The sequence below is a fragment of the Ranitomeya imitator genome, chromosome 4 (assembly GCF_032444005.1).
Source record: "Ranitomeya imitator isolate aRanImi1 chromosome 4, aRanImi1.pri, whole genome shotgun sequence".
In the NCBI taxonomy this organism is placed as follows: domain Eukaryota; kingdom Metazoa; phylum Chordata; class Amphibia; order Anura; family Dendrobatidae; genus Ranitomeya; species Ranitomeya imitator.
The window spans coordinates 683,615,817-683,752,977 of NC_091285.1; the positions used below are offsets into that span (position 1 = coordinate 683,615,817).

At 41.1% G+C, this 137,161-nt stretch overlaps 85 non-coding genes across 85 annotated transcripts; 10 read left to right on the top strand and 75 right to left on the bottom strand.

Moving 5' to 3' along the window:
* The first annotated feature begins 4,268 nt into the window (after positions 1-4,268).
* TRNAL-UAA (transfer RNA leucine (anticodon UAA)) lies at positions 4,269-4,350 on the top strand. The gene has a single exon. It is a non-coding gene; the product is annotated as a tRNA-Leu (tRNA).
* Positions 4,351-5,129: 779 nt separating this feature from the next.
* On the top strand, positions 5,130-5,211 carry TRNAS-UGA (transfer RNA serine (anticodon UGA)). The gene has a single exon. It is a non-coding gene; the product is annotated as a tRNA-Ser (tRNA).
* Positions 5,212-17,782: 12,571 nt separating this feature from the next.
* On the top strand, positions 17,783-17,864 carry TRNAS-CGA (transfer RNA serine (anticodon CGA)). Its single transcript has one exon. It is a non-coding gene; the product is annotated as a tRNA-Ser (tRNA).
* Positions 17,865-19,369: 1,505 nt separating this feature from the next.
* Positions 19,370-19,451, top strand: TRNAS-CGA (transfer RNA serine (anticodon CGA)). The gene has a single exon. It is a non-coding gene; the product is annotated as a tRNA-Ser (tRNA).
* Positions 19,452-20,958: 1,507 nt separating this feature from the next.
* Positions 20,959-21,040, top strand: TRNAS-CGA (transfer RNA serine (anticodon CGA)). The gene has a single exon. It is a non-coding gene; the product is annotated as a tRNA-Ser (tRNA).
* Positions 21,041-22,996: 1,956 nt separating this feature from the next.
* TRNAS-UGA (transfer RNA serine (anticodon UGA)) lies at positions 22,997-23,078 on the bottom strand. Its single transcript has one exon. It is a non-coding gene; the product is annotated as a tRNA-Ser (tRNA).
* A 772-nt stretch (positions 23,079-23,850) lies between these two features.
* TRNAS-CGA (transfer RNA serine (anticodon CGA)) lies at positions 23,851-23,932 on the bottom strand. Its single transcript has one exon. It is a non-coding gene; the product is annotated as a tRNA-Ser (tRNA).
* A 777-nt stretch (positions 23,933-24,709) lies between these two features.
* TRNAS-CGA (transfer RNA serine (anticodon CGA)) lies at positions 24,710-24,791 on the bottom strand. Its single transcript has one exon. It is a non-coding gene; the product is annotated as a tRNA-Ser (tRNA).
* Positions 24,792-25,565: 774 nt separating this feature from the next.
* On the bottom strand, positions 25,566-25,647 carry TRNAS-CGA (transfer RNA serine (anticodon CGA)). The gene has a single exon. It is a non-coding gene; the product is annotated as a tRNA-Ser (tRNA).
* Positions 25,648-26,422: 775 nt separating this feature from the next.
* Positions 26,423-26,504, bottom strand: TRNAS-CGA (transfer RNA serine (anticodon CGA)). The gene has a single exon. It is a non-coding gene; the product is annotated as a tRNA-Ser (tRNA).
* A 775-nt stretch (positions 26,505-27,279) lies between these two features.
* TRNAS-CGA (transfer RNA serine (anticodon CGA)) lies at positions 27,280-27,361 on the bottom strand. The gene has a single exon. It is a non-coding gene; the product is annotated as a tRNA-Ser (tRNA).
* A 776-nt stretch (positions 27,362-28,137) lies between these two features.
* TRNAS-UGA (transfer RNA serine (anticodon UGA)) lies at positions 28,138-28,219 on the bottom strand. The gene has a single exon. It is a non-coding gene; the product is annotated as a tRNA-Ser (tRNA).
* A 777-nt stretch (positions 28,220-28,996) lies between these two features.
* Positions 28,997-29,078, bottom strand: TRNAS-CGA (transfer RNA serine (anticodon CGA)). Its single transcript has one exon. It is a non-coding gene; the product is annotated as a tRNA-Ser (tRNA).
* A 777-nt stretch (positions 29,079-29,855) lies between these two features.
* TRNAS-CGA (transfer RNA serine (anticodon CGA)) lies at positions 29,856-29,937 on the bottom strand. Its single transcript has one exon. It is a non-coding gene; the product is annotated as a tRNA-Ser (tRNA).
* A 774-nt stretch (positions 29,938-30,711) lies between these two features.
* TRNAS-CGA (transfer RNA serine (anticodon CGA)) lies at positions 30,712-30,793 on the bottom strand. Its single transcript has one exon. It is a non-coding gene; the product is annotated as a tRNA-Ser (tRNA).
* A 776-nt stretch (positions 30,794-31,569) lies between these two features.
* Positions 31,570-31,651, bottom strand: TRNAS-UGA (transfer RNA serine (anticodon UGA)). The gene has a single exon. It is a non-coding gene; the product is annotated as a tRNA-Ser (tRNA).
* A 776-nt stretch (positions 31,652-32,427) lies between these two features.
* Positions 32,428-32,509, bottom strand: TRNAS-CGA (transfer RNA serine (anticodon CGA)). Its single transcript has one exon. It is a non-coding gene; the product is annotated as a tRNA-Ser (tRNA).
* A 776-nt stretch (positions 32,510-33,285) lies between these two features.
* TRNAS-CGA (transfer RNA serine (anticodon CGA)) lies at positions 33,286-33,367 on the bottom strand. The gene has a single exon. It is a non-coding gene; the product is annotated as a tRNA-Ser (tRNA).
* A 776-nt stretch (positions 33,368-34,143) lies between these two features.
* On the bottom strand, positions 34,144-34,225 carry TRNAS-CGA (transfer RNA serine (anticodon CGA)). The gene has a single exon. It is a non-coding gene; the product is annotated as a tRNA-Ser (tRNA).
* A 778-nt stretch (positions 34,226-35,003) lies between these two features.
* TRNAS-CGA (transfer RNA serine (anticodon CGA)) lies at positions 35,004-35,085 on the bottom strand. The gene has a single exon. It is a non-coding gene; the product is annotated as a tRNA-Ser (tRNA).
* A 776-nt stretch (positions 35,086-35,861) lies between these two features.
* Positions 35,862-35,943, bottom strand: TRNAS-UGA (transfer RNA serine (anticodon UGA)). The gene has a single exon. It is a non-coding gene; the product is annotated as a tRNA-Ser (tRNA).
* Positions 35,944-36,721: 778 nt separating this feature from the next.
* TRNAS-UGA (transfer RNA serine (anticodon UGA)) lies at positions 36,722-36,803 on the bottom strand. Its single transcript has one exon. It is a non-coding gene; the product is annotated as a tRNA-Ser (tRNA).
* Positions 36,804-37,581: 778 nt separating this feature from the next.
* On the bottom strand, positions 37,582-37,663 carry TRNAS-CGA (transfer RNA serine (anticodon CGA)). Its single transcript has one exon. It is a non-coding gene; the product is annotated as a tRNA-Ser (tRNA).
* A 775-nt stretch (positions 37,664-38,438) lies between these two features.
* TRNAS-CGA (transfer RNA serine (anticodon CGA)) lies at positions 38,439-38,520 on the bottom strand. Its single transcript has one exon. It is a non-coding gene; the product is annotated as a tRNA-Ser (tRNA).
* Positions 38,521-39,295: 775 nt separating this feature from the next.
* On the bottom strand, positions 39,296-39,377 carry TRNAS-CGA (transfer RNA serine (anticodon CGA)). Its single transcript has one exon. It is a non-coding gene; the product is annotated as a tRNA-Ser (tRNA).
* A 776-nt stretch (positions 39,378-40,153) lies between these two features.
* Positions 40,154-40,235, bottom strand: TRNAS-UGA (transfer RNA serine (anticodon UGA)). The gene has a single exon. It is a non-coding gene; the product is annotated as a tRNA-Ser (tRNA).
* A 778-nt stretch (positions 40,236-41,013) lies between these two features.
* Positions 41,014-41,095, bottom strand: TRNAS-UGA (transfer RNA serine (anticodon UGA)). The gene has a single exon. It is a non-coding gene; the product is annotated as a tRNA-Ser (tRNA).
* A 777-nt stretch (positions 41,096-41,872) lies between these two features.
* Positions 41,873-41,954, bottom strand: TRNAS-CGA (transfer RNA serine (anticodon CGA)). Its single transcript has one exon. It is a non-coding gene; the product is annotated as a tRNA-Ser (tRNA).
* Positions 41,955-42,731: 777 nt separating this feature from the next.
* Positions 42,732-42,813, bottom strand: TRNAS-UGA (transfer RNA serine (anticodon UGA)). Its single transcript has one exon. It is a non-coding gene; the product is annotated as a tRNA-Ser (tRNA).
* A 778-nt stretch (positions 42,814-43,591) lies between these two features.
* TRNAS-CGA (transfer RNA serine (anticodon CGA)) lies at positions 43,592-43,673 on the bottom strand. Its single transcript has one exon. It is a non-coding gene; the product is annotated as a tRNA-Ser (tRNA).
* Positions 43,674-44,448: 775 nt separating this feature from the next.
* TRNAS-CGA (transfer RNA serine (anticodon CGA)) lies at positions 44,449-44,530 on the bottom strand. Its single transcript has one exon. It is a non-coding gene; the product is annotated as a tRNA-Ser (tRNA).
* Positions 44,531-45,305: 775 nt separating this feature from the next.
* TRNAS-CGA (transfer RNA serine (anticodon CGA)) lies at positions 45,306-45,387 on the bottom strand. Its single transcript has one exon. It is a non-coding gene; the product is annotated as a tRNA-Ser (tRNA).
* A 776-nt stretch (positions 45,388-46,163) lies between these two features.
* Positions 46,164-46,245, bottom strand: TRNAS-UGA (transfer RNA serine (anticodon UGA)). The gene has a single exon. It is a non-coding gene; the product is annotated as a tRNA-Ser (tRNA).
* A 778-nt stretch (positions 46,246-47,023) lies between these two features.
* TRNAS-UGA (transfer RNA serine (anticodon UGA)) lies at positions 47,024-47,105 on the bottom strand. Its single transcript has one exon. It is a non-coding gene; the product is annotated as a tRNA-Ser (tRNA).
* Positions 47,106-47,882: 777 nt separating this feature from the next.
* On the bottom strand, positions 47,883-47,964 carry TRNAS-CGA (transfer RNA serine (anticodon CGA)). Its single transcript has one exon. It is a non-coding gene; the product is annotated as a tRNA-Ser (tRNA).
* Positions 47,965-48,741: 777 nt separating this feature from the next.
* On the bottom strand, positions 48,742-48,823 carry TRNAS-CGA (transfer RNA serine (anticodon CGA)). Its single transcript has one exon. It is a non-coding gene; the product is annotated as a tRNA-Ser (tRNA).
* Positions 48,824-50,121: 1,298 nt separating this feature from the next.
* On the bottom strand, positions 50,122-50,203 carry TRNAS-CGA (transfer RNA serine (anticodon CGA)). The gene has a single exon. It is a non-coding gene; the product is annotated as a tRNA-Ser (tRNA).
* Positions 50,204-50,979: 776 nt separating this feature from the next.
* Positions 50,980-51,061, bottom strand: TRNAS-UGA (transfer RNA serine (anticodon UGA)). Its single transcript has one exon. It is a non-coding gene; the product is annotated as a tRNA-Ser (tRNA).
* Positions 51,062-51,839: 778 nt separating this feature from the next.
* Positions 51,840-51,921, bottom strand: TRNAS-CGA (transfer RNA serine (anticodon CGA)). The gene has a single exon. It is a non-coding gene; the product is annotated as a tRNA-Ser (tRNA).
* A 776-nt stretch (positions 51,922-52,697) lies between these two features.
* TRNAS-UGA (transfer RNA serine (anticodon UGA)) lies at positions 52,698-52,779 on the bottom strand. The gene has a single exon. It is a non-coding gene; the product is annotated as a tRNA-Ser (tRNA).
* A 778-nt stretch (positions 52,780-53,557) lies between these two features.
* On the bottom strand, positions 53,558-53,639 carry TRNAS-CGA (transfer RNA serine (anticodon CGA)). The gene has a single exon. It is a non-coding gene; the product is annotated as a tRNA-Ser (tRNA).
* A 776-nt stretch (positions 53,640-54,415) lies between these two features.
* Positions 54,416-54,497, bottom strand: TRNAS-UGA (transfer RNA serine (anticodon UGA)). Its single transcript has one exon. It is a non-coding gene; the product is annotated as a tRNA-Ser (tRNA).
* A 776-nt stretch (positions 54,498-55,273) lies between these two features.
* Positions 55,274-55,355, bottom strand: TRNAS-CGA (transfer RNA serine (anticodon CGA)). The gene has a single exon. It is a non-coding gene; the product is annotated as a tRNA-Ser (tRNA).
* A 778-nt stretch (positions 55,356-56,133) lies between these two features.
* On the bottom strand, positions 56,134-56,215 carry TRNAS-CGA (transfer RNA serine (anticodon CGA)). The gene has a single exon. It is a non-coding gene; the product is annotated as a tRNA-Ser (tRNA).
* A 778-nt stretch (positions 56,216-56,993) lies between these two features.
* TRNAS-CGA (transfer RNA serine (anticodon CGA)) lies at positions 56,994-57,075 on the bottom strand. Its single transcript has one exon. It is a non-coding gene; the product is annotated as a tRNA-Ser (tRNA).
* Positions 57,076-57,851: 776 nt separating this feature from the next.
* TRNAS-UGA (transfer RNA serine (anticodon UGA)) lies at positions 57,852-57,933 on the bottom strand. Its single transcript has one exon. It is a non-coding gene; the product is annotated as a tRNA-Ser (tRNA).
* Positions 57,934-58,711: 778 nt separating this feature from the next.
* TRNAS-UGA (transfer RNA serine (anticodon UGA)) lies at positions 58,712-58,793 on the bottom strand. Its single transcript has one exon. It is a non-coding gene; the product is annotated as a tRNA-Ser (tRNA).
* Positions 58,794-59,571: 778 nt separating this feature from the next.
* On the bottom strand, positions 59,572-59,653 carry TRNAS-CGA (transfer RNA serine (anticodon CGA)). Its single transcript has one exon. It is a non-coding gene; the product is annotated as a tRNA-Ser (tRNA).
* Positions 59,654-60,430: 777 nt separating this feature from the next.
* On the bottom strand, positions 60,431-60,509 carry TRNAS-CGA (transfer RNA serine (anticodon CGA)). The gene has a single exon. It is a non-coding gene; the product is annotated as a tRNA-Ser (tRNA).
* Positions 60,510-61,308: 799 nt separating this feature from the next.
* On the bottom strand, positions 61,309-61,390 carry TRNAS-UGA (transfer RNA serine (anticodon UGA)). Its single transcript has one exon. It is a non-coding gene; the product is annotated as a tRNA-Ser (tRNA).
* Positions 61,391-62,168: 778 nt separating this feature from the next.
* TRNAS-CGA (transfer RNA serine (anticodon CGA)) lies at positions 62,169-62,250 on the bottom strand. Its single transcript has one exon. It is a non-coding gene; the product is annotated as a tRNA-Ser (tRNA).
* Positions 62,251-63,027: 777 nt separating this feature from the next.
* TRNAS-CGA (transfer RNA serine (anticodon CGA)) lies at positions 63,028-63,109 on the bottom strand. The gene has a single exon. It is a non-coding gene; the product is annotated as a tRNA-Ser (tRNA).
* Positions 63,110-63,887: 778 nt separating this feature from the next.
* TRNAS-CGA (transfer RNA serine (anticodon CGA)) lies at positions 63,888-63,969 on the bottom strand. Its single transcript has one exon. It is a non-coding gene; the product is annotated as a tRNA-Ser (tRNA).
* A 776-nt stretch (positions 63,970-64,745) lies between these two features.
* Positions 64,746-64,827, bottom strand: TRNAS-CGA (transfer RNA serine (anticodon CGA)). The gene has a single exon. It is a non-coding gene; the product is annotated as a tRNA-Ser (tRNA).
* Positions 64,828-65,605: 778 nt separating this feature from the next.
* On the bottom strand, positions 65,606-65,687 carry TRNAS-CGA (transfer RNA serine (anticodon CGA)). Its single transcript has one exon. It is a non-coding gene; the product is annotated as a tRNA-Ser (tRNA).
* Positions 65,688-66,465: 778 nt separating this feature from the next.
* Positions 66,466-66,547, bottom strand: TRNAS-CGA (transfer RNA serine (anticodon CGA)). Its single transcript has one exon. It is a non-coding gene; the product is annotated as a tRNA-Ser (tRNA).
* Positions 66,548-67,325: 778 nt separating this feature from the next.
* Positions 67,326-67,407, bottom strand: TRNAS-CGA (transfer RNA serine (anticodon CGA)). The gene has a single exon. It is a non-coding gene; the product is annotated as a tRNA-Ser (tRNA).
* A 777-nt stretch (positions 67,408-68,184) lies between these two features.
* On the bottom strand, positions 68,185-68,266 carry TRNAS-CGA (transfer RNA serine (anticodon CGA)). The gene has a single exon. It is a non-coding gene; the product is annotated as a tRNA-Ser (tRNA).
* Positions 68,267-69,042: 776 nt separating this feature from the next.
* On the bottom strand, positions 69,043-69,124 carry TRNAS-UGA (transfer RNA serine (anticodon UGA)). The gene has a single exon. It is a non-coding gene; the product is annotated as a tRNA-Ser (tRNA).
* A 776-nt stretch (positions 69,125-69,900) lies between these two features.
* TRNAS-CGA (transfer RNA serine (anticodon CGA)) lies at positions 69,901-69,982 on the bottom strand. Its single transcript has one exon. It is a non-coding gene; the product is annotated as a tRNA-Ser (tRNA).
* Positions 69,983-70,761: 779 nt separating this feature from the next.
* TRNAS-CGA (transfer RNA serine (anticodon CGA)) lies at positions 70,762-70,843 on the bottom strand. The gene has a single exon. It is a non-coding gene; the product is annotated as a tRNA-Ser (tRNA).
* Positions 70,844-71,621: 778 nt separating this feature from the next.
* TRNAS-UGA (transfer RNA serine (anticodon UGA)) lies at positions 71,622-71,703 on the bottom strand. Its single transcript has one exon. It is a non-coding gene; the product is annotated as a tRNA-Ser (tRNA).
* Positions 71,704-72,480: 777 nt separating this feature from the next.
* TRNAS-CGA (transfer RNA serine (anticodon CGA)) lies at positions 72,481-72,562 on the bottom strand. The gene has a single exon. It is a non-coding gene; the product is annotated as a tRNA-Ser (tRNA).
* Positions 72,563-73,340: 778 nt separating this feature from the next.
* TRNAS-CGA (transfer RNA serine (anticodon CGA)) lies at positions 73,341-73,422 on the bottom strand. Its single transcript has one exon. It is a non-coding gene; the product is annotated as a tRNA-Ser (tRNA).
* A 777-nt stretch (positions 73,423-74,199) lies between these two features.
* Positions 74,200-74,281, bottom strand: TRNAS-CGA (transfer RNA serine (anticodon CGA)). The gene has a single exon. It is a non-coding gene; the product is annotated as a tRNA-Ser (tRNA).
* A 777-nt stretch (positions 74,282-75,058) lies between these two features.
* Positions 75,059-75,140, bottom strand: TRNAS-CGA (transfer RNA serine (anticodon CGA)). The gene has a single exon. It is a non-coding gene; the product is annotated as a tRNA-Ser (tRNA).
* A 778-nt stretch (positions 75,141-75,918) lies between these two features.
* TRNAS-UGA (transfer RNA serine (anticodon UGA)) lies at positions 75,919-76,000 on the bottom strand. The gene has a single exon. It is a non-coding gene; the product is annotated as a tRNA-Ser (tRNA).
* A 777-nt stretch (positions 76,001-76,777) lies between these two features.
* On the bottom strand, positions 76,778-76,859 carry TRNAS-CGA (transfer RNA serine (anticodon CGA)). The gene has a single exon. It is a non-coding gene; the product is annotated as a tRNA-Ser (tRNA).
* A 778-nt stretch (positions 76,860-77,637) lies between these two features.
* TRNAS-CGA (transfer RNA serine (anticodon CGA)) lies at positions 77,638-77,719 on the bottom strand. Its single transcript has one exon. It is a non-coding gene; the product is annotated as a tRNA-Ser (tRNA).
* A 778-nt stretch (positions 77,720-78,497) lies between these two features.
* TRNAS-UGA (transfer RNA serine (anticodon UGA)) lies at positions 78,498-78,579 on the bottom strand. The gene has a single exon. It is a non-coding gene; the product is annotated as a tRNA-Ser (tRNA).
* A 777-nt stretch (positions 78,580-79,356) lies between these two features.
* Positions 79,357-79,438, bottom strand: TRNAS-CGA (transfer RNA serine (anticodon CGA)). The gene has a single exon. It is a non-coding gene; the product is annotated as a tRNA-Ser (tRNA).
* Positions 79,439-80,217: 779 nt separating this feature from the next.
* On the bottom strand, positions 80,218-80,299 carry TRNAS-CGA (transfer RNA serine (anticodon CGA)). Its single transcript has one exon. It is a non-coding gene; the product is annotated as a tRNA-Ser (tRNA).
* Positions 80,300-81,076: 777 nt separating this feature from the next.
* TRNAS-CGA (transfer RNA serine (anticodon CGA)) lies at positions 81,077-81,158 on the bottom strand. The gene has a single exon. It is a non-coding gene; the product is annotated as a tRNA-Ser (tRNA).
* A 778-nt stretch (positions 81,159-81,936) lies between these two features.
* TRNAS-CGA (transfer RNA serine (anticodon CGA)) lies at positions 81,937-82,018 on the bottom strand. Its single transcript has one exon. It is a non-coding gene; the product is annotated as a tRNA-Ser (tRNA).
* A 778-nt stretch (positions 82,019-82,796) lies between these two features.
* On the bottom strand, positions 82,797-82,878 carry TRNAS-CGA (transfer RNA serine (anticodon CGA)). The gene has a single exon. It is a non-coding gene; the product is annotated as a tRNA-Ser (tRNA).
* Positions 82,879-83,655: 777 nt separating this feature from the next.
* On the bottom strand, positions 83,656-83,737 carry TRNAS-CGA (transfer RNA serine (anticodon CGA)). The gene has a single exon. It is a non-coding gene; the product is annotated as a tRNA-Ser (tRNA).
* Positions 83,738-84,514: 777 nt separating this feature from the next.
* On the bottom strand, positions 84,515-84,596 carry TRNAS-CGA (transfer RNA serine (anticodon CGA)). Its single transcript has one exon. It is a non-coding gene; the product is annotated as a tRNA-Ser (tRNA).
* Positions 84,597-85,374: 778 nt separating this feature from the next.
* On the bottom strand, positions 85,375-85,456 carry TRNAS-CGA (transfer RNA serine (anticodon CGA)). Its single transcript has one exon. It is a non-coding gene; the product is annotated as a tRNA-Ser (tRNA).
* Positions 85,457-86,232: 776 nt separating this feature from the next.
* Positions 86,233-86,314, bottom strand: TRNAS-UGA (transfer RNA serine (anticodon UGA)). The gene has a single exon. It is a non-coding gene; the product is annotated as a tRNA-Ser (tRNA).
* Positions 86,315-87,092: 778 nt separating this feature from the next.
* On the bottom strand, positions 87,093-87,174 carry TRNAS-CGA (transfer RNA serine (anticodon CGA)). The gene has a single exon. It is a non-coding gene; the product is annotated as a tRNA-Ser (tRNA).
* Positions 87,175-89,104: 1,930 nt separating this feature from the next.
* Positions 89,105-89,186, top strand: TRNAS-CGA (transfer RNA serine (anticodon CGA)). Its single transcript has one exon. It is a non-coding gene; the product is annotated as a tRNA-Ser (tRNA).
* A 778-nt stretch (positions 89,187-89,964) lies between these two features.
* On the top strand, positions 89,965-90,046 carry TRNAS-UGA (transfer RNA serine (anticodon UGA)). The gene has a single exon. It is a non-coding gene; the product is annotated as a tRNA-Ser (tRNA).
* Positions 90,047-97,808: 7,762 nt separating this feature from the next.
* TRNAS-CGA (transfer RNA serine (anticodon CGA)) lies at positions 97,809-97,890 on the top strand. Its single transcript has one exon. It is a non-coding gene; the product is annotated as a tRNA-Ser (tRNA).
* A 779-nt stretch (positions 97,891-98,669) lies between these two features.
* Positions 98,670-98,751, top strand: TRNAS-UGA (transfer RNA serine (anticodon UGA)). Its single transcript has one exon. It is a non-coding gene; the product is annotated as a tRNA-Ser (tRNA).
* A 1,484-nt stretch (positions 98,752-100,235) lies between these two features.
* On the top strand, positions 100,236-100,317 carry TRNAS-CGA (transfer RNA serine (anticodon CGA)). The gene has a single exon. It is a non-coding gene; the product is annotated as a tRNA-Ser (tRNA).
* The last annotated feature ends 36,844 nt before the right edge of the window (positions 100,318-137,161 follow it).

Sequence of the window (137,161 nt, forward strand, 5' to 3'; positions counted from 1 at the left end):
CGCATAGCAAATGTGGTGCCAATATTCAAAAAGGGCTCTAAAAGTGAACCTGGAAATTATAGGCCAGTAAGTCTAACCTCTATTGTTGGTAAAATATTTGAAGGGTTTCTGAGGGATGTTATTCTGGATTATCTCAATGAGAATAACTGTGTAACTCCATATCAGCATGGGTTTATGAGAAATCGCTCCTGTCAAACCAATCTAATCAGTTTTTATGAAGAGGTAAGCTATAGACTGGACCACGGTGAGTCATTGGACGTGGTATATCTCGATTTTTCCAAAGCGTTTGATACCGTGCCGCACAAGAGGTTGGTACACAAAATGAGAATGCTTGGTCTGGGGGAAAATGTGTGTAAATGGGTTAGTAACTGGCTTAGTGATAGAAAGCAGAGGGTGGTTATAAATGGTATAGTCTCTAACTGGGTCGCTGTGACCAGTGGGGTACCGTAGGGGTCAGTATTGGGACCTGTTCTCTTCAACATATTCATTAATGATCTGGTAGAAGGTTTACACAGTAAAATATCGATATTTGCAGATGATACAAAACTATGTAAAGCAGTTAATACAAGAGAAGATAGTATTCTGCTACAGATGGATCTGGATAAGTTGCAAACTTGGGCTGAAAGGTGGCAGATGAGGTTTAACAATGATAAATGTAAGGTTGTACACATGGGAAGAAGGAATCAATATCACCATTACAAACTGAATGGGAAACCACTGGGTAAATCTGACAGGGAGAAGGACTTGGGGATCCTAGTTAATGATAAACTTACCTGGAGCAGCCAGTGCCAGGCAGCAGCTGCCAAGGCAAACAGGATCATGGGGTGCATTAAAAGAGGTCTGGATACACATGATGAGAGCATTATACTGCCTCTGTACAAATCCCTAGTTAGACTGCACATGGAGTACTGTGTCCAGTTTACAAAGGAGGGCAACAAAATTAATAAAGGGGATGGGAGAACTACAATACCCAGATAGATTAGCGAAATTAGGATTATTTAGTCTAGAAAAAAGACGACTGAGGGGCGATCTAATAACCATGTATAAGTATATAAGGGGACAATACAAATATCTCGCTGAGGATCTGTTTATACCAAGGAAGGTGACGGGCACAAGGGGGCATTCTTTGCGTCTGGAGGAGAGAAGGTTTTTCCACCAACATAGAAGAGGATTCTTTACTGTTAGGGCAGTGAGAATCTGGAATTGCTTGCCTGAGGAGGTGGTGATGGCGAACTCAGTCGAGGGGTTCAAGAGAGGCCTGGATGTCTTCCTGGAGCAGAACAATATTGTATCATACAATTATTAGGTTCTGTAGAAGGACGTAGATCTGGGGATTTATTATGATGGAATATAGGCTGAACTGGATGGACAAATGTCTTTTTTCGGCCTTACTAACTATGTTACTATGTTACTATGTTACTATGTTATGCTTAAACCTTTTTTCCTCCAAACGTAGAGGATGCCCCCTTGTCCCTGTTTCAGGTCTATGATTAAAAAGATCATCAGAAAGGTCTTTGTACTGTCCCCTCATATATTTATACATTAAAATAAGATCACCCCTTAGTCTTCGTTTTTCCAAACTAAATAGCCCCAAGTGTAATATCTTGGTATTGCAGACCCCCCAGTCCTCTAATAACCTTGGTCGCTCTTCTCTGCACCCGCTCCAGTTCAGCTATGTCTTTCTTATACACCGGAGGCCAGAACTGTGCACAGTATTCTAAGTGTGGTCGAACTAGTGACTTGTATAGAGGTAAAATTATGTTCTCCTCATGAGCATCTATGCCTCTTTTAATGCATCCCATTATTTTATTTGCCTTTGTAGCAGCTGCCTGACACTGGCCACTGAATATGAGTTTGTCATCCACCCATACACCCAGGTCTTTTCCATTGACAGTTTTGCCCAGAGTTTTAGAATTAAGCACATAGTTATTCATCTTATTACTTCTACCCAAGTGCATGACCTTACATTTATCCCCATTAAAGCTCATTTGCCATTTATCAGCCCAAGCTTCTAGTTTACATGAATCATTCTGTAATATAAAATTGTCCTCCTCTGTATTGATTACCCTGCAGAGTTTAGTGTCATCTGCAAATATTGAAATTCTACTCTGAATGACCCCTACAAGGTCATTAATAAATAAAAGAAGAGGGCCCGATACTGACCCCTGTGGTACCCCACTGCTAAACGCTACCCAGTTCGAGTGTGCTCCATTAATAACCACCCTTTGTTTCCTATCCCTGAGCCAGCTCTCAACCCACTTACACATATTTTCCTCTATCCCCATTATTCTCATTTTATGTATCAACCTTTTGTGTGGCACCATATCAAAAGCTTTTGAAAAGTCCATATACACTACATCTACTGGGTTCCTTTGGTCCAGTCCGGAACTTACCTCTTCATAGAAACTGATCAAATTAGTCTGACATGAACGGTCCCTAGTAAACCCCTGCTGATACTGGGTCATGAGGTTATTTCTCTTCAGATACTCCAGTATAGGAGTATTAACATGACAAAACAATTGAATTCGTCAAAAAGAGTAAAACAATATTTATATTAGTAAAATGGGCCAAATGATATGAAATGGGACAAGAATTCGTATTCCAAACTTTGAGTCTCATAATTGAAATTAAGCAGTATGAAAACTAAAAGAAACATTACCAGATGTTTCCCAGGACATTAATGGTATCATTCACGGTTTTCTGGAAACTCTGATCAGAACTGTATTGGTTGCTAAAAATGCTCTACACCAAATTTTTTTCAGCAATCAAATGTCAAATAAAGTAAATAAAATCGTTACCAAAACACAACGGAGAACCATCAGTGATGGCATGCGTTTTTATGATCGCATAGTTAAGACGATGGACTTAAAGTCCTCATTCTGTATCAAATTATGCTCACAGTGCAGTGTTTTACCTTTAAAAAGTTGGATTTTGCTTGTGAAAGTTTAATGAAAACAAAATATAGAAAAAAAGGGTTTTAAGAAAAAATTATGCAGTTTAATTACCTGGCAGTGTGCGGTTTCCAACCACAATTGGAACTGTGAGAAAAATCCGGTGAACAACATCCCTGTGTTCCTCAATATACAAACCAATTATTTCCTTCTACTTGTTCATCTGCGTTCACACCTTTCTCTTTCAGTGAGTCAGCCAAGATATCTTGCCCATGACAGAGTTGGCCAATAGAGATTCAGGAGAACTAAGTCCAAAACTTTCTCACAGGCTCTACCTCTACATTACTAGATGTTTCCCAGGACATTAATGGTATCATTCACTGTTCTCTGGAAACTCTGACCAGAACTGTATTGGTTGCTAAAAATGCTCTGCACAAAACTTTTTTCAGCAATCAAAAGTCAAATAAAGTTAATAAAATCGTTACCAAAACACATTGGAGAACCATCAGTGATGGCATGCGTTTTTATGATCGCATAGTTAAGAAGATGGACTTAAAGTTCTCATTTTGTATGAAATCATGTTCACAGGGAAGTGTATTACATTTAAAAAGTTAAATTTTGCTTGTGAAAGTTTAATGAAAACAAAATATAGAAAAATGTGGGATTAAGAAAAAAATCATGCAGATTATTTACCTGGTAGTGTGTGGTTTCCAACCACAACTGGAACTGTAAAAAAAATCAGGAGAACAACATCCCTGTGTTCCTCAATATACAACCCAATTATCTCCTTCTACTTGTTAATCTGAGTTCACACCTTTCTCTTTCAGTGAGTCAGCCAAGATATCTTGCCCATGACAGAGTTAGGGTACCGTCACACAGTGGCATTTTGATCGCTACGACGGCACGATTTGTGACATTCCAGCGATATATCCGTGACGTTCCAGCAATCTCGCTGTGTCTGACATGCTCCTGCGATCAGGGACCCCGCTGAGAATCGTACGTCGTAGCAGATCGTTTGAAACTTTCTTTCGTCGTCTAGTGTCCCGCTGTGGCGGCATGATCGCATGGTGTAACAAAGGTGTGCACGATATTGTATACGATGTGCGCATAGTAACCAACGGCTTCTACATCGCACATACGTCATGAAATTATCGCTCCAGCGTCGTACATTGCAAAGTGTGACAGCAGTCTACGACGCTGGAGCGATATTGTTACGATGCTGGAGCGTCACGGATCGTGCCGTCGTAGCGATCAAAATGCCACTGTGTGACGGTACCCTTAGGCAATAGAGATTCAGGTGAACTAAGTCCAAAACTTTCTCACAGGCTCTACCTCTGCATGCACTTTGCAAAACATGATAAACTAATCGTTGGGTTGGCTGTGATGGCCGAGTGGTTGAGGCGTTGGACTTAAAATCCAATGGGGTTTCCCCGCACAGATTCAAATCCTGTTCACAGCGTAGAGTTTTAACATGACAAAAACAATTGAATTTGTCGAAAAAGGTAAAACAATATTTATATTAGTAAAATGGGCCAAATGATATGAAATGGGACAAAAATTTGTATTCCAAACTTTGAGTCTCATAATTGAAAATAAGCAGTATGAAAACTAAAAGAAACATTACTAGATGTTTCCCAGGACATTGATGGTGTCATTCACTGTTCTTTGGAAACTCTGACCAGAACTGTATTGGTTGCTAAAAATGCTCTACACCAAATTTTTTTTCAGCAATCAAATGTCAAATAAAGTAAGTAAAATCGTTACCAAAACACATTGGAGAACCATCAGTGATGGCATGCGTTTTTATGATCGCATAGTTAAGAAGAAGGACTTAAAGTTCTCATTTTGTATGAAATCATGTTCACAGGGCAGTGTTTTACATTTAAAAAGTTAGATTTTGCTTGTGAAAGTTTAATGAAAACAAAATATAGAAAAATGGGGGTTTTAAGAAAAAATTATGCAGTTTAATTACCTGACAGTGTGCGGTTTCCAACCACAATTGGAACTGTGAGAAAAATCCGGTGAACAACATCCTTGTGTTCCTCAATATACAAACCAATTATTTCCTTCTACTTGTTCATCTGCGTTCACACCTTTCTCTTTCAGTGAGTCAGCCAAGATATCTTGCCCATGACAGAGTTGGCCAATAGAGATTCAGGTGAACTAAGTCCAAAACTTTCTCACAGGCTCTACCTCTGCATGCACTTTGCAAAACATGATAATCTAATCCTTGAGTCGGCTGTGATGGCCGAGTGGTTAAGGCGTTGGACTTGAAATCCAATGGGGTTTCCCCGCACAGGTTCAAATCCTGTTCACAGCGTAGAATTTTAACATGACAAAAACTATTGAATTTGTCAAGAAGAGTAAACAATATTTATATTAGCAAAATGGGCCAAATGATATGAAATGGGACAAGAATTCGTATTCCAAACTTTGAGTCTCATAATTGAAACTAAGCAGTATGAAAACTAAAAGAAACATTACTAGATGTTTCCCAGGACATTAATGGTATCATTCACTGTTCTCTGGAAACTCTGATCAGAACTGTATTGGTTGCTAAAAATGCTCTACACCAAACTTTTTTCAGCAATCAAAAGTCAAATAAAGTTAATAAAATCGTTACCAAAACACATTGGAGAACCATCAGTGATGGCATGCGTTTTTATGATCGCATAGTTAAGAAGATGGACTTAAAGTTCTCATTTTGTATGAAATCATGTTCACAGGGAAGTGTTTTACATTTAAAAAGTTAGATTTTGCTTGTGAAAGTTTAATGAAAACAAAATATAGAAAAATGTGGGATTAAGAAAAAAATCATGCAGATTATTTACCTGGTAGTAGGGTTGAGCGAAATGGGTCGTTCATTTTCAAAAGTCGCCGACTTTTGGCAAAGTCGGGTTTCATGAAACCCGATCCGACCCCTGTGCAGGGTCGGCCATGCGGTACGCGACTTTCGCGCCAAAGTCGCGTTTCAATGACGCGAAAAGCGCCATTTCTCAGCCAATGAAGGTAAACGCAGAGTGTGGGCAGCGTGATGACATAGGTCCTGGTCCCCACCATCTTAGAGAAGGGCATTGCAGTGATTGGCTTGCTGTCTGCGGCGTCACAGGGGCTATAAAGGGGAGATCCCGCCGACCGTCATGTTACTGCTGCTGATCTGAGCTTAGGGAGAGGTTGCTGCCGCTTCGTCAGAAGCAGGGATAGCGTTAGGCAGGGTCCATTAACCACCAAACCGCTTGTGCTGTAGCGATTTCCACTGCCCAACACCACCTTCGGTGTGCAGGGACAGTGGAAGCTACATTTTTTTTTTCCCTCAGCGCTGTAGCTCATTGGGCTGCCCTAGAAGGCTCCCTGATAGCTGCATTGCTGTGTGTACGCCGCTGTGCAAACCAACTGCTCTTTTCAAAGCACAAATCCTCTTGTTCCTTCTTTTCTGCACAGCTATCTTTTTTGTTTGTACACACTTTTTATTTAATTTGTGCATTAGTCCACTCCTTATTGCTGCCTGCCATACCTGGCTGAGATTACTGCAGGGAGATAGTAATAGTAGGACAGTCCCTGTTTTTTTTTTTTTTTTGTGGGAGATTAAGATTGACATTTCTGCTAGAGTGCCATCCCTGTGTGTGCCATCTCTCACTCAGTGGGCCATAGAAAGCCTATTTATTTTTTTGCTTGATTTGGGTTATAAAATCTACCTGAAAAAATCACTACATCAATCAGTGGGAGAAAAATATTGGCCTCAGGGCTTGTGTGCCACTCTTGACTCCTGTGTGCATCATCACTCACTAAGTGGGCCATAGAAAGCCTATTTATTTTTTTGCTTGATTTTGGTTCTAAAATCTACCTGAAAAAATCACTACATCAATCAGTGGGAGAAAAATATTGGCCTCAGGGCTTGTGTGCCACTCCTGACTCCTGTGTGCATCATCACTCACTCAGTGGGCCATAGAAAGCCCATTTTTTTTTTGCTTTATTTGGGTTCTAAATTCTACCTGAAAAAATCAATAAATCAATCAGTGGGAGATTAATATTGGCCTTTGGGCTTGTGTGCCAGTCCTAAGCGTGCCATCTCTCTCTCTCAGATAGTGGGCCATAGAAAGCCTATTTTTTTTTTTTTATTGGGTTTATAAATTTTCCCTGGAACCAAAAAAAAAAAAGTGGGAGATTAATATTGGCCTCTGGGCTTGTGTGCCAGTCCTGAGCGTGCCATCTCTCTCACAAATAGTGGGCCATAGAAAGCCTATTTATTTTTTTGCTTGATTTGGGTTCTAAAATGTACCTGAAAAAATCACTACATCAATCAGTGGGAGAAAAATATTGGCCTCAGGGCTTGTGTGCCACTCCTGACTCCTGTGTGCATCATCACTCACTCAGTGGGCCATAGAAAGCCCATTTTTTTTTTTTTTGCTTTATTTGGGTTCTAAATTCTACCTGAAAAAATCAATAAATCAATCAGTGGGAGATTAATATTGGCCTTTGGGCTTGTGTGCCAGTCCTAAGCGTGCCATCTCTCTCTTTCAGATAGTGGGCCATAGAAAGCCTATTTATTTTTTTTTTTTTTTATTGGGTTTATAAATTTTCCCTGGAAAAAAAAAAAAAGTGGGAGATTAATATTGGCCTCTGGGCTTGTGTGCCAGTCCTGAGCGTGCCATCTCTCTCACAAATAGTGGGCCATAGAAAGCCTATTTATTTTTTATTTTTTTGGTTTTATAAATTCTCCCTTAAAAAAAAAAGGGAGATTAATATTGGCCTTTGGGCTTGTGTGCCAGTCCTAAGCGTGCCATCTCTCTCTCTGTCTCTCAGATAGTGGGCCATAGAAAGCCTATTTATTTTTTTTTTTATTGGGTTTATAAATTTTCCCTGGAACAAAAAAAAAAAAGTGGGAGATAAATATTGGCCTCTGGGCTTGTGTGCCACTCCTGACTCCTGTGTGCGTCATCTCTCACTCAGTGGGCCATAGAAAGCCTTTTTTTGTTTTATTTGTTTTCTAAATTCTCCCTGAAAAAATCATTTTATTTTATTTGGTTTCTAAATTCTTCCTGAAAAAATCATTTTATTCTATAATAATTTTTTTTTCCTAAAGTCTCCCTGAAAAAAAACAAACAAAACAAATCAGTGGGAGATTAATATTGCCCTTTCTGCTTGTGTGCCAGTCTTGACTCCTGGGTGTGCCATCTCTCTCTCTCTCTCCAATTGTGGGCCATAGAAAGCCTATTATTTTTTTAGCTTGATTTGGGTTCCAAAATCTACCTGAAAAAATCACTACATCAATCAGTGGGAGATAAATATTGGCCTCTGGGCTTGTGTGCCACTCCTGACTCCTGTGTGCGTCCTCTCTCACTCAGTGGGCCATAGAAAGCCTTTTTTTGTTTTATTTGTTTTCTAAATTCTCCCTGAAAAAATCATTTTATTTTATTTGGTTTCTAAATTCTTCCTGAAAAAATCATTTTATTCTATAATTTTTTTTTCCCTAAAGTCTCCCTGAAAAAAAACCAAAACAAAACAAATCAGTGGGAGATTAATATTGCCCTTTCTGCTTGTGTGCCAGTCTTGACTCCTGGGTGTGCCATCTCTCTCTCTCTCTCCAATTGTGGGCCATAGAAAGCCTATTATTTTTTTTAGCTTGATTTGGGTTCCAAAATCTACCTGAAAAAATCACTACATCAATCAGTGGGAGATAAATATTGGCCTCTGGGCTTGTGTGCCACTCCTGACTCCTGTGTGCGTCATCTCTCACTCAGTGGGCCATAGAAAGCCTTTTTTTGTTTTATTAGTTTTCTAAATTCTCCCTGAAAAAATCATTTTATTTTATTTGGTTTCTAAATTCTTCCTGAAAAAATCATTTTATTCTATTTTTTTTTTCCTAAAGTCTCCCTGAAAAACAAAAACAAAAAAACAAATCAGTGGGAGATTAATATTGCCCTTTCTGCTTGTGTGCCAGTCTTGACTCCTGGGTGTGCCATCTCTCTCTCTCTCTCCAATTGTGGGCCATAGAAAGCCTATTATTTTTTTTAGCTTGATTTGGGTTCCAAAATCTACCTGAAAAAATCACTACATCAATCAGTGGGAGATAAATATTGGCCTCTGGGCTTGTGTGCCACTCCTGACTCCTGTGTGCGTCATCTCTCACTCAGTGGGCCATAGAAAGCCTTTTTTTGTTTTATTTGTTTTCTAAATTCTCCCTGAAAAAATCATTTTATTTTATTTGGTTTCTAAATTCTTCCTGAAAAAATCATTTTATTCTATTTTTTTTTTCCTAAAGTCTCCCTGAAAAAAAACAAAAAAAAAACAAATCAGTGGGAGATTAATATTGCCCTTTCTGCTTGTGTGCCAGTCTTGACTCCTGGGTGTGCCATCTCTCTCTCTCTCTCCAATTGTGGGCCATAGAAAGCCTATTATTTTTTTAGCTTGATTTGGGTTCCAAAATCTACCTGAAAAAATCACTACATCAATCAGTGGGAGATAAATATTGGCCTCTGGGCTTTTGTGCCACTCCTGACTCCTGTGTGCGTCATCTCTCACTCAGTGGGCCATAGAAAGCCTTTTTTTGTTTTATTTGTTTTCTAAATTCTCCCTGAAAAAATCATTTTATTTTATTTGGTTTCTAAATTCTTCCTGAAAAAATCATTTTATTCTATTTTTTTTTTCCTAAAGTCTCCCTGAAAAAAAAAAACAAAAAAACAAATCAGTGGGAGATTAATATTGCCCTTTCTGCTTGTGTGCCAGTCTTGACTCCTGGGTGTGCCATCTCTCTCTCTCTCTCCAATTGTAGGCCATAGAAAGCCTATTATTTTTTTTAGCTTGATTTGGGTTCCAAAATCTACCTGAAAAAATCACTACATCAATCAGTGGGAGATAAATATTGGCCTCTGGGCTTGTGTGCCACTCCTGACTCCTGTGTGCGTCATCTCTCACTCAGTGGGCCATAGAAAGCCTTTTTTTGTTTTATTAGTTTTCTAAATTCTCCCTGAAAAAATCATTTTATTTTATTTGGTTTCTAAATTCTTCCTGAAAAAATCATTTTATTTTATTATTTTTTTTTCCTAAAGTCTCCCTTAAAAAAAAAAAAAAATCAAATCAGTGGGAGATTAATATTTACATTTGTGCTTCAGTGACAGTCCTGCGTGTGTGGCATCTCTCTCATTTGTTGCCACCAACAACAGAGTGTGTAACATTGTGCCTGATTTTCGTTGTGGTCTCACTCACCTGTAAAGGGGTAGCTAAATCATACTGAAGTTATAGCTCACCGTGTAATTTGTGTGACAGCAACAAATACCGTTAGTTTGTTTACGTTTTTAAAACAATGAGGAAGTATGGTGGAAGAGGTCGTGGCCGGGGGCGTTCATTGTCAGCTGGTAATGAGGGTAGTGGTAGTGGTGGAGCATCAGCTGGTCGTGGGAAAAAAAATATTGCACCTAAGTCTGGAGCTGTGGAGCCAGGTTCGTCGTCAGGCTACACAAGGCCTCGAACGCTCCCTTTTCTGGGAGTAGGAAAACCGCTTTTAAAGCCGGAGCAGCAAGAGCAAGTTTTGGCTTATCTTGCTGACTCAGCCTCTAGCTCTTTTGCCTCCTCTCGTGAAACTGGTAAATGTCAAAGCAGCGCGTCGTTAGTGGATGTTCATGGTCAGGGACAAGTCGCTTCCTTGTCCTCTTCAGCAAAAACAACAACAGAGAAGAATGCAGCAGGCGACACAACGGGTTACTCCATGGAGCTCTTTACACATACCTGGCTTAGAAAGTGAAGCAGTTAACAGTCCATGCCCATTACAAGTTGAATCTGACATGGAGTGCACTGATGCACAGCCACAGCCAGACTACTATGCTGGTCCTTTGACTCAGACCACAACATTGCCCTCGCAGGGTGCTGATCAAGAATCAGACCCTGATGAGACTATGTTGCCCCATCACGAACGCTATACCACCAACCGACACGGTGACACAGACGAAGTTGCACACGAGCTACAAGAAGAGGTAATAGATGACCCAGTTCTTGACCCCGATTGGCAGCCATTGGGGGAACAGGGTGCAGGCGGCAGCAGTTCTGAAGCGGAGGAGGAGGGGCCGCAGCAGGCATCAACATCGCAACAGGTTCCATCTGCCGGGCCCGTATCTTGCCCAAAACGCGTGGCAAAGCCAAAACCTGTTGGAGGACAGCGTGGCCATCCGGTTAAAGCTCAGTCTGCAATGCCTGAAAAGGTATCCGATGCTAGAAAGAGTGCAGTCTGGCATTTTTTTAAACAACATCCAATTGATCAGAGCAAAGTCATCTGTCAAAAATGTTCAACTACCTTAAGCAGAGGACAGAATCTGAAAAGTCTCAATACAAGTTGCATGCATAGACATTTAACCACCATGCATTTGCAAGCTTGGACTAACTACCAAACGTCCCTTAAGGTTGTAGCACCCTCGGCCAATGAAGCTAGTCAGCAACGCAACATCCCTTCCGGCAGTGTAGGGCCACCATTTTCCGCACCACCTGCAGTATCTGTGCAGGTTTCTTTGCCAGGCCAAAGCAGTCAGGGTCAGGGAATCACCAGTTTCGTAGTAGGAAACACTGCATCTAGGGCACCGGCGGCAACAATACCATCTCCCACCGTCTCTCAGTCTGCCATGTCCACCGGCACCCCCGCTAGTTCCACGATCTCCAGCTCTCCAGTCCAGCTCACCCTACATGAGACTATGGTTAGAAAAAGGAAGTACTTAGCCTCGCATCCGCGTACACAGGGTTTGAACGCACACATAGCTAGACTAATCTCGTTAGAGATGATGCCCTACCGGTTAGTTGAAAGCGAAGCTTTCAAAGCCCTGATGGACTACGCTGTACCACGCTACGAGCTACCCAGTCGACACTTTTTTTCCAGAAAAGCCATCCCAGCCCTCCACCAGCATGTTAAAGAGCGCATCGTCCATGCACTCAGGCAATCTGTGAGCACAAAGGTGCACCTGACAACAGATGCATGGACCAGTAGGCATGGCCAGGGACGTTACGTGTCCATCACGGCACACTGGGTAAATGTGGTGGATGCAGGGTCCACAGGGGACAGCAAGTTTGGGACAGTTCTGCCTAGCCCACGGTCTAGGAAACAATTGGCTGTAGCCGTTCGCACCCCCTCCTCCTCCTCTTCGTCCTCCTGCAGAAGCGAGAGCTCGTCCACAGACCGCAGTCGCACAACCACTCCATCCGCAGCTGCCACTGTTGCACACCAGGTCTCCCATTATGGGGCAGCTACTGGCAAACGTCAGCAGGCTGTATTGGCTATGAAGTGTTCGGGCGACAACAGACACACCGCGGAAGTTCTGTCCGAGTTCTTGCAGAAAGAAACGCAGTCGTGGCTGGGCACTGTAGATCTTGAGGCAGGCAAGGTAGTGAGTGATAACGGAAGGAATTTCATGGCTGCCATCTCCCTTTCCCAACTGAAACACATTCCTTGCCTGGCTCACACCTTAAACCTGGTGGTGCAGTGCTTCCTGAAAAGTTATCCGGGGTTATCCGACCTGCTCCTCAAAGTGCGTGGACTTTGCTCACATATCCGCCGTTCGCCCGTACACTCCAGCCGTATGCAGATCAGCGTTCTTTGAACCTTCCCCAGCATCGCCTAATCATAGACGTTGCAACAAGGTGGAACTCAACACTGCACATGCTTCAGAGATTGTGTGAACAGAGGCGGGCTGTTATGTTTTTGTGGGAGGATACACATACACGGGCAGGCAGTAGGATGGCAGACATGGAGTTGTCAGGTGTGCAGTGGTCGAAGATTCAAGACATGTGTCAAGTCCTTCAGTGTTTTGAGGAATGCACACGGCTGGTTAGTGCAGACAACGCCATAATAAGCATGAGCATCCCCCTAATGCGTCTGCTGATGCAAATTTTGACGCACATAAAGGATCAGGCGTCTGCAGCTGAGGAAGAGGAAAGCCTTGATGACAGTCAGCCATTGTCTGGCCAGGGCAGTGTACAGGACGAGGTAGCGGGCGAAGAGGAGGAGGAGGACGAGGAGGATGATGGGGATGATTATATTTTTAATGAGGAAGCTTTTCCGGGGCCACTGGAAATTGGTGGCGCGGCAAGGCCGGGTTCTGGTTTTTTGAGGGACACAAGTGACGTGGATTTGCCTGAAACTGCCCCTCAACCAAGCACAACCGCAGATTTGAGAACTGGAACTTTGGCCCACATGGCGGATTATGCCTTACGTATCCTCAAAAGGGACACACGCATAACTAAAATGATGAATGATGACGATTACTGGTTGGCCTGCCTCCTTGATCCTCGCTATAAAGGCAAATTGCAAAATATAATGCCACATGAGAACTTGGAACTAATATTAGCAACCAAACAATCAACTCTTGTTGACCGTTTGCTTCTGGCATTCCCTGCACACAGCGCCCGTGATCGTTCTCACACGAGCTGCAGGGGCCAGCAGACCAGAGGAGTTAGAGGGGCAGAAATCAGAAGTGGCGTTGGCCAGAGGGGTTTTCTGACCAGGTTGTGGAGTGATTTTGCTATGACCGCAGACAGGACAGGTACTGCAGCATCAATTCAAAGTGACAGGAGACAACATTTGTCCAGTATGGTTACAAACTATTTTTCATCCCTTATCGATGTTCTCCCTCAACCGTCATTCCCATTTGATTACTGGGCATCAAAATTAGACACCTGGCCAGAATTGGCAGAATATGCATTGCAGGAGCTTGCTTGCCCGGCAGCTAGTGTCCTATCAGAAAGAGTATTCAGTGCTGCAGGTTCAATACTAACAGAAAAAAGGACTCGTCTGGCTACCTAAAATGTAGATGATCTAACCTTCATTAAAATGAACCACAACTGGATTTCGAAATCTTTTGCCCCACCTTGCCCGGCTGACACCTAGCTTTCCTATGAAAAGGTCTTGCCTGTGGACTATTCTGAATGCCTTTTCCAATCTCGTAATTTTCTGCACCTGATTGTCCAGCATACGACATGTTTACACCTCACTAAATGGCCAAACTCCCCACACGGGGCCGTGGTATCGACACTTGGCGACAGCACCCGTGAGAGTGCAGTTTGTCTGAAGAGGTGGGTGAGCCCGCTTTTGGTCGACGGCACTGCCACTCGGTCCCTCCTAGTACAATAAAGTGTCTCTGGCGGTGGTGGTGCGCACCCAACGTCAGACACACCGTTGTAATATGAGGGGCCCTGGGCTCAAACAGTGCTCTACCACTTGCAAAATTATCTCACAGCTCCACCAATGTTTAGTCTATGCGCTGACATCCTTCAATGCCTGCCACTGACAATACCATTGTATTGACATTTTTGTTATGTTAGGCCTTCGATGCCTGTCTGTGGTCACTCCTTCCACTAGGCCTCCACTGACCACACCACTGCTGCCCGTGTACCCCTGGAACCAATTTAAAATTGCCTACAGCCAGCCCAATTTATTATGTTAGGCCTTCGATGCCTGTCTGCGGTCACTCCTTCCACTAGGCCTCCACTGACCACACCACTGCTGCCCGTGTACCCCTGGAACCAACATCAGAAAATATAAAAATAAGTATTTTGCTTATAAAAAAGAAAATACTGGAGATATATCAAATGCAGACATTTTAACATTAAAAACAAACACATACAACAAAAATCTGATACAGTACTAAAAATGGCCATCAGCTACAATAACTTTCTCCTGCAAGTAGTTAACTGAAAGGTTTTTTCAATTTTAAACACAGATATGGCATCCACCGAGTGTTGTCCTGTCGCGTCTTCTTTATATTATTGCCAAGAAGATGCAAAACAATGAAAATAATAAAATCATTATTTACCAAAAAAATAGAGTAAGTCAAAACCACATTGCAAATAAACATTCATTACAAATAAAGAAGCAGGGCGTGTCCGAGGGTGAGTATATACCTAATAAGAATATAATCACCCTCGGACGCGCCCTGCTTCTTTCCGACAGCCTTCCTTCCTAAGAATCAGCCCTTCCGTGGTGTAGAGAGAGGGTTTGTTACACTCCAAGGTGTTCCCCAGGTTGCCTTTCCTGAGCTTCGATCTTCCGGCTCTCGTTTAGTAGTTGTTGGAAACTACGCTGAATTGGGCCTACAAATTGGGTATGGGGTGTAGAGAGATGGTGTGTTCCACTCCAAGGTGTTCCCCAGGTTGCCTTTCCTGAACTTCGATCTTTCGGCTCTCGTTTAGTAGTTGTTGGAAACTACGCTGCATTAGGCCTACAAATTGGGTATGGGGTGTAGAGAGATGGTGTGTTCCACTCCAAGGTGTTCCCCAGGTTTCCTCTCCATTGCTTCGATCTTCATGCTCTCGTTTAGTAGTTGTTGGAAACTACGCTGCATTAGGCCTACAAATTGGGTATGGGGTGTAGAGAGATGGTGTGTTACACTCCAAGGTGTTCCCCAGGTTTCCTCTCCATTGCTTCGATCTTCATGCTCTCGTTTAGTAGTTGTTGGAAACTACGCTGCATTAGACCTACAAATTGGGTATGGGGTGTAGAGAGATGGTGTGTTCCACTCCAAGGTGTTCTCCAGGTTGCCTTTCCTGAACTTCTATCTTCAGGCTCTCATTAAATTGTGGTTAAACGGAACAACTGCATTTGGCGTACTAGTTGGTTTGGGGCCTACTATCGGTGTCTGCCGCTCCTTGCTGTTCTCCTGGTTTCCTGTCCTGAAATTCCGTTTTCAGGCGCTCGTTAAGTAGTTGTTAATGTTAGACTGCATTTGGCCTACTAGTTGGGTTGGGGCCTACTATCGGTGTCTGCCACTCCTTGCTGTTCTCCTCCACTGAACAAAGCTGTGCCGCCTGTTTACTACTGTTGCCAATTTTGAACTGCATTTCGACTACTTACTGATTTGGGCCTACTCTCTGTGTCAGCCTCTCATTCCAGTTGTCCTCCACTGCAATGCCCCCTGATTGGTTTCCTGTCCTGAAATTCCGTTTTCAGGCGCTCGTTAAGTAGTTGTTAATGTTAGACTGCATTTGGCCTACTAGTTGGGTTGGGGCCTACTATCGGTGTCTGCCACTCCTTGCTGTTCTCCTCCACTGAACAAAGCTGTGCCGCCTGTTTACTACTGTTACCAATTTTGAACTGCATTTAGCCCACTTTATTCTTTGGGCCTATATCTGTGTTTCCTCCTCATCCTGCCCATTGCCCAGCCAGTGATAGATGAGTCTGCTGGTACATTGACCCATAACGCAACATTTCCCGTGCACGCTACACTGCAAGATTGTGACCCTGCTGAAAGTCAGGTCCCCCTTCCCGCATACCATACCACCTTACACGGGGACAAAGAGGAAGGTGCAGATGAAAGTGCAGGTTCCTTCATCAGGTGGGGGGAGGAATACTAGTTGGCGACGTCACTGGCACAGGGCCTCTCATGGTACGCAAAAGTGTTGCTGCCGGTGGGAGGCGCCCCCGCCGTGCAAACACACCGCTGTACTTTGAGGGGCCCTGTGCCAGTGCCAATGCCAACGAGTGGGCCCCCCCTGCTTGCTCAGGTTCACAGCACTTGCAAAGTTGAAATATTTACCTCTCCCTGCTCCACTGCCGTGACGTGGTCCAGATTTCCTGGGCCCACTAATTACTTGAACCAGCCCTACCCACCACAACTTTAGCCAAATGAGCCCCAATTTCAAATGCCTTCCAATTATTATAAGGTAAATTATGCTTGACAAGCTTCATTAAGAAGAATGGATGGTTTTGACATTAAAATGGGCACTCTAGGTGTTTTCCTGGCCCCCACTCACTGCCGACTATGCTGCCCCATTGACTTGCATTGGGTTTCGTGTTTCGGTCGATCCCGACATTACGTCATAATCGGCCGATTTCACTCGACCCGACTTTTGAGATAGTCGGGTTTCGCGAAACCCGGCTCGACTCTAAAAAGGTCAAGGTCGCTCAACTCTACCTGGTAGTGTGTGGTTTCCAACCACAATTGGAACTGTGAGAAAAATCAGGAGAACAATATACCTGTGTTCCTCAATATACAACCCAATTATCTCCTTCTACTTGTTCATCTGCGTTCACACCTTTCTCTTTCAGTGAATCAGCCAAGATATCTTGCCCATGACAGAGTTGGGCAATAGAGATTCAGGTGAACTAAAGGTACCTTCACACATAACGATATTGTTAACGATATCGTTGCTTTTTGTGACGTAGCAACGATATCGTTAATGAAATCGTTATGTGTGACAGCGACCAACGATCAGGCCCCTGCTGGGAGATCGTTGGTCGCTGAATAAAGTCCAGAACTTTATTTCATCGCTGGATCTCCCATGGACATTGCTGGATCGGCGTGTGTGACACCGATCCAGCGATGTCTTCACTGGTAACCAGGGTAAACATCGGGTAACTAAGCACAGGGCCGCGCTTAGTAACCCGATGTTTACCCTGGTTACCTTCCTAAAAGTAAAAAAAACATACACTACATACTTACCTACAGCCGTCTGTCCTCCAGCGCTGTGCTCTGCACTCCTCCTGTACTGGCTGTGAGCGTCGGTCAGCCAGAAAGCAGAGCGGTGACGTCACCGCTCTGCTTTCCGGCCGCTGTGCTCACACAGACAGTACAGGAGGAGTGCAGAGCACAGCGCTGGAGGACAGACAGCGTTAGGTAAGTATGTACTGTTTGTTTTTTTTACTTTTAGGAAGGTAACCAGGGTAAACATCGGGTTACTAAGCGCGGCCCTGCGCTTAGTTACCCGATGTTTACCCTGGTTACCGGCATCGTTGGTCGCTGGAGAGCGGTCTGTGTGACAGCTCTCCAGCAACCAAACAGCGACGCTGCAGCGATCCGGATCGTTGTCGGTATCGCTGCAGCGTCGCTAAATGTGAAGGGGCCTTAAGTCCAAAACTTTCTCACAGGCTCTACCTCTGCATGCACTTTGCAAAACATGATAAACTAATCCTTGAGTTGGCTGTGATGGCGGAGTGGTTAAGGCGTTGGACTCGAAATCCAATGGGGTTTCCCCGCGCAGGTTCAAATCCTGTTCACAGCGTAGAATTTTAACATGACAAAAACAATTGAATTTGTCAAGAAGAGTAAACAATATTTATGTTAGTAAAATGGGCCAAATGATATGAAATGGGACAAGAATTTGTATTCCAAACTTTGAGTCTCATAATTGAAACTAAGCAGTATGAAAACTAAAAGAAACATTACCAGATGTTTCCCAGGACATTGATGGTATCATTCACTGTTCTCTGGAAACTCTGGCCAGAACTGAATTGGTTGCTAAAAATGCTCTACACCAAATTTTTTTCAGCAATCAAATGTCAAATAAAGTAAATAAAATCGTTACCAAAACACATCGGAGAACCATCAGTGATGGCATGCGTTTTTATGATCGCATAGTTAAGACGATGGACTTAATGTCCTCATTCTGTATCAAATTATGCTCACAGTGCAGTGTTTTACCTTTAAAAAGTTGGATTTTGCTTGTGAAAGTTTAATGAAAACAAAATATAGAAAAATGGGGGTTTTAAGAAAAAATTATGCAGTTTAATTACCTGGCAGTGTGCGGTTTCCAACCACAATTGGAACTGTGAGAAAAATCCAGTGAACAACATCCCTGTGTTCCTCAATATACAAACCAATTATTTCCTTCTACTTGTTGATCTGCGTTCACACCTTTATCTTTCAGTGAGTCAGCCAAGATATCTTGCCCATGACAGAGTTGGCCAATAGAGATTCAGGTGAACTAAAGGTACCGTCACACATAGCGACGCTGCAGCGATACCGACAACGATCCGGATCGCTACAGCGTCGCTGTTTGGTCGCTGGAGAGCTGTCACACAGACCGCTCTCCAGCGACCAACGATCCCGAGGTCCCCGGTAACCAGGGTAAACATCGGGTAACTAAGCGCAGGGCCGTGCTTAGTAACCCGATGTTTACCCTGGTTACCATCCTAAAAAGTAAAAAAACAAACGCTACATACTTACCTACCGCTGTCTGTCCTCAGCGCTCTGCTTCTCTGGTCTGGCTGTGAGCTCCGGGCAGCCAGAAAGCAGAGCGGTGACGTCACCGCTCTGCTTTCCGGCTGACCGACGCTCACAGCCAGAGCAGGAGGAGAGCAGAGGACAGCGCTGGAGGACAGACGGCTGTAGGTAAGTATGTAGTGTTTGTTTTTTTACTTTTAGGATGGTAACCAGGGTAAACATCGGGTTACTAAGCGCGGCCCTGCGCTTAGTTACCCGATGTTTACCCTGGTTACCAGCAAAGACATCGCTGAATCGGTGTCACACACGCCGATTCAGCGATTTCTACGGGGAGTCCAGCGACGAAATAAAGTTCTGGACTTTCTTCCCCGACCAGCGATCTCCCAGCAGGGGCCTGATCGCTGCTGCCTGTCACACTGGACGATATCGCTAGCGAGGACGCTGCAACGTCACGGATCGCTAGCGATATCGTCTAGTGTGACAGTACCTTAAGTCCAAAACTTTCTCACAGGCTCTACCTCTGCATGCACAGTGCAAAAACATGATAAGCTAATCCTTGGGTTGGCTGTGATGGCCGAGTTGTTAAGGTGTTGGACTCGAAATCCAATGGGGTTTCCCCGCACAGGTTCAAATCCTGTTCACAGCGTAGAATTTTAACATGACAAAAACAATTGAATTTGTCAAGAAGAGTAAACAATTTATATTAGTAAAATGGGCCAAATGATATGAAATGGGACAAGAATTCGTATTCCAAACTTTGAGTCTCATAATTGAAACTAAGCAGTATGAAAACTAAAAGAAACATTACTAGATGTTTCCCAGGACATTAATGGTATCATTCACTGTTCTCTGGAAACTCTGATCAGAACTGTATTGGTTGCTAAAAATGCTCTACACCAAACTTTTTTCAGCAATCAAAAGTCAAATAAAGTTAATAAAATCGTTACCAAAACACATTGGAGAACCATCAGTGATGGCATGCGTTTTTATGATCACATAGTTAAGACGATGGACTTAAAGTTCTCATTCTTTATAAAATCATGTTAACAGTGCAGTGTTTTTTACCTTTAAAAAGTTGGATTTTGCTTGTGAAAGTTTAACGAAAACAAAATATAGAAAAATGTGGGACTAAGAAAAAAATCATGCAGATTATTTACCTGGTAGTGTGTGGTTTCCAACCACAATTGGAACTGTGAGAAAAATCAGGAGAACAATATACCTGTGTTCCTCAATATACAACCCAATTATCTCCTTCTACTTGTTCATCTGCGTTCACACCTTTCTCTTTCAGTGAGTCAGCCAAGATATCTTCCCCATGACAGAGTTGGGCAATAGAGATTCAGGTGAACTAAAGGCCCCTTCACATTTAGCGACGCTGCAGCGATACCGACAACGATCCGAATCGCTGCAGCGTCGCTGTTTGGTCGCTGGAGAGCTGTCACACAGACCGCTCTCCAGCGACCAACGATGCCGGTAACCAGGGTAAACATCGGGTAACTAAGCGCAGGGCCGCACTTAGTAACCCGATGTTTACCCTGGTTACCATGCTAAAAGTAAAAAAAAACAAACACTAGATACTTACCTACAGCCGTCTGTCCTCCACCGCTGCGCTCTGCTTCTCTGCTCTCCTCCTGTACTGTCTGGGAGCCGGAAAGCAGAGCGGTGACGTCACCGCTCTGCTTTCCGGCTCACAGCCAGTACAGGAGGAGAGCAGAGCACAGCACTGGAGGACAGACAGCGGTAGGTAAGTATGTAGTGTTTGTTTTTTTTTACTTTTAGCATGGTAACCAGGGTAAACATCGGGTTACTAAGCGCGGCCCTGCGCTTAGTTACCTGATGTTTACCCTGGTTACCAGTGAAGACATCGCTGGATCGGTGTCACACACGCCGATCCAGCGATGTCTCCAGGGAGTCCAGCGATGAAATAAAGTTCTGGACTTTATTCAGCGACCAACGATCTCCCAGCAGGGGCCTGATCGTTGGTCGCTGTCACACAGAACGATTTCATTAACGATATCGTTGCTACATCACAAATAGCAATGATATCGTTAACAATATCGTTATGTGTGAAGGTACCTTAAGTCCAAAACTTTCTCACAGGCTCTACCTCTGCATGCACATTCCAAAAACATGATAATCTAATCCTTGAGTTGGCTGTGATGGCTGAGTGGTTAAGGCGTTGGACTCGAAATCCAATGGGGTTACCCCGCACAGGTTCAATTCCTGTTCACCGCATAGAATTTTAACATGATAAAAACAATTGAATTTGTCAAAAAGAGTAAACAATATTTACATTAGTAAAATGGGCCAAATGATATGAAATGGGACAAGAATTTGTATTCCAAACTCTGAGTCTCATAATTGAAACTAAGCAGTATGAAAACTAAAAGAAACATTACCAGATGTTTCCCAGGACATTGATGGTATCATTCATTGTTCTCTGGAAACTCTGACCAGAACTGTATTGGTTGCTAAAAATGCTATGTAGTGTTTTTCCACTATTTAGCTGGATACGGGAGGAAAGACACTAATAGGAAATTTTTTAAAAAATTTTCAACAGGCTGCACTATTTCAAAAAAAGGACAAGTTATTTAATGGTATGAGGCAGTAACGCACCCTGAGCTGAATCCAACCGGCTGTGGCTGCACACAGACTACAGGGCGAGCTGCGCTCACACGGAGACCGTGCAGACAGCCGTAAACGGCGCTGCAAGGCCCAAAAACCCTCCTCTAGGTTATCCTATGTAGTGTTTTTCCACTATTTAGCTGTAGACGGGTGGAAAGACACTAATAGGAAATTTTTTAAAACATTTTCAACAGGCTGCACTATTTCAAAAAAAGGACAAGTTATTTAACGGTATGAGGCAGTAACGCACCCTGAGCTGAATCCAACCGGCTGTGGCTGCACACAGACTACAGGGCGAGCTGCGCTCACATGGAGACCGTGCAGACAGCCGTAAACGGAGCTGCAAGGCCCAAAAACCCTCCTCTAGGTTATCCTATGTAGTGTTTTTCCACTATTTAGCTGGAGACGGGTGGAAAGACACTAATAGGAAAATTGTTAAAAAATTTTCAACAGGCTGCACTATTTCAAAAAAAGGACAAGTTATTTAATGGTATGAGGCAGTAACGCACCCTGAGCTGAATACAACTGGCTGTGGCTGCACACAGACTACAGGGCGAGCTGCGCTCACACGGAGACTGTGCAGACAGCAGTAAACGGCGCTGCAAGGCCCAAAAACCCTCCTCTAGGTTATCCTATGTAGTGTTTTTCCACTATTTAGCTGGAGACGGGTGGAAAGACACTAATAGGAAATTTTTGGAAAAATTTTCAGCAGGCTGCACTATTTGAAAAAAAGGAAAAGTTTTTTCACGGAATGAGGCAGTGACTTACCCTGAGCTGAATACAACCAGCTGTGGCTGCACACAGACTACAGGGCGAGCTGTGCTCACACGGAGACCGTGCAGACAGCCGTAAACGGCGCTGCAAGGCCCAAAAACCCCCCTCTAGGTTATCCTATGTAGTGTTTTTCCACAATTTAGCTGGAGACGGGTGGAAAAACACTAATAGGAAATTTTAGAAAAAATGTGCAGCAGGCTCCACTATGAGCAAAAAAGGCCAATGGATAGAACTGTATGAGGCAGTGTGAACCCCCCCTGAGCTGAATACAACCGGGTATATGGCTGCACACAGACTACAGAGTGAGCTGCACACACACACACAGAGACCTTGCAGAACGCTGTTAAAACAGCGCTGCAAGGCAAGAGCAAGGTGAACACACAGCGTTTGCTAAATTAGCCTTGGAAAAGCAAAATAAAGCTGATATCACAGCAGAGTGAGCGCAAAATGGCGGCAGTGTTTTTTATAGTGCAGAGTGACATCATTTCAGCAGCCAATCACATCCTTGCCAGTACTTACATGCCCACCATGCTAAACAGGATGTGCCCACACTTCCATTCATTCCTCATTGGCTGCTGCGTGCAGTTTGAATTCTGGGAACTTCCGATTCCGGTATCCGATACGCGGAAAGTATCGGAATTCCGATACCGCAAGTATCGGCCGATACCCGATACTTGCGGTATCGGAATGCTCAACACTACCCATTTAATATCATTTGGCCCATTGTACTAATATAGATATTGGTTTACTCTTTTCGACAAATTCAATTGTTTTTGTCATGTTACAATCCTACGCTGTGAACAGGATTTGAACCTGTGCGGGGAAACCCCATGAGATTTCAAGTCCAACGCCTTAACCACTCGGCCATCACAGCCAACCCAAGTTTATCATGTTTTTGCAAAGTGCATGCAGAGGTAGAGCCTGTGAGAAAGTTTTGGACTTAGTTCACCTGAATCTCTATTGCCCAACTCTGTCATGGGCAAGATATCTTGGCTGACTCACTGAAAGAGAAAGGTGTGAACGCAGATGAACAAGTAGAAGGAAATAATTGGTTTGTATATTGAGGAACACAGGGATGTTGTTCACCGGATTTTTCTCACAGTTCCAATTGTTGTTGGAAACCACACACTGCCAAGTAATTAAACTGCATAATTTTTTCGTAAAACTCCCCTTTTTCTATATTTTGTTTTTATTAAACTTTCACAAGCAATATCCAACTTTTTAAAGGTAAAACACTGCACTGTGAGCATAATTTGATACAGAATGAGGACTTTAAGTCCATCGTCTTAACTATGCGATCATAAAAACGCATGCCATCACTGATGGTTTTCCGATGTGTTTTGGTAACGATTTTATTTACATTATTTGACATTTGATTGCTGAAAAAAATTTGGTGAAGAGCATTTTTAGCAACTAATACAGTTCTGGTCAGAGTTTCCAGAGAACAGTGAATGATACCATTAATGTCCTGGGAAACATCTGGTAATGTTTCTTTTAGTTTTCATACTGCTTAGTTTCAATTATGAGACTCAAAGTTTGGAATACAAATTCTTGTCCCATTTCATATCATTTGGCCCATTTTACTAATATAAATATTGTTTACTCCTTTTGACAAATTCAATTGTTTTTGTCATGTTAAAATTCTACGCTGTGAACAGGATTTGAACCTGTGCGGGGAAACCCCATTGGATTTCGAGTCCAACGCCTTAACCACTCGGCCATCACAGCCAACCCAAGGATTAGTTTATCATGTTTTTGCACAGTGCATGCAGAGGTAGAGCCTGTGAGAAAGTTTTGGACTTAGTTCACCTGAATCTCTATTGGCCAACTCTGTCATGGGCAAGATATCTTGGCTGACTCACTGAAAGAGAAAGGTGTGAACGCAGATGAACAAGTAGAAGGAAATAATTGGTTTGTATATTGAGGAAAACAGGTATATTGTTCTCCTGATTTTTCTCCCAGTTCCAATTGTTGTTGGAAACCGCACACTGCCAAGTAATTAAACTGCATAATTTTTTCTTAAAACCCCCATTTTTCTATATTTTGTTTTCATTAAACTTTCACAAGCAAAATCCAACTTTTTAAAGGTAAAACACTGCACTGTGAGCATAATTTGATACAGAATGAGGACTTTAAATCCATCGTCTTAACTATGCGATCATAAAAACGCATGCCATCACTGATGGTTCTCCGATGTGTTTTGGTAACGATTTTATTTACTTTAATTGACATTTGATTGCTGAAAAATATTTGGTGTAGAGCATTTTTAGCAACCAATACAGTTCTGGTCAGAGTTTCCAGAGAACAGTGAATGATACCATCAATGTCCTGGGAAACATCTGGTAATGTTTCTTTTAGTTTTCATACTGCTTAGTTTCAATTATGAGACTCAAAGTTTGGAATACAAATTCTTGTCCATTTGATATCATTTGGCCCATTTTACTAATATATATATTGTTTACTCCTTTTGACAAATTCAATTGTTTTTGTCATGTTAAAATTCTACGCTGTGAACAGGATTTGAACCTGTGCGGGGAAACCCCATTGGGTTTCGAGTCCAACGCCTTAACCACTCGCCCATCACAGCCAACCGACGATTAGTTTATCATGTTTTGCAAAGTGCATGCAAATGTAGAGCCTGTGAGAAAGTTTTGGACTTAGTTCACCTGAATTTCTATTGCCCAACTCTGTCATGGGCAAGATATCTTGGCTGACTCACTGAAAGATAAAGGTGTGAACGCAGATGAACAAGTAGAAGGAGATAATTGGGTTGTATATTGAGGAACACAGGTATATTGTTCTCCTGATTTTTCTCACAGTTCGAATTGTGGTTGGAAACCGCACACTGCCAGGTAATTAAACTGCATAATTTTTTCTTAAAACCCCCATTTTTCTATATTTTGTTTATATTAAACATTCACAAGCAAAATCCGACTTTTTAAAGGTAAAACACTGCACTGTGAGCATAATTTGATACAGAATGAGGACTTTAAGTCCATCGTCTTAACTATGCGATCATAAAAACGTATGCCATCACTGATGGTTCTCCGATGTGTTTTGGTAACGATTTTATTTACTTTATTTGACATTTGATTGCTGAAAAAAATTTGGTGTAGAGCATTTTTAGCAACTAATACAGTTCTGGTCAGAGTTTCCAGAGAACAGTGAATGATACCATCAATGTCCTGGGAAACATCTCGTAATGTTTCTTTTAGTTTTCATACTGCTTAGTTTCAATTATGAGACTCAAAGTTTGGAATATAAATTCTTGTCCCATTTCATATCATTTGGCCCATTTTACTAATATCAATTGTTTACTCTTCTTGACAAATTCAATTGTTTTTGTCATGTTAAAATTCTACGCTGTGAACAGGATTTGAACCTGTGCGGGGAAACCCCATTGGATTTCGAGTCCAACGCCTTAACCACTCGGCCATCACAGCCAACCGATGATTTGTTTATCATGTTTTGCAAAGTGCATGCAAAGGTAGAGCCTGTGAGAAAGTTTTGGACTTAGTTCACCTGAATCTCTATTGCCCAACTCTGTCATGGGCAAGATATCTTGGCTGACTCACTGAAAGATAAAGGTGTGAACGCAGATGAACAAGTAGAAGGAGATACTTGGTTTGTATATTGAGGAACACAGGTATATTGTTCTCCTGATTTTTCTCACAGTTCGAATTGTGGTTGGAAACCGCACACTGCCAGGTAATTAAACTGCATAATTTTTTCTTAAAATCCACATTTTTCTATATTTTGTTTTCATTAAACATTCACAAGTAAAATCCAACTTTTTAAAGGTAAAACACTGCACTGTGAGCATAATTTGATACAGAATGAGGACTTTAAGTCCATCGTCTTAACTATGCGATCATAAAAACGCATGCCATCACTGATGGTTTTCCGATGTGTTTTGGTAACGATTTTATTTACATTATTTGACATTTGATTGCTGAAAAAAATTTGGTGTAGAGCATTTTTAGCAACTAATACAGTTCTGGTCAGAGTTTCCAGAGAACAGTGAATGATACCATTAATGTCCTGGGAAACATCTGGTAATGTTTCTTTTAGTTTTCATACTGCTTAGTTTCAATTATGAGACTCAAAGTTTGGAATACAAATTCTTGTCCCATTTCATATCATTTGGCCCATTTTACTAATATAAATATTGTTTACTCCTTGTGACAAATTCAATTGTTTTTGTCATTTTAAATTCTACGCTGTGAACAGGATTTGAACCTGTGTGGGGAAACCCCATTGGATGTCGAGTCCAACGCCTTAACCACTCGGCCATCACAGCCAACTCAACGATTAGTTTATCATGTTTTTGCACAGTGCATGCAGAGGTAGAGCCTGTGAGAAAGTTTTGGACTTAGTTCACCTGAATCTCTATTGGCCAACTCTGTCATGGGCAAGATATCTTGGCTGACTCACTGAAAGATAAAGGTGTGAACGCAGATGAACAAGTAGAAGGAAATAATTGGTTTGTATATTGAGGAACACAGGGATGTTGTTCACCGGATTTTTCTCACAGTTCCAATTGTTGTTGGAAACCACACACTGCCAAGTAATTAAACTGCATAATTTTTTCTTAAAACCCCCATTTTTCTATATTTTGTTTTCATTAAACTTTCACAAGCAAAATCCAACTTTTTAAAGTAAAACACTGCACTGTGAGCATAATTTGATACAGAATGAGGAATTTAAGTCCATCGTCTTAACTATGCGATCATAAAAACGCATGCCATCACTGATGGTTCTCCAATGTGTTTTGGTAACGATTTTATTTACTTTATTTGACATTTGATTGCTGAAAAAAATTTGGTGTAGAGCATTTTTAGCAACCAATACAGTTCTGGTCAGAGTTTCCAGAGAACAGTGAATGATACCATCAATGTCCTGGGAAACATCTGGTAATGTTTCTTTTAGTTTTCATACTGCTTAGTTTCAATTATGAGACTCAAAGTTTGAAATACAAATTCTTGTCCCATTTCATATCATTTGGCCCATTTTACTAATATAAATTGTTTACTCTTCTTGACAAATTCAATTGTTTTTGTCATGTTAAAATTCTACGCTGTGAACAGGATTTGAACCTGTGTGGGGAAACCCCATTGGATTTCGAGTCCAACGCCTTAACCACTCGGCCATCACATCCAACCGATGATTTGCTTATCATGTTTTGCAAAGTGCATGCAGAGGTAGAGCCTGTGAGAAAGTTTTGGACTTAGTTCACCTGAATCTCTATTGCCCAACTCTGTCATGGGCAAGATATCTTGGCTGACTCACTGAAAGATAAAGGTGTGAACGCAGATGAACAAGTAGAAGGAGATACTTGGTTTGTATATTGAGGAACACAGGTATATTGTTCTCCTGATTTTTCTCACAGTTCGAATTGTGGTTGGAAACCGCACACTGCCAGGTAATTAAACTGCATAATTTTTTCTTAAAATCCACATTTTTCTATATTTTGTTTTCATTAAACATTCACAAGTAAAATCCAACTTTTTAAAGGTAAAACACTGCACTGTGAGCATAATTTGATACAGAATGAGGACTTTAAGTCCATCGTCTTAACTATGCGATCATAAAAACGCATGCCATCACTGATGGTTTTCCGATGTGTTTTGGTAACGATTTTATTTACATTATTTGACATTTGATTGCTGAAAAAAATTTGGTGTAGAGCATTTTTAGCAACTAATACAGTTCTGGTCAGAGTTTCCAGAGAACAGTGAATGATACCATTAATGTCCTGGGAAACATCTGGTAATGTTTCTTTTAGTTTTCATACTGCTTAGTTTCAATTATGAGACTCAAAGTTTGGAATACAAATTCTTGTCCCATTTCATATCATTTGGCCCATTTTACTAATATAAATATTGTTTACTCCTTTTGACAAATTCAATTGTTTTTGTCATGTTAAAATTCTACGCTGTGAACAGGATTTGAACCTGTGCGGGGAAACCCCATTGGATTTCAAGTCCAACGCCTTAACCACTCGGCCATCACAGCCAACTCAATGATTAGTTTATCATGTTTTTGCACAGTGCATGCAGAGGTAGAGCCTGTGAGAAAGTTTTGGACTTAGTTCACCTGAATCTCTATTGGCCAACTCTGTCATGGGCAAGATATCTTGGCTGACTCACTGAAAGAGAAAGGTGTGAACGCAGATGAACAAGTAGAAGGAAATAATTGGTTTGTATATTGAGGAACACAGGGATGTTGTTCACCGGATTTTTCTCACAGTTCCAATTGTTGTTGGAAACCACACACTGCCAAGTAATTAAACTGCATAATTTTTTCGTAAAACTCCCCTTTTTCTATATTTTGTTTTTATTAAACTTTCACAAGCAATATCCAACTTTTTAAAGGTAAAACACTGCACTGTGAGCATAATTTGATACAGAATGAGGACTTTAAGTCCATCGTCTTAACTATGCGATCATAAAAACGCATGCCATCACTGATGGTTTTCCGATGTGTTTTGGTAACGATTTTATTTACATTATTTGACATTTGATTGCTGAAAAAAATTTGGTGAAGAGCATTTTTAGCAACTAATACAGTTCTGGTCAGAGTTTCCAGAGAACAGTGAATGATACCATTAATGTCCTGGGAAACATCTGGTATTTTTCTTTTAGTTTTCATACTGCTTAGTTTCAATTATGAGACTCAAAGTTTGGAATACAAATTCTTGTCCCATTTCATATCATTTGGCCCATTTTACTAATATAAATATTGTTTACTCCTTTTGACAAATTCAATTGTTTTTGTCATGTTAAAATTCTACGCTGTGAACAGGATTTGAACCTGTGCGGGGAAACCCCATTGGATTTCGAGTCCAACGCCTTAACCACTCGGCCATCACAGCCAACCCAAGGATTACTTTATCATGTATTTGCACAGTGCATGCAGAGGTAGAGCCTGTGAGAAAGTTTTGGACTTAGTTCACCTGAATCTCTATTGGCCAACTCTGTCATGGGCAAGATATCTTGGCTGACTCACTGAAAGAGAAAGATGTGAACGCAGATGAACAAGTAGAAGGAAATAATTGGTTTGTATATTGAGGAAAACAGGTATGTTGTTCTCCTGATTTTTCTCCCAGTTCCAATTGTTGTTGGAAACCGCACACTGCCAAGTAATTAAACTGCATAATTTTTTCTTAAAACCCCCATTTTTCTATATTTTGTTTTCATTAAACTTTCACAAGCAAAATCCAACTTTTTAAAGGTAAAACACTGCACTGTGAGCATAATTTGATACAGAATGAGGACTTTAAATCCATCGTCTTAACTATGCGATCATAAAAACGCATGCCATCACTGATGGTTCTCCGATGTGTTTTGGTAACGATTTTATTTACTTTAATTGACATTTGATTGCTGAAAAATATTTGGTGTAGAGCATTTTTAGCAACCAATACAGTTCTGGTCAGATTTTCCAGAGAACAGTGAATGATACCATCAATGTCCTGGGAAACATCTGGTAATGTTTCTTTTAGTTTTCATACTGCTTAGTTTCAATTATGAGACTCAAAGTTTGGAATACAAATTCTTGTCCATTTGATATCATTTGGCCCATTTTACTAATATATATATTGTTTACTCCTTTTGACAAATTCAATTGTTTTTGTCATGTTAAAATTCTACGCTGTGAACAGGATTTGAACCTGTGCGGGGAAACCCCATTGGATTTCGAGTCCAACGCCTTAACCACTCGCCCATCACAGCCAACCGACGATTAGTTTATCATGTTTTGCAAAGTGCATGCAAATGTAGAGCCTGTGAGAAAGTTTTGGACTTAGTTCACCTGAATTTCTATTGCCCAACTCTGTCATGGGCAAGATATCTTGGCTGACTCACTGAAAGATAAAGGTGTGAACGCAGATGAACAAGTAGAAGGAGATAATTGGGTTGTATATTGAGGAACACAGGTATATTGTTCTCCTGATTTTTCTCACAGTTCGAATTGTGGTTGGAAACCGCACACTGCCAGGTAATTAAACTGCATAATTTTTTTTTAAAACCCCCATTTTTCTATATTTTGTTTATATTAAACATTCACAAGCAAAATCCAACTTTTTAAAGGTAAAACACTGCACTGTGAGCATAATTTGATACAGAATGAGGACTTTAAGTCCATCGTCTTAACTATGCGATCATAAAAACGTATGCCATCACTGATGGTTCTCCGATGTGTTTTGGTAACGATTTTATTTACTTTATTTGACATTTGATTGCTGAAAAAAATTTGGTGTAGAGCATTTTTAGCAACTAATACAGTTCTGGTCAGAGTTTCCAGAGAACAGTGAATGATACCATCAATGTCCTGGGAAACATCTCGTAATGTTTCTTTTAGTTTTCATACTGCTTAGTTTCAATTATGAGACTCAAAGTTTGGAATATAAATTCTTGTCCCATTTCATATCATTTGGCCCATTTTACTAATATAAATTGTTTACTCTTCTTGACAAATTCAATTGTTTTTGTCATGTTAAAATTCTACGCTGTGAACAGGATTTGAACCTGTGCGGGGAAACCCCATTGGATTTCGAGTCCAACGCCTTAACCACTCGGCCATCACAGCCAACCGATGATTTGATTATCATGTTTTGCAAAGTGCATGCAAAGGTAGAGCCTGTGAGAAAGTTTTGGACTTAGTTCACCTGAATCTCTATTGCCCAACTCTGTCATGGGCAAGATTTCTTGGCTGACTCACTGAAAGATAAAGGTGTGAACGCAGATGAACAAGTAGAAGGAGATACTTGGTTTGTATATTGAGGAACACAGGTATATTGTTCTCCTGATTTTTCTCACAGTTCGAATTGTGGTTGGAAACCGCACACTGCCAGGTAATTAAACTGCATAATTTTTTCTTAAAATCCACATTTTTCTATATTTTGTTTTCATTAAACATTCACAAGTAAAATCCAACTTTTTAAAGGTAAAACACTGCACTGTGAGCATAATTTGATACAGAATGAGGACTTTAAGTCCATCGTCTTAACTATGCGATCATAAAAACGCATGCCATCACTGATGGTTTTCCGATGTGTTTTGGTAACGATTTTATTTACATTATTTGACATTTGATTGCTGAAAAAAATTTGGTGTAGAGCATTTTTAGCAACTAATACAGTTCTGGTCAGAGTTTCCAGAGAACAGTGAATGATACCATTAATGTCCTGGGAAACATCTGGTAATGTTTCTTTTAGTTTTCATACTGCTTAGTTTCAATTATGAGACTCAAAGTTTGGAATACAAATTCTTGTCCCATTTCATATCATTTGGCCCATTTTACTAATATAAATATTGTCTACTCCTTTTGACAAATTCAATTGTTTTTGTCATGTTAAAATTCTACGCTGTGAACAGGATTTGAGCCTGTGCGGGGAAACCCCATTGGATTTCAAGTCCAACGCCTTAACCACTCGGCCATCACAGCCAACTCAATGATTAGTTTATCATGTTTTTGCACAGTGCATGCAGAGGTAGAGCCTGTGAGAAAGTTTTGGACTTAGTTCACCTGAATCTCTATTGGCCAACTCTGTCATGGGCAAGATATCTTGGCTGACTCACTGAAAGATAAAGGTGTGAACGCAGATGAACAAGTAGAAGGAAATAATTGGTTTGTATATTGAGGAACACAGGGATGTTGTTCACCGGATTTTTCTCCCAGTTCCAATTGTTGTTGGAAACCACACACTGCCAAGTAATTAAACTGCATAATTTTTTCTTAAAACCCCCATTTTTCTATATTTTGTTTTCATTAAACTTTCACAAGCAAAATCCAACTTTTTAAAGGTAAAACACTGCACTGTGAGCATAATTTGATACAGAATGAGGAATTTAAGTCCATCGTCTTAACTATGCGATCATAAAAACGCATGCCATCACTGATGGTTCTCCGATGTGTTTTGGTAACGATTTTATTAACTTTATTTGACCTTTGATTGCTGAAAAAAGTTTTGTGTAGAGCATTTTTAGCAACCAATACAGTTCTGATCAGAGTTTCCAGAGAACAGTGAATGATACCATTAATGTCCAGGGAAACATCTAGTAATGTTTCTTTCAGTTTTCATACTGCTTAGTTTCAATTATGAGACTCAAAGTTTGGAATACGAATTCTTGTCCCATTTCATATCATTTGGCCCATTTTACTAATATAAATTGTTTACTCTTCTTGACAAATTCAATTGTTTTTGTCATGTTAAAATTCTACGCTGTGAACAGGATTTGAACCTGTGCGGGAAAACCCCATTGGATTTCGAGTCCAACGCCTTAACCACTCGGCCATCACAGCCAACTGATGATTTGTTTATCATGTTTTGCAAAGTGCATGCAAAGGTAGAGCCTGTGAGAAAGTTTTGGACTTAGTTCACCTGAATCTCTATTGCCCAACTCTGTCATGGGCAAGATATCTTGGCTGACTCACTGAAAGATAAAGGTGTGAACGCAGATGAACAAGTAGAAGGAGATACTTGGTTTGTATATTGAGGAACACAGGTATATTGTTCTCCTGATTTTTCTCACAGTTCGAATTGTGGTTGGAAACCTCACACTGCCAGGTAATTAAACTGCATAATTTTTTCTTAAAATCCACATTTTTCTATATTTTGTTTTCATTAAACATTCACAAGTAAAATCCAACTTTTTAAAGGTAAAACACTGCACTGTGAGCATAATTTGATACAGAATGAGGACTTTAAGTCCATCGTCTTAACTATGCGATCATAAAAACGCATGCCATCACTGATGGTTTTCCGATGTGTTTTGGTAACGATTTTATTTACATTATTTGACATTTGATTGCTGAAAAAAATTTGGTGTAGAGCATTTTTAGCAACTAATACAGTTCTGGTCAGAGTTTCCAGAGAACAGTGAATGATACCATTAATGTCCTGGGAAACATCTGGTAATGTTTCTTTTAGTTTTCATACTGCTTAGTTTCAATTATGAGACTCAAAGTTTGGAATACAAATTCTTGTCCCATTTCATATCATTTGGCCCATTTTACTAATATAAATATTGTTTACTCCTTTTGACAAATTCAATTGTTTTTGTCATGTTAAAATTCTACGCTGTGAACAGGATTTGAACCTGTGCGGGGAAACCCCATTGGATTTCGAGTCCAACGCCTTAACCACTCGGCCATCACAGCCAACCCAAGGATTACTTTATCATGTATTTGCACAGTGCATGCAGAGGTAGAGCCTGTGAGAAAGTTTTGGACTTAGTTCACCTGAATCTCTATTGCCCAACTCTGTCATGGGCAAGATATCTTGGCTGACTCACTGAAAGATAAAGGTGTGAACGCAGATGAACAAGTAGAAGGAGATACTTGGTTTGTATATTGAGGAACACAGGTATATTGTTCTCCTGATTTTTCTCACAGTTCGAATTGTGGTTGGAAACCGCACACTGCCAGGTAATTAAACTGCATAATTTTTTCTTAAAATCCACATTTTTCCATATTTTGTTTTCATTAAACATTCACAAGTAAAATCCAACTTTTTAAAGGTAAAACACTGCACTGTGAGCATAATTTGATACAGAATGAGGACTTTAAGTCCATCGTCTTAACTATGTGATCATAAAAACGCATGCCATCACTGATGGTTTTCCGATGTGTTTTGGTAACGATTTTATTTACATTATTTGACATTTGATTGCTGAAAAAAATTTGGTGTAGAGCATTTTTAGCAACTAATACAGTTCTGGTCAGAGTTTCCAGAGAACAGTGAATGATACCATTAATGTCCTGGGAAACATCTGGTAATGTTTCTTTAAGTTTTCATACTGCTTAGTTTCAATTATGAGACTCAAAGTTTGGAATACAAATTCTTGTCCCATTTCATATCATTTGGCCCATTTTACTAATATAAATTGTTTACTCTTCTTGACAAATTCAATTGTTTTTGTCATGTTAAAATTCTACGCTGTGAACAGGATTTGAACCTGTGCGGGGAAACCCCATTGGATTTCGAGTCCAACGCCTTAACCACTCGGCCATCACAGCCAACCCAAGGATTACTTTATCATGTATTTGCACAGTGCATGCAGAGGTAGAACCTGTGAGAAAGTTTTGGACTTAGTTCACCTGAATCTCTATTGGCCAACTCTGTCATGGGCAAGATATCTTGGCTGACTCACTGAAAGAGAAAGGTGTGAACGCAGATGAACAAGTAGAAGGAAATAATTGGTTTGTATATTGAGGAACACAGGGATGTTGTTCACCGGATTTTTCTCACAGTTCCAATTGTTGTTGGAAACCACACACTGCCAAGTAATTAAACTGCATAATTTTTTCTTAAAACCCCCATTTTTCTATATTTTGTTTTCATTAAACTTTCACAAGCAAAATCCAACTTTTTAAAGGTAAAACACTGCACTGTGAGCATAATTTGATACAGAATGAGGACTTTAAGTCCATCGTCTTAAATATGCGATCATAAAAACGCATGCCATCACTGATGGTTTTCCGATGTGTTTTGGTAACGATTTTGTTTACATTATTTGACATTTGATTGCTGAAAAAAATTTGGTGTAGAGCACTTTTAGCAACTAATACAGTTCTGGTCAGAGTTTCCAGAGAACAGTGAATGATACCATTAATGTCCTGGGAAACATCTGGTAATGTTTCTTTTAGTTTTCATACTGCTTAGTTTCAATTATGAGACTCAAAGTTTGGAATACAAATTCTTGTCCCATTTCATATCATTTGGCCCATTTTACTAATATAAATATTGTTTACTCCTTTTGACAAATTCAATTGTTTTTGTCATGTTAAAATTCTACGCTGTGAACAGGATTTGAACCTGTGTGGGGAAACCCCATTGGATTTCGAGTCCAACGCCTTAACCACTCGGCCATCACAGCCAACCGATGATTTGTTTATCATGTTTTGCAAAGTGCATGCAAAGGTAGAGCCTGTGAGAACGTTTTGGACTTAGTTCACCTGAATCTCTATTGCCCAACTCTGTCATGGGCAAGATATCTTGGCTGACTCACTGAAAGATAAAGGTGTGAACGCAGATGAACAAGTAGAAGGAGATACTTGGTTTGTATATTGAGGAACACAGGTATATTGTTCTCCTGATTTTTCTCACAGTTCGAATTGTGGTTGGAAACCGCACACTGCCAGGTAATTAAACTGCATAATTTTTTCTTAAAATCCACATTTTTCTATATTTTGTTTTCATTAAACATTCACAAGTAAAATCCAACTTTTTAAAGGTAAAACACTGCACTGTGAGCATAATTTGATACAGAATGAGGACTTTAAGTCCATCGTCTTAACTATGCGATCATAAAAACGCATGCCATCACTGATGGTTTTCCGATGTGTTTTGGTAACGATTTTATTTACATTATTTGACATTTGATTGCTGAAAAAAATTTGGTGTAGAGCATTTTTAGCAACTAATACAGTTCTGGTCAGAGTTTCCAGAGAACAGTGAATGATACCATTAATGTCCTGGGAAACATCTGGTAATTTTTCTTTTAGTTTTCATACTGCTTAGTTTCAATTATGAGACTCAAAGTTTGGAATACAAATTCTTGTCCCATTTCATATCATTTGGCCCATTTTACTAATATAAATATTGTTTACTCCTTTTGACAAATTCAATTGTTTTTGTCATGTTAAAATTCTACGCTGTGAACAGGATTTGAACCTGTGCGGGGAAACCCCATTGGATTTCAAGTCCAACGCCTTAACCACTCGGCCATCACAGCCAACTCAATGATTAGTTTATCATGTTTTTGCACAGTGCATGCAGAGGTAGAGCCTGTGAGAAAGTTTTGGACTTAGTTCACCTGAATCTCTATTGGCCAACTCTGTCATGGGCAAGATATCTTGGCTGACTCACTGAAAGATAAAGGTGTGAACGCAGATGAACAAGTAGAAGGAGATAATTGGGTTGTATATTGAGGAACATAGGTATATTGTTCTCCTGATTTTTCTCACAGTTCCAATTGTGGTTGGAAACCGCACACTGCCAGGTAATTAAACTGCATAATTTTTTCTTAAAACCCCCATTTTTCTATATTTTGTTTACATTAAACATTCACAAGCAAAATCCAACTTTTTAAAGGTAAAACACTGCACTGTGAGCATAATTTGATACAGAATGAGGACTTTAAGTCCATCGTCTTAACTATGCGATCATAAAAACGCATGCCATCACTGATGGTTTTCCGATGTGTTTTGGTAACGATTTTATTTACATTATTTGACATTTGATTGCTGAAAAAAATTTGGTGTAGAGCATTTTTAGCAACTAATACAGTTCTGGTCAGAGTTTCCAGAGAACAGTGAATGATACCATTAATGTCCTGGGAAACATCTGGTAATGTTTCTTTTAGTTTTCATACTGCTTAGTTTCAATTATGAGACTCAAAGTTTGGAATACAAATTCTTGTCCCATTTCATATCATTTGGCCCATTTTACTAATATAAATATTGTTTACTCCTTTTGACAAATTCAATTGTTTTTGTCATGTTAAAATTCTACGCTGTGAACAGGATTTGAACCTGTGCGGGGAAACCCCATTGGATTTCAAGTCCAACGCCTTAACCACTCGGCCATCACAGCCAACTCAATGATTAGTTTATCATGTTTTTGCACAGTGCATGCAGAGGTAGAGCCTGTGAGAAAGTTTTGGACTTAGTTCACCTGAATCTCTATTGGCCAACTCTGTCATGGGCAAGATATCTTGGCTGACTCACTGAAAGATAAAGGTGTGAACGCAGATGAACAAGTAGAAGGAAATAATTGGTTTGTATATTGAGGAACACAGGGATGTTGTTCACCGGATTTTTCTCACAGTTCCAATTGTTGTTGGAAACCACACACTGCCAAGTAATTAAACTGCATAATTTTTTCTTAAAACCCCCATTTTTCTATATTTTGTTTTCATTAAACTTTCACAAGCAAAATCCAACTTTTTAAAGGTAAAACACTGCACTGTGAGCATAATTTGATACAGAATGAGGACTTTAAGTCCATCGTCTTAACTATGCGATCATAAAAACGCATGCCATCACTGATGGTTTTCCGATGTGTTTTGGTAACGATTTTGTTTACATTATTTGACATTTGATTGCTGAAAAAAATTTGGTGTAGAGCACTTTTAGCAACTAATACAGTTCTGGTCAGAGTTTCCAGAGAACAGTGAATGATACCATTAATGTCCTGGGAAACATCTGGTAATGTTTCTTTTAGTTTTCATACTGCTTAGTTTCAATTATGAGACTCAAAGTTTGGAATACAAATTCTTGTCCCATTTCATATCATTTGGCCCATTTTACTAATATAAATATTGTTTACTCCTTTTGACAAATTCAATTGTTTTTGTCATGTTAAAATTCTACGCTGTGAACAGGATTTTAACCTGTGCGGGGAAACCCCATTGGATTTCGAGGCCAACGCCTTAACCACTCGGCCATCACAGCCAACCGACGATTTGGTTATCATTTTTTGCAAAGTGCATGCAAAGGTAGAGCCTGTGAGAAAGTTTTGGACTTAGTTCACCTGAATCTCTATTGCCCAACTCTGTCATGGGCAAGATATCTTGGCTGACTCACTGAAAGATAAAGGTGTGAACGCAGATGAACAAGTAGAAGGAGATACTTGGTTTGTATATTGAGGAACACAGGTATATTGTTCTCCTGATTTTTCTCACAGTTCGAATTGTGGTTGGAAACCGCACACTGCCAGATAATTGAACTGCATAATTTTTTCTTAAAATCCACATTTTTCTATATTTTGTTTTCATTAAACATTCACAAGTAAAATCCAACTTTTTAAAGGTAAAACACTGCACTGTGAGCATAATTTGATACAGAATGAGGACTTTAAGTCCATCGTCTTAACTATGCGATCATAAAAACGCATGCCATCACTGATGGTTTTCCGATGTGTTTTGGTAACGATTTTATTTACATTATTTGACATTTGATTGCTGAAAAAAATTTGGTGTAGAGCATTTTTAGCAACTAATACAGTTCTGGTCAGAGTTTCCAGAGAACAGTGAATGATACCATTAATGTCCTGGGAAACATCTGGTAATGTTTCTTTTAGTTTTCATACTGCTTAGTTTCAATTATGAGACTCAAAGTTTGGAATACAAATTCTTGTCCCATTTCATATCATTTGGCCCATTTTACTAATATAAATATTGTTTACTCCTTTTGACAAATTCAATTGTTTTTGTCATTTTAAATTCTACGCTGTGAACAGGATTTGAACCTGTGTGGGGAAACCCCATTGGATTTCGAGTCCAACGCCTTAACCACTCGGCCATCACAGCCAACTCAATGATTAGTTTATCATGTTTTTGCACATTGCATGCAGAGGTAGAGCCTGTGAGAAAGTTTTGGACTTAGTTCACCTGAATCTCTATTGGCCAACTCTGTCATGGGCAAGATATCTTGGCTGACTCACTGAAAGATAAAGGTGTGAACGCAGATGAACAAGTAGAAGGAAATAATTGGTTTGTATATTGAGGAACACAGGGATGTTGTTCACCGGATTTTTCTCACAGTTCCAATTGTTGTTGGAAACCACACACTGCCAAGTAATTAAACTGCATAATTTTTTCTTAAAACCCCCATTTTTCTATATTTTGTTTTCATTAAACTTTCACAAGCAAAATCCAACTTTTTAAAGTAAAACACTGCACTGTGAGCATAATTTGATACAGAATGAGGAATTTAAGTCCATCGTCTTAACTATGCGATCATAAAAACGCATGCCATCACTGATGGTTCTCCAATGTGTTTTGGTAACGATTTTATTTACTTTATTTGACATTTGATTGCTGAAAAAAATTTGGTGTAGAGCATTTTTAGCAACCAATACAGTTCTGGTCAGAGTTTCCAGAGAACAGTGAATGATACCATCAATGTCCTGGGAAACATCTGGTAATGTTTCTTTTAGTTTTCATACTGCTTAGTTTCAATTATGAGACTCAAAGTTTGAAATACAAATTCTTGTCCCATTTCATATCATTTGGCCCATTTTACTAATATAAATTGTTTACTCTTCTTGACAAATTCAATTGTTTTTGTCATGTTAAAATTCTACGCTGTGAACAGGATTTGAACCTGTGTGGGGAAACCCCATTGGATTTCGAGTCCAACGCCTTAACCACTCGGCTATCACATCCAACCGATGATTTGCTTATCATGTTTTGCAAAGTGCATGCAGAGGTAGAGCCTGTGAGAAAGTTTTGGACTTAGTTCACCTGAATCTCTATTGCCCAACTCTGTCATGGGCAAGATATCTTGGCTGACTCACTGAAAGATAAAGGTGTGAACGCAGATGAACAAGTAGAAGGAGATACTTGGTTTGTATATTGAGGAACACAGGTATATTGTTCTCCTGATTTTTCTCACAGTTCGAATTGTGGTTGGAAACCGCACACTGCCAGGTAATTAAACTGCATAATTTTTTCTTAAAATCCACATTTTTCTATATTTTGTTTTCATTAAACATTCACAAGTAAAATCCAACTTTTTAAAGGTAAAACACTGCACTGTGAGCATAATTTGATACAGAATGAGGACTTTAAGTCCATCGTCTTAACTATGCGATCATAAAAACGCATGCCATCACTGATGGTTTTCCGATGTGTTTTGGTAACTATTTTATTTACATTATTTGACATTTGATTGCTGAAAAAAATTTGGTGTAGAGCATTTTTAGCAACTAATACAGTTCTGGTCAGAGTTTCCAGAGAACAGTGAATGATACCATTAATGTCCTGGGAAACATCTGGTAATGTTTCTTTTAGTTTTCATACTGCTTAGTTTCAATTATGAGACTCAAAGTTTGGAATACAAATTCTTGTCCCATTTCATATCATTTGGCCCATTTTACTAATATAAATATTGTTTACTCCTTTTGACAAATTCAATTGTTTTTGTCATGTTAAAATTCTACGCTGTGAACAGGATTTGAACCTGTGCGGGGAAACCCCATTGGATTTCAAGTCCAACGCCTTAACCACTCGGCCATCACAGCCAACTCAATGATTAGTTTATCATGTTTTTGCACAGTGCATGCAGAGGTAGAGCCTGTGAGAAATTTTTGGACTTAGTTCACCTGAATCTCTATTGGCCAACTCTGTCATGGGCAAGATATCTTGGCTGACTCACTGAAAGAGAAAGGTGTGAACGCAGATGAACAAGTAGAAGGAAATAATTGGTTTGTATATTGAGGAACACAGGGATGTTGTTCACCGGATTTTTCTCACAGTTCGAATTGTGGTTGGAAACCGCCCACTGCCAGGTAATTAAACTGCATAATTTTTTCTTAAAATCCACATTTTTCTATATTTTGTTTTCATTAAACATTCACAAGTAAAATCCAACTTTTTAAAGGTAAAACACTGCACTGTGAGCATAATTTGATACAGAATGAGGACTTTAAGTCCATCGTCTTAACTATGCGATCATAAAAACGCATGCCATCACTGATGGTTTTCCGATGTGTTTTGGTAACGATTTTATTTACATTATTTGACATTTGATTGCTGAAAAAAATTTGGTGTAGAGCATTTTTAGCAACTAATACAGTTCTGGTCAGAGTTTCCAGAGAACAGTGAATGATACCATTAATGTCCTGGGAAACATCTGGTAATGTTTCTTTTAGTTTTCATACTGCTTAGTTTCAATTATGAGACTCAAAGTTTGGAATACAAATTCTTGTCCCATTTCATATCATTTGGCCCATTTTACTAATATAAATATTGTTTACTCCTTTTGACAAATTCAATTGTTTTTGTCATGTTAAAATTCTACGCTGTGAACAGGATTTGAACCTGTGCGGGGAAACCCCATTGGATTTCAAGTCCAACGCCTTAACCACTCGGCCATCACAGCCAACTCAATGATTAGTTTATCATGTTTTTGCACAGTGCATGCAGAGGTAGAGCCTGTGATGAAGTTTTGGACTTAGTTCACCTGAATCTCTATTGGCCAACTCTGTCATGGGCAAGATATCTTGGCTGACTCACTGAAAGAGAAAGGTGTGAACGCAGATGAACAAGTAGAAGGAAATAATTGGTTTGTATATTGAGGAACACAGGGATGTTGTTCACCGGATTTTTCTCACAGTTCCAATTGTTGTTGGAAACCACACACTGCCAAGTAATTAAACTGCATAATTTTTTCGTAAAACTCCCCTTTTTCTATATTTTGTTTTTATTAAACTTTCACAAGCAATATCCAACTTTTTAAAGGTAAAACACTGCACTGTGAGCATAATTTGATACAGAATGAGGACTTTAAGTCCATCGTCTTAACTATGCGATCATAAAAACGCATGCCATCACTGATGGTTTTCCGATGTGTTTTGGTAACGATTTTATTTACATTATTTGACATTTGATTGCTGAAAAAAATTTGGTGAAGAGCATTTTTAGCAACTAATACAGTTCTGGTCAGAGTTTCCAGAGAACAGTGAATGATACCATTAATGTCCTGGGAAACATCTGGTATTTTTCTTTTAGTTTTCATACTGCTTAGTTTCAATTATGAGACTCAAAGTTTGGAATACAAATTCTTGTCCCATTTCATATCATTTGGCCCATTTTACTAATATAAATATTGTTTACTCCTTTTGACAAATTCAATTGTTTTTGTCATGTTAAAATTCTACGCTGTGAACAGGATTTGAACCTGTGCGGGGAAACCCCATTGGATTTCGAGTCCAACGCCTTAACCACTCGGCCATCACAGCCAACCCAAGGATTACTTTATCATGTATTTGCACAGTGCATGCAGAGGTAGAGCCTGTGAGAAAGTTTTGGACTTAGTTCACCTGAATCTCTATTGGCCAACTCTGTCATGGGCAAGATATCTTGGCTGACTCACTGAAAGAGAAAGATGTGAACGCAGATGAACAAGTAGAAGGAAATAATTGGTTTGTATATTGAGGAAAACAGGTATATTGTTCTCCTGATTTTTCTCCCAGTTCCAATTGTTGTTGGAAACCGCACACTGCCAAGTAATTAAACTGCATATTTTTTCTTAAAACCCCCATTTTTCTATATTTTGTTTTCATTAAACTTTCACAAGCAAAATCCAACTTTTTAAAGGTAAAACACTGCACTGTGAGCATAATTTGATACAGAATGAGGACTTTAAGTCCATCGTCTTAACTATGCGATCATAAAAACGCATGCCATCACTGATGGTTTTCCGATGTGTTTTGGTAACGATTTTATTTACATTATTTGACATTTGATTGCTGAAAAAAATTTGGTGTAGAGCATTTTTAGCAACTAATACAGTTCTGGTCAGAGTTTCCAGAGAACAGTGAATGATACCATTAATGTCCTGGGAAACATCTGGTAATGTTTCTTTTAGTTTTCATACTGCTTAGTTTCAATTATGAGACTCAAAGTTTGGAATACAAATTCTTGTCCCATTTCATATCATTTGGCCCATTTTACTAATATAAATATTGTTTACTCCTTTTGACAAATTCAATTGTTTTTGTCATGTTAAAATTCTACGCTGTGAACAGGATTTGAACCTGTGCGGGGAAACCCCATTGGATTTCAAGTCCAACGCCTTAACCACTCGGCCATCACAGCCAACTCAATGATTAGTTTATCATGTTTTTGCACAGTGCATGCAGAGGTAGAGCCTGTGAGAAAGTTTTGGACTTAGTTCACCTGAATCTCTATTGGCCAACTCTGTCATGGGCAAGATATCTTGGCTGACTCACTGAAAGATAAAGGTGTGAACGCAGATGAACAAGTAGAAGGAAATAATTGGTTTGTATATTGAGGAACACAGGGATGTTGTTCACCGGATTTTTCTCACAGTTCCAATTGTTGTTGGAAACCACACACTGCCAAGTAATTAAACTGCATAATTTTTTCTTAAAACCCCCATTTTTCTATATTTTGTTTTCATTAAACTTTCACAAGCAAAATCCAACTTTTTAAAGGTAAAACACTGCACTGTGAGCATAATTTGATACAGAATGAGGACTTTAAGTCCATCGTCTTAACTATGCGATCATAAAAACGCATGCCATCACTGATGGTTTTCCGATGTGTTTTGGTAACGATTTTGTTTACATTATTTGACATTTGATTGCTGAAAAAAATTTGGTGTAGAGCACTTTTAGCAACTAATACAGTTCTGGTCAGAGTTTCCAGAGAACAGTGAATGATACCATTAATGTCCTGGGAAACATCTGGTAATGTTTCTTTTAGTTTTCATACTGCTTAGTTTCAATTATGAGACTCAAAGTTTGGAATACAAATTCTTGTCCCATTTCATATCATTTGGCCCATTTTACTAATATAAATATTGTTTACTCCTTTTGACAAATTCAATTGTTTTTGTCATGTTAAAATTCTACGCTGTGAACAGGATTTTAACCTGTGCGGGGAAACCCCATTGGATTTCGAGGCCAACGCCTTAACCACTCGGCCATCACAGCCAACCGACGATTTGGTTATCATTTTTTGCAAAGTGCATGCAAAGGTAGAGCCTGTGAGAAAGTTTTGGACTTAGTTCACCTGAATCTCTATTGCCCAACTCTGTCATGGGCAAGATATCTTGGCTGACTCACTGAAAGATAAAGGTGTGAACGCAGATGAACAAGTAGAAGGAGATACTTGGTTTGTATATTGAGGAACACAGGTATATTGTTCTCCTGATTTTTCTCACAGTTCGAATTGTGGTTGGAAACCGCACACTGCCAGATAATTGAACTGCATAATTTTTTCTTAAAATCCACATTTTTCTATATTTTGTTTTCATTAAACATTCACAAGTAAAATCCAACTTTTTAAAGGTAAAACACTGCACTGTGAGCATAATTTGATACAGAATGAGGACTTTAAGTCCATCGTCTTAACTATGCGATCATAAAAACGCATGCCATCACTGATGGTTTTCCGATGTGTTTTGGTAACGATTTTATTTACATTATTTGACATTTGATTGCTGAAAAAAATTTGGTGTAGAGCATTTTTAGCAACTAATACAGTTCTGGTCAGAGTTTCCAGAGAACAGTGAATGATACCATTAATGTCCTGGGAAACATCTGGTAATGTTTCTTTTAGTTTTCATACTGCTTAGTTTCAATTATGAGACTCAAAGTTTGGAATACAAATTCTTGTCCCATTTCATATCATTTGGCCCATTTTACTAATATAAATATTGTTTACTCCTTTTGACAAATTCAATTGTTTTTGTCATTTTAAATTCTACGCTGTGAACAGGATTTGAACCTGTGTGGGGAAACCCCATTGGATTTCGAGTCCAACGCCTTAACCACTCGGCCATCACAGCCAACTCAATGATTAGTTTATCATGTTTTTGCACAGTGCATGCAGAGGTAGAGCCTGTGAGAAAGTTTTGGACTTAGTTCACCTGAATCTCTATTGGCCAACTCTGTCATGGGCAAGATATCTTGGCTGACTCACTGAAAGATAAAGGTGTGAACGCAGATGAACAAGTAGAAGGAAATAATTGGTTTGTATATTGAGGAACACAGGGATGTTGTTCACCGGATTTTTCTCACAGTTCCAATTGTTGTTGGAAACCACACACTGCCAAGTAATTAAACTGCATAATTTTTTCTTAAAACCCCCATTTTTCTATATTTTGTTTTCATTAAACTTTCACAAGCAAAATCCAACTTTTTAAAGTAAAACACTGCACTGTGAGCATAATTTGATACAGAATGAGGAATTTAAGTCCATCGTCTTAACTATGCGATCATAAAAACGCATGCCATCACTGATGGTTCTCCAATGTGTTTTGGTAACGATTTTATTTACTTTATTTGACATTTGATTGCTGAAAAAAATTTGGTGTAGAGCATTTTTAGCAACCAATACAGTTCTGGTCAGAGTTTCCAGAGAACAGTGAATGATACCATCAATGTCCTGGGAAACATCTGGTAATGTTTCTTTTAGTTTTCATACTGCTTAGTTTCAATTATGAGACTCAAAGTTTGAAATACAAATTCTTGTCCCATTTCATATCATTTGGCCCATTTTACTAATATAAATTGTTTACTCTTCTTGACAAATTCAATTGTTTTTGTCATGTTAAAATTCTACGCTGTGAACAGGATTTGAACCTGTGTGGGGAAACCCCATTGGATTTCGAGTCCAACGCCTTAACCACTCGGCTATCACATCCAACCGATGATTTGCTTATCATGTTTTGCAAAGTGCATGCAGAGGTAGAGCCTGTGAGAAAGTTTTGGACTTAGTTCACCTGAATCTCTATTGCCCAACTCTGTCATGGGCAAGATATCTTGGCTGACTCACTGAAAGATAAAGGTGTGAACGCAGATGAACAAGTAGAAGGAGATACTTGGTTTGTATATTGAGGAACACAGGTATATTGTTCTCCTGATTTTTCTCACAGTTCGAATTGTGGTTGGAAACCGCACACTGCCAGGTAATTAAACTGCATAATTTTTTCTTAAAATCCACATTTTTCTATATTTTGTTTTCATTAAACATTCACAAGTAAAATCCAACTTTTTAAAGGTAAAACACTGCACTGTGAGCATAATTTGATACAGAATGAGGACTTTAAGTCCATCGTCTTAACTATGCGATCATAAAAACGCATGCCATCACTGATGGTTTTCCGATGTGTTTTGGTAACTATTTTATTTACATTATTTGACATTTGATTGCTGAAAAAAATTTGGTGTAGAGCATTTTTAGCAACTAATACAGTTCTGGTCAGAGTTTCCAGAGAACAGTGAATGATACCATTAATGTCCTGGGAAACATCTGGTAATGTTTCTTTTAGTTTTCATACTGCTTAGTTTCAATTATGAGACTCAAAGTTTGGAATACAAATTCTTGTCCCATTTCATATCATTTGGCCCATTTTACTAATATAAATATTGTTTACTCCTTTTGACAAATTCAATTGTTTTTGTCATGTTAAAATTCTACGCTGTGAACAGGATTTGAACCTGTGCGGGGAAACCCCATTGGATTTCAAGTCCAACGCCTTAACCACTCGGCCATCACAGCCAACTCAATGATTAGTTTATCATGTTTTTGCACAGTGCATGCAGAGGTAGAGCCTGTGAGAAATTTTTGGACTTAGTTCACCTGAATCTCTATTGGCCAACTCTGTCATGGGCAAGATATCTTGGCTGACTCACTGAAAGAGAAAGGTGTGAACGCAGATGAACAAGTAGAAGGAAATAATTGGTTTGTATATTGAGGAACACAGGGATGTTGTTCACCGGATTTTTCTCACAGTTCGAATTGTGGTTGGAAACCGCCCACTGCAAGGTAATTAAACTGCATAATTTTTTCTTAAAATCCACATTTTTCTATATTTTGTTTTCATTAAACATTCACAAGTAAAATCCAACTTTTTAAAGGTAAAACACTGCACTGTGAGCATAATTTGATACAGAATGAGGACTTTAAGTCCATCGTCTTAACTATGCGATCATAAAAACGCATGCCATCACTGATGGTTTTCCGATGTGTTTTGGTAACGATTTTATTTACATTATTTGACATTTGATTGCTGAAAAAAATTTGGTGTAGAGCATTTTTAGCAACTAATACAGTTCTGGTCAGAGTTTCCAGAGAACAGTGAATGATACCATTAATGTCCTGGGAAACATCTGGTAATGTTTCTTTTAGTTTTCATACTGCTTAGTTTCAATTATGAGACTCAAAGTTTGGAATACAAATTCTTGTCCCATTTCATATCATTTGGCCCATTTTACTAATATAAATATTGTTTACTCCTTTTGACAAATTCAATTGTTTTTGTCATGTTAAAATTCTACGCTGTGAACAGGATTTGAACCTGTGCGGGGAAACCCCATTGGATTTCAAGTCCAACGCCTTAACCACTCGGCCATCACAGCCAACTCAATGATTAGTTTATCATGTTTTTGCACAGTGCATGCAGAGGTAGAGCCTGTGAGAAAGTTTTGGACTTAGTTCACCTGAATCTCTATTGGCCAACTCTGTCATGGGCAAGATATCTTGGCTGACTCACTGAAAGAGAAAGGTGTGAACGCAGATGAACAAGTAGAAGGAAATAATTGGTTTGTATATTGAGGAACACAGGGATGTTGTTCACCGGATTTTTCTCACAGTTCCAATTGTTGTTGGAAACCACACACTGCCAAGTAATTAAACTGCATAATTTTTTCGTAAAACTCCCCTTTTTCTATATTTTGTTTTTATTAAACTTTCACAAGCAATATCCAACTTTTTAAAGGTAAAACACTGCACTGTGAGCATAATTTGATACAGAATGAGGACTTTAAGTCCATCGTCTTAACTATGCGATCATAAAAACGCATGCCATCACTGATGGTTTTCCGATGTGTTTTGGTAACGATTTTATTTACATTATTTGACATTTGATTGCTGAAAAAAATTTGGTGAAGAGCATTTTTAGCAACTAATACAGTTCTGGTCAGAGTTTCCAGAGAACAGTGAATGATACCATTAATGTCCTGGGAAACATCTGGTATTTTTCTTTTAGTTTTCATACTGCTTAGTTTCAATTATGAGACTCAAAGTTTGGAATACAAATTCTTGTCCCATTTCATATCATTTGGCCCATTTTACTAATATAAATATTGTTTACTCCTTTTGACAAATTCAATTGTTTTTGTCATGTTAAAATTCTACGCTGTGAACAGGATTTGAACCTGTGCGGGGAAACCCCATTGGATTTCGAGTCCAACGCCTTAACCACTCGGCCATCACAGCCAACCCAAGGATTACTTTATCATGTATTTGCACAGTGCATGCAGAGGTAGAGCCTGTGAGAAAGTTTTGGACTTAGTTCACCTGAATCTCTATTGGCCAACTCTGTCATGGGCAAGATATCTTGGCTGACTCACTGAAAGAGAAAGATGTGAACGCAGATGAACAAGTAGAAGGAAATAATTGGTTTGTATATTGAGGAAAACAGGTATATTGTTCTCCTGATTTTTCTCCCAGTTCCAATTGTTGTTGGAAACCGCACACTGCCAAGTAATTAAACTGCATAAATTTTTCTTAAAACCCCCATTTTTCTATATTTTGTTTTCATTAAACTTTCACAAGCAAAATCCAACTTTTTAAAGGTAAAACACTGCACTGTGAGCATAATTTGATACAGAATGAGGACTTTAAATCCATCGTCTTAACTATGCGATCATAAAAACGCATGCCATCACTGATGGTTCTCCGATGTGTTTTGGTAACGATTTTATTTACTTTAATTGACATTTGATTGCTGAAAAATATTTGGTGTAGAGCATTTTTAGCAACCAATACAGTTCTGGTCAGATTTTCCAGAGAACAGTGAATGATACCATCAATGTCCTGGGAAACATCTGGTAATGTTTCTTTTAGTTTTCATACTGCTTAGTTTCAATTATGAGACTCAAAGTTTGGAATACAAATTCTTGTCCATTTGATATCATTTGGCCCATTTTACTAATATATATATTGTTTACTCCTTTTGACAAATTCAATTGTTTTTGTCATGTTAAAATTCTACGCTGTGAACAGGATTTGAACCTGTGCGGGGAAACCCCATTGGATTTCGAGTCCAACGCCTTAACCACTCGCCCATCACAGCCAACCGACGATTAGTTTATCATGTTTTGCAAAGTGCATGCAAATGTAGAGCCTGTGAGAAAGTTTTGGACTTAGTTCACCTGAATTTCTATTGCCCAACTCTGTCATGGGCAAGATATCTTGGCTGACTCACTGAAAGATAAAGGTGTGAACGCAGATGAACAAGTAGAAGGAGATAATTGGGTTGTATATTGAGGAACACAGGTATATTGTTCTCCTGATTTTTCTCACAGTTCGAATTGTGGTTGGAAACCGCACACTGCCAGGTAATTAAACTGCATAATTTTTTTTTAAAACCCCCATTTTTCTATATTTTGTTTATATTAAACATTCACAAGCAAAATCCAACTTTTTAAAGGTAAAACACTGCACTGTGAGCATAATTTGATACAGAATGAGGACTTTAAGTCCATCGTCTTAACTATGCGATCATAATAATAATAATAATAATAATAATAATTTTTATTTATATAGCGCCAACATATTCCGCAGCGCTTTACAAATTATAGAGGGGACTTGTACATACAATAGACATTACAGCATAACAGAAATACAGTTCAAAACAGATACCAAGAGGAGTGAGGGCCCTGCTCGTAAGCTTACAAACTATGAGGAAAAGGGGAGACACGAGAGGTGGATGGTAACAATTGCTATAGTTATTCGGACCAGCCATAGTGTAAGGCTTGGGTGTTCATGTAAAGCTGCATGAACCAGTTAATTTTTTTTTTTTTTTTTTTTTTTAATATAGGCCACACAGGGATCGTTAGGTTAATGCATTGAGGCGGTAGGCCAGTCTGAACAAATGAGTTTTTAGGGCACGCTTAAAACTGTGGGGATTGGGGATTAATCGTATTAACCTAGGTAGTGCATTCCAAAGAATCGGCGCAGCACGTGTAAAGTCTTGGAGACGGGAGTGGGAGGTTCTGATTATTGAGGATGCTAACCTGAGGTCATCATAAAAACGTATGCCATCACTGATGGTTCTCCGATGTGTTTTGGTAACGATTTTATTTACTTTATTTGACATTTGATTGCTGAAAAAAATTTGGTGTAGAGCATTTTTAGCAACTAATACAGTTCTGGTCAGAGTTTCCAGAGAACAGTGAATGATACCATCAATGTCCTGGGAAACATCTCGTAATGTTTCTTTTAGTTTTCATACTGCTTAGTTTCAATTATGAGACTCAAAGTTTGGAATATAAATTCTTGTCCCATTTCATATCATTTGGCCCATTTTACTAATATAAATTGTTTACTCTTCTTGACAAATTCAATTGTTTTTGTCATGTTAAAATTCTACGCTGTGAACAGGATTTGAACCTGTGCGGGGAAACCCCATTGGATTTCGAGTCCAACGCCTTAACCACTCGGCCATCACAGCCAACCGATGATTTGTTTATCATGTTTTGCAAAGTGCATGCAAAGGTAGAGCCTGTGAGAAAGTTTTGGACTTAGTTCACCTGAATCTCTATTGCCCAACTCTGTCATGGGCAAGATTTCTTGGCTGACTCACTGAAAGCTAAAGGTGTGAACGCAGATGAACAAGTAGAAGGAGATACTTGGTTTGTATATTGAGGAACACAGGTATATTGTTCTCCTGATTTTTCTCACAGTTCGAATTGTGGTTGGAAACCGCACACTGCCAGGTAATTAAACTGCATAATTTTTTCTTAAAATCCACATTTTTCTATATTTTGTTTTCATTAAACATTCACAAGTAAAATCCAACTTTTTAAAGGTAAAACACTGCACTGTGAGCATAATTTGATACAGAATGAGGACTTTAAGTCCATCGTCTTAACTATGCGATCATAAAAACGCATGCCATCACTGATGGTTTTCCGATGTGTTTTGGTAACGATTTTATTTACATTATTTGACATTTGATTGCTGAAAAAAATTTGGTGTAGAGCATTTTTAGCAACTAATACAGTTCTGGTCAGAGTTTCCAGAGAACAGTGAATGATACCATTAATGTCCTGGGAAACATCTGGTAATGTTTCTTTTAGTTTTCATACTGCTTAGTTTCAATTATGAGACTCAAAGTTTGGAATACAAATTCTTGTCCCATTTCATATCATTTGGCCCATTTTACTAATATAAATATTGTCTACTCCTTTTGACAAATTCAATTGTTTTTGTCATGTTAAAATTCTACGCTGTGAACAGGATTTGAGCCTGTGCGGGGAAACCCCATTGGATTTCAAGTCCAACGCCTTAACCACTTGGCCATCACAGCCAACTCAATGATTAGTTTATCATGTTTTTGCACAGTGCATGCAGAGGTAGAGCCTGTGAGAAAGTTTTGGACTTAGTTCACCTGAATCTCTATTGGCCAACTCTGTCATGGGCAAGATATCTTGGCTGACTCACTGAAAGATAAAGGTGTGAACGCAGATGAACAAGTAGAAGGAAATAATTGGTTTGTATATTGAGGAACACAGGGATGTTGTTCACCGGATTTTTCTCCCAGTTCCAATTGTTGTTGGAAACCACACACTGCCAAGTAATTAAACTGCATAATTTTTTCTTAAAACCCCCATTTTTCTATATTTTGTTTTCATTAAACATTCACAAGCAAAATCCAACTTTTTAAAGGTAAAACACTGCACTGTGAGCATAATTTGATACAGAATGAGGAATTTAAGTCCATCGTCTTAACTATGCGATCATAAAAACGCATGCCATCACTGATGGTTCTCCGATGTGTTTTGGTAACGATTTTATTTACTTTAATTGACATTTGATTGCTGAAAAAAATTTGGTGTAGAGCATTTTTAGCAACCAATACAGTTCTGGTCAGAGTTTCCAGAGAACAGTGAATGATACCATCAATGTCCTGGGAAACATCTGGTAATGTTTCTTTTAGTTTTCATACTGCTTAGTTTCAATTATGAGACTCAAAGTTTGGAATACAAATTCTTGTCCCATTTCATATCATTTGGCCCATTTTACTAATATAAATATTGTTAACTCTTTTTGACAAATTCAATAGTTTTTGTCATGTTAAAATTCTACGCTGTGAACAGGATTTGAACCTGTGTGGGGAATCCCCATTGGATTTCGAGTCCAACACCTTAACCACTCGGCCATCACAGCCAACCGACGATTAGTTTATCATGTTTTGCAAAGTGCATGCAGAGGTAGAGCCTGTGAGAAAGTTTTGGACTTAGTTCACCTGAATTTCTATTGCCCAACTCTGTCATGGGCAAGATATCTTGGCTGACTCACTGAAAGATAAAGGTGTGAACGCAGATGAACAAGTAGAAGGAGATAATTGGGTTGTATATTGAGGAACATAGGTATATTGTTCTCCTGATTTTTCTCACAGTTCCAATTGTGGTTGGAAACCGCACACTGCCAGGTAATTAAACTGCATAATTTTTTCTTAAAACCCCCATTTTTCTATATTTTGTTTACATTAAACATTCACAAGCAAAATCCAACTTTTTAAAGGTAAAACACTGCACTGTGAGCATAATTTGATACAGAATGAGGACTTTAAGTCCATCGTCTTAACTATGCGATCATAAAAACGCATGCCATCACTGATGGTTTTCCGATGTGTTTTGGTAACGATTTTATTTACATTATTTGACATTTGATTGCTGAAAAAAATTTGGTGTAGAGCATTTTTAGCAACTAATACAGTTCTGGTCAGAGTTTCCAGAGAACAGTGAATGATACCATTAATGTCCTGGGAAACATCTGGTAATGTTTCTTTTAGTTTTCATACTGCTTAGTTTCAATTATGAGACTCAAAGTTTGGAATACAAATTCTTGTCCCATTTCATATCATTTGGCCCATTTTACTAATATAAATATTGTTTACTCCTTTTGACAAATTCAATTGTTTTTGTCATGTTAAAATTCTACGCTGTGAACAGGATTTGAACCTGTGCGGGGAAACCCCATTGGATTTCAAGTCCAACGCCTTAACCACTCGGCCATCACAGCCAACTCAATGATTAGTTTATCATGTTTTTGCACAGTGCATGCAGAGGTAGAGCCTGTGAGAAAGTTTTGGACTTAGTTCACCTGAATCTCTATTGGCCAACTCTGTCATGGGCAAGATATCTTGGCTGACTCACTGAAAGATAAAGGTGTGAACGCAGATGAACAAGTAGAAGGAAATAATTGGTTTGTATATTGAGGAACACAGGGATGTTGTTCACCGGATTTTTCTCACAGTTCCAATTGTTGTTGGAAACCACACACTGCCAAGTAATTAAACTGCATAATTTTTTCTTAAAACCCCCATTTTTCTATATTTTGTTTTCATTAAACTTTCACAAGCAAAATCCAACTTTTTAAAGGTAAAACACTGCACTGTGAGCATAATTTGATACAGAATGAGGACTTTAAGTCCATCGTCTTAACTATGCGATCATAAAAACGCATGCCATCACTGATGGTTTTCCGATGTGTTTTGGTAACGATTTTGTTTACATTATTTGACATTTGATTGCTGAAAAAAATTTGGTGTAGAGCACTTTTAGCAACTAATACAGTTCTGGTCAGAGTTTCCAGAGAACAGTGAATGATACCATTAATGTCCTGGGAAACATCTGGTAATGTTTCTTTTAGTTTTCATACTGCTTAGTTTCAATTATGAGACTCAAAGTTTGGAATACAAATTCTTGTCCCATTTCATATCATTTGGCCCATTTTACTAATATAAATATTGTTTACTCCTTTTGACAAATTCAATTGTTTTTGTCATGTTAAAATTCTACGCTGTGAACAGGATTTTAACCTGTGCGGGGAAACCCCATTGGATTTCGAGGCCAACGCCTTAACCACTCGGCCATCACAGCCAACCGACGATTTGGTTATCATTTTTTGCAAAGTGCATGCAAAGGTAGAGCCTGTGAGAAAGTTTTGGACTTAGTTCACCTGAATCTCTATTGCCCAACTCTGTCATGGGCAAGATATCTTGGCTGACTCACTGAAAGATAAAGGTGTGAACGCAGATGAACAAGTAGAAGGAGATACTTGGTTTGTATATTGAGGAACACAGGTATATTGTTCTCCTGATTTTTCTCACAGTTCGAATTGTGGTTGGAAACCGCACACTGCCAGATAATTGAACTGCATAATTTTTTCTTAAAATCCACATTTTTCTATATTTTGTTTTCATTAAACATTCACAAGTAAAATCCAACTTTTTAAAGGTAAAACACTGCACTGTGAGCATAATTTGATACAGAATGAGGACTTTAAGTCCATCGTCTTAACTATGCGATCATAAAAACGCATGCCATCACTGATGGTTTTCCGATGTGTTTTGGTAACGATTTTATTTACATTATTTGACATTTGATTGCTGAAAAAAATTTGGTGTAGAGCATTTTTAGCAACTAATACAGTTCTGGTCAGAGTTTCCAGAGAACAGTGAATGATACCATTAATGTCCTGGGAAACATCTGGTAATGTTTCTTTTAGTTTTCATACTGCTTAGTTTCAATTATGAGACTCAAAGTTTGGAATACAAATTCTTGTCCCATTTCATATCATTTGGCCCATTTTACTAATATATATATTGTTTACTCCTTTTGACAAATTCAATTGTTTTTGTCATGTTAAAATTCTACGCTGTGAACAGGATTTGAACCTGTGCGGGGAAACCCCATTGGATTTCAAGTCCAACGCCTTAACCACTCGGCCATCACAGCCAACTCAATGATTAGTTTATCATGTTTTTGCACAGTGCATGCAGAGGTAGAGCCTGTGAGAAAGTTTTGGACTTAGTTCACCTGAATCTCTATTGGCCATCTCTGTCATGGGCAAGATATCTTGGCTGACTCACTGAAAGATAGAGGTGTGAACACAGATGAACAAGTAGAAGGAAATAATTGGTTTGTATATTGAGGAACACAGGGATGTTGTTCACAGGATTTTTCTCACAGTTCCAATTGTTGTTGGAAACCACACACTGCCAAGTAATTAAACTGCATAATTTTTTCTTAAAACCCCCATTTTTCTATATTTTGTTTTCATTAAACTTTCACAAGCAAAATCCAACTTTTTAAAGGTAAAACACTGCACTGTGAGCATAATTTGATACAGAATGAGGAATTTAAGTCCATCGTCTTAACTATGCGATCATAAAAACGCATGCCATCACTGATGGTTCTCCAATGTGTTTTGGTAACGATTTTATTTACTTTATTTGACATTTGATTGCTGAAAAAAATTTGGTGTAGAGCATTTTTAGCAACCAATACAGTTCTGTTCAGAGTTTCCAGAGAACAGTGAATGATACCATCAATGTCCTGGGAAACATCTGGTAATGTTTCTTTTAGTTTTCATACTGCTTATTTTCAATTATGAGACTCAAAGTTTGAAATACAAATTCTTGTCCCATTTCATATCATTTGGCCCATTTTACTAATATAAATTGTTTACTCTTCTTGACAAATTCAATTGTTTTTGTCATGTTAAAATTCTACGCTGTGAACAGGATTTGAACCTGTGCGGGGAAACCCCATTGGATTTCGAGTCCAACGCCTTAACCACTCGGCCATCACAGCCAACCCAAGGATTACTTTATCATGTATTTGCACAGTGCATGCAGAGGTAGAGCCTGTGAGAAAGTTTTGGACTTAGTTCACCTGAATCTCTATTGGCCAACTCTGTCATGGGCAAGATATCTTGGCTGACTCACTGAAAGATAAAGGTGTGAACGCAGATGAACAAGTAGAAGGAGATAATTGGGTTGTATATTGAGGAACACAGGTATATTGTTCTCCTGATTTTTCTCACAGTTCCAATTGTGGTTGGAAACCGCACACTGCCAGGTAATTAAACTGCATAATTTTTTCTTAAAACCCCCATTTTTCTATATTTTGTTTACATTAAACATTCACAAGCAAAATCCAACTTTTTAAAGGTAAAACACTGCACTGTGAGCATAATTTGATACAGAATGAGGACTTTAAGTCCATCGTCTTAACTATGCGATCATAAAAACGCATGCCATCACTGATGGTTCTCCGATGTGTTTTGGTAACGATTTTATTTACTTTATTTGACATTTGATTGCTGAAAAAAATTTGGTGTAGAGCATTTTTAGCAACTAATACAGTTCTGGTCAGAGTTTCCAGAAAACAGTGAATGATACCATCAATGTCCTGGGAAACATCTGGTAATGTTTCTTTTAGTTTTCATACTGCTTAGTTTCAATTATGAGACTCAAAGTTTGGAATATAAATTCTTGTCCCATTTCATATCATTTGGCCCATTTTACTAATATAAATAATGTTAACTCTTTTTGACAAATTCAATTGTTTTTGTCATGTTAAAATTCTACGCTGTGAACAGGATTTGAACCTGTGCGGGGAAACCCCATTGGATTTCGAGTCCAACGCCTTAACCACTCGGCCATCACAACCAACCAAAGGATTACTTTATCATGTATTTGCACAGTGCATGCAGAGGTAGAGCCTGTGAGAAAGTTTTGGACTTAGTTCACCTGAATCTCTATTGGCCAACTCTGTCATGGGCAAGATATCTTGGCTGACTCACTGAAAGAGAAAGGTGTGAACGCAGATGAACAAGTAGAAGGAAATAATTGGTTTGTATATTGAGGAACACAGGGATGTTGTTCACCGGATTTTTCTCACAGTTCCAATTGTTGTTGGAAACCACACACTGCCAAGTAATTAAACTGCATAATTTTTTCTTAAAACCCCCATTTTTCTATATTTTGTTTTCATTAAACTTTTACAAGCAAAATCCAACTTTTTAAAGGTAAAACACTGCACTGTGAGCATAATTTGATACAGAATGAGGACTTTAAGTCCATCGTCTTAACTATGCGATCATAAAAACGCATGCCATCACTGATGGGTTTCCGATGTGTTTTGGTAACGATTATGTTTACATTATTTGACATTTGATTGCTGAAAAAAATTTGGTGTAGAGCACTTTTAGCAACTAATACAGTTCTGGTCAGAGTTTCCAGAGAACAGTGAATGATACCATTAATGTCCTGGGAAACATTTGGTAATGTTTCTTTTAGTTTTCATACTGCTTAGTTTCAATTATGAGACTCAAAGTTTGGAATACAAATTCTTGTCCCATTTCATATCATTTGGCCCATTTTACTAATATAAATATTGTTTACTCCTTTTGACAAATTCAATTGTTTTTGTCATGTTAAAATTCTACGCTGTGAACAGGATTTTAACCTGTGTGGGGAAACCCCATTGGATTTCGAGTCCAACGCCATAACCACTCGGCCATCACAGCCAACCGACGATTTGTTTATCATGTTTTGCAAAGTGCATGCAGAGGTAGAGCCTGTGAGAAAGTTTTGGACTTAGTTCACCTGAATCTCTATTGCCCAACTCTGTCATGGGCAAGATATCTTGGCTGACTCACTGAAAGATAAAGGTGTGAACGCAGATGAACAAGTAGAAGGAGATACTTGGTTTGTATATTGAGGAACACAGGTATATTGTTCTCCTGATTTTTCTCACAGTTCGAATTGTGGTTGGAAACCGCACACTGCCAGGTAATTAAACTGCATAATTTTTTCTTAAAATCCACATTTTTCTATATTTTGTTTTCATTAAACATTCACAAGTAAAATCCAACTTTTTAAAGGTAAAACACTGCACTGTGAGCATAATTTGATACAGAATGAGGACTTTAAGTCCATCGTCTTAACTATGCGATCATAAAAACGCATGCCATCACTGATGGTTTTCCGATGTGTTTTGGTAACGATTTTATTTACATTATTTGACATTTGATTGCTGAAAAAAATTTGGTGTAGAGCATTTTTAGCAACTAATACAGTTCTGGTCAGAGTTTCCAGAGAACAGTGAATGATACCATTAATGTCCTGGGAAACATCTGGTAATGTTTCTTTTAGTTTTCATACTGCTTAGTTTCAATTATGAGACTCAAAGTTTGGAATACAAATTCTTGTCCCATTTCATATCATTTGGCCAATTTTACTAATATAAATATTGTTTACTCCTTTTGACAAATTCAATTGTTTTTGTCATGTTAAAATTCTACGCTGTGAACAGGATTTGAACCTGTGCGGGGAAACCCCATTGGATTTCAAGTCCAACGCCTTAACCACTCGGCCATCACAGCCAACTCAATGATTAGTTTATCATGTTTTTGCACAGTGCATGCAGAGGTAGAGCCTGTGAGAAAGTTTTGGACTTAGTTCACCTGAATCTCTATTGGCCAACTCTGTCATGGGCAAGATATCTTGGCTGACTCACTGAAAGATAAAGGTGTGAACGCAGGTGAACAAGTAGAAGGAAATAATTGGTTTGTATATTGAGGAACACAGGGATGTTGTTCACCGGATTTTTCTCACAGTTCCAATTGTTGTTGGAAACCACACACTGCCAAGTAATTAAACTGCATAATTTTTTCTTAAAACCCCCATTTTTCTATATTTTGTTTTCATTAAACTTTCACAAGCAAAATCCAACTTTTTAAAGGTAAAACACTGCACTGTGAGCATAATTTGATACAGAATGAGGAATTTAAGTCCATCGTCTTAACTATGCGATCATAAAAACGCATGCCATCACTGATGGTTCTCCAATGTGTTTTGGTAACGATTTTATTAACTTTATTTGACTTTTGATTGCTGAAAAAAGTTTGGTGTAGAGCATTTTTAGCAACCAATACAGTTCTGGTCAGAGTTTCCAGAGAACAGTGAATGATACCATTAATGTCCTGGGAAACATCTAGTAATGTTTCTTTTAGTTTTCATACTGCTTAGTTTCAATTATGAGACTCAAAGTTTGGAATACAAATTCTTGTCCCATTTCATATCATTTGGCCCATTTTACTAATATAAATATTGGTTACTCTTCTTGACAAATTCAATTGTTTTTGTCATGTTAAAATTCTACGCTGTGAACAGGATTTGAACCTGTGCGGGGAAACCCCATTGGATTTCAAGTCCAACGCCTTAACCACTCGGCCATCACAGCCAACCCAAGGATTAGTTTATCATGTTTTTGCACAGTGCATGCAGAGGTACAGCCTGTGAGAAAGTTTTGGACTTAGTTCACCTGAATCTCTATTGGCCAACTCTGTCATGGGCAAGATATCTTGGCTGACTCACTGAAAGAGAAAGGTGTGAACGCAGATGAACAAATAGAAGGAAATAATTGGTTTGTATATTGAGGAACACAGGGATGTTGTTCACCGGATTTTTCTCACAGTTCCAATTGTTGTTGGAAACCACACACTGCCAAGTAATTAAACTGCATAATTTTTTCTTAAAACCCCCATTTTTCTATATTTTGTTTTCATTAAACTTTCACAAGCAAAATCCAACTTTTTAAAGGTAAAACACTGCACTGTGAGCATAATTTGATACAGAATGAGGACTTTAAATCCATCGTCTTAACTATGCGATCATAAAAACGCATGCCATCACTGATGGTTCTCCGATGTGTTCTGGTAACGATATTATTTACTTTAATTGACATTTGATTGCTGAAAAATATTTGGTGTAGACCATTTTTAGCAACCAATACAGTTCTGGTCAGAGTTTCCAGAGAACAGTGAATGATACCATCAATGTCCTGGGAAACATCTGGTAATGTTTCTTTTAGTTTTCATACTGCTTAGTTTCAATTATGAGACTCAAAGTTTGGAATACAAATTCTTGTCCCATTTCATATCATTTGGCCCATTTTACTAATATATATATTGTTTACTCCTTTTGACAAATTCAATTGTTTTTGTCATGTTAAAATTCTACGCTGTGAACAGGATTTGAACCTGTGCGGGGAAACCCCATTGGATTTCGAGTCCAACGCCTTAACCACTCGGCCATCACAGCCAACCGATGATAAGTTTATCATGTTTTGCAAAGTGCATGCAGAGGTAGAGCCTGTGAGAAAGTTTTGGACTTAGTTCACCTGAATTTCTATTGCCCAACTCTGTCATGGGCAAGATATCTTGGCTGACTCACTGAAAGATAAAGGTGTGAACGCAGATGAACAAGTAGAAGGAAATAATTGGTTTGTATATTGAGGAACACAGGGATGTTGTTCACCGGATTTTTCTCACAGTTCCAATTGTTGTTGGAAACCACACACTGCCAAGTAATTAAACTGCATAATTTTTTCTTAAAACCCCCATTTTTCTATATTTTGTTTACATTAAACATTCACAAGCAAAATCCAACTTTTTAAATGTAAAACACTGCACTGTGAGCATAATTTGATACAAAATGAGAACTTTAAGTCCATCTTCTTAAAGATTGCGATCATAAAAACGCATGCCATCACTGATGGTTCTCCAATGTGTTTTGGTAACGATTTTATTAACCTTATTTGACTTTTGATTGCTGAAAAAAATTTGGTGTAGAGCACTTTTAGCAACTAATACAGTTCTGGTCAGAGTTTCCAGAGAACAGTGAATGATACCATTAATGTCCTGGGAAACATCTGGTAATGTTTCTTTTAGTTTTCATACTGCTTAGTTTCAATTATGAGACTCAAAGTTTGGAATACAAATTCTTGTCCCATTTCATATCATTTGGCCCATTTTACTAATATAAATATTGTTTACTCCTTTTGACAAATTCAATTGTTTTTGTCATGTTAAAATTCAACGCTGTGAACAGGATTTTAACCTGTGCGGGGAAACCCCATTGGATTTCGAGGCCAACGCCTTAACCACTCGGCCATCGCCTTAACCACTCGGCCATCACAGCCAACCGACGATTTGTTTATCATTTTTTGCAAAGTGCATGCAAAGGTAGAGCCTGTGAGAAAGTTTTGGACTTAGTTCACCTGAATCTCTATTGCCCAACTCTGTCATGGGCAAGATATCTTGGCTGACTCACTGAAAGATAAAGGTGTGAACGCAGATGAACAAGTAGAAGGAGATACTTGGTTTGTATATTGAGGAACACAGGTATATTGTTCTCCTGATTTTTCTCACAGTTCGAATTGTGGTTGGAAACCGCACACTGCCAGGTAATTAAACTGCATAATTTTTTCTTAAAATCCACATTTTTCTATATTTTGTTTTCATTAAACATTCACAAGTAAAATCCAACTTTTTAAAGGTAAAACACTGCACTGTGAGCATAATTTGATACAGAATGAGGACTTTAAGTCCATCGTCTTAACTATGCGATCATAAAAACGCATGCCATCACTGATGGTTTTCCGATGTGTTTTGGTAACGATTTTATTTACATTATTTGACATTTGATTGCTGAAAAAAATTTGGTGTAGAGCATTTTTAGCAACTAATACAGTTCTGGTCAGAGTTTCCAGAGAACAGTGAATGATACCATTAATGTCCTGGGAAACATCTGGTAATGTTTCTTTTAGTTTTCATACTGCTTAGTTTCAATTATGAGACTCAAAGTTTGGAATACAAATTCTTGTCCCATTTCATATCATTTGGTCAATTTTACTAATATAAATATTGTTTACTCCTTTTGACAAATTCAATTGTTTTTGTCATGTTAAAATTCTACGCTGTGAACAGGATTTGAACCTGTGCGGGGAAACCCCATTGGATTTCAAGTCCAACGCCTTAACCACTCGGCCATCACAGCCAACTCAATGATTAGTTTATCATGTTTTTGCACAGTGCATGCAGAGGTAGAGCCTGTGAGAAAGTTTTGGACTTAGTTCACCTGAATCTCTATTGGCCAACTCTGTCATGGGCAAGATATCTTGGCTGACTCACTGAAAGATAAAGGTGTGAACGCAGGTGAACAAGTAGAAGGAAATAATTGGTTTGTATATTGAGGAACACAGGGATGTTGTTCACCGGATTTTTCTCACAGTTCCAATTGTTGTTGGAAACCACACACTACCAAGTAATTAAACTGCATAATTTTTTCTTAAAACCCCCATTTTTCTATATTTTGTTTTCATTAAACTTTCACAAGCAAAATCCAACTTTTTAAAGGTAAAACACTGCACTGTGAGCATAATTTGATACAGAATGAGGAATTTAAGTCCATCGTCTTAACTATGCGATCATAAAAACGCATGCCATCACTGATGGTTCTCCGATGTGTTCTGGTAACGATTTTATTTACTTTAATTGACATTTGATTGCTGAAAAATATTTGGTGTAGAGCATTTTTAGCAACCAATACAGTTCTGGTCAGAGTTTCCAGAGAACAGTGAATGATACCATCAATGTCCTGGGAAACATCTGGTAATGTTTCTTTTAGTTTTCATACTGCTTAGTTTCAATTATGAGACTCAAAGTTTGGAATACAAATTCTTGTCCCATTTCATATCATTTGGCCCATTTTACTAATATATATATTGTTTACTCCTTTTGACAAATTCAATTGTTTTTGTCATGTTAAAATTCTACGCTGTGAACAGGATTTGAACCTGTGCGGGGAAACCCCATTGGATTTCGAGTCCAACGCCTTAACCACTCGGCCATCACAGCCAACCGATGATAAGTTTATCATGTTTTTGCACAGTGCATGCAGAGGTAGAGCCTGTGAGAAAGTTTTGGACTTAGTTCACCTGAATCTCTATTGGCCATCTCTGTCATGGGCAAGATATCTTGGCTGACTCACTGAAAGATAAAGGTGTGAACGCAGATGAACAAGTAGAAGGAAATAATTGGTTTGTATATTGAGAAACACAGGGATGTTGTTCACCGGATTTTTCTCACAGTTCCAATTGTTGTTGGAAACCACACACTGCCAAGTAATTAAACTGCATAATTTTTTCTTAAAACCCCCATTTTTCTATATTTTGTTTTCATTAAACTTTCACAAGCAAAATCCAACTTTTTAAAGCTAAAACACTGCACTGTGAGCATAATTTGATACAGAATGAGGAATTTCAGTCCATCGTCTTAACTATGCGATCATAAAAACGCATGCCATCACTGATGGTTCTCCAATGTGTTTTGGTAACGATTTTATTTACTTTATTTGACAATTGATTGCTGAAAAAAATTTGGTGTAGAGCATTTTTAGCAACCAATACAGTTCTGGTAAGAGTTTCCAGAGAACAGTGAATGATACCATTAATGTCCTGGGAAACATCTGGTAATGTTTCTTTTAGTTTTCATACTGCTTAGTTTCAATTATGAGACTCAAAGTTTGGAATACAAATTCTTGTCCCATTTCATATCATTTGGCCCATTTTACTAATATAAATATTGGTTACTCTTCTTGACAAATTCAATTGTTTTTGTCATGTTAAAATTCTACGCTGTGAACAGGATTTGAACCTGTGCGGGGAAACCCCATTGGATTTCGAGTCCAACGCCTTAACCACTCGGCCATCACAGCCAACCCAAGGATTAGTTTATCATGTTTTTGCACAGTGCATGCAGAGGTACAGCCTGTGAGAAAGTTTTGGACTTAGTTCACCTGAATCTCTATTGGCCAACTCTGTCATGGGCAAGATATCTTGGCTGACTCACTGAAAGAGAAAGGTGTGAACGCAGATGAACAAATAGAAGGAAATAATTGGTTTGTATATTGAGGAACACAGGGATGTTGTTCACCGGATTTTTCTCACAGTTCCAATTGTTGTTGGAAACCACACACTGCCAAGTAATTAAACTGCATAATTTTTTCTTAAAACCCCCATTTTTCTATATTTTGTTTTCATTAAACTTTCACAAGCAAAATCCAACTTTTTAAAGGTAAAACACTGCACTGTGAGCATAATTTGATACAGAATGAGGACTTTAAATCCATCGTCTTAACTATGCGATCATAAAAACGCATGCCATCACTGATGGTTCTCCGATGTGTTCTGGTAACGATTTTATTTACTTTAATTGACATTTGATTGCTGAAAAATATTTGGTGTAGACCATTTTTAGCAACCAATACAGTTCTGGTCAGAGTTTCCAGAGAACAGTGAATGATACCATCAATGTCCTGGGAAACATCTGGTAATGTTTCTTTTAGTTTTCATACTGCTTAGTTTCAATTATGAGACTCAAAGTTTGGAATACAAATTCTTGTCCCATTTCATATCATTTGGCCCATTTTACTAATATATATATTGTTTACTCCTTTTGACAAATTCAATTGTTTTTGTCATGTTAAAATTCTACGCTGTGAACAGGATTTGAACCTGTGCGGGGAAACCCCATTGGATTTCGAGTCCAACGCCTTAACCACTCGGCCATCACAGCCAACCGATGATAAGTTTATCATGTTTTGCAAAGTGCATGCAGAGGTAGAGCCTGTGAGAAAGTTTTGGACTTAGTTCACCTGAATTTCTATTGCCCAACTCTGTCATGGGCAAGATATCTTGGCTGACTCACTGAAAGATAAAGGTGTGAACGCAGATGAACAAGTAGAAGGAAATAATTGGTTTGTATATTGAGGAACACAGGGATGTTGTTCACCGGATTTTTCTCACAGTTCCAATTGTTGTTGGAAACCACACACTGCCAAGTAATTAAACTGCATAATTTTTTCTTAAAACCCCCATTTTTCTATATTTTGTTTTCATTAAACTTTCACAAGCAAAATCCAACTTTTTAAAGGTAAAACACTGCACTGTGAGCATAATTTGATACAGAATGAGGACTTTAAATCCATCGTCTTAACTATGCGATCATAAAAACGCATGCCATCACTGATGGTTCTCCGATGTGTTCTGGTAACGATTTTATTTACTTTAATTGACATTTGATTGCTGAAAAATATTTGGTGTAGAGCATTTTTAGCAACCAATACAGTTCTGGTCAGAGTTTCCAGAGAACAGTGAATGATACCATCAATGTCCTGGGAAACATCTGGTAATGTTTCTTTTAGTTTTCATACTGCTTAGTTTCAATTATGAGACTCAAAGTTTGGAATACAAATTCTTGTCCCATTTCATATCATTTGGCCCATTTTACTAATATATATATTGTTTACTCCTTTTGACAAATTCAATTGTTTTTGTCATGTTAAAATTCTACGCTGTGAACAGGATTTGAACCTGTGCGGGGAAACCCCATTGGATTTCGAGTCCAACGCCTTAACCACTCGGCCATCACAGCCAACCCAAGGATTACTTTATCATGTATTTGCACAGTGCATGCAGAGGTAGAGCCTGTGAGAAAGTTTTGGACTTAGTTCACCTGAATCTCTATTGGCCAACTCTGTCATGGGCAAGATATCTTGGCTGACTCACTGAAAGATAAAGGTGTGAACGCAGATGAACAAGTAGAAGGAGATAATTGGGTTGTATATTGAGGAACACAGGTATATTGTTCTCCTGATTTTTCTCACAGTTCCAATTGTGGTTGGAAACCGCACACTGCCAGGTAATTAAACTGCATAATTTTTTCTTAAAACCCCCATTTTTCTATATTTTGTTTACATTAAACATTCACAAGCAAAATCCAACTTTTTAAAGGTAAAACACTGCACTGTGAGCATAATTTGATACAGAATGAGGACTTTAAGTCCATCGTCTTAACTATGCGATCATAAAAACGCATGCCATCACTGATGGTTCTCCGATGTGTTTTGGTAACGATTTTATTTACTTTATTTGACATTTGATTGCTGAAAAAAATTTGGTGTAGAGCATTTTTAGCAACTAATACAGTTCTGGTCAGAGTTTCCAGAGAACAGTGAATGATACCATCAATGTCCTGGGAAACATCTGGTAATGTTTCTTTTAGTTTTCATACTGCTTAGTTTCAATTATGAGACTCAAAGTTTGGAATATAAATTCTAGTCCCATTTCATATCATTTGGCCCATTTTACTAATATAAATAATGTTAACTCTTTTTGACAAATTCAATTGTTTTTGTCATGTTAAAATTCTACGCTGTGAACAGGATTTGAACCTGTGCAGGGAAACCCCATTGGATTTCGAGTCCAACGCCTTAACCACTCGGCCATCACAGCCAACCCAAGGATTACTTTATCATGTATTTGCACAGTGCATGCAGAGGTAGAGCCTGTGAGAAAGTTTTGGACTTAGTTCACCTGAATCTCTATTGGCCAACTCTGTCATGGGCAAGATATCTTAGCTGACTCACTGAAAGATAAAGGTGTGAACGCAGGTGAACAGGTAGAAGGAAATAATTGGTTTGTATATTGAGGAACACAGGGATGTTGTTCACCGGATTTTTCTCACAGTTCCAATTGTTGTTGGAAACCACACACTGCCAAGTAATTAAACTGCATAATTTTTTCTTAAAACCCCCGTTTTTCTATATTTTGTTTTCATTAAACTTTCACAAGCTAAATCCAACTTTTTAAAGGTAAAACACTGCACTGTGAGCATAATTTGATACAGAATGAGGAATTTAAGTCCATCGTCTTAACTATGCGATCATAAAAACGCATGCCATCACTGATGGTTCTCCAATGTGTTTTGGTAACGATTTTATTAACTTTATTTGACTTTTGATTGCTGAAAAAAGTTTGGTGTAGAGCATTTTTAGCAACCAATACAGTTCTGGTCAGAGTTTCCAGAGAACAGTGAATGATACCATTAATGTCCTGGGAAACATCTAGTAATGTTTCTTTTAGTTTTCATACTGCTTAGTTTCAATTATGAGACTCAAAGTTTGGAATACAAATTCTTGTCCCATTTCATATCATTTGGCCCATTTTACTAATATAAATATTGGTTACTCTTCTTGACAAATTCAATTGTTTTTGTCATGTTAAAATTCTACGCTGTGAACAGGATTTGAACCTGTGCGGGGAAACCCCATTGGATTTCGAGTCCTACGCCTTAACCACTCGGCCATCACAGCCAACCCAAGGATTAGTTTATCATGTTTTTGCACAGTGCATGCAGAGGTACAGCCTGTGAGAAAGTTTTGGACTTAGTTCACCTGAATCTCTATTGGCCAACTCTGTCATGGGCAAGATATCTTGGCTGACTCACTGAAAGAGAAAGGTGTGAACGCAGATGAACAAGTAGAAGGAAATAATTGGTTTGTATATTGAGGAACACAGGGATGTTGTTCACCGGATTTTTCTCACAGTTCCAATTGTTGTTGGAAACCACACACTGCCAAGTAATTAAACTGCATAATTTTTTCTTAAAACCCCCATTTTTCTATATTTTGTTTTCATTAAACTTTCACAAGCAAAATCCAACTTTTTAAAGGTAAAACACTGCACTGTGAGCATAATTTGATACAGAATGAGGACTTTAAATCCATCGTCTTAACTATGCGATCATAAAAACGCATGCCATCACTGATGGTTCTCCGATGTGTTCTGGTAACGATTTTATTTACTTTAATTGACATTTGATTGCTGAAAAATATTTGGTGTAGAGCATTTTTAGCAACCAATACAGTTCTGGTCAGAGTTTCCAGAGAACAGTGAATGATACCATCAATGTCCTGGGAAACATCTGGTAATGTTTCTTTTAGTTTTCATACTGCTTAGTTTCAATTATGAGACTCAAAGTTTGGAATACAAATTCTTGTCCCATTTCATATCATTTGGCCCATTTTACTAATATATATATTGTTTACTCCTTTTGACAAATTCAATTGTTTTTGTCATGTTAAAATTCTACGCTGTGAACAGGATTTGAACCTGTGCGGGGAAACCCCATTGGATTTCGAGTCCAACGCCTTAACCACTCGGCCATCACAGCCTACCTATGATAAGTTTATCATGTTTTGCAAAGTGCATGCAGAGGTAGAGCCTGTGAGAAAGTTTTGGACTTAGTTCACCTGAATTTCTATTGCCCAACTCTGTCATGGGCAAGATATCTTGGCTGACTCACTGAAAGATAAAGGTGTGAACGCAGATGAACAAGTAGAAGGAGATAATTGGGTTGTATATTGAGGAACACAGGTATATTGTTCTCCTGATTTTTCTCACAGTTCCAATTGTGGTTGGAAACCGCACACTGCCAGGTAATTAAACTGCATAATTTTTTCTTAAAACCCCCATTTTTCTATATTTTGTTTACATTAAACATTCACAAGCAAAATCCAACTTTTTAAATGTAAAACACTGCACTGTGAGCATAATTTGATACAAAATGAGAACTTTAAGTCCATCTTCTTAAAGATTGCGATCATAAAAACGCATGCCATCACTGATGGTTCTCCAATGTGTTTTGGTAACGATTTTATTAACCTTACTTGACTTTTGATTGCTGAAAAAAATTTGGTGTAGAGCACTTTTAGCAACTAATACAGTTCTGGTCAGAGTTTCCAGAGAACAGTGAATGATACCATTAATGTCCTGGGAAACATCTGGTAATGTTTCTTTTAGTTTTCATACTGCTTAGTTTCAATTATGAGACTCAAAGTTTGGAATACAAATTCTTGTCCCATTTCATATCATTTGGCCCATTTTACTAATATAAATATTGTTTACTCCTTTTGACAAATTCAATTGTTTTTGTCATGTTAAAATTCTACGCTGTGAACAGGATTTTAACCTGTGCGGGGAAACCCCATTGGATTTCGAGGCCAACGCCTTAACCACTCGGCCATCACAGCCAACCGACGATTTGTTTATCATTTTTTGCAAAGTGCATGCAAAGGTAGAGCCTGTGAGAAAGTTTTGGACTTCGTTCACCTGAATCTCTATTGCCCAACTCTGTCATGGGCAAGATATCTTGGCTGACTCACTGAAAGATAAAGGTGTGAACGCAGATGAACAAGTAGAAGGAGATACTTGGTTTGTATATTGAGGAACACAGGTATATTGTTCTCCTGATTTTTCTCACAGTTCGAATTGTGGTTGGAAACCGCACACTGCCAGGTAATTAAACTGCATAATTTTTTCTTAAAATCCACATTTTTCTATATTTTGTTTTCATTAAACATTCACAAGTAAAATCCAACTTTTTAAAGGTAAAACACTGCACTGTGAGCATAATTTGATACAGAATGAGGACTTTAAGTCCATCGTCTTAACTATGCGATCATAAAAACGCATGCCATCACTGATGGTTTTCCGATGTGTTTTGGTAACGATTTTATTTACATTATTTGACATTTGATTGCTGAAAAAAATTTGGTGTAGAGCATTTTTAGCAACTAATACAGTTCTGGTCAGAGTTTCCAGAGAACAGTGAATGATACCATTAATGTCCTGGGAAACACCTGGTAATGTTTCTTTTAGTTTTCATACTGCTTAGTTTCAATTATGAGACTCAAAGTTTGGAATACGAATTCTTGTCCCATTTCATATCATTTGGCCCATTTTACTAATATATATATTGTTTACTCCTTTTGACAAATTCAATTGTTTTTGTCATGTTAAAATTCTACGCTGTGAACAGGATTTGAACCTGTGCGGGGAAACCCCATTGGATTTCAAGTCCAACGCCTTAACCACTCGGCCATCACAGCCATTTCAATGATTAGTTTATCATGTTTTTGCACAGTGCATGCAGAGGTAGAGCCTGTGAGAAAGTTTTGGACTTAGTTCACCTGAATCTCTATTGGCCATCTCTGTCATGGGCAAGATATCTTGGCTGACTCACTGAAAGATAAAGGTGTGAACGCAGATGAACAAGTAGAAGGAAATAATTGGTTTGTATATTGAGGAACACAGGGATGTTGTTCACTGGATTTTTCTCACAGTTCCAATTGTTGTTGGAAACCACACACTGCCAAGTAATTAAACTGCATAATTTTTTCTTAAAACCCCCATTTTTCTATATTTTGTTTTCATTAAACTTTCACAAGCAAAATCCAACTTTTTAAAGGTAAAACACTGCACTGTGAGCATAATTTGATACAGAATGAGGAATTTAAGTCCATCGTCTTAACTATGCGATCATAAAAACGCATGCCATCACTGATGGTTCTCCAATGTGTTTTGGTAACGATTTTATTTACTTTATTTGACATTTGATTGCTGAAAAAAATTTGGTGTAGAGCATTTTTAGCAACCAATACAGTTCTGGTCAGAGTTTCCAGAGAACAGTGAATGATACCATTAATGTCCTGGGAAACATCTGGTAATGTTTCTTTTAGTTTTCATACTGCTTAGTTTCAATTATGAGACTCAAAGTTTGAAATACAAATTCTTGTCCCATTTCATATCATTTGGCCCATTTTACTAATATAAATTGTTTACTCTTCTTGACAAATTCAATTGTTTTTGTCATGTTAAAATTCTACGCTGTGAACAGGATTTGAACCTGTGCGGGGAAACCCCATTGGATTTCGAGTCCAACGCCTTAACCACTCGGCCATCACAGCCAACCCAAGGATTACTTTATCATGTATTTGCACAGTGCATGCAGAGGTAGAGCCTGTGAGAAAGTTTTGGACTTAGTTCACCTGAATCTCTATTGGCCAACTCTGTCATGGGCAAGATATCTTGGCTGACTCACTGAAAGATAAAGGTGTGAACGCAGATGAATAAGTAGAAGGAGATAATTGGGTTGTATATTGAGGAACACAGGTATATTGTTCTCCTGATTTTTCTCACAGTTCCAATTGTGGTTGGAAACCGCACACTGCCAGGTAATTAAACTGCATAATTTTTTCTTAAAACCCCCATTTTTCTATATTTTGTTTACATTAAACATTCACAAGCAAAATCCAACTTTTTAAAGGTAAAACACTGCACTGTGAGCATAATTTGATACAGAATGAGGACTTTAAGTCCATCGTCTTAACTATGCGATCATAAAAACGCATGCCATCACTGATGGTTCTCCGATGTGTTTTGGTAACGATTTTATTTACTTTATTTGACATTTGATTGCTGAAAAAAATTTGGTGTAGAGCATTTTTAGCAACTAATACAGTTCTGGTCAGAGTTTCCAGAGAACAGTGAATGATACCATCAATGTCCTGGGAAACATCTGGTAATGTTTCTTTTAGTTTTCATACTGCTTAGTTTCAATTATGAGACTCAAAGTTTGGAATATAAATTCTTGTCCCATTTCATATCATTTTTGCCCATTTTACTAATATAAATAATGTTAACTCTTTTTGACAAATTCAATTGTTTTTGTCATGTTAAAATTCTACGCTGTGAACAGGATTTGAACCTGTGTGGGGAAACCCCATTGGATTTCGAGTCCAACGCCTTAACCACTCGGCCATCACAGCCAACCCAAGGATTACTTTATCATGTATTTGCACAGTGCATGCAGAGGTAGAGCCTGTGAGAAAGTTTTGGACTTAGTTCACCTGAATCTCTATTGGCCAACTCTGTCATGGGCAAGATATCTTGGCTGACTCACTGAAAGAGAAAGGTGTGAACGCAGATGAACAAGTAGAAGGAAATAATTGGTTTGTATATTGAGGAACACAGGGATGTTGTTCACCGGATTTTTCTCACAGTTCCAATTGTTGTTGGAAACCACACACTGCCAAGTAATTAAACTGCATAATTTTTTCTTAAAACCCCCATTTTTCTATATTTTGTTTTCATTAAACTTTCACAAGTAAAATCCAACTTTTTAAAGGTAAAACACTGCACTGTGAGCATAATTTGATACAGAATGAGGACTTTAAGTCCATCGTCTTAACTATGCGATCATAAAAACGCATGCCATCACTGATGGTTTTCCGATGTGTTTTGGTAACGATTTTATTTACATTATTTGACATTTGATTGCTGAAAAAAATTTGGTGTAGAGCATTTTTAGCAACTAATACAGTTCTGGTCAGAGTTTCCAGAGAACAGTGAATGATACCATTAATGTCCTGGGAAACATCTGGTAATGTTTCTTTTAGTTTTCATACTGCTTAGTTTCAATTATGAGACTCAAAGTTTGGAATACAAATTCTTGTCCCATTTCATATCATTTGGCCCATTTTACTAATATAAATATTGTTTACTCCTTTTGACAAATTCAATTGTTTTTGTCATGTTAAAATTCTACGCTGTGAACAGGATTTTAACCTGTGTGGGGAAACCCCATTGGATTTCAAGTCCAACGCCTTAACCACTCGGCCATCACAGCCAACCGACGATTTGTTTATCATGTTTTTGCACAGTGCATGCAGAGGTAGAGCCTGTGAGAAAGTTTTGGACTTAGTTCACCTGAATCTCTATTGGCCAACTCTGTCATGGGCAAGATATCTTGGCTGACTCACTGAAAGATAAAGGTGTGAACGCAGATGAACAAGTAGAAGGAAATAATTGGTTTGTATATTGAGGAACACAGGGATGTTGTTCACCGGATTTTTCTCACAGTTCGAATTGTGGTTGGAAACCGCACACTGCCAGGTAATTAAACTGCATAATTTTTTCTTAAAATCCACATTTTTCTATATTTTGTTTTCATTAAACATTCACAAGTAAAATCCAACTTTTTAAAGGTAAAACACTGCACTGTGAGCATAATTTGATACAGAATGAGGACTTTAAGTCCATCGTCTTAACTATGCGATCATAAAAACGCATGCCATCACTGATGGTTTTCCGATGTGTTTTGGTAACGATTTTATTTACATTATTTGACATTTGATTGCTGAAAAAAATTTGGTGTAGAGCATTTTTAGCAACTAATACAGTTCTGGTCAGAGTTTCCAGAGAACAGTGAATGATACCATTAATGTCCTGGGAAACATCTGGTAATGTTTCTTTTAGTTTTCATACTGCTTAGTTTCAATTATGAGACTCAAAGTTTGGAATACGAATTCTTGTCCCATTTCATATCATTTGGCCCATTTTACTAATATAAATATTGGTAACTCTTCTTGACAAATTCAATTGTTTTTGTCATGTTAAAATTCTACGCTGTGAACAGGATTTGAACCTGTGCGGAGTAACCCCATTGGATTTCGAGTCCAACGCCTTAACCACTCGGCCATAACAGCCAACCCAAGGATTAGTTTATCATGTTTTTGCACAGTGCATGCAGAGGTAGAGCCTGTGAGAAAGTTTTGGACTTAGTTCACCTGAATCTCTATTGCCCAACTCTGTCATGGGCAAGATATCTTGGCTGACTCACTAAAAGAGAAAGGTGTGAACGCAGATGAACAAGTAGAAGGAAATACTTGGTTTGTATATTGAGGAACACAGGGATGTTGTTCACCGGATTTTTCTCACAGTTCCAATTGTTGTTGGAAACCACACACTGCCAAGTAATTAAACTGCATAATTTTTTCTTAAAACCCCCATTTTTCTATATTTTGTTTTCATTAAACTTTCACAAGCAAAATCCAACTTTTTAAAGGTAAAACACTGCACTGTGAGCATAATTTGATACAGAATGAGGAATTTAAGTCCATCGTCTTAACTATGCGATCATAAAAACGCATGCCATCACTGATGGTTCTCCAATGTGTTTTGGTAACGATTTTATTAACTTTATTTGACTTTTGATTGCTGAAAAAAGTTTGGTGTAGAGCATTTTTAGCAACTAATACAGTTCTGGTCAGAGTTTCCAGAGAACAGTGAATGATACCATTAATGTCCTGGGAAACATCTAGTAATGTTTCTTTTAGTTTTCATACTGCTTAGTTTCAATTATGAGACTCAAAGTTTGGAATACGAATTCTTGTCCCATTTCATATCATTTGGCCCATTTTACTAATATAAATATTGGTTACTCTTCTTGACAAATTCAATTGTTTTTGTCATGTTAAAATTCTACGCTGTGAACAGGATTTGAACCTGTGTGGGGAAACCCCATTGGATTTCGAGTCCAACGCCTTAACCACTCGGCCATCACAGCCAACCCAAGGATTAGTTTATCATGTTTTTGCACAGTGCATGCAGAGGTACAGCCTGTGAGAAAGTTTTGGACTTAGTTCACCTGAATCTCTATTGGCCAACTCTGTCATGGGCAAGATATCTTGGCTGACTCACTGAAAGAGAAAGGTGTGAACGCAGATGAACAAGTAGAAGGAAATAATTGGTTTGTATATTGAGGAACACAGGGATGTTGTTCACCGGATTTTTCTCACAGTTCCAATTGTTGTTGGAAACCACACACTGCCAAGTAATTAAACTGCATAATTTTTTCTTAAAACCCCCATTTTTCTATATTTTGTTTTCATTAAACTTTCACAAGCAAAATCCAACTTTTTAAAGGTAAAACACTGCACTGTGAGCATAATTTGATACAGAATGAGGACTTTAAATTCATCGTCTTAACTATGCGATCATAAAAATGCATGCCATCACTGATGGTTCTCCGATGTGTTCTGGTAACGATTTTATTTACTTTAATTGACATTTGATTGCTGAAAAATATTTGGTGTAGAGCATTTTTAGCAACCAATACAGTTCTGGTCAGAGTTTCCAGAGAACAGTGAATGATACCATCAATGTCCTGGGAAACATCTGGTAATGTTTCTTTTAGTTTTCATACTGCTTAGTTTCAATTATGAGACTCAAAGTTTGGAATACAAATTCTTGTCCATTTCATATCATTTGGCCCATTTTACTAATATATATATTGTTTACTGCTTTTGACAAATTCAATTGTTTTTGTCATGTTAAAATTCTACGCTGTGAACAGGATTTGAACCTGTGCGGGGAAACCCCATTGGATTTCGAGTCCAACGCCTTAACCACTCGGCCATCACAGCCAACCAATGATTGGTTTATCATGTTTTGCAAAGTGCATGCAGAGGTAGAGCCTGTGAGAAAGTTTTGGACTTAGTTCACCTGAATTTCTATTGCCCAACTCTGTCATGGGCAAGATATCTTGGCTGACTCACTGAAAGATAAAGGTGTGAACGCAGATGAACAAGTAGAAGGAGATAATTGGGTTGTATATTGAGGAACACAGGTATATTGTTCTCCTGATTTTTCTCACAGTTCCAATTGTGGTTGGAAACCGCACACTGCCAGGTAATTAAACTGCATAATTTTTTCTTAAAACCCCCATTTTTCTATATTTTGTTTACATTAAACATTCACAAGCAAAATCCAACTTTTTAAATGTAAAACACTGCACTGTGAGCATAATTTGATACAAAATGAGAACTTTAAGTCCATCTTCTTAAAGATTGCGATCATAAAAACGCATGCCATCACTGATGGTTCTCCAATGTGTTTTGGTAACGATTTTATTAACCTTATTTGACTTTTGATTGCTGAAAAAAATTTGGTGTAGAGCATTTTTAACAACCAATACAGTTCTGGTCAGAGTTTCCAGAGAACAGTGAATGATACCATTAATGTCCTGGGAAACATCTGGTAATGTTTCTTTTAGTTTTCATACTGCTTAGTTTCAATTATGAGACTCAAAGTTTGGAATACGAATTCTTGTCCCATTTCATATCATTTGGCCCATTTTACTAATATAAATATTGGTTACTCTTCTTGACAAATTCAATTGTTTTTGTCATGTTAAAATTCTACGCTGTGAACAGGATTTGAACCTGTGCGGAGTAACCCCATTGGATTTCGAGTCCAACGCCTTAACCACTCGGCCATCACAGCCAACCCAAGGATTAGTTTATCATGTTTTTGCACAGTGCATGCAGAGGTAGAGCCTGTGAGAAAGTTTTGGACTTAGTTCACCTGAATCTCTATTGCCCAACTCTGTCATGGGCAAGATATCTTGGCTGACTCACTAAAAGAGAAAGGTGTGAACGCAGATGAACAAGTAGAAGGAAATACTTGGTTTGTATATTGAGGAACACAGGGATGTTGTTCACTGGATTTTTCTCACAGTTCCAATTGTGGTTGGAAACCGCACACTGCCAGGTAATTAAACTGCATAATTTTTTCTTAAAACCCCCATTTTTCTATATTTTGTTTTCATTAAACTTTCACAAGCAAAATCCAACTTTTTAAAGGTAAAACACTGCACTGTGAGCATAATTTGATACAGAATGAGGACTTTAAGTCCATCGTCTTAACTATGCGATCATAAAAACACATGCCATCACTGATGGTTTTCCGATGTGTTTTGGTAACGATTTTATTTACATTATTTGACATTTGATTGCTGAAAAAAATTTGGTGTAGAGCATTTTTAGCAACTAATACAGTTCTGGTCAGAGTTTCCAGAGAACAGTGAATGATACCATCAATGTCCTGGGAAACATCTGGTAATGTTTCTTTTAGTTTTCATACTGCTTAGTTTCAATTATGAGACTCAAAGTTTGGAATACAAATTCTTGTCCCATTTCATATCATTTGGCCCATTTTACTAATATATATATTGTTTACTCCTTTTGACAAATTCAATTGTTTTTGTCATGTTAAAATTCTACGCTGTGAACAGGATTTGAACCTGTGCGGGGAAACCCCATTGGATTTCAAGTCCAACGCCTTAACCACTCGGCCATCACAGCCAACTCAATGATTAGTTTATCATGTTTTTGCACAGTGCATGCAGAGGTAGAGCCTGTGAGAAAGTTTTGGACTTAGTTCACCTGAATCTCTATTGGCCATCTCTGTCATGGGCAAGATATCTTGGCTGACTCACTGAAAGATAAAGGTGTGAACGCAGATGAACAAGTAGAAGGAAATAATTGGTTTGTATATTGAGGAACACAGGGATGTTGTTCACCGGATTTTTCTCACAGTTCCAATTGTTGTTGGAAACCACACACTGCCAAGTAATTAAACTGCATAATTTTTTCTTAAAAACCCCCATTTTTCTATATTTTGTTTTCATTAAACTTTCACAAGCAAAATCCAACTTTTTAAAGGTAAAACACTGCACTGTGAGCATAATTTGATACAGAATGAGGAATTTAAGTCCATCGTCTTAACTATGCGATCATAAAAACGCATGCCATCACTGATGGTTCTCCAATGTGTTTTGGTAACGATTTTATTTACTTTATTTGACATTTGATTGCTGAAAAAAATTTGGTGTAGAGCATTTTTAGCAACCAATACAGTTCTGGTCAGAGTTTCCAGAGAACAGTGAATGATACCATCAATGTCCTGGGAAACATCTGGTAATGTTTCTTTTAGTTTTCATACTGCTTATTTTCAATTATGAGACTCAAAGTTTGAAATACAAATTCTTGTCCCATTTCATATCATTTGGCCCATTTTACTAATATAAATTGTTTACTCTTCTTGACAAATTCAATTGTTTTTGTCATGTTAAAATTCTACGCTGTGAACAGGATTTGAACCTGTGCGGGGAAACCCCATTGGATTTCGAGTCCAACGCCTTAACCACTCGGCCATCACAGCCAACCCAAGGATTACTTTATCATGTATTTGCACAGTGCATGCAGAGGTAGAGCCTGTGAGAAAGTTTTGGACTTAGTTCACCTGAATCTCTATTGGCCAACTCTGTCATGGGCAAGATATCTTGGCTGACTCACTGAAAGATAAAGGTGTGAACGCAGATGAACAAGTAGAAGGAGATAATTGGGTTGTATATTGAGGAACACAGGTATATTGTTCTCCTGATTTTTCTCACAGTTCCAATTGTGGTTGGAAACCGCACACTGCCAGGTAATTAAACTGCATAATTTTTTCTTAAAACCCCCATTTTTCTATATTTTGTTTACATTAAACATTCACAAGCAAAATCCAACTTTTTAAAGGTAAAACACTGCACTGTGAGCATAATTTGATACAGAATGAGGACTTTAAGTCCATCGTCTTAACTATGCGATCATAAAAACGCATGCCATCACTGATGGTTCTCCGATGTGTTTTGGTAACGATTTTATTTACTTTATTTGACATTTGATTGCTGAAAAAAATTTGGTGTAGAGCATTTTTAGCAACTAATACAGTTCTGGTCAGAGTTTCCAGAGAACAGTGAATGATACCATCAATGTCCTGGGAAACATCTGGTAATGTTTCTTTTAGTTTTCATACTGCTTAGTTTCAATTATGAGACTCAAGGTTTGGAATATAAATTCTTGTCCCATTTCATATCATTTGGCCCATTTTACTAATATAAATAATGTTAACTCTTTTTGACAAATTCAATTGTTTTTGTCATGTTAAAATTCTACGCTGTGAACAGGATTTGAACCTGTGCGGGGAAACCCCATTGGATTTCGAGTTCAACGCCTTAACCACTCGGCCATCACAGCCAACCCAAGGATTAGTTTATCATGTTTTTGCACAGTGCATGCAGAGGTAGAGCCTGTGAGAAAGTTTTGGACTTAGTTCACCTGAATCTCTATTGCCCAACTCTGTCATGGGCAAGATATCTTGGCTGACTCACTGAAAGAGAAAGGTGTGAACGCAGATGAACAAGTAGAAGGAAATACTTGGTTTGTATATTGAGGAACACAGGGATGTTGTTCACTGGATTTTTCTCACAGTTCCAATTGTGGTTGGAAACCGCACACTGCCAGGTAATTAAACTGCATAATTTTTTCTTAAAACCCCCATTTTTCTATATTTTGTTTTCATTAAACTTTCACAAGCAAAATCCAACTTTTTAAAGGTAAAACACTGCACTGTGAGCATAATTTGATACAGAATGAGGACTTTAAGTCCATCGTCTTAACTATGCGATCATAAAAACACATGCCATCACTGATGGTTTTCCGATGTGTTTTGGTAACGATTTTATTTACATTATTTGACATTTGATTGCTGAAAAAAATTTGGTGTAGAGCATTTTTAGCAACTAATACAGTTCTGGTCAGAGTTTCCAGAGAACAGTGAATGATACCATTAATGTCCTGGGAAACATCTGGTAATGTTTCTTTTAGTTTTCATACTGCTTAGTTTCAATTATGAGACTCAAAGTTTGGAATACAAATTCTTGTCCCATTTCATATCATTTGGCCCATTTTACTAATATATATATTGTTTACTCCTTTTGACAAATTCAATTGTTTTTGTCATGTTAAAATTCTACGCTGTGAACAGGATTTGAACCTGTGCGGGGAAACCCCATTGGATTTCAAGTCCAACGCCTTAACCACTCGGCCATCACAGCCAACTCAATGATTAGTTTATCATGTTTTTGCACAGTGCATGCAGAGGTAGAGCCTGTGAGAAAGTTTTGGACTTAGTTCACCTGAATCTCTATTGGCCATCTCTGTCATGGGCAAGATATCTTGGCTGACTCACTGAAAGATAAAGGTGTGAACGCAGATGAACAAGTATTAGGAAATAATTGGTTTGTATATTGAGGAACACAGGGATGTTGTTCACCGGATTTTTCTCACAGTTCCAATTGTTGTTGGAAACCACACACTGCCAAGTAATTAAACTGCATAATTTTTTCTTAAAAACCCCCATTTTTCTATATTTTGTTTTCATTAAACTTTCACAAGCAAAATCCAACTTTTTAAAGGTAAAACACTGCACTGTGAGCATAATTTGATACAGAATGAGGAATTTAAGTCCATCGTCTTAACTATGCGATCATAAAAACGCATGCCATCACTGATGGTTCTCCAATGTGTTTTGGTAACGATTTTATTTACTTTATTTGACATTTGATTGCTGAAAAAAATTTGGTGTAGAGCATTTTTAGCAACCAATACAGTTCTGGTCAGAGTTTCCAGAGAACAGTGAATGATACCATCAATGTCCTGGGAAACATCTGGTAATGTTTCTTTTAGTTTTCATACTGCTTATTTTCAATTATGAGACTCAAAGTTTGAAATACAAATTCTTGTCCCATTTCATATCATTTGGCCCATTTTACTAATATAAATTGTTTACTCTTCTTGACAAATTCAATTGTTTTTGTCATGTTAAAATTCTACGCTGTGAACAGGATTTGAACCTGTGCGGGGAAACCCCATTGGATTTCGAGTCCAACGCCTTAACCACTCGGCCATCACAGCCAACCCAAGGATTACTTTATCATGTATTTGCACAGTGCATGCAGAGGTAGAGCCTGTGAGAAAGTTTTGGACTTAGTTCACCTGAATTTCTATTGCCCAACTCTGTCATGGGCAAGATATCTTGGCTGACTCACTGAAAGATAAAGGTGTGAACGCAGATGAACAAGTAGAAGGAGATACTTGGTTTGTATATTGAGGAACACAGGTATATTGTTCTACTGATTTTTCTCACAGTTCCAATTGTGGTTGGAAACCGCACACTGCCAGGTAATTAAACTGCATAATTTTTTCTTAAAACCCCCATTTTTCTATATTTTGTTTACATTAAACATTCACAAGCAAAATCCAACTTTTTAAATGTAAAACACTGCACTGTGAGCATAATTTGATACAAAATGAGAACTTTAAGTCCATCTTCTTAAAGATTGCGATCATAAAAACGCATGCCATCACTGATGGTTCTCCAATGTGTTTTGGTAACGATTTTATTAACCTTATTTGACTTTTGATTGCTGAAAAAAATTTGGTGTAGAGCATTTTTAACAACCAATACAGTTCTGGTCAGAGTTTCCAGAGAACAGTGAATGATACCATTAATGTCCTGGGAAACATCTGGTAATGTTTCTTTTAGTTTTCATACTGCTTAGTTTCAATTATGAGACTCAAAGTTCGGAATACGAATTCTTGTCCCATTTCATATCATTTGGCCCATTTTACTAATATAAATATTGGTTACTCTTCTTGACAAATTCAATTGTTTTTGTCATGTTAAAATTCTACGCTGTGAACAGGATTTGAACCTGTGCGGGGAAACCCCATTGGATTTCGAGTCCAACGCCTTAACCACTCGGCCATCACAGCCAACCCAAGGATTAGTTTATCATGTTTTTGCACAGTGCATGCAGAGGTACAGCCTGTGAGAAAGTTTTGGACTTAGTTCACCTGAATCTCTATTGGCCAACTCTGTCATGGGCAAGATATCTTGGCTGACTCACTGAAAGAGAAAGGTGTGAACGCAGATGAACAAGTAGAAGGAAATAATTGGTTTGTATATTGAGGAACACAGGGATGTTGTTCACCGGATTTTTCTCACAGTTCCAATTGTTGTTGGAAACCACACACTGCCAAGTAATTAAACTGCATAATTTTTTCTTAAAACCCCCATTTTTCTATATTTTGTTTTCATTAAACTTTCACAAGCAAAATCCAACTTTTTAAAGGTAAAACACTGCACTGTGAGCATAATTTGATACAGAATGAGGACTTTAAATCCATCGTCTTAACTATGCGATCATAAAAACGCATGCCATCACTGATGGTTCTCCGATGTGTTCTGGTAACGATTTTATTTACTTTAATTGACATTTGATTGCTGAAAAATATTTGGTGTAGAGCATTTTTAGCAACCAATACAGTTCTGGTCAGAGTTTCCAGAGAACAGTGAATGATACCATCAATGTCCTGGGAAACATCTGGTAATGTTTCTTTTAGTTTTCATACTGCTTAGTTTCAATTATGAGACTCAAAGTTTGAAATACAAATTCTTGTCCATTTCATATCATTTGGCCCATTTTATTAATATATATATTGTTTACTCCTTTTGACAAATTCAATTGTTTTTGTCATGTTAAAATTCTACGCTGTGAACAGGATTTGAACCTGTGCGGGGAAACCCCATTGGATTTCGAGTCCAACGCTTTAACCACTCGGCCATCACAGCCAACCCAAGGATTACTTTATCATGTATTTGCACAGTGCATGCAGAGGTAGAGCCTGTGAGAAAGTCTTGGACTTAGTTCACCTGAATCTCTTTTGGCCAACTCTGTCATGGGCAAGATATCTTGGCTGACTCACTGAAAGATAAAGGTGTGAACGCAGATGAACAAGTAGAAGGAGATAATTGGGTTGTATATTGAGGAACACAGGTATATTGTTCTCCTGATTTTTCTCACAGTTCCAATTGTGGTTGGAAACCGCACACTGCCAGGTAATTAAACTGCATAATTTTTTCTTAAAACCCCCATTTTTCTATATTTTGTTTACATTAAACATTCACAAGCAAAATCCAACTTTTTAAAGGTAAAACACTGCACTGTGAGCATAATTTGATACAGAATGAGGACTTTAAGTCCATCGTCTTAACTATGCGATCATAAAAACGCATGCCATCACTGATGGTTCTCCGATGTGTTTTGGTAACGATTTTATTTACTTTATTTGACATTTGATTGCTGAAAAAAATTTGGTGTAGAGCATTTTTAGCAACTAATACAGTTCTGGTCAGAGTTTCCAGAGAACAGTGAATGATACCATCAATGTCCTGGGAAACATCTGGTAATGTTTCTTTTAGTTTTCATACTGCTTAGTTTCAATTATGAGACTCAAAGTTTGGAATATAAATTCTTGTCCCATTTCATATCATTTGGCCCATTTTACTAATATAAATAATGTTAACTCCTCTTGACAAATTCAATTGTTTTTGTCATGTTAAAATTCTACGCTGTGAACAGGATTTGAACCTGTGCGGGGAAACCCCATTAGATTTCGAGTCCAATGCCTTAACCACTCGGCCATCACAGCCAACCCAAGGATTACTTTATCATGTATTTGCACAGTGCATGCAGAGGTAGAGCCTGTGAGAAAGTTTTGGACTTAGTTCACCTGAATCTCTATTGGCCAACTCTGTCATGGGCAAGATATCTTGGCTGACTCACTGAAAGAGAAAGGTGTGAACGCAGATGAACAAGTAGAAGGAAATAATTGGTTTGTATATTGAGGAACACAGGGATGTTGTTCACCGGATTTTTCTCACAGTTCCAATTGTTGTTGGAAACCACACACTGCCAAGTAATTAAACTGCATAATTTTTTCTTAAAACCCCCATTTTTCTATATTTTGTTTTCATTAAACTTTCACAAGCAAAATCCAACTTTTTAAAGGTAAAACACTGCACTGTGAGCATAATTTGATACAGAATGAGGACTTTAAGTCCATCGTCTTAACTATGCGATCATAAAAACGCATGCCATCACTGATGGTTTTCCGATGTGTTTTGGTAACGATTTTGTTTACATTATTTGACATTTGATTGCTGAAAAAAATTTGGTGTAGAGCATTTTTAGCAACTAATACAGTTCTGGTCAGAGTTTCCAGAGAACAGTGAATGATACCATTAATGTCCTGGGAAACATCTGGTAATGTTTCTTTTAGTTTTCATACTGCTTAGTTTCAATTATGAGACTCAAAGTTTGGAATACAAATTCTTGTCCCATTTCATATCATTTGGCCCATTTTACTAATATAAATATTGTTTACGCCTTTTGACAAATTCAATTGTTTTTGTCATGTTAAAATTCTACGCTGTGAACAGGATTTTAACCTGTGTGGGGAAACCCCATTGGATTTCGAGTCCAACGCCTTAACCACTCGGCCATCACAGCCAACCGACGATTTGTTTATCATGTTTTTGCACAGTGCATGCAGAGGTAGAGCCTGTGAGAAAGTTTTGGACTTAGTTCACCTGAATCTCTATTGGCCAACTCTGTCATGGGCAAGATATCTTGGCTGACTCACTGAAAGATAAAGGTGTGAACGCAGATGAACAAGTAGAAGGAAATAATTGGTTTGTATATTGAGGAACACAGGGATGTTGATCACCGGATTTTTCTCACAGTTCGAATTGTGGTTGGAAACCGCACACTGCCAGGTAATTAAACTGCATAATTTTTTCTTAAAATCCACATTTTTCTATATTTTGTTTTCATTAAACATTCACAAGTAAAATCCAACTTTTTAAAGGTAAAACACTGCACTGTGAGCATAATTTGATACAGAATGAGGAATTTAAGTCCATCGTCTTAACTATGCGATCATAAAAACGCATGCCATCACTGATGGTTCTCCAATGTGTTTTGGTAACGATTTTATTAACTTTATTTGACTTTTGATTGCTGAAAAAAGTTTGGTGTAGAGCATTTTTAGCAACCAATAGAGTTCTGGTCAGAGTTTCCAGAGAACAGTGAATGATACCATTAATGTCCTGGGAAACATCTAGTAATGTTTCTTTTAGTTTTCATACTGCTTAGTTTCAATTATGAGACTCAAAGTTTGGAATACGAATTCTTGTCCCATTTCATATCATTTGGCCCATTTTACTAATATAAATATTGGTTACTCTTCTTGACAAATTCAATTGTTTTTGTCATGTTAAAATTCTACGCTGTGAACAGGATTTGAACCTGTGCGGGGAAACCCCATTGGATTTCGAGTCCAACGCCTTAACCACTCGGCCATCACAGCCAACCCAAGGATTAGTTTATCATGTTTTTGCACAGTGCATGCAGAGGTACAGCCTGTGAGAAAGTTTTGGACTTAGTTCACCTGAATCTCTATTGGCCAACTCTGTCATGGGCAAGATATCTTGGCTGACTCACTGAAAGAGAAAGGTGTGAACGCAGATGAACAAGTAGAAGGAAATAATTGGTTTGTATATTGAGGAACACAGGGATGTTGTTCACCGGATTTTTCTCACAGTTCCAATTGTTGTTGGAAACCACACACTGCCAAGTAATTAAACTGCATAATTTTTTCTTAAAAACCCCCATTTTTCTATATTTTGTTTTCATTAAACTTTCACAAGCAAAATCCAACTTTTTAAAGGTAAAACACTGCACTGTGAGCATAATTTGATACAGAATGAGGAATTTAAGTCCATCGTCTTAACTATGCGATCATAAAAACGCATGCCATCACTGATGGTTCTCCAATGTGTTTTGGTAACGATTTTATTTACTTTATTTGACATTTGATTGCTGAAAAAAATTTGGTGTATAGCATTTTTAGCAACCAATACAGTTCTGGTCAGAGTTTCCAGGGAACAGTGAATGATACCATCAATGTCCTGGGAAACATCTGGTAATGTTTCTTTTAGTTTTCATACTGCTTAGTTTCAATTATGAGACTCAAAGTTTGAAATACAAATTCTTGTCCCATTTCATATCATTTGGCCCATTTTACTAATATAAATTGTTTACTCTTCTTGACAAATTCAATTGTTTTTGTCATGTTAAAATTCTACGCTGTGAACAGGATTTGAACCTGTGCGGGGAAACCCCATTGGATTTCGAGTCCAACGCCTTAACCACTCGGCCATCACAGCCAACCCAAGGATTACTTTATCATGTATTTGCACAGTGCATGCAGAGGTAGAGCCTGTGAGAAAGTTTTGGACTTAGTTCACCTGAATCTCTATTGGCCAACTCTGTCATGGGCAAGATATCTTGGCTGACTCACTGAAAGATAAAGGTGTGAACGCAGATGAACAAGTAGAAGGAAATAATTGGTTTGTATATTGAGGAACACAGGGATGTTGTTCACCGGATTTTTCTCACAGTTCCAATTGTTGTTGGAAACCACACACTGCCAAGTAATTAAACTGCATAATTTTTTCTTAAAACCCCCATTTTTCTATATTTTGTTTTCATTAAACTTTCACAAGCAAAATCCAACTTTTTAAAGGTAAAACACTGCACTGTGAGCATAATTTGATACAGAATGAGGACTTTAAGTCCATCGTCTTAACTATGCGATCATAAAAACGCATGCCATCACTGATGGTTTTCCGATGTGTTTTGGTAACGATTTTGTTTACATTATTTGACATTTGATTGCTGAAAAAAATTTGGTGTAGAGCACTTTTAGCAACTAATACAGTTCTGGTCAGAGTTTCCAGAGAACAGTGAATGATACCATTAATGTCCTGGGAAACATCTGGTAATGTTTCTTTTAGTTTTCATACTGCTTAGTTTCAATTATGAGACTCAAAGTTTGGAATACAAATTCTTGTCCCATTTCATATCATTTGGCCCATTTTACTAATATAAATATTGTTTACTCCTTTTGACAAATTCAATTGTTTTTGTCATGTTAAAATTCTACGCTGTGAACAGGATTTTAACCTGTGTGGGGAAACCCCATTGGATTTCGAGTCCAACGCCTTAACCACTCGGCCATCACAGCCAACCGACGATTTGTTTATCATGTTTTGCAAAGTGCATGCAGAGGTAGAGCCTGTGAGAAAGTTTTGGACTTAGTTCACCTGAATCTCTATTGCCCAACTCTGTCATGGGCAAGATATCTTGGCTGACTCACTGAAAGATAAAGGTGTGAACGCAGATGAACAAGTAGAAGGAGATACTTGGTTTGTATATTGAGGAACACAGGTATATTGTTCTCCTGATTTTTCTCACAGTTCGAATTGTGGTTGGAAACCGCACACTGCCAGGTAATTAAACTGCATAATTTTTTCTTAAAATCCACATTTTTCTATATTTTGTTTTCATTAAACATTCACAAGTAAAATCCAACTTTTTAAAGGTAAAACACTGCACTGTGAGCATAATTTGATACAGAATGAGGACTTTAAGTCCATCGTCTTAACTATGCGATCATAAAAACGCATGCCATCACTGATGGTTTTCCGATGTGTTTTGGTAACGATTTTATTTACATTATTTGACATTTGATTGCTGAAAAAAATTTGGTGTAGAGCATTTTTAGCAACTAATACAGTTCTGGTCAGAGTTTCCAGAGAACAGTGAATGATACCATTAATGTCCTGGGAAACATCTGGTAATGTTTCTTTTAGTTTTCATACTGCTTAGTTTCAATTATGAGACTCAAAGTTTGGAATACAAATTCTTGTCCCATTTCATATCATTTGGCCAATTTTACTAATATAAATATTGTTTACTCCTTTTGACAAATTCAATTGTTTTTGTCATGTTAAAATTCTACGCTGTGAACAGGATTTGAACCTGTGCGGGGAAACCCCATTGGATTTCAAGTCCAACGCCTTAACCACTCGGCCATCACAGCCAACTCAATGATTAGTTTATCATGTTTTTGCACAGTGCATGCAGAGGTAGAGCCTGTGAGAAAGTTTTGGACTTAGTTCACCTGAATCTCTATTGGCCAACTCTGTCATGGGCAAGATATCTTGGCTGACTCACTGAAAGATAAAGGTGTGAACGCAGATGAACAAGTAGAAGGAAATAATTGGTTTGTATATTGAGGAACACAGGGATGTTGTTCACCGGATTTTTCTCACAGTTCCAATTGTTGTTGGAAACCACACACTGCCAAGTAATTAAACTGCATAATTTTTTCTTAAAACCCCCATTTTTCTATATTTTGTTTTCATTAAACTTTCACAAGCAAAATCCAACTTTTTAAAGGTAAAACACTGCACTGTGAGCATAATTTGATACAGAATGAGGAATTTAACTCCATCGTCTTAACTATGCGATCATAAAAACGCATGCCATCACTGATGGTTCTCCGATGTGTTTTGGTAACGATTTTATTTACTTTATTTGACATTTGATTGCTGAAAAAAATTTGGTGTAGAGCATTTTTAGCAACCAATACAGTTCTGGTCAGAGTTTCCAGAGAACAGTGAATGATACCATCAATGTCCTGGGAAACATCTGGTAATGTTTCTTTTAGTTTTCATACTGCTTAGTTTCAATTATGAGACTCAAAGTTTGGAATATAAATTCTTGTCCCATTTCATATCATTTGGCCCATTTTACTAATATAAATAATGTTAACTCTTTTTGACAAATTCAATTGTTTTTGTCATGTTAAAATTCTACGCTGTGAACAGGATTTGAACCTGTGTGGGGAAACCCCATTGGATTTCGAGTCCAACGCCTTAACCACTCGGCCATCACAGTCCACCGACGATTTGTTTATCATGTTTTGCAAAGTGCATGCAGAGGTAGAGCCTGTGAGAAAGTTTTGGACTTAGTTCACCTGAATCTCTATTGCCCAACTCTGTCATGGGCAAGATATCTTGGCTGACTCACTGAAAGAGAAAGGTGTGAACGCAGATTAACAAGTAGAAGGCCGGCTTCACACTTGCGAGTTTTACGGACGTAAGAGCGCAGAAACTACGTCCGTAAAACTCGCAAAAAATACGGCACAATTATTCTCTATGCCCCTGCTCCTATTTGCCGTATTTTACTGATCAGTATTATACGGCTTTCTACGGCCGTACAAAATCGCAGCATGCTGCGTTTGTCACCGTACTGCGCAAGAAATACGCCAATGAAAGTCTATGGAAGCGTGAAAAATACGGATTTCACACGGACAAGCAGTGTGACTTGCGAGAAATACGCAGCGCTGTTAGAGAGAAAAGCCGGTAATTCAGTGCGGTGTACAGTAAAATCACACTGACAGCTTACAGTCCAATAGGTAGAATAAATGTGTACACATAGAATAGGTATATATATATATATATGTCAGTGAGACACATATATGTATATATATTAATATTTATTCCAGCGCTATACAGCTTGAAAGCCGGTAATTCAATTACCGGCTTTTTCTTTCTCCTTCCTAAAACCCGACATGATTTGAGACATGGTTTACATACAGTAAACCATGTCTTCTCTCCATTTTTTTTGCAGATTCCACACTGCTAATGTCAGTAGTGTGTATCTGCAAAATTTGGCCGTTCTAGCTCTTAAAATAAAGGGTTAAATGGCGGAAAAAATTGGCGTGGGCTCCCGCGCAATTTTCTCCGCCAGATTAGTAAAGCCAGTGACTGAGGGCAGATATTAATAGCCTGGAGAGGGTCCATGGTTATTGCCCCCCCCTGGCTAAAAATATCTGCCCCCCCCCACCCCAGAAAAGGCACATCTGGAAGATGCACCAATTCTGGCACTTGGCCACTCTCTTCCCATTCCCGTGTAGCGGTGGGATATGGGGTAATGAAGGGTTAATGCCACCTTGCTATTGTAAGGTGACATTAAGCCAGATTAATAATGGAGAGGCATCAATTATGACACCTAATCATTATTAATCCAATTGTAGTAAAGGGTTAAATAAAACACAAACACATTATTTAAAATTATTTTAATGAAATAAAAACAATGGTTGTTGGAGTATTTTATTCTACGCCCAATCCAGTCACTGAAGACCCTCGTTCTGTGAAAGAAAAAACATAATAAACCAACAATATACTTACCCTCCGCAGATCTGTAACGTCCAACGATGTAAATCCTTCTGAAGGGGTTAAAACATTTTGCAGCAAGGAGCTTTGCTAATGCAGGCTGCTCCTCGCTGCAAAACCCCGGGGAATGAGTCTAAATATAGATCAATGAGCTATATTTAGCTTCATTTGCGGTGAGGCGCCCTCTGCTGGATGTTCATAGATCGTGGGAACTTACCTAGAAAGCTCCCAGGCTTTCTAGGAAAGTTCCCACGATCTATGAACATCCAGCAGAGGGCGCCTCACCGCAAATGAAGCTAAATATAGCTCATTGATCTATTTTTAGCCTCATAATTGAAACTAAGCAGTATGAAAACTAAAAGAAACATTACTAGATGTTTCCCAGGACATTAATGGTATCATTCACTGTTCTCTGGAAACTCTGATCAGAACTGTACGATCTGCTACGACGTACGATTTTCAGCAGGATCCCTGATCGCTGCTGCGTGTCAGACACAGCGATATCGTAACGATATCGCTGGAACTGCACGAATCGTTCCGTCGTAGCGATCGAAATGGCAGTGTGTGACGGTACCCTAAGTCCAAAACTTTCTCACAGGATCTACCTCTGCATGCACTTTGCAAAACATGATAAACTAATCCTTGGGTTGGCTGTGATGGCCGAGTGGTTAAGGCGTTGGACTCGAAATCCAATGGGGTTTCCCCGCACAGGTTCAAATCCTGTTCACAGCGTAGAATTTTAACATGACAAAAACAATTGAATTTGTCAAAAAGAGTTAACAATATTTATATTAGTAAAATCGGCCAAATAATGTCAAATGGGACAAGAATTTGTATTCCAAACTTTGAGTCTCATAATTGAAACTAAGCAGTATGAAAACTAAAAGAAACATTACTAGATGTTTCCCAGGACATTAATGGTATCATTCACTGTTCTCTGGAAACTCTGATCAGAACTGTATTGGTTGCTAAAAATGCTCTACACCAAATTTTTTTCAGCAATCAAATGTCAAATAAAGTAAATAAAGTCGTTACCAAAACACATCAGAGAACCATCAGTGATGGCATGCGTTTTTATGATCGCATAGTTAAGATGATGGACTTAAAGTCCTCATTCTGTATGAAATTTTGCTCACAGTGCAGTGTTTTACCTATTAAAAGTTGGATTTTGCTTGTGAAAGTTTAATGAAAACAAAATATAGAAAAATGGGGGTTTTAAGAAAAAATCATGCAGTTTAATTACCTGGCAGTGTGCGGTTTCCAACCACAATTGGAACTGTGAGAAAAATCCGGTGAACAACATCCTTGTATTCCTCAATATTCAAACCAATTATCTCCTTCTACTTGTTCATCTGCTTTCACACCTTTCTCTTTCAGTGAGTCAACCAAGATATCTTGCCCATGACAGAGTTGGGCAATAGAGATTCAGGTGAACTAAGTCCAAAACTTTCTCACAGGCTCTGCCTCTGCATGCACTGTGCAAAAACATGATAAACTAAACCTTGGGTTGGATGTGATGGCCGAGTGGTTAAGGCGTTGGACTTGAAATCCAATGGGGTTTCCCCGCACAGGTTCAAATCCTGTTCAAAGTGTAGAATTTTAACATGACAAAAACAATTGAATTTGTCGAAGGAGGAAAACAATATTTATATTAGTAAAATGGGCCAAATAATATGAAATGGGACAAGAATTCGTATTCCAAACTTTGTGTCTCATAATTGAAACTAAGCAGTATGAAAACTAAAAGAAAAATTACTAGATGTTTCCCAGGACATTAATGGTATAATTCACTGTTCTCTGGAAACTCTGATCAGAACTGTATTGGTTGCTAAAAATGCTCTACACCAAACTTTTTTCAGCAATCAAAAGTCAAATAAAGTTAATAAAATCGATACCAAAACACATCGGAGAACCATCAGTGATGGCATTCGTTTTTATGATTGCATAGTTAAGACGATGGACTTAAAGTTCTCATTCTGTATGAAATCATGTTCACATTGCAGTGTTTTTCAATTACACAATACTTATATGAGTAAAATGGGCCAAATGATATGAAGTGGGAAAAGAATTCGTATTCCAAACTTTGAGTCTCATAATTGAAACTAAGCAGTATGAAAACTAAAAGAAACATTACTAGATGTTTCCCAGGACATTAATGGTGTCATTCACTGTTCTCTGGAAACTCTGATCAGAACTGTATTGGTTGCTAAAAATGCTCTACACCAAACTTTTTTCAGCAATCAAAAGTCAAATAAAGTTAATAAAATCGTTACCAAAACACATTGGAGAACCATCAGTGATGGCATTCGTTTTTATGATCGCATAGTTAAGAAGATGGCCTTAAAGTTCTCATTTTGTATGAAATCATGTTCACAGGGAAGTGTTTTACATTTAAAAAGTTAGATTTTGCTTGTGAAAGTTTAATGAAAACAAAATATAGAAAAATGTGGGATTAAGAAAAAAATCATGCAGATTATTTACCTGGCAGTGTGTGGTTTCCAACCACAATTGGAACTGTGAGAAAAATCAGGAGAACAACATCCCTGTGTTCCTGAATATACAAACAAATTAGCTCCTTCTACTTGTTAATCTGAGTTCACACCTTTCTCTTTCAGTTAGTCAGCCAAGATATCTTGCCCATGACAGAGTTGGCCAATAGAGATTCAGGTGAACTAAGTCCAAAACTTTCTCACAGGCTCTGTTGTGAATTCTGTGGTCAAGCTCCCTCCTATGGTCATGAGTGGTAATTCGTCTGGTTCTGTCTATGAGCTTCCTCTGGTGGATGTGCGTGGGGCTGCGGCTTCTGAGTTTCCTACCTCAGGTGATGAGGTTAAGTCATTAGGTGCTGCTCTATTTAACTCCACCTAGTTCTTTGTTCCTGGCCTCCAGTCAATGTTCCAGTATTGGTCTTGCTCTCTCTTGGATCGTTCTTGTGGCCTGTCTGCCCTTCATAAGCTAAGTTTTGCTTGTGTTACTTTTGTTTGCTATATTTTCTGTCCAGCTTGCTATATTGGTTTTTCTTGCTTGCTGGAAGCTCTGAGATGCAGAGGGAGCACCTCCGTACCGTTAGTCGGTGCGGAGGGTCTTTTTGCACCCTCTGTGTGGTTGTTTGTAGGTTTTTGTGCTGACCGCAAAGCTATCTTTCCTGTCCTCGGTCTATTCAGTAAGTCGGGCATCACTTTGCTAAAATCTATTTCATCTCTGTGTTTGTATTTTCATCTTTACTCACAGTCATTATATGTGGGGGGCTGCCTTTTCCTTTGGGGAATTTCTCTGAAGCAAGGTAGGCTTATTTTTCTATCTTCAGGGCTAGCTAGTTTCTCAGGCTGTGCCCGAGGCGCCTAGGTCTGATCAGGAGCGCTCCACGGCTACCTCTAGTGTGGTATGATAGGATTAGGGATTGCGGTCAGCAGAGTTCCCACGTCTCAGAGCTCGTCCTATGTTAGTAACTATCAGGTCACTTTGTGTGCTCTTAACCACTAGGTCCATTGTGGTTCTGAATCACCTGTTCATAACAGTACTGGAGGCCCAACGTACTAATGCTTCTCAATAGAGGGAAAAGAGGAGTTCTGAGACCATTTTTTTTTCTCTGTACTGTGTTTTGTCTTTCTTTTCCCCTAGACATTTGGGTGGTTCAGAACACAGGTGTAGTGATGGACATTAAAGGTCTGTCATCTTGTGTGGATCATCTCACTGCAAGAGTACAAAATATTCAAGACTTTGTGGTTCAGAATTCTATGTTAGAACCAAGAATTCCTATTCCTGATTTGTTTTCTGGAGAAAGAGCTAAGTTTCTGAGTTTTAAAATAATTGTAAACTTTTTCTTGCTTTGAAACCCCGCTCCTCTGGTGACCCAGTTCAACAAGTTAAGATCATTATTTCTTTATTACGTGGCGACCCTCAAGACTGGGCATTTTCCCTTGCGCCAGGAGATCCTGCATTATGTAATATTGATGCGTTTTTTCTGGCGCTCGGATTGCTGTATGATGAACCTAATTCAGTGGATCAGGCAGAGAAAAATTTGCTGGCTCTGTGTCAGGGTCAGGATGAGGTAGAGATATATTGTCAGAAGTTTAGGAAGCGGTCTGTGCTCACTCAATGGAATGAATGAGCACTGGCAGCTATTTTCAGAAAGGGTCTCTCTGAAGCCCTTAAGGATGACATGGTGGGATTTCCTATGCCTGCTGGTCTGAATGAGTCTATGTCTTTGGCCATTCAGATCGGTCGACGCTTGCGTGAGCGTAAAACTGTGCACCATTTGGCGGTATTATCTGAGCATGGACCTGAGCCTATGCAGTGCGATAGGACTTTGACCAGAGCTGAATGGCAAGAACACAGACGTCAGAATGGGCTGTGTTTTTACTGTGGTGATTCCACTCATGCTATCTCCGATTGTCCTAAGCGCACTGAGCGGTTCGCTAGGTCTGCCACCATTGGTATGGTACAGTCGAAATTTCTTTTGTCCGTTACTTTGATATGCTCTTTGTCATCCTATTCTGTCATGGCATTTGTGGATTCAGGCGCTGCCCTGAATTTGATGGACTTGGAGTATGCTAGGCGCTGTGGGTTTTTCTTGGAGCCCTTGCAGTATCCTATTCCATTGAGAGGAATTGATGCTACGCCTTTGGCCAAGAATAAGCCTCAGTACTGGACCCAGCTGACCAAGTGCATGGCTCCTGCGCATCAGGAGGATATTCGCTTTTTGGTGTTGCATAATCTGCATGATGTGGTCGTGTTGGGGTTGCCATGGCTACAGGTCCATAACCCAGTATTGGATTGGAAATCAGTGTCTGTGTCCAGCTGGGGTTGTCAGGGGGTACATGGTGATGTTCCATTTCTGTCTATTTCATCATCCACCCCTTCTGAGGTCCCAGACTTCTTGTCGGATTACCGGGATGTATTTGATGAGCCCAAGTCCAGTGCCCTACCTCCGCGTAGGGATTGTGATTGTGCTATCGATTTGATTCCTGGTAGTAAGTTTCCTAAAGGTCGACTGTTTAATTTGTCTGTGCCTGAGCACGCCGCTATGCGGAGTTACGTAAAGGAATCCTTGGAGAAGGGTCATATTCGCCCGTCGTTGTCACCATTGGGAGCAGGGTTCTTTTTTGTGGCCAAGAAGGATGGTTCGCTGAGACCTTGTATTGATTACCGCCTTCTAAATAAAATCACGGTCAAATTTCAGTACCCCTTGCCGCTGCTGTCTGATTTGTTTGTTGTTGTTTGTAAGTGGGCTAGTTGGTTCACCAAGATAGATCTTCGTGGTGCGTATAATCTTGTGCGTATTAAACAGGGGGATGAATGGAAAACAGCATTTAATACGCCCGAGGGCCATTTTGAGTACCTGGTTATGCCATTCGGGCTTTCTAATGATCCATCAGTGTTTCAGTCCTTTATGCATGACATCTTCCGAGAGTACCTGGATAAATTCCTGATTGTATACTTGGATGATATTTTGGTCTTCTCGGATGATTGGGAGTCTCACGTGAAGCAGGTCAGAATGGTGTTCCAGGTCCTGCGTGCTAATTCTTTGTTTGTAAAGGGGTCAAAGTGTCTCTTTGGTGTTCAGAAGGTTTCATTTTTGGGTTTCATTTTTTCCCCTTCTACTATCGAGATGGACCCTGTTAAAGTTCAGGCCATTTATGATTGGACTCAGCCGACATCTCTGAAGAGTCTGCAAAAGTTCCTGGGCTTTGCTAATTTTTATCATCGCTTCATCAATAATTTTTCTAGTATTGCTAAACCGTTGACTGATTTAACCAAGAAGGGTGCTGATGTGGTCAATTGGTCTTCTGCTGCTGTGGAAGCTTTTCAAGAGTTGAAGCGTCGTTTTTCTTCTGCCCCTGTCTTGTGCCAGCCAGATGTTTCGCTCCCGTTCCAGGTCGAGGTTGATGCTTCTGAGATTGGAGCAGGGGCTGTTTTGTCGCAAAGAAGTTCTGATGGCTCGGTGATGAAACCATGCGCCTTCTTTTCCAGGAAGTTTTCGCCTGCTGAGCGTAATTATGATGTTGGCAATCAAGAGTTGCTGGCCATGAAGTGGGCATTCGAGGAGTGGCGTCATTGGCTTGAAGGAGCCAAGCATCGTGTGGTGGTCTTGACTGATCACAAGAACTTGACTTATCTCGAGTCTGCCAAACGGTTGAATCCTAGACAGGCTCATTGGTCGCTGTTTTTCTCCCGTTTTGACTTTGTGGTTTCGTACCTTCCGGGCTCTAAAAATGTGAAGGCGGATGCCCTGTCTAGGAGTTTTGTGCCCGACTCTCCGGGTTTGTCTGAGCCGGCGGGTGTTCTCAAAGAGGGGGTAATTTTGTCTGCCATCTCCCCTGATTTGCGGCGGGTGCTGCAAAAATTTCAGGCTAATAGACCTGACCGTTGCCCAGCGGAGAAACTGTTTGTCCCTGATAAATTGACGAGCAGAGTTATCTCTGAGGTTCATTGTTCGGTGTTGGCTGGTCATCCTGGAATCTTTGGTACCAGAGATTTGGTGGCTAGATCCTTTTGGTGGCCATCTCTGTCGTGGGATGTGCGTTCGTTTGTGCAGTCCTGTGGGATTTGTGCTCGGGCTAAGCCCTGCTGTTCTCGTGCCAGTGGGTTGCTTTTGCCCTTGCCAGTCCCGAAGAGGCCCTGGACACATATCTCTATGGATTTTATTTCGGATCTCCCCGTCATTCAAAAAATGTCGGTCATTTGGGTGGTTTGTGATCGCTTCTCTAAGATGGTCCATTTGGTACCCTTGTCTAAATTGCCTTCCTCCTCTGATTTGGTGCCATTGTTCTTCCAGCATGTGGTTCGTTTACATGGCATTCCGGAGAACATCATTTCTGACAGAGGTTCCCAGTTTGTTTCGAGGTTTTGGCGAGCCTTTTGTGCTAGGATGGGCATTGATTTGTCTTTTTCCTCGGCTTTCCATCCTCAGACAAATGGCCAGACTGAACGAACCAATCAGACCTTGGAAACATATCTGAGATGTTTTGTTTCTGCTGATCAGGATGATTGGGTGTCCTTTTTGCCTTTGACTGAGTTCGCCCTTAATAATCGGGCCAGCTCGGCTACTTTGGTTTCGCCGTTTTTCTGCAATTCTGGTTTCCATCCTCGTTTCTCTTCACGTTAGGTTGAGTTTTCGGACTGTCCTGGTGTGGATACGGTGGTGGATAGGTTGCAGCAGATTTGGACTCATGTAGTGGACAATTTGACATTGTCCCAGGAGAAGGCTCAACGTTTCGCTAACCGCAAGCGCTGTGTGGGTCCCCGACTTCGTGTTGGGGATTTGGTTTGGTTGTCATCTCGTTATATTCCTATGAAAGTTTCCTCTCCTAAGTTTAAGCCTCGTTTCATTGGTCCATATAGGATTTCTGAGGTTCTTAATCCTGTGTCTTTTCGTTTGACCCTTCCAGCTTCTTTTTCCATCCATAACGTATTCCATAGGTCATTGTTGCGGAGATACGTGGCACCTGTGGTTCCATCCGTTGATCCTCCTACCCTGGTTTTGGTTGATGGGGAGTTGGAGTATATAGTGGAGAAGATTTTGGATTCTCGTATTTCGGGACGGAAACTCCAGTACCTGGCTAAGTGGAAGGGTTATGGTCAGGAAGATAATTCCTGGGTCTTTGCCTCTGATGTTCATGCTGCCGATCTGGTTCGTGCCTTTCATTTGGCTCATCCTGGTCAGCCTGGGGGCTCTGGTGAGGGTTCGGTGACCCCTCCTCAAGGGGGGGTACTGTTGTGAATTCTGTGGTCAAGCTCCCTCCTGTGGTCATGAGTGGTACTTCGGCTGGTTCTGTCTATGAGCTTCCTCTGGTGGATGTGAGTGGGGCTGCGGCTTCTGAGTTTCCTTCCTCAGGTGACGAGGTTAAGTCGTTAGGTGCTGCTCTATTTAACTCCACCTAGTTCTTTGTTCCTGGCCTCCAGTCAATGTTCCAGTATTGGTCTTGCTCTCTCCTGGATCGTTCTTGTGGCCTGTCTGCCCTGCATAAGCTAAGTTTTGCTTGTGTTACTTTTGTTTGCTATATTTTCTGTCCAGCTTGCTATATTGGTTTTTCTTGCTTGCTGGAAGCTCTGAGATGCAGAGGGAGCACCTCGCTGATGAAATGCACTGACCTTATGCCAAAGAGGTAGAGGAGAGGAGAAAGAGCCGAGTTCCCATAGGGCTAGGGGGAAGTAGAGAGAAGGGAGAGAAAACAACAGGGAATAAGCAAATGACCAGTACAACAAGTAACCACTGTAAGCAAGAGGAGAGAGACTTAATAATTACCAGCTCTGGTGGAGTTGTGTGGAAGCACGTCCGCCTGGTGGGTGATGTGGGAGCAAATGTGTAAGGCTGTGAGTATTTATACACCTGCGCAGTGGCTCAGACTGGGAAAGAGGCTAGGAACGCTGTGTATTCAGACTGAGTCTGCACTGTGGCCACAGAGTAGATGCCAGCAGCGTGATAGTCCAGCGCCTGCATAGTGGGCTCAGGGAGAAATGCAGAGCTCTGGCTGAAGCTACTGCCGGTTAGGGCGGAGTCCAAGTAACCAGCGTGGAGGGCTAAGGGAGCGTATGTAAAAGGGAGAAGTTAGGGAGTGTGTATAAAAAGAAAACAGAGAGAACATGAGAGCAAGAGGCTGGGAGCTGGGTATATGTGTATTGGAGGTATAGATGGAAGTGTCACAGAGTCAGTGAAAGAAAAACAAGATGAAAAAGGAAAAAATAAAAAGATATAAATAAAAAAATAAAAAATAGTAATGAAGAAAAGGAGAAGAGAGGAAGTTGTGTATGCTTAAAGCAAGCAGAGTTATGCCTAATCTCGGTGAGCACGCTAAAATGGGGGTATATATACTCCCTCTAGTTGGGAGGAAAAATTAGAGAGTTGTACATAAATAAAGAGATTTTATTAAAAATAAAAAACTCCAAAAAAAAAAAAAAAAAGTATATGTATATATGTATAATTCACTTATATGTTTGTATCTGTTTTACAGTGAGGTTTTGATAAAGACCCGCTGGGGTCGAAAAGTTACCCGAATTGAATAGTCCGCCACCCATTTACCTCCTAAAAAAGCACCTGGTGATGTTTATTGTTTATGTTAATAAAGAAACTACACAGTTTGCTGAACTTTCAACCATTTCAGTGCGGCTGATTTTTCCTATACTAGGTCTGGTCAGGAGCGCTCCACGGCTACCTCTAGTGTGGTATGATAGGATTAGGGATTGCGGTCAGCAGAGTTCCCACGTCTCAGAGCTCGTCCTATGTTAGTAACTATCGGGTCACTTTGTGTGCTCTTAACCACTAGGTCCATTGTTGTTCTGAATCACCTGTTCATAACAAGGCTCTACCTCTGCATGCACTTTGCAAAACATGATAAACTAATCCTTGGGTTGGCTGTGATGGCCGAGTGGTTAAGGCGTTGGACTCGAAATCCAATGGGGTTTCCCCGCACAGGTTCAAATCCTGTTCACAGCGTAGAATTTTAATATGACAAAAACAATTGAATTTGTCGAAAAGAGTAAAACAATATTTATATTAGTAAAAAGGGCCAAATGATATGAAATGGGACAAGAATTCGTATTCCAAACTTTGATTCTCATAATTGAAACTAAGCAGTATGAAAACTAAAAGAAACATTACTAGATGTTTCACAGGACATTAATGGTATCATTCACTGTTCTCTGGAAACTCTGATCAGAACTGTATTGGTTGCTAAAAATGCTCTACACCAAATTTTTTTCAGCAATCAAGTGTCAAATAAAGTAAATAAAATCGTTACCAAAACACATCGAAGAACCATCAGTGATGGCATGCATTTTTATGATCGCATAGTTAAGACGATGGACTTAAAGTTCTCATTTTGTATGAAATCATGTTCACAGGGCAGTGTTTTACATTTAAAAAGTTAGATTTTGCTTGTGGAAGTTTAATGAAAACTAAATATAGAAAAATGGGGGTTTTAAGAAACAATCATGCAGTTTAATTACCTGGCAGTGTGCGGTTTCCAACCACAATTGGAACTGTGAGAAAAATCCGGTGAACAACATCCCTGTGTTCCTCAATATACAAACTAATTATCTCCTTCTACTTGTTCATCTGCGTTCACACCTTTCTCTTTCAGTGAGTCAGCCAAGATATCTTGCCCATGACAGAGTTGGCCAATAGAGATTCAGGAGAACTAAGTCCAAAACTTTCTCACAGGCTCTACCTCTGCATGCACAGTGCAAAAACATGATAAACTAATCCTTGAGTTGGCTGTGATGGCCGAGTGGTTAAGGCGTTGGACTTGAAATCCAATGGGGTTTCCCCGCACAGGTTCAAATCCTGTTCACAGCATAGGATTTTAACATGACAAAAACAATTGAATTTTTCGAAAAGAGCAAAACAATAATTATATTAGTAAAATGGACCAAATTATATGAAATGGGACAAGAATTCGTATTCCAAACTTTGAGTCTCATAATTGAAACTAAGCAATATGAAAACTAAAAGAAACATTACTAGATGTTTCCCAGGACATTAATGGTATCATTCACTGTTCTTTGGAAACTCTGATCAGAACTTTATTGGTTGCTAAAAATGCTCTACACCAAACTTTTTTCAGCAATCAAATGTCAAATAATGTAAATAAAATCGTTACCAAAACACATCGGAGAACCATCAGTGATGGCATGCATTTTTATGATCGCATAGTTAAGAAGATGGACTTAAAGTTCTCATTTTGTATGAAATCATGCTCACAGTGCAGTGTTTTACATTTAAAAAGTTAGATTTTGCTTGTGAAAGTTTAATGAAAACAAAACATAGAAAAATGTGGGATTAAGAAAAAAATCATGCAGATTATTTACCTGGTAGTGTGTGGTTTCCAACCACAATTGGAACTGTGAGAAAAATCAGGAGAACAACATCCCTGTGTTCCTCAATATACAACCCAATTATCTCCTTCTACTTGTTAAGGTACCGTCACATTTAGCGATGCTGCAGCGATACCGACAATGATCCGGATCGCTGCAGCGTCGCTGTTTGGTCGCTGGAGAGCTGTCATACAGACAGCTCTCCAGCGACCAACGATGCCGGTAACCAGGGTAAACATCGGGTTACTAAGCGCAGGGCCGCGCTTAGTAACCCAATGTTTACCCTGGTTACCATCGTTAAAGTAAAAAAACAAACACTACATACTTACCTACCGCTGTCTGTCTTCGGCGCTCTGCTTCTCTGCTCTGGCTGTGAGCACAGCGGCCAGAAAGCAGAGCGGTGACGTCACCACTCTGCTTTCCGGCTGCCCGACGCTCACAGCCAGAGCAGAGAAGCTGAGCGCCGGGGACAGACAGCGGTAGGTAAGTATGTAGTGTTTGTTTTTTTACTTTAACGATGGTAACCAGGGTAAACATCGGGTTACTAAGCGCGGCCCTGCGCTTAGTAACCCGATGTTTACCCTGGTTACCAGCGAAGACATCGCTGAATCGGCGTCACACATGCCGATTCAGCGATGTCAGCGGGAGAGCCAGCGACGAAATAAAGTTCTGGACTTTCTTCCCCGACCAGCGATGTCACAGCAGGATCCTGATCGCTGCTGCCTGTCACACTGGATGATATCGCTAGCCAGGACGCTGCAACGTCACGGATTGCTAGCGATATCGTCTAGTGTGACGGTACCTTAAATCTTAGTTCACACCTTTCTCTTTCAGTGAGTCAGCCAAGATATCTTGCCCATGACAGAGTTGGGCAATAGAGATTCAGGTGAACTAAGTCCAAAACTTTCTCACAGGCTCTACCTCTGCATGCACTTTGCAAAACATGATAATCTAATCCTAGGGTTGGCTGTGATGGCCGAGTGGTTAAGGCGTTGGACTCGAAATCCAATGGGGTTTCCCCGCACAGGTTCAAATCCTGTTCACAGCGTAGAATTTTAGCATGACAAAAGCAATTGAATTTGTCAATAAGAGTAAACAATATTTATATTAGTAAAACGGGCCAAATTATATGAAATGAGACAAGAATTCGTATTCCAAACTTTGAGTCTCATAATTGAAACTAAGCAGTATGAAAACTAAAAGAAACATTACTAGATGTTTCCCAGGACATTAATGGTATCATTCACTGTTCTCTGGAAACTCTGATCAGAACTGTATTGGTTGCTAAAAATGCTCTACACCAAACTTTTTTCAGCAATCAAAAGTCAAATAAAGTTAATAAAATCGTTACCAAAACACATCGGAGAACCATCAGTGATGGCATGCGTTTTTATGATCGCATAGTTAAGACGATGGACTTAAAGTTCTCATTTTGTATGAAATTATGCTCACAGTGCAGTGTTTTACCTTTAAAAAGTTGGATTTTGCTTGTGAAAGTTTAATGAAAACAAAATATAGAAAAATGGGGGTTTTAAGAAAAAATCATGCAGTTTAATTACCTGGCAGTGTGCGGTTTCCAACCACAATTGGAACTGTGAGAAAAATCAGGAGAACAACATCCCTGTGTTCCTCAATATACAACCCAATTAGCTCCTTCTACTTGTTAGGCCGGCGTCACACTTGCGAGTTTTACGGACGTAAGAGCGCAGAAACTACGTCCGTAAATCTCGCAAAACATACGGCACAATTATTCTCTAAGCCCCTTCTCCTATCTGCCGTATTAAACTGATCAGTATTATACGGCTTTCTACGGCCGTAGAAAATCGCAGCATGCTGCATTTGTCACCGTATTGCGCAAATAAAACGTCAATGAAAGTCTATGGAAGCCCCAAAAATACGGATTACACACGGACCAGCAGTGTGACTTGCGAGGAATACGCAGCGCTGTTAGAGAGAAAAGCCGGCAATTCAGTGCGGTGTACAGTAAAATCACTCTGACAGCTTACATTAGAATAGGTAGAATAAATGTGTACACATAGAATAGGTATATATATACATACAGTGGGGCAAAAAAGTATTTAGTCAGTCAGCAATAGTGCAAGTTCCACCACTTAAAAAGATAAGAGGCGTCTGTAATTTACATCATAGGTAGACCTCAACTATGGGAGACAAACTGAGAAAAAAAAATCCAGAAAATCACATTGTCTGTTTTTTTTTATCATTTTTTTTTGCATATTATGGTGGAAAATAAGTATTTGGTCAGAAACAAACAATCAAGATTTCTGGCTCTCACAGACCTGTAACTTCTTCTTTAAGAGTCTACTCTTTCCTCCACTAATTACCTGTAGTAATGGCACCTGTTTAAACTTGTTATCAGTATAAAAAGACACCTGTGCACACCCTCAAACAGTCTGACTCCAAACTCCACTATGGTGAAGACCAAAGAGCTGTCAAAGGACACCAGAAACAAAATTGTAGCCCTGCACCAGGCTGGGAAGACTGAATTTGCAATAGCCAACCAGCTTGGAGTGAAGAAATCAACAGTGGGAGCAATAATTAGAAAATGGAAGACATACAAGACCACTGATAATCTCCCTCAATCTGGGGCTCCACGCAAAATCCCACCCCGTGGGGTCAGAATGATCACAAGAACGGTGAGCAAAAATCCCAGAACCACGCGGGGGGACCTAGTTAATGAACTGCAGAGAGCTGGGACCAATGTAACAAGGCCTACCATAAGTAACACACTACGCCACCATGGACTCAGATCCTGCAGTGCCAGACGTGTCCCACTGCTTAAGCCATGTCCGGGCCCGTCTGAAGTTTGCTAGAGAGCATTTGGATGATCCAGAGGAGTTTTGGGAGAATGTCCTATGGTCTGATGAAACCAAACTGGAACTCTTTGGTAGAAACACAACTTGTCGTGTTTGGAGGAAAAAGAATACTGAGTTGCATCCATCAAACACCATACCTACTGTAAAGCATGGTGGTGGAAACATCATGCTTTGGAGCTGTTTCTCTGCAAAGGGGCCAGGACGACTGATCCGGGTACATGAAAGAATGAATGGGGCCATGTATCGTGAGATTTTGAGTGCAAACCTCCTTCCATCAGCAAGGGCATTGAAGATGAAACGTGGCTGGGTCTTTCAACATGACAATGATCCAAAGCACACCGCCAGGGCAACGAAGGAGTGGCATCGTAAGAAGCATTTCAAGGTCCTGGAGTGGCCTAGCCAGTCTCCAGATCTCAACCTTATAGAAAACCTTTGGAGGGAGTTGAAAGTTCGTGTTGCCAAGCGAAAAGCCAAAAACATCACTGCTCTAGAGGAGATCTGCATGGAGGAATGGGCCAACATACCACCAACAGTGTGTGGCAACCTTGTGAAGACTTGCAGAAAACGTTTGACCTCTGTCATTGCCAACAAAGGATATATTACAAAGTATTGAGATGAAATTTTGTTTCTGACCAAATACTTATTTTCCACCATAATATGCAAATAAAATGTTAAAAGAACAGACAATGTGATTTTCTGGATTTTTTTTTCTCAGTTTGTCTCCCATAGTTGAGGTCTACCTATGATGTAAATTACAGACGCCTCTCATCTTTTTAAGTGGTGGAACTTGCACTATTGCTGACTGACTAAATACTTTTTTGCAAATCCTGTTCACACCGTAGTATTTTAACATGAAAAAAAAACAATAGAATTTGTCGAAAAGAGAAAAACAATATTTATATTAGTAAAATGGGCCAAATGATATGAAATGGGACAAGAATTCTTATTCCAAACTTTGAGTCTCATAATTGTAGCTAAGTAGCATGAAAACTAAAAGAAACATTACTAGATGTTTCCCAGGACATTAATGGTATCATTTACTGACCTCAGGAACCTCTGATCAGAACTTTATTGGTTGCTGAAAATGCTCTACACCAAATATTTTTCAGAAATGAAAAGTCAAATAAAGTAAATAAAATCGTTACCAAAACACATTGGAGAACCATCAGTGATGGCATGCGTTTTTATGATCGCATAGTTAAGACGATGGACTTAAAGTTCTCATACTGTATGAAATCATGATCACAGGGCAGTGTTTTACCTTTAAAAACTTGGATTTTGCTTGTGAAAGTTTAATGAAAACAAAATATAGAAAAATGTGGGATTAAGAAAAAATCATGCAGATTATTTACCTGGCTGTGTGTGGTTTCCAACCACAATTGGAACCATGAGAAACATCTGGTGAACAAAATCCCTGTGTTCCTCAATATACAAACTAATTATCTCCTTCTACTTGTTGATCTGAGTTCACACCTTTCTCTTTCAGGGAGTCAGCCAAGATATCTTGCCCATGACTGTGTCGGTCAATAGAGATTCAGGTGAACTTAGCCCAAAATTTTCTCACAGGCTCTTCCTCTGCATCTACTTTGCAAAAACATCTGATTATCTGATCCTTGAGATGGCCGAGTGGTTAAGGCATTGGACTGTAAATGGGGTTTCTCCTCAGTGATTCAAATCCTGTTCACAGTGTATTGTTATCGCTGGAAAAAAACATTGGAACTTTTTGAGAAATGTAAAATAATATTCATATTAGTAAAATGGGCCAAATGATATGAAAATGGAACAACTGCTCATGTTCCCATTTTTGAGTCTAAATCGGTCTAATAACTTTAACTAAGCTGTATGAAAACTAAAAGAAATATTACTAGATGTTTCCCAGGACATTAATGGTATCATTCACAGATATCAGGAACCTCTGATCACACTTATATTGGTGGTGTCGTAGCTGTTTGCTTTCTGACTCAATGTCAGTTATGCCAGATCACCAGTGAGGCCAAATCAGGAGGTTATGCCTTTAACTGACAAGCGCGCTTGGAGGAAAAGTGCACATGTGCTGTGAGCAAAGTCACTTTATCTGATCTAATAGAGCAAGAGGCAACATTTTATACCATTTACCACAAATGTAACTCTCAATGTAATTCATGTAGCCCTACCCCCTGTTACACCGTGTCATGCTGACCTTTATTTCCCACATACCCAGAACATGCTGTTTGCTGACTATTGAAAACATATAAGATAAGAAGTATACAATCTTTGAAGAGGAGACTACCAGACTACAGCGTCTTAAGAATATGTTCTAGTAATTCTAGCTATTAAAGGCTAATGGCAATTAAAGGCATAACATTAACCCTTCTATATCAGTTGCTGAAAATGCTTTACATCAATTTTTTTTAGCATTCAAAAGTCAAATAAAGTTAATAAATTTGGTTCCCAAAACACATTGGAGAACCAACAGTGTTTGTTTCCATGTTCAGAATTTGCTGCGGATTGGACCCTGTGCACAACTGCAGCAGTGTCTAGATTTTACAGCATAGTGGATGGGATTTTTTTAAATCCCATTGTTAGGTGTCGAGTTCCCGCCTCTGCACCAGGGGAATCTCAAACCATCTCAGCTGCTGTCTCCCATTCTTCTCCTGCCGCAGTGAAGTCTGCTCAGCGGAGACATTGGTCCCAGCATCTTGCTCCGTTTCACTGTGCATAGGGTTACTGCTGCTTTTCCAGCTTCTGCCATTGAAGCCAGTGCTGGGCAGCGGCGAGCAGATGCTTTTGGGACTAAGTCCTGCTTTTCCCCTTCTGAGCATGCCCAGGGCAAGATCTCCCATTGGAGATCGAGGGTCACATGCTCAGATACTGCATCAGATCCCATTGGTCCTCCAGGAAGGTCCTGAAGGTGCTCAACTTCTGTGGCAGCCTCCCATTGGTCCTTCTGGGAAGGTCCTGTACATGCTGCAGCTATAAAAGGTTCACATGACCGCACGGCGTGTATACTTGTAAACGTGTGTGTGTTGATGTGTGAAAGTCGTTCATTAATTATCCCCTCCCTTGTGTATGACTGCTCGCGTAAAGTGGATGATTGTTATCTAGCCCCGACTTAGCCATCAGCACGTAACACACAAATCAGGGTTTATTGCTGTGACCGCCAGTGCGGCGCCATGCACTTTCACAGCGCTTTCCTGACCCAAGCCTGGGTGGTTAGTAGCATCCGCCAGTGCGGCACCGCATGCACTCTTGTGCATCTTTCTTATTATTGCTGTCACTCTGACACCCCAGTTGCGGTGTCGAGCACAAGAGGTCTATATGAACTCAAATCCTGTGTCTTGGGATTGAGTTCTGAGACTCCTTGATGGCACTCTTGGTTCACTTCCTTCACACAGGGTGAAGTTAACCCGTGTGTGTATCCACATTGCACCGCCATATAGTCCGTCATTACTTGGCAGCAGGTTCCATCTCTGGACCCCGGGCTGCGAACGCACCTTACTCTATCTTTCTTATTATTTGGTGCATTCCGCTAGCCCTAACACGCATCTCCACTATGAGTTCAAAGACGCAGGTGGCATATCTGCGTATACACACACAGCGCGTCTTTATAGAACTTTGCAAAAACATCTGATTAATTGATCCTTGAGTTGGCTGTGATGGCTGAGTGATTAAAGGGAACCTGTCACCTGAATTTGGCGGGCCCTTTTTTCGGTCCGATGGGCGGTGTTTTCAGGTCTTTTATTCACCCCTTCCTTTCCCGCTGGCCGCAATATTGTCTTGAAGTTGATTTGCTTTCCTCCGTAGAACACGCGTCCGCAAAGCAATCTTGCCTTGCGCATGCGCAGTTTGCTTTGCCCAACTGTGGGCAAAGCCGAAAAGCATTAGTGTGCATGCATCGGCACATTATGTCCCGGAAGTATTTCGCTGTGTTCCGGGACATAGTGCGCCGGCGCATGCACACTAATGCTTTTCGGCTTTGCCCGCAGTTGGGCAAAGCATACTACGTGTGCGCAAGGCAAGATTGCATTGCGCACGCATGTTATACGGAGGAAAGTGAATCAACTTCAAGACAATATTGCGGCCAGCGTGTGGCCAGCGGGAAAGGAAGGGGTGAATAAAAGACCCGAAAACACCGCCCATCGGACCGAAAAAAAGGGCCCGCCAAATTCAGGTGACAGGTTCCCTTTAAGGTGTTGCACTCAAATCCCACAAAGAACAACATCTGCAAGGAGTTTGTTTGTTTTGCCCGTGTTTACTCCTGGTGCTTCGATTTCCTCCCACACTCCAAAGACATACTGATAGGGAATTTAGATTGTGAGCCCCATTGGGGACAGTGATGATAATGTATGTAAAGCGCTGTGGATTAAGATAGCACCATATAAGCAAAGCATAAAAATAAACTAATTAATTAACTCCAGCCCAAAACAGTTAAAAGATAAAATGTGACCTGCTTTTATGTAGCATGGTAGTAACAGAAAAAAATTAGATTTGTTACTATGGATGAGCTGTGAATACAGCAGAATCTGAGCACAAAAAAACAATTTCAGCATCACAAAATTACAACATGGGATATGGTGGGCTGTATCACATTTAGCAACAGAATTTTTTTTATGTCCATGAACTCTGCAGATAGCCTAAAGGGAACCTGTCACCAGGTGTGGCCAATACGAGTTACAGCCACCCACCTTCAGGGCTTACATACAGCATTCTATAATGCAGAATATCTGCCCCTGATCCGACATGTAAGAGAAGAAAAATAACTTTTATTATACTCTCCTGGGGCGGTCTGGTCCAATGGTCGTTCCTCTTCTTGTCTGGCATCTCCCATCGTCTTACGATCCCCATCCTCCTTCTTGCTTCATGTGGATGATGCATCCCTGCATCATCTACACAGGATCCCCGGAATCATGCTCCTGAGGACAGAGCAAAGTACTGCAGTGCGCAGGTGCCAGGAAAGGTCAGAGAGGCCCAGTACCTGTGCACTGCAGGACTTTGCTCTGTCCTCAACAGGGCAGACAAGTACATGTGTGCAGGAGTGTGATTCCAGGAAGCCTGTGAGGATTTCACAGGGATGTGACATCCACATGAAGAAAGCAGGAGGACGGCATCACAAGAAGATGGGAGGTGCCCAACCAAGAAGAGCAATGCCCATCAGGCCAGACCACCCTGTGAGTATAATAAAAGTTATTTTTCTTCTTTTACAGGTCAGATCGGGAGCTCATACAGGTCATTAAAGAATGTTGTATATAAGCCTTGAAAGGGGATGGCCGAATCTCGTATCAGCCAAACCTAGTGACAGGTTCACTTTAATTTCACCACCACAAAATTTCATTGTGGGATTTGGCAGGCTGTATCAAGTTTAGAAACAGAAATTTTTTTTAATGTGCATGAGCTCTGCAGACAGCCTTATTTCACTGGCAGAAAATTACAATGTGGGATATGGCTGGCTGTATCACGTTTAGCAACCGAAAAAAATATTTTTTTAATGTGGATGAGCTGTGTAGACAGCTTAATTTCACCGCCACAAAATTACAATGTGGGATATGGTGGGTTGTGTCACATTAAGCAACAGAAATTTTTTTTATTTTAATTTGCATGAGCTATGCAGTCAGTTGAATTTCACCGCCACTAAATAACAAGGTGAGATATGGCATGCTGAATAATCATAGCAACTGACAAAAAAACATTTTTTCCTGGCCAACAGCTCAAATCACAGATCAATGTCACCACACAGCTAAATGACAATTGCTGTATTACATTGCCTTGCTGTATTACATTTGAAAAAGCCACGAGACGAAACGTATGTTGGAGTCACAGGAGCCATGGGATACTGATTACTGGCATATACTAACTTATTATATCCTCTTTCCTCTTTATGCACTTTCTTTCCAGGTATGCATGTCTACTCTACCTATTTATTCAACAGACTACTGTATGGGATTCTCATTTTGTATGATCATGCTATTTAGTCAGTATACCCATTATTGGTATTTTTGTGCTGTGGTTTCTGTATTTTGTTCTATGTTTTTTCCTCACCCTCTACGGTTTTATTATCATGATTCAATAAAATTATATTTTTTATGTATACTCTGATAAATAGCAGGTTTATTTGCTAATTTTGAGTAGGTATAGTGTCAAAATGGCGCTAAAACAAGATGTCCACTCTTTATATGGAGAGAGACGTGTGATTTCAGCAGCAAATGACACAAGCAAATGGCTAGTTTACAAGAACACTGCTCCTCTAAGCTCTGCAAACCCTCTACCCTCAACAAACTGGTGTCACACACTCATCATACACCCCCATTCAGCACATGTAGGGAAGAAATATATCAATTTATTATCACTGCAGTTCCTTTTTTATTGACACACAATTACTTCTCTTTTGATAAGTAATATTTTCTCCAAAATCAGTGCGCTAGCACGGGAGGTAAATGTTCACACAATCTTGCTAATATAGTAGGGGCTGTCTGGGAAGAAAAATTTGTATTCAGTGACCTAAATCATATAATACAATATTATGGACTGTGAGGCAGTGACCGGTGTTATTTGTGAGGTTCGCTCAGGATGCGCTCAGAATCGTATTAGACTTGCTGGAGTGCCTTGTGTTCACAGCAGGACGCCTGTGAGTCGCAAGGCAAAATAAAAGTAAGCATGGAAATGGTCAAGCTATTTGGCCAAGTCATTGTTCAGGAAAACCCATTATGGGCTTTTACTTTTGAAACGGACTGCAGGAGGATAGTGGAACCGGTCGGTTTGCTCCAGGACGGGTCTTACAAGCAGCCCATGGCCACAGATTCCAGTTTAGAACAACCCTGCAGGAAGAGTTTGGGTGTGTTAGTCTACAGTTTGCAGCAAACACAGCAGACAGCTCTGCAAATGCTCCATCTGTGTGAAGAAACACAGGGCCAAGCAGAGCAAAGTCCTGGCACTAGGGTTGAGCGAAACGGGTCGGTCATTTTCATAAGTCGCCGACTTTTGGCAAAGTCGGGTTTCATGAAACCCGACCCGATCCCTATGTGGGGTTGGCCATGCGGTACGTGACTTTCGCGCCAAAGTCGCGTTTCAATGATGCGAAAAGCGCCATTTCTCAGCCAATGAAGGTGGACGCAGAGTGTGGGCAGCGTGATGACATAGGTCTCAGTCCTCACCATCTTAGAGAAGGGCATTGCAGTGATTGTCTTGCTTTCTGCTGCATCACAGGGGCTATAAAGGGGCGTGCACGCCGACCGCCATCTTACTGCTGCTGATCTGAGTATAGGGAGAGGTTGCTGCCGCTTTGTCAGAAGCAGGGATAGCGTTAGGCAGGGTCCATTAACCCCCAAACCGCTTGTGCTATAGCGATTTCCACTGTCCAACACCACCTTTTGTTTGCAGGGACAGTGGAGGCTACATTTTTTTTTCCTCAGCGCTGTAGCTCATTGGGTTGCCCTAGAAGGCTCCCAGATAGCTGCATTGCTGTTTGTACACCGCTGTGCAAACCAACTGCTTTTTTCAAAGCACAAGTCCTGTTGCTCCTTCTTTTCTGCACAGCTTCCTTGTTTGTTTGTCCACACTGTTGACTTTTTTTGTGCAGCAGTCCACTCCTTGTTATTGCTGCCTGCCATACATTGCTGAAATTACTGCAGGGAGATAGTAATTGTAGGACAGTCCCTTTTTTTTTTTGTTTCGTTATATCTCTTCAAGCCACTTTCTGACACAGAAAATATACTCTAATACAGTGGCCCAGATTTATTCACTAGTCTCCCTGAAGAAGAAAAGAGTGCAGATTAAAATTGGCAAATCTGTATCAGTGGCAGTCCTGTGTGTGCCACCTGTCTCAAATTGTGTGCGACATTAACCCTAGTGTGTAATACTGGGTCAGATTTCTTTTAAATTCTCCCTGAAAAAAAAATTGTGGGAGATTAAGATTGGCATTTCTGCTTCAGTGCCACTCCTGTGTGTGCCACCTGTCTCAAATTGTGTGCCACACTAAACCTAGTGTGTAATACTGGGCCAGATTTCTTTTAAATTCTCCCTGAAAAAAAAATTGTGGGAGATTAAGATTGGCATTTCTGCTTCAGTGCCACTCCTGTGTGTGCCACCTGTCTCAAATTGTGTGCCACATTAAACCTAGTGTGTAATACTGGGTCAGATTTCTTTCAAATTCTCCCTGAAAAAAAAATAGTGGGAGATTAAGATTGGCATTTCTGCTTCAGAGCCACTCCTGTGTGTGCCACCTGTCTCAAATTGTGTGCCACATTAAACCTAGTGTGTAATACTGGGTCAGATTTCTTTTAAATTCTCCCTGAAAAAAAAATAGTGGGAGATTAAGATTGGCTTTTCTGCTTCAGTGCCACTCCTGTGTATTACACACTAGGTTTAATGTGGCACACAATTTGAGACTTTTCCTCTACTACTCACAGTCAATATTTGTGGGGGGCTGCCTATCCTTTGGGGTTCTGCTCTGAGGCAAGGTAGAATTCCTATTTCCATCTATAGGGGTATTTAGTCCTCCGGCTGTGTCGAGGAGTCTAGGATTTGTTAGGCACACCCCACAGCTACTTCTAGTTGCGGAGTTAAGTTCAGGATTTGCGGTCAGTATAGTTTCCACCAACTCCAGAGAAAGTTCCACGCAGGCAGGAAACAGGATTTAGCAAAAGAGGCCACTCTAGCTAAAATAGGAAAGGATAGGATGGAATACTAAGCGGTCAGTATTAAAACCCTTCCAAAAATATCCACAGCAGAAAATACACAAAAACTCCACCATCTAACTAAAGATGTGGAGCGTATATCTGCAACTCCAGAGAATCCAGCAAGACTGAGAAAACACTGACACAATCTAAGCTGGACAAGAGAAAACAAATGAATAGCACAGAATTATTAAGCACACAGCATGTGTGCCACAGAAACAAAAACCAGACACTTATCTTTGCTGAAATGGCAGCAAGGCAGGAGGAACCAGACAAAGATCCAAAACCTCCCAGAACCATGGACAACTGGCAAGGACTAATGAATCCTGCAAACCTAAATACCCCAGTCAGAGCTGCAAACAGCAGATACACCTGACCAGGACTGCAACTCAGGGACAACTGCATTACCACCTACAACCACTGAAGGGAACCCAAAATCAGAATTCACAACAGTACCTCCCCTTGAGGAGGGGTCACCGAACCCTCACCAGGGCCCCCAGGATGATCAGGACGAGCCAGATCAAAGGCACAGACCAAATCAGCAGCATGAGGCAAAAACCCAAGAATTATCCTCCTGGCCATAACCCTTTCATTTGACAAGGTACTGAAGCCTCCGCCTCGAAAAACGAGAATCCAAAATCATCTCAACCACATACTCCAACTCTCCATCAACCAACACAGGAGCCGGAGGATCAACAGAGGGAACAACGGGCACCACATATTTCTGCAATAAAGATCTATGGAAGACATTATGGATAGCAAAAGAGGCCGGAAGCGCCAATCGAAAAGACACCGGATTAATGATCTCAGAAATCCTATAAGGACCAATAAACCGAGGCTTAAACTTAGGGGAAGAAACCTTCATAGGAACATGACGGGAAGACAAACAGACCAGATCCCCAACCCGAAGTCGGGAACCAACACACCGACAACGTTTAGCAAAACGTTGAGCCTCCTCCTGAGACAACACCAAATTGTCCACCACATGAGCCCAAATCTGCTGCAACCTGTCAACCACAGAATCCACACCAGGACAGTCGGAAGGCTCATCCTGCCCAGAAGAAAAACGAGGATGAAAACCAAAATTACGAAAGAAAGGCGAAACCAAAGTAGCCGAACTAGCCCGATTATTAAGGGCAAACTCAGCCAATGGCAAAAAAGCCACCCAATCATCCTGATCAGCAGACACAAAGCATCTCAAATAAGTCTCCAAAGTCTGATTAGTTTGCTCGGTGTGGCCATTTGTCTGAGGATAAAATGCAGAAGAAAAAGACAAATCAATGCCCAGCTTGGCACAAAAGGCCCGCCAAAACCTAGAAACAAACTGGGAGCCTCTGTCGGACACAATAATCTCCGGAATACCATGCAAACGGACCACATGCTGAAAAAACAACGGAACCAAATCAGAAGAAGAAGGCAATTTAGGCAAAGGCACCAAATGAACCATCTTAAAGAATCGGTCACAAACAACCCAGATAACCGACATCCTCTGGGAAACAGGAATATTGGAAATAAAATCCATAGAATTATGCGTCCAGGGACTCTCAGGGACCGGCAATGGCAAAAGCAACCCACTAGCACGGGAACAACAAGGCTTGGCCCGCGCACAAGTCCCACAGGACTGCACAAAAGAATGCACATCACGCGACAAAGAAGGCCACCAAAAGGACCTACCAACCAAGTCTCTGGTACCAAAAATGCCAGTATGACCAGCCAACACGGAACAGTGAACCTCAGAAATCACTCTACTAGTCCATCTGTCAGGAACAAACAGTTTCCCCACTGGACAGCGGTCAGGTCTGTCAGCCTGAAATTCCTGAAGAACCCGTCATAAATCAGGGGAAATGGCAGAAAGGACCACTCCTTCTTTCAGAATGCCGACCGGTTCAAGGACCTCAGGAGAATCAGGCAAAAAACTCCTAGAGAGGGCATCAGCCTTTATATTCTTAGAACCCGGACGATACGAAACTACGAAATCAAAACGGGAAAAAAACAAGGACCATCGAGCCTGTCTAGGATTCAGCCATTTGGCAGACTCGAGGTAAATCAGATTCTTATGATCGGTCAAGACCCCAATACGGTGCTTAGCTCCCTCAAGCCAATGCCGCCACTCCTCAAACGCCCACTTCATAGCCAACAACTCCCGATTGCCGACATCATAATTGCGTTCAGCAGGCGAAAACTTACGGGAAAAGAAGGCACACGGTTTCATCAAGGAACCAACAGAATCCCTCTGAGACAAAATGGCCCCTGCCCCAATCTCAGAAGCGTCAATCTCAACCTGAAACGGAAGAGAAACATCTGGTTGGCGCAACACCGGAGCAGAAGTAAATCGGCGTTTAAGCTCCTGAAAGGCAGAGACAGCCGCAGAGGACCAATTCGCCACATCAGCGCCTTTCTTCGTCAAATCGGTCAAGGGTTTAACCACGCTAGAGAAGTTAGCAATGAAACGGCGATAAAAATTTGCAAAACCCAAAAATTTCTGAAGGCTCTTCACAGATGTGGGTTGAATCCAATCATGAATGGCCTGAACCTTAACCGGATCCATCTCCATAGATGAGGGAGAAAAAATGAAACCCAAAAAAGAAACCTTCTGCACCCCAAAGAGACACTTAGACCCTTTCACAAACAAAGCATTGTCACGAAGGATCTGAAATACCATCCTGACCTGTTGCACATGAGACTCCCAATCATCGGAAAAAATCAAAATATCGTCCAAATATACAATCAAGAATTTATCAAGATAAGTCCGGAAGATATCATGCATGAAGGACTGAAAAACAGATGGAGCATTAGTGAGCCCGAATGGCATCACAAGGTATTCAAAATGACCTTCGGGCGTATTAAACGCAGTTTTCTATTCATCACCCTGCTTAATATGAACAAGATTATATGCCCCCCGAAGGTCAATCTTAGTAAACCAACCAGCCCCCTTAATCCTAGCAAAGAAATCAGAAAGCAAAGGTAAAGGGTATTGAAACTTGACCGTGATCTTACTCAAGAGGCGATAATCAATACAGGGTCTCAAGGAGCCATCCTTCTTAGCAACAAAAAAAAATCTCGCTCCCAACGGTGAAGAAGATGGCCGAATATGCCCTTTCGCCAAAGACTCCTTAATATAATTCCGCATGGCGGTATGTTCAGGCACAGACAGATTGAAAAGTCAGCCCTTAGGAAACTTACAGCCTGGAATCAAGTCAATAGCACAATCACAGTCCCTGTGCGGTGGAATGGAACTGGACTTGGGCTCATCGAATACATCCTGAAAATCAGACAAAAACTTAGGAATTTCAGAAGAGGAAGAAGAGGAGATTGATATCAAAGGAACATCATTATGAATCCCCTGACAACCCCAACTAGTCACAGACATAGACTTCCAGTCCAACACAGGATTATGTACCTGCAACCACGGAAAACCCAGCACGATAGCATCATGCAAATTATGCAACACCAGAAATCGATAATCTTCCTGATGGGCTGGCGCCATGCGCATGGTCACCTGTGTCCAAAACTGGGGCTTATTTTTAGCCAAGGGTGTAGCATCAATGCCCCTTAAAGGAATAGGGTTCTGCAAAGGCTGCAAGGGAAAACCACAATGCCTGGCAAACTCAAAGTCCATTAAGTTCAAGGCGGCGCCTGAATCCACAAACGCCATGACCAAAAATGATGACAATGAGCAGATCAAGGACACAGATAACAGAAATTTAGGTTGTACAGTACTGATGGTAAATGAACTGGCGATCCTCTTTGTCCACTTAGGGCAGACAGAAATGACATGAGAAGCGTTGCCACAATAATAACACAACCTATTCTGACGTCTGAAACCTTGTCGTTCCATTCTAAACAGAATCCTATCACACTGCATTGGCTCAGGAATTTGCTCTGAGGACAACGCCACAGCGCGCACAGTTCTGCACTCCCGCAAGCGCCGGTCAATCTGAATGGCCAGAGACATAGAATCACTCAGACCGAAAGGCGTGGGAAACCCCACCATAACATCTTTAACGGATTCAGAAAGACCCTTTCTGAAAATTGCCGCCAAAGCATCATCATTCCATTTAGTCAACACAGACCATTTTCTAAATTTCTGACAATACAATTCTGCCGCCTCTTGACCCTGAGACAGGGCCAACAAGGTCTTCTCCGCTTGATCCACAGAATTAGGTTCATCATATAATAATCCCAAATCCTGAAAAAAGGAGTCTGCATTAAGCAAGGCCAAATTCCCAGATTCCAAGGAAAATGCCCAATCCTGTGGATCGCAGGGAGATGACGATTTTAACCTGCTGAATGGAATCACTGGAGGATCGAGGTATCAGAGCAAAAAACAGTTTACAGTTGTTTTTAAAACTCAAAAATTGGGACCTGTCACCAAAAAACAAATCAGGAGTAGGAATCTTCGGCTCTAAAACAGGAGTCTGAACAATATAATCAGAAATACCCTGTACCCTAGCAGCAAGCTGGTCCACACGAGAAGCTAATTCCTGAATATCCTTGCTAGCACAAGACTCCTCAGCCACCCAGAGAAAAAGAGGAAAGAAAAGAGAAAGCAGAGTGCAGAAAAAAATGGCTCAACACCTTTCTTCCCTTCTTCTGAGATGCATTTAACTCATTGTTGGCCAGTTGTACTGTTATGATCCGGTGACCTTGGAGCCGCATGGAACTTTCTCTGGAGTTGGTGGAAACTATACTGACCGCAAATCCTGAACTTAACTCCGCAACTAGAAGTAGCCATGGGGTGTGCCTAACAAATCCTAGACACCTCGACACAGCCGGAGGACTAAATACCCCTATAGATGGAAATAGGAATTCTACCTTGCCTCAGAGCAGAACCCCAAAGGATAGGCAGCCCCCCACAAATATTGACTGTGAGTAGTAGAGGAAAAGACACACGCAGGCAGGAAACAGGATTTAGCAAAAGAGGCCACTCTAGCTAAAATAGGAAAGGATAAGACGGAATACTAAGCGGTCAGTATTAAAACCCTACCAAAAATATCCAAAGCAGAAAATACAAAAAAAACTCCACCATCTAACTAAAGATGTGGAGCGCATATCTGCAACTCCAGAGAATCCAGCAAGACTGAGAAAACACTGACACAATCTAAGCTGGACAAGAGAAAACAAATGAATAGCACAGAATTATTAAGCACACAGCATGTGTGCCACAGAAACAAAAACCAGACACTTATCTTTGCTGAAATGGCAGCAAGGCAGGAGGAACCAGACAAAGATCCAAAACCTCCCAGAACCATGGACAACTGGCAAGGACTAATGAATCCTGCAAACCTAAATACTCCAGTCAGAGCTGCAATCAGCAGATACACCTGACCAGGACTGCAACTCAGGAACAACTGCATTACCACCTACAACCACTGAAGGGAACCCAAAATCAGAATTCACAACAGTACCTCCCCTTGAGGAGGGGTCACCGAACCCTCACCAGGGCCCCCAGGATGATCAGGACGAGCCTGAGCTTGTGTTCTCAGCAGATCTACTGCTGAGAGTTTTCTATACATTTGGAAGGCTTCAAGGTGACTTGGAGAGAAGGGTGGATCCAGTCACCTACATATCCCACCCAAGGGGGTGTGTCTGAACACCCAAGATGGTGCCTGTGTGCTTGTGCATGGGCAGCAGTGCTGGCTAGTCTGAGCCAGAGTGTGGAGGCTACTTGGCATATGGTCTGTGTGCTGGGAGGGAGAAGGCCTCCTGTGTATGTGGCTCCAGACCAAGCATGAGTGTTGGACATTACCCAAACCTGTGTGCCCACAGGCCTGAGGATGCAGAATCCTGCCAGGACCTGTGTGAGGTCAGGGTCATGTGATCTGGCCATGTGAGTTAGTGACTGCTGGTGTCTTAAGAGAGCAGGAACTCCCACATAGCTTTCAGAGGAGCTAGAGGACTGTGCTATGGACACTGATGCTTTTGTTTTACCTGCTGTAAAGGCTGTTTTTCCTTTTTTGGTGCTTCTGGGTTTATGAAGCAAATAAAGCCATATGGACTTTGAAAGGAGCGTGCCCCCTGTCTTCTTCTTGTTGCACCTGAGTACAATCCCTACAATGGTCATAAGGAGGAGCAAAGAGTCAATTTATGCTATTTAAAGTACAAAAAGTTTTTTAATTACTTCAAAATCATATAGCTAATAGTGTTGAGCATTCCAATACCGCAAGTATCGGGTATCGGCCGATATTTGCAGTATCGGAATTCCGATACCGAATTCCGATATTTACCGCATATCGGATACCGGAATCGGAAGTTCCCAGAATTCAAAACTGCACGCAGCAGCCAATGAGGAATAAATGGAAGTGTGGGCACATCCTGTTTAGCATGGTGGGCATGTAACTACTGGCAAGGCTGTGATTTCCTGCTGAAATGATGTCACGATGCACTATAAAAAACGCTGCCGCCATTTTGCGCTCACTCTGCTGTGATTTCAGTTAGGGACAGGACGCTGTGTTCTAACTGAGGGCCAGTTGAGATTGCGAATTGCTTTATTGCACTTTTCCAAGGCTAGTTTAGCAAACGCTGTGTGTTCACCTTGCTCTTGCCTTGCAGCGCTGTTTTAACAGCGTTCTGCAAGGTCTGTGTGTGTGTGTGTGTGTGTGCAGCTCACTCTGTAGTCTGTGTGCAGCCATATACCAGGTTGTATTCAGCTCAGGGGGGGTTCACACTGCCTCATACTGTTCTATCCATTTTCCTTTTTTGCTCATAGTGCAGCCTGCTGCACATTTTTTCTAAAATTTCTTATTAGTGTCTTTCCACCCGTCTCCAGCTAAATTGTGGAAAAACACTACATAGGATAACCTAGAGGAGGGTTTTTGGGCCTTGCAGCGCCGTTTATGGCTGTCTGCAAAGTCTCCGTGTGAGCGCAGCTCGCCCTGTAGTCTGTGTGCAGCCACAGCCGGTTGTATTCAGCTCAGGGTGCGTCACTGCCTCATACCGTTAAATAACTTGTCCTTTTTTGCTCATAGTGCAGCCTGCTGCAAATTTTTTCTAAAATTTCCTATTAGTGTCTTTCCACCCGTCTCCAGCTAAATTGTGGAAAAACACTACATAGGATAACCTAGAGGAGGATTTTTGGGCCTTGCAGCGCCGTTTACGGCTGTCTACACGGTTTCCGTGTGAGCGCAGCTCGCCCTGTAGTCTGTGTGCAGCCACAGCCGGTTGTATTCAGCTCATGGTGCGTCACTGCCTCATACCGTTAAATAACTTGTCCTTTTTTGCAAATAGTGCAGCCTGCTGCAAATTTTTTCTAAAATTTCCTATTAGTGTCTTTCCACCCGTCTCCAGCTAAATTGTGGAAAAACACTACATAGGATAACCTAGAGGAGGATTTTTGGGCCTTGCAGCGCCGTTTACGGCTGTCTGCACGGTCTCCGTGTGAGCGCAGCTTGCCCTGTAGTCTGTGTGCAGCCACAGCCGGTTGTATTCAGCTCAGGGTGCGTCACTGCCTCATACCGTTAAATAACTTGTCCTTTTTTGCAAATAGTGCAGCCTGCTGCAAATTTTTTCTAAAATTTCTTATTAGTGTCTTTCCACCCGTCTCCAGCTAAATTGTGGAAAAACACCACATAGGATAACCTAGAGGAGTGTTTTTGGGCCTTGCAGCGCCGTTTACGGCTGTCTGCACGGTCCCCGTGTGAGTTAAACTCGCTCTGTAGCCCGATCTGCCCAAAAAACAAAGTAAAGTTCACCAAACACCACTTAACACTTGTGTCGGCCACATTTTATCAATAATAAAGTCTAGTCCACGCTTTACAACATTAGTGTTTCTTACACCTGTTAGGGGGAGCATTTCAGGAATAAGCACACTAAGGCCTTAGTACTTTTCTGCTTATCTTTATCTGTCAACCAAGATGAAGAGGGCAGGGAGAGGACGTGGTGATTCTGTGCCTGCTGTGGTCACCGGTGACTCATCATCACCCAGTTTCAGCAGGGAACAGTCCTTCATGCGCAGCTTTGTCGGAGAGCGCCGTGCACCGCTGCTGCGTGAAGATCAAATTGAAGCCGTTGTCGGATGGATGGTAGCTAACGCATTGGCATCGACTTCAATTAGTGCCACATCCTCTCAGGCACAGACCACTGGAGAGCAGCCATCTGTCTCTTCACCACCTGCCAAATTGGCCAGGCAGTCAGAGAGCCCAGGACAGGAGCCGTCTCTACTTCTGTTCTCTGAATCTCTTGGCTTGGAAACAGGGGGCCAGCCAAGCAGCACTGGAGAAATGGAAGAAGAGGCAGTGTGCAGTGATGCCCAACAGCTTTGTCTCTCTGACTCTGAAGAGGCGGGTGGGCCAGTGCCTCCGGTGACCACAGCACAGTACGCATCTGATGATGAAACTCAGGTGCCGCTTTCTGGTGCGTACTGTGCTGCCGAGACTACCCAGGAGGAGCAGTTGGTGGCAGAGGGTAGTGGAGATGATGAGGTCCTTGACCCATCGTGGCATGAGGAACAGGAAGGTGGTGGGAGCAGCTCTGAGGAAGAGATTCCCCAAACGGGCCAAAGAGGGAGAGGGAGGGCGAAGACTGCGGAGCCTGTAGCCTCCACTTTGGCACCCGTTAGGAGCCTGTCTCTTCCAAAAGCCAAAAAGGGCGCTCCCAAGACTTGCAGTGCCTGGTCCTTTTTTGACACAGTTGCAGATGACATTTGTTTTGTCAAATGCAAGCTGTGTCATCAGAAAGTCAAAAGAGGGAAAAGTGTCAGCAACCTCAATACCACAAATATGTGGAAACATGTGCAGACCAGGCACGCGGTGGAGTTACAAAAACACACTGAAGACCTAGGCCAACCAACAGCGGCAGCTACCACCTCTTCAGCTCGTGTTGCCTCTTCCTCCAGCTCACACACAGCTGGTTCGGCTTCCTCCCAGGATCGCCATGGAAGAACCTCTGGCACTGTTGTCCAGAGACATAGTGTAATTCCACCCCCAGCACCACGTTCCCAGTCATTCTCACACTCCCAGCCTAGTCTACAGCCATCGGTAGTACAGGCATGGGAGAAAAGGCGGGCATTCTCGGCAAACCACCCCCGAGCACAGGCTCTGAATGCAGGCATTGCCAAACTTCTGTCACTGGAAATGCTCTCAGTCAGGCTGGTGGAGACTGACAGCTTCCGTGACTTGATGGCATTGGCAGTCCCACAGTACAAGGTGCCCAGCCGCTTTTACTTCAGCAGGCAAGCTGTCCCTGCCCTGCACAAGCATGTGGAGGGGCACATAAAACACGCGCTACAGAATGCCTTCAGTAGCAAGGTCCACCTCACCACCGATGCGTGGACCAGTCAACATGGACAGGGGCGATACCTTTCCCTCACTGCCCATTGGGTTAATGTTGTTGAGCCAGGTACAGATCGTGCGAGTGGCGCAGGACGTGTCCTGCCCACTCCAAGGATTGCAGGAATCCAGTCTGTACGCATTGACTCCTTCTCATACACAAGTTCCTCAGAATCATCGCTGCAGGAGCCGTCACAGTCCACCTCCACATGGACCCGTGAACGTTTACCTATGACCGACATGAGCACAGCCGTGGCCAAACATCAACAGGCCGTCTTGAAATTAGTTTCTTTGGGGAATCGAAGCCACACAGCACAGGAGCTCTGGAATGCCATCAAGCAGGAGAGCGATGTGTGGTTTGTGCCAGCGAATCTCTAGCCAGGCATGTTAGTGTGTGACAATGGCCGAAATCTGGCGGCAGCTTTGGCCATTGGCAACCTCACTCACATCCCATGTCTGGCACATGTGCTCAATTTGGTTGTGCAGAGTTTTCTGAGGGACTATCCGGACTTGATGCACTGCTGCACAAGGTCCGCCTAGAGTGTGCTCACTTGCGGCGTTCTAGCTTGGCAAGATCCCGCATTGCTGCTCTGCAGCGCCGATTCCACCTTCCGGAACAGCGCATCATATGTGACCTACCTACCAGGTGGAATTCCACGTTACATATGTTGGAGCGGTTGTGTGAGCAGCAGCAAGCAGTAATGGAGTACCAGCTGCATCAGGCGCAAAGAAGTCGCAGTCAGCGCCAATCAGACTTCACAACCACAGAGTGGGCCACTATGAAGGACGTCTGCCAGGTTTTGCGTCCTTTCGATTATTCCACGCGGATGGCAAGTGCAGATGATGCACTAGTCAGCATGACTGTCCCCCTTATCTGCCTGCTTCAACAAAAACTGCAAGCGTTAAGGGATGATGTTGTGGAAGAGGTGGAGGATGAGGAGTCACCTTTTCCATCAGCTTCTGGAGAGTCAGTGCCACATGGTTCCTCACAAAGGGGTAGGCAGGGGACACTTTGTGAGGAGGATGAGGAGGAGTCAATGGAGGAGTTACACAATTGTCCAGTGATCAGTGTGTACAGCGAGGCTGGGGTGATGACGAGCGGGCAGAGATCATGTCTCAAGCAGGGGACAGCGTTTTTGGGACAGTTGGCAGTTTGCAGCACATGGTTGATTTCATGCTGCAGTGCCTGAGAAACGACCGCCGCATCGACCACATTCTCAACATGCCTGATTATTGGGTGTTCACCCTCCTCGATCCTCGCTACCGGGACAACGTCCAAAACCTCATCCCAGCGTTGACCCGGGAGCGTAAAATGCGGGAGTACCACGACACACTGGTGAATTCCATCATCTTCTCCAGTCCAACTGAGAGGAGTGCTGCTAGTGCTTTACAAAGCAGCTCAGTGCGTCGAGGCAGTGGAGGAGGCTGTGCACAAAGAGGGAGCAGAAGCAGTGCCTCTGCCCAAGGCAAGACCAGTATGGCACAACTGTGGCAAACTTTTGTGTGCCCGCCCCAAATGTCTACGCCATCACCGGCGGCTCCAGTCAGCAGGAGGCAACGGTTCCGTCAGATGGTGACAGACTACATGTCTTGCCCTCTTACTGTACTCCCAGACGGCTCTTCCCCTTTCAAGTTTTGGGTCTCTAAGCTGGATACATGGCCAGAGCTAAGCCAGTATGCATTGGAGGTGCTGGCTTGCCCTGCGGCTAGTGTCTTATCGGAACGTGTCTTTAGTGCCGCAGGTTGTGTACTAACACACTGTCGCATGCGACTATCCTCCGATAACGTTGACCGGCTTACTTTTCTGAAAATGAACCAGGCCTGGATCTCGCAGGAATTTGCCACTCCTCTGCCTGGTTAAGTAATTGGGTGTCATCCAGGTCTCCTGATGTGTTCATCTTTCTACCACCTGAACTGCAATTCCTGGGCTCCAACACCGCAAGTTGTGGCTCAGAAGTGCAGGCTGCACAGTCAACCCAGTGTTATTGGGTTTCAGTAACATCAGGTGATCCCCAGCTGTGTAGCCGGCAATGTGTCCTGTGACCGCCACGCTGGCACAACAACCTAAATGTAAGGGAACCTGTCCCCCCCCCCCCCCCCCGGCGTTTGTTACTGAAAGAGCCACCTTGTGCAGCAGTAATGCTGCACAAGGAAAAGGTAGCTCTTTTAGTTTAGCTCCTTGCACATGCAGAACTTAACACTTATAAAATGTGTTCACTGATACCGTTATACCGTCCCGGAGGTGGGACTTTCCTTCGTAATGTGACACAGCACAGCCGTCATTCCTACCCCATTGGTGCCGTGCACTGCATCCTCAGCGTTGTTTTAAGCTGTCACGGACCCTGCGCTGTTCTGTTATCCCTTGGCCATGCCCAATTTGCGCTGCCTGTCTTCTGCCATAATTTGGTGTCAGGCTGGCTGCGCCTGTGCGGCCGCGCTGCCCGAGATCCCGCCTCGCAGTGTCTTCTGATTGAATCACACTGCGGGCCTGGGATCCATGGGCATGTGCAGTGCATATCTTCCCCTCAGGCTCTCGCTCATCTCCCTCCGCCTTCTTCAGACTGTGCGCCGTCAGCTGATCCCTAATAGCATGCCACAGCCGTGACGCCGCACAGTCTGAAGAAGAGGGAAGGAGGGGAGTGAGAGTCGAGGATATGCACTGTGCATGCCCATGGATCCAAGGCCCGCAGTGGGATTACATTAGACAACACTGCGAGGTGGGATCTCGGGCAGCGTGGACGCACAGGCACTGACAGCCTGACACCTAAATGATGTCAGAAGACGGGCACCGCTAAGTGTGCATGGCCAAGGGATAACATAACAGCGCAGGCTCCGTGACAGCTTAAAACAATGCTGATGAGGCAGCGCACGGCACCAAGGGGATAGGAATGACAGCTGTGCTGCGTCCCATTATGAAGGAAATTCCCACCTCCGGGACGGTTTTACGGTATCAGGGGACACATTTTAAGTGTTTACTTCTGTGTTTGCAAGGAGCATAATTAAAAGAGCAACCTTTTCCTTTTGCATCCTTAGTGCTGCACAAGATGGCTCTTTCAGCTACAAACGTCTTGGGGGGGTAAAGGTTCCCTTTCAACTTGCTCCAATCAGGCTTCAGCCTGCACTCTGTTCCTCTGCTACTCGTGCTGTCCCTGGGCTCTAACACCGCCAGTTAGTGCATGAAAGTTCTGTCCGCACAGTCAACAGTCGCTCCTCTGTTATTGGGGTTCAGTAACGTCAGCTGATCCCCAGCTGTGTATCCGGCAACGTGTCATGCGACCGCCACGCTGGCACAACTAAAATGTAAGGGAACCTGTCCCCCCTTTCCTAGGCGTTTGTTACTGAAAGAGCCACCTTGTGCAGCCCTAATACTGCACAAGGAAAAGGTGGCTTTTTAAATTATGCTCCTTGGAAACGCTGAACTACACACTCATGTAATGTGTCCCCTCACACCGTCAAACCATCCCGGAGGTGGGACTTTCCTTTGTAATGTGACGCAGCACAGCCGTCATTCCTACCCCCTTGGCTCCGTGCGCCGCCTCCTTAGCGTTGTTTGATTCTGTCACGGACCCTGCGCTGTTATGTTATCCCTTGGCCATGCACAGTTTGCGCTGCCCGTCCTCTGACATTATTTGTTGTCAGCCTGGCTGCGCCTGTGCGTCCACGCTGCCCGAAATCCCACCTCGCAGTGTCGTCTAATGTGATCCCACAGTGGACCTGGGATCCATGGCCATGCGCAGTGCATATACTAGCCTCTCACTCCCCTTCTTCCCGCTTCTTCAGACTAGGCGGCGTCAGCTGATCCCTAATAGCATGCCACGGCCATGACGCCGCACAGTCTGAAGAAGCAGGAAGGAGGGGAGTGAGAGGCGATGATATGCACTGCGCATGCCCATGGATCCCAGGCCCGCAGTGGGATTACATTAGATGACACTGCCAGGTTGGATCTCGGGCAGCTTGGACGCACAGGCACTGCCAGCCTGACACCTAAATGATGTCAGAAGACGGGCATGGCCAAGGGATAACATTACAGCGCGGGCTCTGTGACAGAATCAAACAACGTTGAGGAGGTGGCGCACGGCACCAAGGGGGTTGGAATGACAGCTGTCCTGTGTCACATTACAAAGGAAAGTCCCACCTCCAGGATGGTTTAACGGTGTGAGGGGACACATTATATGAATGTGTAGTTCAGCGTTTGCAAGGAGCATAATTTAAAGAGCCACCTTTTTCCATTTGCACTATTACTGCTGTACAAGATGGCTCTTTCAGCAACAAATGCCTGGGGGGGGGGGTTAAAGGTTCCCTTTCAACTTGCTCCAGTGCAGGCTTCGGCTTACACTCTGCTCCTACTGCAAACCCTGGGCTCTAACACCGCCAGTTGTTGCCCGGAAGTGCTAGCTGCACAGAGAAAAACACCCGCCAATGTGTCAGTGGGGTTCAGCACCACCAGCTGTTCCCCTGCTGTGTAGCCGGCAACGTGTCCTGCAAACACCACACAGGCACCTGAACTGAAATTAAAGGGACCCTGCCCCCCAAGGTGTTTCTATGTATAACAGCCACCTTGTACAGCAGTAATGCTGCATTTGTACAAGGTGGCTGACTTTTTCTCCTTGCCCACGTCGAACTCAACAGGTACAAAATGTGTCTCATTAGAGACCATTACACTGTCCCTGAGGTGTGACTTTCCTTTTCAAATGACACGCAGCACCCCCATTGGTAACGCTGGCCGTCTTCTGACATCGTTGGTTGGCTGCCTGTGCCTGTGCGTCCGCCCTGCCCGACACAACGCCCCTCGTTGTCTTACTTATTTTGACTGCGAGGGTGTGATTGATGGGCACGAGCAGTGCATATCTTCGCCTGTCTTCACTCCCCTCCTTCCGCCTTCTTCAGACTGTGCGGCCTCATGGCCGTGGCATGCGATAAGGGATCAGCTGAGGCCGCCCAGTCTGAAGCAGGTGTAAGGACATGTGTGAGCGGCGAACATATTTACTGCACAAGGCCACGAATCCCAGCCCCGCACTGTGACTTTATGAAAAGACACTGGGTCTGGGATTCATGGCCATCGTTAACCGCATCGGCCAACATGAAATGAGGTCATAAGACGGGCAGTGCTAGCAGGGCATGGCCAAGGGATAACACAAGAGCGCAGACTCCTGTACAGCAAATAACGACGCTCAGGAGGATGCGCCCAGCACCAAGGCGTTATTTTTGGACACCTGTGCTGCGTCTCCTTAAAAAGACAAGTCACGCCTCCAATACAGTTTTACTGTATAATGGGCAAAATTGTGTACGTCTTTCATTCAGCGTGTGCAATGAGCAAAATTTAAAGAGCAACCTTTACCTTGTGGAGCATTACTGCTGCACAAGGTGTGGCTCTTCTACATTTTAACACCTGAGGGGGGGGTTAAAGGTTACCTTTGAAATTGGTTCAATTAGGCTTCGGCCTACACTCTGCTCCTCCTGCAGACCCTGGGCTCTAACACCGCCAGTTGGTGCCTGGAAGTGCAGGCTGCACAGAGAAAAACACCTGCCATTGTGTAAGTGGGGTTCAGCAATGCCAGCTGTTCCCCCGCTGTGTAGCCAGCAACGTGTCCTGCAAACGCAACGCAGGCACAAAGCTGCCTCCAGTGCAGGCTTCGGCCTACACTCTGCTGCCCCTGCTTACCCTTTGCTCCAACACCGCTAGTTGGGGCTCTAGGAAGACAATCTTGAATAGGCAATGCATCTGGGTTCCAGCACCGTCAGCTGGTTCTCGGTGCCATTGGCTCTTGCACACTTGAGCAACGCATCCGGGTTCCAGTACCGTCAGCTGGTTCTCGGCAGTGTCTTTGTCACGGGTACTCCCTCCTGCCCAGCCTGGTTCTAGCACCGTCAGCTGGTTCCGGGCAGAGCCTTTGGCTTAGGTGCCTCCTTCTGGGTATCCGAGTTCCGCCAACGCCAGGCGGTCCTTGGTAGTGCTTTTAAGCGCGGGTACCTACAGCTTTGTAACCGGGTTCCAGCACCGTCAGCTGGTCCTCGGTGCCATTGGATCTTGCACACTTGGGCAACGCATCCGGGTTCCAGTACCGTCAGCTGGTTCTCGGCAGTGTCTTTGTCACAGGTACTCCCTCGTGCCCAGCCTGGGTCCAGCACGGTCAGCTGGTTCCGGGTAGTGTCAAGGTCACTTAGACGCCAATACGTTGTCCCGTCGTGTTGCGGTCAGGTTAGCCAACTCCATGGTGCCTCCAGTTTAGGAGCTTCCTATGTGGGCTGCGGGAATTGACAATCAAGGCTGGTTCTTTATGCCAGTAGGCCAAGCTTCCCCTGTAGGACTGTTGGTGTTCAGTAACTGCGGCAGCCTCGCGACCTAGCTGTTCTCTCCTCTCCTGTGGACCTTCTGGTCCACATCCTGGTTCCAGCACCGTCAGCTGGTTCCGGGCAGAGCCTTTGGCTTAGGTGCCTCCTTCTAGGTATCCGAGTTCCGCCAACGCAAGGCGGTCCTTGGTAGAGCTTTTAAGCACGGTTACCTACAGCTTTGTAACCGGGTTCCAGCACCGTCAGCTGGTCCTCGGTGCCATTGGCTCTTGCACACTTGGGCAACGCATTCGGGTTCCAGTACCGTCAGCTGGTTCTCGGCAGTGTCTTTGTCACGGGTACTCCCTCGTGCCCAGCCTGGGTCCAGCACCGTCAGCTGGTTCCGGGTAGTGTCAAGGTCACTTAGACGCCAAAACGTTGTCCCGTCATGTTGCGGTCGGTTAGCCAACTCCATGGTGCCTCCAGTTTAGGAGCTTCCTATGTGGGCTGCGGGAATTGGCAATCAAGGCTGGTTCTGCAGTGCCAGTAGGCCAAGCTCCCCCTGTAGGACTGTTGGTGTTCGGTAACTGTGGCAGCTTCACGGCCTAGCTGTTCTCTCCTCTCCTGTGGACCTTCTGGTCCACATCCTGGTTCCAGCACCGTCAGCTGGTTCCGGGCAGAGCCTTTGGCTTAGGTGCCTCCTTCTGGGTATCCGAGTTCCACCAACGCCAGGCGGTCCTTGGTAGTGCTTTTAAGCGCGGGTACCTACAGCTTAGTAACCGGGTTCCAGCACCGTCAGCTGGTCCTCGGTGCCATTGGCTCTTGCACACTTGGGCAACGCATCCGGGTTCCAGTACCATCAGCTGGTTCTCGGCAGTGTCTTTGTCATGGGTACTCCCTCGTGCCCAGCCTGGGTCCAGCACCGTCAGCTGGTTCCGGGTAGTGTCAAGGTCACTTAGACACCAATACGTTGTCCCGTCGTGTTGCAGTCGGGTTAGCCAACTCCATGGTGCCTCCAGTTTAGGAGCTTCCTATGTGGGCTGCGGGATTTGGCAATCAAGGCTGGTTCTGTAGTGCCAGTAGGCCAAGCTCCCCCTGTAGGACTGTTGGGGTTCGGTAACTGCGGCTGCCTCGCGGCCTAGCTGTTCTCTCCTCTCCTGTGGACCTTCTGGTCCACATCCTGGTTCCAGCACCGTCAGCTGGTTCCGGGCAGAGCCTTTGGCTTAGGTGCCTCCTTCTTGGTATCTGAGTTCCGCCAACGCCAGGCGGTCCTTGGTAGTGCTTTTAAGCGCGGGTACCTACAGCTTTGTAACCGGGTTCCAGCACCGTCAGCTGGTCCTCGGTCGTGCCATTGGCTCTTGCACACTTGGCCAACGCATCCGGGTTCCAGTACCGTCAGCTGGTTCTCGGCAGTGTCTTTTGCTCTTCTGCTCCCCATCCTGGTTCCAGTAACGTCAGCTGGTTCCGGGCAGAGCCTTTGGCTTAGGTGCCTCCTTCTGGGTATCCAAGTTCCGCCAACGTCCGGCGGTCCTTGTTAGTGCTTTTTAGCACGGGTACCTCCTGCTTAGTAACCGGGTTCCAGTAACGTCAGCTTGTCCTCGGTAGTTCCATTGGCTCTTGGACCTTCGGCTACCCATCCGGGTTCCAATACCGTCAGCTGGTTCTCGGCAGTGTCTTTTGCTCTTGTACCTTCTGCTCCCCATCCTGGTTCCAGTAACGTTAGCTGGTTCCAGGCAGAGCCTTTGGCTTAGGTGCCTCCTTCTGGGTATCCAAGTTCAGCCAACGTCAGGCGGTTCTTGGTAGTGCTTTTTAGCACGGTACCTCCTGCTTAGTAACCGGGTTCCAGTAACGTCAGCTGGTCCTCGGTAGTTCCATTGGCTCTTGGACCTTCGGGTAGCCATCCGAGTTCCAGTTCCATCAGCTGGTTGTCGGCATTTTCTCAGCCTTCTTGTACCTTCTGCTACATTTCCAAGTTCAAGACCCTAAAGACGACGACCCGGAAGACCACCCCTAAGATGACGACGACACCAGAGACGACAACCACTGAGATGACGACGACCCTGGAGACGACGACCCTGAAGACCACCCCGATGATGACGACGACGACGGCGGAGACGACGACGGCGGAGACGACGACCCTGGAGACGACGACCCTGGAGATGATGACATGGAAGACCAAGAAGCAGAAGAACAAGAGGCTGCAGAACAAAGAGCAGAAGAACATTAAGCATAACACTTAATATCACAGCAAAAGATATTATATAAATTATATGCAGAAGAAGACTAAGCAGTGTATGGGGGGGAGTCCGTTCCTCCTCGTGGTGCCCCTGGATAAAGCCTGATGCTGCAGGCCAAACTGAACGCGGACAAATGTAACTTTTGTGACAGGCAGAATGGAAGGTGTAATCTTCAAACTTTTATAGATAACAACTACGGGAATGCCTGTCACAAATGAGAATATGATGAAGAAGTAGAATAGGAAGAATAATAATAGTTGAAGAAAATGAATATGAAGAATGTAATAAAAAAAAATGTAGAAGAAGATGAATAAGGTGAAGAAGAAGTTGATGTCAAAGATGCTGATGATGATGAAGATGAAAGTGTGAGAAAAGTAAAAAAAAAGAAGGGGAAGGGCGTGGAATAGTGAAACATCAATATCTGACAAAATAAAACAAATCTTAACAGTCAATATCTTTGTAACTCCGAACGTCTTTAAAAAAAATTAAAATTCCTGCTATTCTATTTGATTGGGCTAAACCTCTATGCCTTTAATGTCTCCGCGAGCTCCCCAAATACCTCCTGCATTATTCTTAGTTGTTTTCCTTCACGTAGAATGAACCTACAAGGAAAGAAAGGATTCATTTTAATTCCGATATTTTGGTCCCATTGACTTGTATTGGGATCGGGTATCGGTATCGGCGATATCCGATATTTTTTGAATATCGGCCAATCCAATCCGATACCGATACTTTCCGATATCGGAAGGTATCGCTCAGCACTAATAGCTGATCAACATGTAAAAACACATAATGGATACAAATATGTCTATAGACAAAGTGATCCCAGGTAAAGCAATAGGGACCAAAGTAAGGACAGGGCTAATTAAAGCATGTCCAAAAAGTATATAAAGTGCTTCAAAGCAACAGGTTATGTAGGGTATAAATGAGTTACCTCATTGATTAATATACACAGCTCTACCAATTTAAACAAAAAAGTGAGTATGTGTCTTTAAATAAAGTTAATGTAATCTCAATTAGAGTGCACTGCTGTAAATCATATGATGATCATGGATGTACATTTATAGGTATTTACCCATGATTAGTGTCCCGTCCTGGCATTGGTCCTTTCCCCAACGTACATTTCGCTTATGTCGCATGGTTTATGCATATAAAGTGTCCGATACTTATATACGGCCATTCCGATCACGTGGATTGGAAAAAGCCAATAGGGTGCCATCACAATGCACATGCGCAGAGAGACATCCCCCCGATCCCTCCCCATCCACCCACACGCGTTCCCTTTATAGCTATGTGTGGCGGCCGTCGCCAGGTCGCTCATCAGGCAAGCGCTGACAGAACAACAGGGCGAGGACGCCAGGAGGAAGGACGACAAAGGGCGCACGCACACAGAGAGTGCCAAGAAAAATAGTGAACAATATCATTATTACTGCAATGGTATTCTGCAGAAAGGGCAAATAGTAAACTGGATCATGAAAATACGGTTGAATATTAAAGTGTTAAGTGCAATAGTGTTATAAACAATGGTGACTTATGTGAAATACGAGAAAAATGCATATATGAAATTAAATATTAGACAGCAATAAAGCAGATCCTGACATACATAGTTAGCAAGGCCGAAAAAAGACATTTGTCCATCCAGGTCAGCCGATATTCCATCAGAGAATATTGCCAGATCTACGTCCTAAAGAACCTAACAACAGTATGATACAATATTGTTCTGCTCCAGGAAGACATCCAGGCCTCTCTTGAACCCCTCGACTGAGTTCGCCATCACCACCTCCTCAGGCAAGCAATTCCAGATTCTCACCGCCCTAACAGTAAAGAATAGAGTTGAGCGACCTTGACCTTTTTAGAGTCGAGCCGGGTTTCGCGAAACCCGACTATCTCAAAAGTCGGGTCGAGTGAAATCGGCCGGTTATGGCGAAAAGTCGGGATCGACCGAAACACGAAACCCAATGCAAGTCAATGGGGCAGCATAGTCGGCAGTGAGTGGGGGCCAGGAAAACACCTAGAGTGCCCATTTTAATGTCAAAACCATCCATTCTTCTTAATGAAGCTTGTCAAGCGTAATTTACCTTATAATAATTGGAAGGCATTTGAAATTGGGGGTCATTTGGCTAAAGTTGTGTGGGGTAGGGCTGGTTCAAGTAATTAGTGGGCCCAGGAAATCTGGACCACGTCACGGCAGTGGAGCAGGGAGAGGTAAGTATTTCAACTTTGCAAGTGCTGTGATCCTCCTGCTCTGTGGCCTCCCCTCTAACACTCTTGCACCCCTCCAATCTATTCTAAACTCTGCTGCCCGACTAATCCACCTGTCCCCCCGCTATTCCCCGGCCTCTCCCCTCTGTCAATCCCTGCACTGGCTCCCCATCACCCAGAGACTCCAGTACAAAAACCTAACCATGACATACAAAGCCATCCACAACCTGTCTCCTCCATACATCTGCGACCTCGTCTCCCGGTACTTTCCTGCACGCAACCTCCGATCCTCACAAGATCTCCTTCTCTACTCCCCTATTATCTCCTCTTCCCACAATCGCATACAAGATTTCTCTCGTGCATCCCCCCTACTCTGGAATGCTCTACCACAACATATCAGACTCTCGCCTACCATCGAAACCTTCAAAAAGAACCTGAAGACCCACCTCTTCCGCCAAGCCTACAACCTGCAGTAACCACCGATTGACCAAACCGCTACACAGCCAGCTCTACCCTCACCTACTGTATCCTCACCCATCCCTTGTAGATTGTGAGCCCTCGCGGGCAGGGTCCTCTCTCCTCCTGTACCAGTTGTGACTTGTATTGTTAAAGATTATTGTACTTGTTTTATTATGTATACCCCTCCTCACATGTAAAGCGCCATGGAATAAATGGCGCTATAATAATAAATAATAATAATAATAATAATAATAATCCTGAGCAAGCAGGGGGGGCCCACTTGTTGGCATTGGCACTGGCACAGGGCCCCTCAAAGTACAGCGGTGTGTTTGCACGGCGGGGGCGCCTCCCACCGGCAGCAACACTTTTCCGTACTATGAGAGGCCCTGTGCCAGTGACGTCGCCAACTAGTATTCCTCCCCCCACCTGATGAAGGAACCTGCACTTTCATCTGCACCTTCCTCTTTGTCCCCGTGTAAGGTGGTATGGTATGCGGGAAGAGCAACCTGACTTTCAGCAGGGTCACAATGTTGTTGTGTAGCATGCACGGGGAATGTTGCGTTATGGGTCAATGTACCAGCAGACTCATCTATCACTGGCTGGGCAATGGGCACGATGAAGTGGAAACACAGATATAGGCCCAAAGAATAAAGTGGGCTAAATGCAGTTCAAAATTGGTAACACAGGAATAACCAGGGGGCATTGCAGTGGAGGACAACTGGAATGAGAGGCTGACACAGAGAGTAGGGCCAAATCAGTAAGTAGTCGAAATGCAGTTCAAAATTGGCAACCGTAGTAAACAGGCGGCACAGCTTTGTTCAGTGGAGGAGAACAGCAAGGAGTGGCAGACACCGATAGTAGGCCCCAACCCAACTAGTAGGCCAAATGCAGTCTAACATTAACAACTACTTAACGAGAGCCTGAAAATGGAATTTCAGGACAGGAAACCAGGAGAACAGCAAGGAGTGGCAGACACCGATAGTAGGCCCCAAACCAACTAGTACGCCAAATGCAGTTGTTCCATTTAACCACAATTTAATGAGAGCCTGAAGATAGAAGCTCAGGAAAGGCAACCTGGGGAACACCTTGGAGTGTAACACACCATCTCTCTCCACCCCATACCCATTTTGTAGGCCTAATGCAGTGTACTTTTCTACAACTACTAAACGAGAGTCGGAAGACCGAAGCAATGGCAAGGAAACCTGGGGAACACCTTGGAGTGTAACACACCATCTCTCTCCACCCCATACCCAATTTGTAGGCCTAATGCAGTGTAGTTTCCAAGAACTACTAAACGAGAGCCGGAAGATCGAAGCTCAGGAAAGGCAACCTGGGGAACACCTTGGAGTGTAACACACCCTCTCTCTACACCCCATACCCAATTTGAAGGCCTAATGCAGTGTAGTTTCCAAGAACTACTAAACGAGAGCCGGAAGATCGAAGCTCAGGAAAGGCAACCTGGGGAACACCTTGGAGTGTAACAAACCCTCTCTCTACACCCCATACCCAATTTGTAGGCCTAATGCAGCGTAGTTTCCGACAACTACTAAACGAGAGCATGAAGATCGAAGCTCAGGAAAGGCAACCTGGGGAACACCTTGGAGTGTAACAAACCCTCTCTCTACACCCCATACCCAATTTGAAGGCCTAATGCAGTGTAGTTTCCAAGAACTACTAAACGAGAGCCGGAAGATCGAAGCTCAGGAAAGGCAACCTGGGGAACACCTTGGAGTGGAACACACCATCTCTCTACACCCCATACCCAATTTGAAGGCCTAATGCAGCGTAGTTTCCAACAACTACTAAACGAGAGCCGGAAGATCGAAGCTCAGGAAAGGCAACCTGGGGAACACCTTGGAGTGTAACACAACGTCTCTCTACACCACGGAAGGGCTGATTCTTAGGAAGGAAGGCTGTTGGAAATAAGCATTGCGCGTCCGAGGGTGATTATATTCTTATTAGGTATATACTCACCCTCGGACGCGCCCTGCTTCTTTATTTGGAATGAATGTTTATTTGCAATGTGGTGTTGACTTTCTCTATTATTTTGGTAATTAATGATTTTATTATTTTCATTGTTTTGCATCTTCTCGGCAATAATATAAAGAAGACGCGACAGGACAACACTCGGTGGATGCCATATCTGTGTTTTCAATTTAAAAAACCTTTCAGTTAACTACTTGCAGGAGAAAGTAATTGTAGCTGGTGGTCATTTTTAGTACTGTACCAGATTTTAGTTGTGTGTTTGTTTTTAATGTTAAAATGTCTGCATTTGATATCTCACCAGTATTTTCTTTTTTATAAGCAAAATACTTTTTTTTTATTTTATGATGTTGGTTCAAGGGGTACACGGGCAGCAGTAGACAGGTCAGTGGAGGCCTAGTGGAAGGAGGGACCGCAGACAGGCTTCGAAGCCCTAACATAATAAATTGGGCTGCCTGTAGGCAATTTAAAATTGGTTCCAGGGGAACACGGGCAGCAGTAGACAGGTCAGTGGAGGCCTAGTGGAAGGAGGGACCGCAGACAGGCTTCGAAGCCCTAACATAATAAATTGGGTTGCCTGTAGGCAATTTAAAATTGGTTCCAGGGGAACACGGGCAGCAGTAGACAGGTAAGTGGAGGCCTAGTGGAAGGAGGGACCGCAGACAGGCTTCGAAGGCCTAACATAATAAAATGGGCTGGCTGTAGGCAATTTAAAATTGGTTCCAGGGGAACACGGGCAGCAGTAGACAGGTCAGTGGAGGCCTAGTGGAAGGAGGGACCGCAGACAGGCTTCGAAGGCCTAACATAATAAAATGGGCTGGCTGTAGGCAATTTAAAATTGGTTCCAGGGGAACACGGGCAGCAGTAGACAGGTAAGTGGAGGCCTAGTGGAAGGAGGGACCGCAGACAGGCTTCGAAGGCCTAACATAATAAATTGGGCTGCCTGTAGGCAATTTAAAATTGGTTCCAGGGGACCACGGGCAGCAGTAGACAGGTAAGTGGAGGCCTAGTGGAAGGAGGGACCGCAGACAGGCATCAAAGGCCTAACATCATAACATTGGGCTGTTGGCAATTTAAAATTGGTTCCAGGGGTACACGGGCAACAGTGGTCTGGTCAGTGGAAGTCTAGTGGAAGGAGTGACGGCAGACAGGCATCAAAGGCCTAACATAATAACATTTGGCTGTTGGCAATTTAAAATTGGTTCCAGGGGTACACGGGCAACAGTGGTCTGGTCAGTGGAAGTCTAGTGGAAGAAGTGACGGCAGACAGGCTAAGAAGGCCTAACATAACAAAATTGGGCTGGCTGTAGGCAAGTTTAAATTGGTTCCAGGGGAACACGGCCAGCAGTGGCCTGGTCAGTGTAGTAGTTGTAGAAAGAACGGACCGCAGACAGGCTTCGAAGGCCTAACATAACAAAAATGTCAAAACAATGGTATTGTCAGTGCCAGGCATTGAAGGATGTCAGCGCATAGACTAAACATTGGTGAAGCTGTGAGAGATAATTTTGCTAGTGGTAGAGCACTGTTTGAGCTGGGGGGGAACTGTCTTGTGGCCGGCGGTACAGGCCCAGGGCCCCTCATATTACAATGGTGTGTCTGACGTTGGGTGCGCACCACCACCGCCAGAGACACTTTATTGTACTATGAGGGACCCAGTGGCAGTGCCGTCGACCAAAAGCGGGCACACCCACCTCTTCAGACAAACAGCACTCTCACGGGTGCTGGCGCAAAGTGGCGATACCACGGCCCCGTGTGGGGAGTTTGGCCATTTTGTTAGGAGTAAACATGTCGTATGCTGGACAATCAGGTGCAGAAAATTACAAGATTGGAAAAGTCATTCAGAAGAGTCCACAGGCAAGACCTTTTCATAGGAAAGTTAGGTGTCAGCCGGGCAAGGTGGGGCAAAAGATTTCGAAATCCAGTTGTGGTTCATTTTAATGAAGGTTAGATCATTTACATTTTGGGTAGCCAGACGAGTCCTTTTTTCAGTTAGTATTGAACCTGCAGCACTGAATACTCTTTCTGATAGGACACTAGCTGCCGGGCAAGCAAGCTCCTGCAATGCATATTCTGCCAATTCTGGCCAGGTGTCTAATTTGGATGCCCAGTAATCAAATGGGAATGACGGTTGAGGGAGAACGTCGATAAGGGATGAAAAATAGTTTGTAACCATACTGGACAAATGTTGTCTCCTGTCACTTTGAATTGATGCTGCAGTACCTGTCCTGTCTGCGGTCATAGCAAAATCACTCCACAACCTGGTCAGAAAACCCCTCTGGCCAACGCCACTTCTGATTTCTGCCCCTCTAACTCCTCTGGTCTGCTGGCCCCTGCAGCTCGTGTGAGAACGATCACGGGCGCTGTGTGCAGGGAATGCCAGAAGCAAACGGTCAACAAGAGTTGATTGTTTTGTTGCTAATATTAGTTCCAAGTTCTCATGTGGCATAATATTTTGCAATTTGCCTTTATAGCGAGGATCAAGGAGGCAGGCCAACCAGTAATCGTCATCGTTCATCATTTTTGTAATGCGTGTGTCCCTTTTGAGGATACGCAAGGCATAATCCGCCATGTGGGCCAAAGTTCCAGTTGTCAAATCTGCGGTTGTGCTTGGTTGAGGGGCAGTTGCAGGCAAATCTACGTCACTTGTGTCCCTCAAAAAACCAGAACCCGCCCTTGCCACGCCACCAATTTCCAATGACCCCGGGAAAGCTTCCTCATTAAAAATATACTCATCCCCATCATCCTCCTCATCCTCCACCTCCTCTTCGCCCGCTACCTCGTCCTGTACACTGCCCTGACCAGACAATGGCTGACTGTCATCAAGGCTTTCCTCTTCCTCTGGTGCAGACGCCTGATCCTTTATGTGCGTCAAACTTTGCATCAGCAGACACATTAGGGGGATGCTCATGCTTATTATGGCGTTGTCTGCACTAACCAGCCGTGTGCATTCCTCAAAACACTGAAGGACTTGACACATGTCTTGAATCTTCGACCACTGCACACCTGACAACTCCATGTCTGCCATCCTACTGCCTGCCTGTGTATGTGTATCCTCCCACAAAAACATAACAGCCCGCCTCTGTTCGCACAGTCTCTGAAGCATGTGCAGTGTTGAGTTCCACCTTGTAACAACGTCTATGATTAGGCGATGCTGGGGAAGGTTCAAAGAACGCTGATAGGTCTGCATACGGCTGGAGTGTACAGGCGAACGGCGGATATGTGCGCAAAGTCCACGCACTTTGAGGAGCAGGTCGGATAACCCCGGATAACTTTTCAGGAAGCACTGCACCACCAGGTTTAAGGTGTGAGCCAGGCAAGGAATGTGTTTCAGTTGGGAAAGGGAGATGGCAGCCATGAAATTCCTTCCGTTATCACTCACTACCTTGCCTGCCTCAAGATCTACAGTGCCCAGCCACGACTGCGTTTCTTGCTGCAAGAACTCGGACAGAACTTCCGCGGTGTGTCTGTTGTCGCCCAAACACTTCATAGCCAATACAGCCTGCTGACGTTTGCCAGTAGCTGCCCCATAATGGGAGACCTGGTGTGCAACAGTGGCAGCTGCGGATGGAGTGGTTGTGCGACTGCGGTCTGTGGACGAGCTCTCGCTTCTGCAGGAGGACGAGGAGGAGGAGGAGGAGGAGGGGGTGCGAACGGCTACAGCCAACTGTTTCCTAGACCGTGGGCTAGGCAGAACTGTCCCAAACTTGCTGTCCCCTGTGGACCCTGAATCCACCACATTTACCCAGTGTGCCGTGATGGACACGTAACGTCCCTGGCCATGCCTACTGGTCCATGCATCTGTTGTCAGGTGCACCTTTGTGCTCACAGATTGCCTGAGTGCATGGATGATGCGCTCTTTAACATGCTGGTGGAGGGCTGGGATGGCTTTTCTGGAAAAAAAGTGTCGACTGGGTAGCTCGTAGCGTGGTACAGCGTAGTCCATCAGGTCTTTGAAAGCTTCGCTTTCAACTAACCGGTAGGGCATCATCTCTA